This window comes from Mirounga angustirostris, unplaced genomic scaffold, assembly GCF_029215605.1.
Source record: "Mirounga angustirostris isolate CCGP_5_RB_7025 unplaced genomic scaffold, mMirAng1.0.hap1 SCAF_10, whole genome shotgun sequence".
NCBI classification, from domain to species: Eukaryota; Metazoa; Chordata; class Mammalia; order Carnivora; family Phocidae; genus Mirounga; species Mirounga angustirostris.
The window spans coordinates 27,423,690-27,567,868 of record NW_026991718.1 but is presented as its reverse complement, the minus strand read 5'-3'; the positions used below and the strand labels follow the sequence as shown (position 1 = coordinate 27,567,868).

The window sequence follows — 144,179 nt, the reverse complement described above, 5'->3', positions numbered from 1 at the left end:
AGCATTTAAATAGAAATTATCACAGCATGTCATAATTAGTAAATGTGGGGAATCATTTAGACTATTCTGTTTATATAAAGTATGTACATGTGTGCACAGAGATGTGTATGTGCCTTCATGTATGTATGAGTATGTTGTCTGTAGTGATGTGTTACTTTTAATGAAGTTGAATAATTTTTTTAGATAATTTTCTTACTGTAGATCATAGTTATCAACATTTGAAAACAGTGCTCTACTGATTGATGTACACAAGGGGGTGAAGGAAGCATTCATCTAGATGCCATTTGCCATTTTTAGCCCACTTCATTTACATCCTAGGCAAAATCCCTTCCTTTGTCAAAACCCATGTGGTTTTCTACTGATGTCCCAATACCTTACCCATTTCCATGAAGGACTTTAGTACTTCACAATCTCTGCCCAAACTCCAAATCCAGACCTCATTCTGCGGAACATCTAACGAACTGTTCCTTAGCACCTTTAACTTACATGATTTTAACCTCTAATATTGTTTATCTGACCATTTCCAAGGTCATACTTTTGTCCCAATTCTTGCTTTCTCCCATTCTTTAGCTGTTTCATTCTCTAACCGTTTCTTATTTTTGAGTCCTTCATCCTCTTGTTCTCATTAAACATTCTCTGAGACTCCATTCTCCAGTGCTTCAATTTCCCCTCCTAAGTGTGTAACTGTCCTCCAAACTCTTTGTCCTCATTTAGCCAGCCCAGACTCCACTATCCTCACCTCCATCTATCACATGTCAATACCATCAACATCCTCACCTTTCTGCCCATTTGTCTCATCTTTTTGCAAAAAACCTAGACACTTTCCCATTCCCCTGTGCCTGAACTGATGAGTGTTGCTAAAGCAAATTAAAAAAAAAATTTAACTGTGCTAACTGAAAACACTAAAGTCTAAGTGTATCCCATCTGAGCAGTGACCCCCAAATCAAACATTAATCCTATAAAATCACTAGTCAGATCCTTCACTTTGGCACAGGATGATATAGAGACTTCTATTCCTAGAAAGTTCTGGCTAGGGGCACCTGGGTGGCTCAGTTTTTAAGCGTCTGCCTTCAGCTCAGGTCATGATCCCAGGGTCCTGGGATCGAGCCCCACATCGGGGTCCCTGCTCCACAGGAAGCCTGCTTCTCCCTCTCCCACTCTCCCTGCTTGTGTTCCCTCTCTCCCTGTGTCTCTATGTGTCAAAAAAGAAAGAAGAAAGAAAGTTCTGGCTGATCAGATGGTAGCCACCTGGATGGACTAAGGGTAGACAAAGATATAAAGATGAAGTTGGGCTCAGTTGAGAAAGTGCTATGACTGAACAATGATGTCTATCATGTGAGAAGGAAGGCAATGATGGCTTTTTGTCATATTTTTCCTATTGCTATTTTAACAGTGATTCCAAAGTTGCATTTCAAGTCTATACTCCTACCCCTACACTAATGACCTTAAGAGAGCCTGTGTTTTCTATAAGACTGGAGTCCATAATTTATATTCCCAGCCCAGATATCTCTCCTGAGGTTCAGAATCATGAATACAGGAGATTAGTTTGAACAATATGGAATTTCTGTTGACTCTTTTGAGCTAAACTTGCCAATTTAACTTGGCTCAATCCAAAAGCTAGCTGTTATATAGGCACTTCAAATTTAACAACTATAAAAAATATTTGTAATCTTTCTTTCTTCAAAGATCTACCTTTATATCTTGGTGAACATATATTTCTTTCCCAAGCCAAAACCCAATAATGCATTTTAAAATACTTTCTCTACTAATCATACACAATTAATTACTAAATTCTGATAATTTTCCTCCTAAATGATTCTTATTTATATTCCTTCTTCTCCATTTCTAAGACACTTTCTTACTTCAGGCTTTCAGTTTCTCCTACAAAGGTCTCCTTCCTCACCAAGATCTTCCACTTTTGGTCATGTTCAATGCTTTCTCAGCACAAGTGCTTTGGTCATTCTTCTCATATTATGCAAAAATTGTCCAGAATGCTTCCTTTGTTTGGCATGTAATAATCTTCATATTTGATTCCTGCAAAGGGAAATCCAAAAAAAGGGCACTATTTTTTCCATTCCATATATACTATGCTCAGTAATGACACTATACCTTTATGTATTCTGTTTGATCTCCCTGGGATACACTGCTTTGTATTGCAAAAGGATAACTCCTGCTTCAAGTATCTTCCTCCTTCGAAAGTCATCTTTTTGACCTCTACCATCAGATTTAGGCTGCCTTTATCATATTTTCATCTTGGAGTTTTTACATTACTCTACTGTAGCAATTTTATTTCAGTGCCTGAAAACTCCCTTAGCATATAATGGATACTTAGTGAATATAGGTTAAAAGAACAAATGGATGATTCTCAAGTATAACATAGAACTCAACTGGGCTAGAGTAGTCCTTATTTTCTGTCATCTCTCAGTATTATATCATGTGCCTATCTTTTCTAAGTTCTAGCTGTGAATATAGTTTTAAAGTATACTTATACTCTTAGTAATTTATAAAGGTAAGACTGATGAATCACAGACCTGTACCTCTGAAACAAATAATACATTATATGTCAAAAAAAAAAAAAAGAAGAAGAAGAAGATAGTAGGAAGGGAAAAATGAAGAGAGGGAAATCGGAGGGGGAGACGAACCATGAGAAACAAACTGAGAGTTCTAGAGGGGAGGGGAGTGGGAGGATGGGTTAGCCTGGTGATGGGTATTAAGTAGGGCACGTATTGATTGAATGGAGCACTGGGTGTTATACGCAAACAATGAATCATGGAACACTACATCAAAAACTAATGATGTAATGTATGGCGATTAACATAACATAATAAAGTTTTTAAAAAAAGTCTAAGTTTAAAAACTGGGGAAAGAGGAAGCATATTTACTGGGTTATTTAGTATCCAGTATAGACAGACAAATGGGCAAAAATGTATAGAACAATACTTATAAGCACATGGAAATGAATAAGAACACTTCTGTGAAATACTTCTCAAGATAGTTAAAAGCGTGTAAAATCATCATTTTTAATCACACAGTACATGTATACAAGTTTTATAACACATTATCATTGTTAACATGCATTACATAAGTGGAAAGATATTTGGGTAAGTGATTTTGTTTTTAAAATGGGCATTTTTGAGCAAAGTCTTGTCAGAAATAAGCAAATCAATGATTAGTTCACTAGACTTAAAGGGCAGCTGTCTGCTCCAAAGGAGGATGGCCTCAGGACTCAGCTTTTCCTTAAAGAAGGCTGCCAGTTTGAAATGCCTGTATATTATAAGCTTTAGCTGAAAGCAAAAGTGATTCTTTCCAAATAAACAATGTAGTTTGCTAATATGTACCAGAGAAACATGATGTTATTACTTGTACTTCCACAGCAATTTGTTTGTTTCCCAATGCAAGAGAGCTCCCTTCCCTCATGCTTACCAAAAAGAGGTAAGAGAAATAAAGATGGCTTCTGCTTTCTAGACAGAGTATTGATTGTACAACAAACCAGTAAGGACGAGTAAGTACTAAATGGAAATCATAATAACACTATGATGATCTCTGTGGACAAAAATCAATAGAAAGGGAATGGTTTTATAAGAGATATACAATGTTATTATTCTAATATCTCAGGTCATAAAGCTGAGGCATTTGAGTGTGACATGACATATTAGCTGAACTGACTGGGAAACTATGGTGACTAGAATAATCTCAGCCATTTCTGAGTGTGCATATCTCGTACCTCCCCACCCACATACACATAGCAGTCAGCTCCAGCTATACTTCCTTTCAATTCCTGAGATTCCTTTTCACCTCAGGGCCTTTAACCTTGCTGTTTCTTCTGACTGAAACATTCTTCAACCAGATCTGTCAGTGACTGGTTCTTTCTCACCGTTCAGGTCTCTGCTCAAAAACATTTCCTATGAGAGGACTTGCCAAACCATTGTATCTAAAGAAAGTTATGCTTTACCTCATGCCATTGTCAAGCCCATTGCCTTCGCATCCTAACTGTACCCCTTTCTGTGGTTGTTTCTGTCTTATCCAGTATTGTCTTCCCCAGACACCAAACAGTTATTTGGAATATAGTGGGTACAAAACACACGTTTGTTAAATGAATGGATGAATATCTTCTAATAACTGATTTTTCTAGTATATATGTCTTGTCACCTTTTCCCCCTGAGATTGCTAATTTCTTGATGGCAGAACTAGGACAACGCTCCCTTCTCTTGCCTATTCTCCCTACAGAAAGCTATACCCAGTCCATCCCTTTAGATCTTTTCCATTTTTGATTCTTTAAATAAATATTAACACTTTGTGGAGGAAGAGCCTTGCTATTTATAAGTGTTCATTGTTTGTTTTCATTTGCTTGGCTGTTGGTCAGCCACATTTTTCTGTTGGTATAATAAGACAGATGTAAGACATTCTTACTATTTTTCTTTCTTACCTGCTGTTCCAGGAACAGTTACCATGTGAAAGTTATCTCCCCCCATCCCTAAAACAGAACACCATTTTCTCTTCAACTGAACATAGAAACCAGGAGAAAGGAGAAAAAGCAAGTCAGCATTTTGAAACCTTTAGAGATGCATGATATTCAATTGACTAACTGGTTCTTATACTTTAGTTACTGCCTCATTACCTATAAAAGAGAAATTATCTTGAGTTCAAAGAAAAAGATAAACCATAGCTTTTATTCCATAAGGGAAAAGTCTACTTATAGCTTAAAGAGTCTATGTGAGTAATATTGATACAAAGTGTAGAAGAGAACTATTAAATTGCTTCACTAAAGTATTAGTAATAGATTTCTTCTAGGTCAGTAACATTTTGCCCCATTTTTCTGGAGCATTAATTATTTACTCATTAGGTTCCTTTGGTAACTATGAAATTATTACCTTTTAGTCAATCTGTAAATTTTCTATGTTTTCCATTCCTGTCTCATTTTAGAATGTTTTTCTGAAAGAAAAATTTGCCATCTACCATTTGAGTGTATTTGTGGGTTCAAGATTAAAATTTAAATGCTGCATACATACACCTGAGAACCCAACATCTAAATTATGGCTTGCAAGAAAACTTATTAGCATTTTAAACAATTTTCCCAAGTGTAAATTCAGAAAAAAATCCATTTACTTTCTCTTTTTTTAATCACAGGCTTAAGTTGTAATTTTGCAGTACCCAATATCTCTCTGAAGCCCATGGTATATATTCTTCTACTTCTTTTCTAACTATGCATTTCATACTTATCCTTTCGAGTTGCTCTTGAAAGAAAATTAATGGGCTCCTTATTCAGTATTGCAGTGTTTCAGGTAGCAAATGCATGACAGGTACTTAACCAATTCCTGAGTAGCCAACCAGTGAGTGTGGCATTAATGATTTTGGAGAAAGTTAACTAAGTACATCTATCACTTTGTCATGTGTGATAAAAGACTGCATCAATCAGAGCATAAGAGGGAATTGTCTTTGCTTCTGTCTGTGGGTACTACTGAAATCTGCTACAGAAATCAACAGAATAGGTATAGTAAGCTACATTTGTTGAGTAAATAAAACAAATGGAAAAACAGAAAGTAGGAGATTGGTAACAGAGCTCCCAGAATAAAGCAGAGGTCAGTTTCCTGAGATAGGAACCATCTTTATGAAATTGACATTCCTGAGAGGTTTTCCCAATATTAGTGTCTTATAAACATAAACTAAATGGTTGAACTGTTAAATTTTTCCAAAGTCCTATTTAACCTGATACATAGAAGAAACAAATTGATATTCCAGTCCTGGGTGTTTAACTCCATTATTTAATTCTAGTCTGTATGGAATTCACTTGGGAGGTTCTCAGTGCACTTGCATCCTAACATTAAACCTAATGGCTGTCTTTACAGCAGGGTCCCTCCTATACTTTTATCTTTCCACCATTGGAATCTCTACATCTCAGCACATCTTGCCATCTGGAATTTCATTAGCAAAAGGAGATGAGGACAAAAGGGCCTAACGAGTGAGGAAAATAAGCATTTGCTGAATGAATGATATAAATGAAGGGATTAAGGAAGCAGATAAGAGGTCCAAGATGACAGTCCTTAATGCATTCATGGAAATTATATGAGCAAGGAAAGAATATAATTTTGAAAAAAACAATGATAAAGGAAGCAATAAGTTAACTTTTTTTAATAAGTTAACTTTCTTCACAGAAAGATAAAACAATGAATGATTCAGTTATGAAAGAATGAGAATTGAGAACTACCTTCACATAATTCGCACATATATATACAAAATTTTTTAAAAAGCTATTACATACTCTCATGAATATCTAATAAAGTGCAAACTGACACAATATTCCTGGGGGGAAAATTTAGTAAAATTTATAAATAGCCTTAAAATTGTTACTATCCTTGGCCTCAGCAATTCCTATACAACAACTGAATCTGAAGTATATATTCTGAAATTAAAGAACTATACATGAACACAATAATGGTGTTATTTGTAATAATCAAAATATCGAGCCAACTTAAAATATTTCTCTATTGTTGAAAATTAAATAGGATATATTCATTCAAATATTTTTGGAGAATAAGACATAGATCATGATTCATTATATAATGTTAGGTTAATAAAATAAAAACTGCACATAATCCCCTGTATATACTTACTACCTTTTTTTATAAATAAACCTAAATAGACAAACATATTTATTTTCATGAGATAGAAGTTTTCATTTGCTACAGGAATCCTTAAAAAATAATTGCATAAAGAAACCATAGTATGTTATGGAAAGAGCTTTGGCATTTTAATAATCTGAATTCAACTTATTCCATTACATGGCAAAAACATTTAGTGCTTACTGAAGTTTCTATAGGCTTAACCTCTCTTTGGCTTAGGTTGGAGTGTGGAAGTAGTTCTGGCTGCCTGAACAAAGCCCTATGAAAAACATTGCTTCCCTGCCAAGAAGTTAAGCACCTATCTACCTCTACCATCTCTCTCTTCCTTTGCCATGGTGTCCTTCCAGGCTATGTATTCCAGATAGTGGTTAGTGTAACCATAAGATGGAGGAGGACAGTCCAAGTTGGAAAGAGTCAGAAAGAGATTTACTGCTTTAAGACAGTGAAGTTTCAGGGATTGTCTGTTCCTGTAGCAGAACCTAATCTATCCCAACTAATACATGTTACTTAATAGCACCTATGAACTTGAGATATTAAATCATTCTGAGTCTGTAACTATTTCCTCACTTATCAATCTAGGATTAAGGGTACTGAAACGTATCTCATAGGGCTGCTTTAAGGATACAAAGTTTTACTCATGCAAGATGAATAAGTTCTAGAGATCTACCATACAGCATGGGGTCTAGAGCTGATAATGTATTATATACTTAAAAATTTTCAGTTCAGGGAAATGGCAGAGTAGGAGGATCCTGAGATCACCTCATCCCATGGACACACTGAGATAACAGCTATACATATCCAACTATGTATAGCTGAAATATGACCTAAGGACTGGCAGAATAGACTCTGAAAATGACCTAAAGACTGGCAGAATAGACCTTCAACAATTAATTGTAGACAAGAAGCCATATCTAAAATGGTAGAATGGATGGTGATATGGTTGGGAACCAAACTGCTGGTAAGACTAACCACAAAAGGAAAGGATACCACAAGCAAGGAGAAGCACCATACTGGGCACCTGCACTAGGAAGACAAATTCCCATAACATCTGAACATAACATTTGAAAATCAGTGGGCCTTAACTCCAGGAGAGCCAGAGTGTGATAGGAAACTGAGACCCTGCCCTTAAAGAGCCAGCATAATAAATAACTCAGCCTGAGACACAGGAGAAAAGCAAGTTTAAAAAGCGCCTGGGGTATACATGAAGATTTTTCCAAGAATAAAAGTACTGGCAGATATTCTTTCCTTCCCCAAGCTAAGATAGCTAGATGCTTCTGGGAGGTAGTGCTAACACTCCAGGGTACCCCTGCAGACCCACCTGCCTGATCAAGTGTACCTCCAAAGTGGCTCCAGTCCTGCCACATTCAACAGGCAGCCACAGCAGGGACCATTCCTGCCCTGGGGAAGGGGGAAGATAATCCCACTCACCAGCATACCCAAAGTTAAAGCAGCCCAGCCATTTAGCTGGCCAGACAAGGAGCAAGCCTTGCCATTTGGTGAGCCCACAACTATAGGAGAGACTAACTGCATACAACTAGCCTGACTGCAGGCTCTACTCCCTAAGGAACTCCCAGTGGCCTCATACAGACCTCTCAACAGCATAAAAAACAAACCTTGCCGACCATATCCACAGCAGGCAAAGTGAATCCCTGCAGCTGGCTAGGCTGAAGGCAAATGGAGCTCAGCCACAGCATAAGGTGCACTTGGCCCACAGAGGAGACAGCCCTGGAGCACTTGGATCTTATGATCAGGGAGGGATTGTGATATAGGGCACCACAGGACCTCTTCTACACAAGGCCTCTACTTTAAAGACCAGAAGACAAAGCTGACCTACCTAATCCATGAAAACAAACACAGAGAGTTAGACAGAATAAGGAGACAGAGGAGTATGTCCCAAAAGAAAGAATAAGACAAAATCACAGTAAAAAACCTAAATGAAATGGAGATAAGCAATATGCCTGATAAATAATTCAAAGTAATGGTCATAAAGTTACGAACTGCACATGAGAAAAGACTGGATGAGCTTAGAAATATAAAAAAGAACCAGTCAGAGATGAAGAATTCAATAACTGAAATAAAAAATACACCAGAGGGAATCAACAGCAGAAGAATGGATCAATGATCTGGAAGACAGAGAAATGGAAAGCAACTAAGCTGCAAAGCAAAAAGAAAAAAGAGTAATATAAATGAGAATAGGTTAAGGGAACATGTTAACATCATCAAGTGTAACAGCATTATAGGGATCCCAAAAGGAGAAGAGAGAGAAAAGGGAGTGGAAAACTTTTTTGAAAAAATAACAGCTGGAAATTTCCCTAATCAGATTAACAGATATCTAGGTCCAGAAATTACAGAGAACCCCTGACAAGATTAACCCAAGGAGGTCTACATCAAGACACATAATAATTAAAATGGCATAAAGTTATGATACAGATTTTTAAAAGTAGCAAGAGAAATGAAAATGGTTACATATAATGAAAATTTCATAAGGCTATCAGCTAATTTCCCAGAAGAAACTATGGATACCAGAGGGAATGGCACAATATATTCGAAACACTAAAAGGAAAACATCTATGACCAAAAATACTCTACCCAGCAAGGTTATCATTAAGAATTGGAGGGAAGATAGCTTCCCAGACAAGCAAAAGTTAAAGGAATTCAACACTAAACCAGCCTTATAAGAAATGTTAAAGGGAATTCTTTGAGTGTTAAGGGCCACAACTAGAAAAAAATTATAAAAGAAAAAAATTTCACAGGTAAAAGCAAACACTTAGGAAAGGTAGTAGATTAATCATTGATAATGCCAGTATAAAACAAAGGTAGTAAAATCAATTATATCTACAAAAATTAGTCAAAGAATATACAAAATTTAAAAAAAGATGTAAAATATGACATCATATACATAAAATGGTGATGGGGAAGTAAAACTTTAGTGCTTTAAAAATGTGTTCAAGGTTAAGCAACCATCAACTTAATATGGGCTGCTGTATACATAAGATGTTACATATGAAGGGGCACATGGATGGCTCGGTCAGTTAAGCGTCTGCCTTCGGCTCAGGTCATGATCCCAGGGTTCTGGGATTGAGCCACAGTGGAGAGCCTGCTTCTCCTTCTCCCTCTACTGCTCCCCCTGCTTGTTCTCTCTCTCAAATAAAATATTAAAAAAAAAAAGATGTTACATATGAACCTAATGGTAGCTACAAATCAAAAACCTATAATAGGTACACAAAAAATAAAGAGAAAGAAATCCAAGTGTAAAATTAAGAAAGCTATCAAACCCAAGGGATGAGAGCAAACAAAGAAAAAGAACTACAAAACCACCAGAAAGAAATGAACAAAATGGCAATAAGAACATACCTATCAGTAATTACTTTAAATGGACTAAACGCTCCCATCAAAAGACATAGGGTGAGTGAATGGGTAAAAACAAAACAAAACAAAAACAAAACAAAAAACAACAACAACAAAAAGCAAGACCCATCTATATGCTGCCTGCAAGAAACTTACTGCAGAACTAAGACACATACAAAGTGAAGGTATGGAAAAACACACCATGCAAACGGAAGTGAAAAAAAAAAAAAGCCAGGGTAGCAATATTTAAATCAAAAACCGTAGCAAGAGACAAAGGGGGCACTACATAATGATAAAAGAATCAATCCAACGAAGAGGATATAACAATTGTAAATACCTATGCACCCAACATAGAAGCACCTAAATACAGAAATCAAGTATTAACAGACATAAAAGGAGAAATTGACAGTAATACAATAATAGTATGAGACTTTTAACACCCCACTTACATCAATTGAAAGATCATCCAAACAGAAAATCAACAAGGAACTAGTAGCTTTCAACAACACATTAGGCCAGATTGACCTAACAGATATATACAGAACATTCCACCCAGACACAACAGAAGACACACTCTTTTCAAGTGCACAGAGAAGATTCTCCAGAACAGATCATGTTAGGCTACAAACAGGTCTCAAATTTAAGAAAACTGAAATTATATCAAGTATCTTTTCTGATCACAACAGTATGAAACTAAAAATCAATTATAAGAAAACATCTGGAAAAAACACACAAACATATGGAGGCTAAACAACATGCTACTCAACAGCGAATGGGCTAACCAAGAAATCAAAGAGGAAATTAAAAAATACATGGAAATAAATAAAAACCACAATGGTCCAAAATCTTACAAACACAGCAGAAGCAGTTCTAGGAGGGAAGCTTATAGCTATATAGGCCTACCTCAAGAAACAAGAATAATTTCAAATAAGCAACCTAACCTTACACCTAAAGGAGCTAGAAAAAGAAGAAGCAAAACCCAAAGCTAGTAGATGGAAGGAAATAATAAAGCTACATGCAAAAGAATGAAAGAGCTACAGGCAGAAGCTACATGCAAAAGAATGAAACTGGACCACTTTTTTTTTTTTAAAGGTTTTATTTATTTATTTCTCAGAGAGGGAGAGACAGGGAGAGAGTGCACAAGAAGGGGGAGCAGCAGGCAGAGGGAGAGGGAGAAGCAGACTCTCCGCAGAGCAGGGAGCCCGATGTGGGACTCGACCCCAGGATCCTGGGATCATGACCTGAGCCAAAGGCAGATGCTTAACCAACTGAGCCACCCAGGTGCCCCAAACTGGACTACTTTCTTACACTATGCACAAAAGCAAACTCAAAATGGATGAAAGACCTAAATGTGAGACCTGAAACCACAATATTTCTAGAAGGAGGCATATACAAAAATCTCTTGGACATTAGCTATAGAAACATTTTTCTAGATACATCTCCTCTGGCAAAGAAAACTGAAGCAAAATTAAACTATGGGGACTACACCAAAATAAAAAAGCTTTTGCACAGCAAAGGAAACCATCAACAAAACAAAAGGACAACCTACTGAATGGGAGAAGATATTTGCAAAGTGATCCATCTGATAAGGGGTTAGTAGCCAAAATATATAAAGAACTTATAGAACTCAAAGTCAAAAAGCAGTCTGATTTAAAAATGGGAAGAGGACCTGAATAGACATTTTTCAAAGAAGACAGGCAGATGGAGAGCAGACACATCTTTTCTCAACATCACTAAGCATCAAGTAAATGTAAATCAAAACTATAATAAGCTATCAACCTAACACCTATACTTCTCAGAATGGCTAAAATCAAAAGCACAAGAAACAACAAGTGTTGGTGATGATGTGAAGAAAAATAAACACTCGTGCACTGTTGGTGAGAATGTAAATAGGTATAGCCACTATTGAAAACAGTATAGAGATTCCTCAAAAACTAAAAACAGAAATACCATATGATCCAGTAATTCCACTAATGTGTATTTATCCAACAAAAAGGGAAACACTAACTCAAAAAGATGTATGCATGCCTACTTTTATTACAGCATCATTTACACTATCTACAATATGGAAGTAACCCAAGTGTCCATTGATAGATGAGTGGATAAAGAAGATGAGGAATATATGCACAAAGGGTTATAACTCAGCCATATAAAAGCATGACTATATGATTTCACTTACATGTGGCATCTAAAAAAACAAATAAGCACAACCAGACTTAAATACAGAGAACAAACAGGTGGTTGCCACCAGTGAGGGGCGAGGTGGGGGAAAGGCAAAATACAAGGAATTAAGAGGTACAAACTTCCAGTTAAAAATAAGTCACAGAGAAGAAAAGTAAAGCATAAGGAACATAGTCAATAATATTGTAATAACGTTGTATGCTGACAGAGGGTGACTGCACTTATTGTGGTAAGCATTTAGCACAGAATTTCCAAGTCAATATTTTGTACACCTGAAACTAACATTGTATGTTAATTATACCTCAAAAATTTTGCTAAGAGGTTAAGTCTTATATAACATGTTCTTTGTCTCATATACACACACTTAATACAAAGCAGGACAAGAGGCAACTTTTGGACTGATGGATACATTTATGGCATAGATTGTGGTAATGGTTTCATGGATATATACTTATCTCCAAGTTGCATATATTAAATATGTATATCTTTTTGTATGTCAATCATATATCAATAAAGTGTTTTTTTTAACAGTTTAGTGAAAAATACATTAAAAATGATTGTACAATAGTTTTGACTGAGTTTGAATTTCATTCAGATAAAATTATTAAATCTTGTATTTTACCTGCTTCTTACCATATTTTATTCCCCTATACACATGATCCTTTACAATGGATAGCAATTGCTATATGTTCAATAATTTGTTAAAGAATTGGTCAGAATATGGAAAAAGCATAAAATAAGTAAAGTCTTAGGATTAGACTAAGATGAGGAAAAGGGAGATAAGGATAGAAGTAAAAGCTGTGTGACCTCTGAAAGCAGAGTTTAGTTTCATATTAACATTAAAAAATGAAATCTCACATTGTTTCAAGGTTCAGCTAAAAATAATGATTGTATATATTTTTAAATGTATTAGACGTGACTTGTCAGTTATTAAATGAATCAACTCACAAATTATACATAAAAAAATAACAATGCTTTTTGTTTTCTAAGAAAAAAAGTTTTTGTGTGGTGGCAGTGCGAATTAGCAAAATTAACTTAAAGGAAACAAGGAAAAGATGAAGAATTACATGATTTAGAGAGAAGAAAAGCAACTACCACCACCATAGATAGCCACAGAACTCATTACTGCATTTTTGCAAGCTCGCCCAAACTGTTTCAATACTATGTTTTTCTCTAGGGTTATAAGCTCCATTAACAGAAACTATGCTATAACTTTCAAACTATCTATATTAGCTCCAGTAAATTATTTCCTCCCCCCAAACGGCACTACATAAAGCAACAAACCCCCGGTTGGTTAAGTAAGCACTAAAATTTTGGAAATGTAATAAATGCATCTGTAAGATTTCCAAGATTCCAACAATAATCCCAAAGGGAAAGTATACTGATCCAATCACTTTGGTACTGCATCACGAGGCACTGAATAGAAAAGTCAATAAAAGCATCCGAGCACAGAGAGGCAAGCTGTAGTCAATATATGATTTTGAAGGGAACTGTCAGATAAAAAATCATTTAGATTTACCAAAATTTACTTCCTAATATTTGGAGTTTAGACTGCATGGAATTCAGAGCATACATCCAATCTTATTTTAGTCCCTTTTTCCTTTATCCTCCCCTCAAGCTTTTCCACTCACAATAAGTGTGCCTGTATTTGTGCCCTCTCCCTTTCTCCTCCTCCTCTCTCATATATATACACATATATATGTATATGAGAAATATATATATTTCCCGTTCCAAGAAAAAGTTTGCCAGTCTTGAGTTTTCACTGGCCACTTGTTAACATACCAAAAATTTGTAGAAAAAAATTATCAGTAGAAAAATACGTTCACAAAAATTGAGTCATAAATAATGAGATGACATATAACAGGAAAAAATGCAAAAACAATAGTAGCTTGAAAGGTAGTTTAACTATTTTAACCCTTGAAGTCTCTGGAGAATTTAACAAGTAAAAAATAAATTTCTTAAAATTAGCATTTGTGAATCGACATTCCTAAAGCCTCTAAGTGCTCTATGGAAAAAAGTTACTGTGGTCTTATAATTTGAGAATGTGTGCTTTTTTAATTGTAGTACTTCTCAGAACCTTTAGTTAGTTAATATCCACTTGTAAATATCCAATTATTGGGGTAGTATAAAGAGTTTCCAGTGGTTACTTGGCCACAGAATTCTCGTGTACCCCAAAGAAAATATTTAGAAACATCTTGAGGAAGAGTAGTATTCTTTCGAACATTTTTGGGAAAAACACCACTTAACACATGAGCAGTCAAAGCCTATCAATACAGCAAATTTATGCTGTCTACACTAGTGGAAAAGCGTTCTTCGTTTGCTAATTTTCAGTCACATAACTGAAATGTTCTATGTCCAGATAATTTACTTTAAATGTGCTTCCCATGAAGAATACAATTAAACTTCTCCTAAGCCCCTGTCCACTTTTCCAGGTTCCAAGTAACCTGGTGTATTCAGTAACACTGCAATAAGCCACTTTGAGTAAGTACTGATCAAGCCCTGATGATGTGATTGCTGTCACAATATTAAATTGATATATTGGCAGGAGAAGGGATGAAAAGCACAGGTAGGATTATAGAATTTGAGAGACAGCAATCACCTTAGAGATCATCTAGTCAAACTCTCATTTTACAAATGAATAAACTTAATACAAGTGGTAAAATGACTTTTCCAGAGTCTGACAGTCAATTGGTGGAAAACTTTCCTTCATCCAGTCTAATCCATGCCTTGAGCAAGAGAACATCAAAACAACTCTTTAGAAGAAAAAAGAAAATAACACTGTATCTGTTTTGAATTTATTTTTAAATTTGTCTTTAATAAACCTAAAGAGCAAAAATGAATGGGCTGTGATTAATTCTATTTTTTCTTACCTGTTCCCCCAAAACCATCCCAACATCTAGCATATTCCTTTGGCTTCTCATGAAAATTCTCTTAATTAAATGGCTGTGAACATCTGAATTTGGAGACTACAAAATGAATAAAGTAGTTCTTTATAAAATGATTCTACCCATAACAAGACTTGCACCCTGAATCTCTTGTCTTCACCTTGCCTAATGTGCTGCCAAAAGCAGAAACCATGTGCTGAGAGCTAATCCTTGGGGCCATGGCCAGGCCAGGGCAGCATTTCTCTGGCCACTGCATTAAAACCTCTAGGTAGGACTTAACCATAAACTCCTACCACTGGATGAGTAAAAGTAATTTGCACTTGAGCATGAAAAACAGAATGCAATTGATGAGAAACTTTTACTGATCCTAAGCAATTTTTGGATTGTAGGAACTCTTAAAAAATAAGTTAGAAGGGGACTAGATTTTGAGCATATACAAAAAGTACATGAGCTTGACAGATAGGTTTGTGTGGTTTTTTTTTTTTAGCTGCTAAATTTAGTGTTGTAAAACTGTCTTTAATGTTTGAAAGCTGAAGATTGAGTATATGTCATGTGAACGTTGTTCAACACTTACAACTTTTTGAGTTAAAACTAAAATTGCCTCTTACCACTTGGATACATTTTTCTAAATGGATTTTCTGTTCAGATGTTCTAAAAATATTCATCCACATATTGAAATATTTGCCATAACTTTATATCAAGAAGACAAAAAGCTCAAGTAAATGACAAGACAGTGAAAATGGAAATCTGCTTGTTAATTTGAATTTAGCATGTTTTGAGTGTGATGTGATTACATCAATTCTTCCAATGCCACAGTTATTAGAAGATTGGCCTCAATAAAACTGGAAACTCGTGGCAATTCAACAAACATTTATTGAACAACTTTTCTGTTATATTCTGTATATACTATTTCGCTGGAAACTATGGTGTAATACAAATATGGGATGTGTTTTCTGCCCCAAGAACAATTATTTCGTAGCACATATACATGTAATTATGTAATGTGAAGTGATACAAAAATGATACACAACTGAATAAGATGAAATAGAAATCATCAATCACATGGATAATACAAACTATTATCTGGTAGAGATTCTTGAAAGAGGGTAAATTAAAGATATGGCTGGAAAGGTGGATAGAATTTCATTTGATGAAGTGAATGAAGTAGCAGGAACTAGAGCTAGAATTATTCCAGTAAGAAAATGAGAGCAATAAAAATTGTATCTACATGCAAAAATCAATTCATATCATGCACTATTATAAGAACAAAAATCACGTTATCATTTCAATGATGCAGAAAAACTATTTGAAAAAATCTAAAATTCTTTTATGATAAAAATTCTTTACTCCAAAAGAGGAGTAAAGAAAACCTCCTCAATCTGCCACTTCTATTCCAGATTGTATTTGAGATTCTAGTACTTGAGATTTGTAAAAAAAAAAAAAAAAATGAAATAAGTGGCATCTAGTTTGGAAAGGAAGAAGTCTATTTGCAAATGATTTGATCTAGTGCATAGAAAATTCCAAAATATCTTCCCCTAAAAACATTAGAACTTATGGTTATTAGAATAAACAAGTTCAGTATGGTTGCATGATACAAGATCAATATACAAAAACAAATAATATTTCTATACACTGGCAATAAAAAGAATTCTATTTACAATAGCGTCAAAAAGAATAAAATATTTAGGAATAGGTTTTTTTTAAACTGCAGGAATTATACATTGAAAATTATAAACCATTATTGAAAGAAATTTAAAAAGATAAACAGAAAGAAAACTTGTGATCACAGGTGTTGTAATAACGATACTGACTTGTTAAGATGTTAATATTCTCCATATCATTCTACAGATTGAGCACAATTTGTATCAAACACCAGCTGGCTTTTTTTTTTCTTTCAGTTTTTGCAGATACTGACAAGCTAATCCTAAAATGCATAAAGAAATGCAAGGGACTGAGAATAGCCAAAATACAAAAGAGTAAATGTATTCACATTTCCTGTTTTCAAAACCTACTGCAAGGCACAGTAATCAACACAGTGTTTTGCAGACATAAGAATAGACATGGACTCGGAATAGAATTGAAAGGAGACAAAATTATTCAATGGGGTTAAAGAATAGTCTTTTCAAAAAATGGTTCTGGGACAATTGAGTATTCACATACAAAAAGCAAAAACAACAACAACAACAAAAACAACAAGTTGGACCCCTTCCTTGACCCATACATAAACTCAAAATGTATCAGAGTTAAATGTAAGAGCTAAAGCTATAAAATCCTTAACAACAACAAAAAAACCACAGGAGTAAATCTTTATGACCTTGGGTTGGGTTAGGCAATGATTTTTTAGCACAAGCAATCAAGGAGATTGATATGTTGTATTTCATCAAAATTAAAAATAATTTGTATTTCGAAGGAAACCACCAAGAAAGTGAAAAGACAACACACAGACTTGGAGAAAAGGAACTCAAATTTAGAATTTACAAAAAACTCATAAAACTCAACAATAAAATGATAACACAGTTTTAAAATGACCAAAGGGTTTATATAGACATTTTCCCAAAAATTATATATAAATGGCTAATAAGCATATTAAAATATGCTCAACATTATTAGCTATTTGGGAAATGTAGTTGAAGACCACACATGATACCACTTTACATTTGCAAAAATTGTTAAGATTTAAAATAAAAAGCAATAATAAGTACCACTAAACTTGTAGGGAAATTGGAATCCTTATATATTGCTGGAGGGAATTTAAGATGGTATAGCCATTTTGGGAAGTAATTTGTCCTCAAAATGTAAATACAGAATTACCATATGATCCAGCAGTTCCACTCCTAGGTAGATTGCCAAGAGAAATGAAAATATATGTCCCCCCAAAAATTGCACATGAATGTTCACAGCAGTATTATTCATAATAGCTAAAAAGTAGAAACAAAGTGCTGATCAACTGATAAATGGATAAATGGAATACATCTATACAATGGAATATAATTGGGCCATAAGAAAGAATCAAGTGCTGATATGTGGCACAATATGAATAAGCCTAAAAATCACTATGCTGGCAATGAAAGTAGTAAAAGAAATCAGTCTCAAAAATATTGTGTGATACTACCTATATGAAATGTCCAGAATAGGTAAATCCATAGAGACAGAAACTAAATTAGTATTGGCCTGTGACTGGGAATTAAGGGAACAGAGGAAGAGACGGATAATAATTATTAAAAGGTACAAGGTTTCTTCTTTGCATTTGATAAAATGTTCTAAAATTAGAATATAGTGATGGTTGCACAATTCTGTAAATACACTAAAACTAATTATACACTTTAAGTGGATGAACTTTATGGTATGTAAATTACACCTTAGTAGAGGGTTAAAGAAAAGAAGAGATTAAATTTAAATCTCATTTTCATCAGTTACTAGTGTGTGACTGTAAGTCACATCCGCTCTCATCTACAATTTCCTCATGTGATAAATTGGGGTAGAAATACCTACATTACAGTACTACTGAGAAGACTGAAATAAAAGCATAAAATATTTTAAAACTTGAAAAAATGTAAAGGTGGGAAAGTGGGGCAGTTTCCTCTGGGTAATCCATTATAGCTGGAAGGTAGATGATTAAAGACACAATGCCACATTTGATTGATCACCTATTATGTGCTAGGACTCTGCTAATGCTGGGCAAAAGCAAATGGTCAGCAAAGAAGATATAGTTGCTGCATTCTTACAGCTTATGATTTAGTGGAAGACAGTCATTTTCCAAATAATGGTAAAAACAGAAAATTTCATATTAATACTTCTGAATTGGCTCAGAAAAAGCCTCCCCAAAATGTACCACTTTGGCATGTGGACTATTTTTTTTAAGGATTTGAGAGAGAAACAGTGACAGCATGTGTGGGAGGAGGGGTGCAGGGCTTGATCCCACAAGATCATGACCTGAGCCGAAACCGAGAGTCAGATGCTTAACCAATTGAGCCACCCAGGCACCCGTGGCAAGTGGACTGTTTTGAGCTGAAGGGAATCAAAACCCAGTAGATTCAAGAAAAACTTTTATCTATTCCTCTCTTAAACTACCTAAAAGAATTTAGATAAGAGGCCTGGCCCCAAAAGAGAGCTGTTTCCAAGTGATAACTCAAAAAAAGTCTGTATGGCAGGACAAATAGCTAATTACCAAACATCTGCTCTTCTTAACATCCTGTGAATCACCCACACAACCTCTGAATCCCCAGGTCCCTATCCCATTCCTTACCTTAAAATGGCATATAAGCCTGAATTGCCCAGATTGTCTTTGGGTCTTATAGTTATATGTTAATTTGATTATTGGACCAGACAAAGAATCATGAAGGGTATTTTTTTTTTCCCACACCCCACTCTTTAAAGGAAAAAGGCAAGCTTGCATCAAAGTATTTAATATAGGGACAAAATTTAGTTTGGGGATTGTTACAGGAATATATGATTTGGGGTGGTGTTAATGAAGACCATTCAGGAGAAATAAGTTGAGTTGAGATCTGAAGCATAAATAAGTTATCCAGGTAAAGGAAGAAGAGGCCCTTTCCAGACAGACCAGTTTATTCAAAGCCCTGAAATGGGAGAAAGCATGGAGCAGTGAAAGACCTGAAGAAAGTTAGGGTGGTCTGGATAGGCATGATAATTTGGTAAAAGACAATGAAAAGGAATAGTCAGGGGAGAAAAAAATAGCCAAGAGAATTTGGTGTCATGGAAATGAAAAATAGTGTGTTCAATAATAGAAATGGTTTCAATTGTTTATTTCTTCTAGAAGTTCTATTAGGTGGGAGCCTGAAAAATACCCAACAGATTTAACAATATGGAAATCATAATTGAGCTTACCCATTTCTATTTCTATGAATTTTCTGGGTCAGAGATCAGAATGGAATAGATTGAAGAAATGAGAAATGAGCTCAGTTTATACAGTATTGATTACTCTGGTTGTGATGGAAGAGAGATAAAGAAGTTAGCTCAAAGAAATTGTTTTTATATTAAAGATAGAAGACCCTTGAGCATATATAAATGATAATGAGAAAGATCCAATAGAGAGGTAGAGATTGAAGATACACAATAGTGTGGGTTCCTGAAGTGGGGAGAAACAAGCAGGAGATAAGAGAATCAGAGCAGATGAAAACATGTACATGGTTTGGCTTCAGGAATTTCAATAACTCATTGTTTAAAGGCTTCTATTTAATTTGGTAAAAGAAAGGTAACATCCCATTATCAAGAATGGTATGGAGGTGATAGGTCAGAAATTTGAGTAGAATCAAATAGAATTAAAATACTCATCATAGGAAAACACAGTAAGAATTCTATGCAATGTTGAGGTGCCATAGAGTGCTGTCAATCTCAATTCATAGTGCTGGCTTTCCTGATGGTTGTGGGGGAGGAAAAATAATTTGCCTGCTACCTTCTAGGTGCTTGGCTGAGACAACCGTGTAATAAAAGATTAACAAAAGAAAAGTAAACATAAGTTTAATAACATGTATACCTCCTATGTACATGGGAAGTACCCAGGAAAACTGAGTAACTCCCCCAAAGTGGGGGCCCAAGCTACCACTTTAAATAACATCTCCAGCTAAAGACAGAAGACATTTGGGGGCAATGAGAAGGCCAGTTATGGGAGGTTACCAGGAAAGCACATAAACCAAGGTACTATTGTTATGCAGAATTTAAATTGTTGCCTTCTCCATTGACAGAAGTTTCTAGAGATTTAGAGTCCTTCTTTTCTTCCTGGAACAGAGAGGGTGACACCCTTACAAATGGAGATTTCCCTTATAAATGTAAATTTTCTTACAAAAGAGTAACTTACTGGTTTTCAGAGTTTTCCTAGGTCTGCTGTTTCTTAAAAATACTCAACCTAAAATTGTCCTCATGCCAGAGGCATATTTTGGGGTGGTATATTTTGCTCCCCTTCATAGTACATTTCTTCAGCACTGTTCATCTGCTGCAGTGATGCAGGCAAAGAAAAGTGATGGACTTGGTATATTGTAAGATGGAAGTGTTAAAAACATTGAGTAACGGGAACTTAGATTTCTAAGAGATATAAAAATATTGAGCCATAGATTCAAATCTGCAAGGTGAGCACAATAAAGATGAGAGGGGAATATGGAGAAAGAAGGTGGAGTTATCACTGGTCATGATAACACAGAAGAGTTACCAGAGTAGCTGACCAGCAAGTTGCAGAAGTAGGAGATGGTGATCACAGCATGAGATAACCATCCATTATCATAAAAAACTTAGTGTTAAGGCTTACCATCAGAAGATCCCACCCTACCCCACCCCTACCCATCCCATTTTTAAACCATGCTTTTTTCTTCCTTATCATCTTTGTCCTTTCTTCTGGCTCTAAAGATAAGCTCTATTAGTCAGTTACATCTGTTGCTATTTGGAATAACCAAGGATTGCTACAGGGTCAGGAGGAATATAACTGCAACCAGAGGGAGAGGCCTTATCCGGAGCAACCATCTGTAAGCAGATGGGCTGATAAGGCCTCTATCGTATCTTTGTATTCCTTAGCTTGTAGTAAGTGCTGCAAATTAATAACATGGGTCTTAAGGCTAAATCTTACTGGCTGAGTCTTATAGGCTCATCAGTGATAAAGAGACAATCAAGTCACCAGTCACTGAAGATTGCCAGGAAAATCAACAACAATAACAGTAGTAGTAAGGGCAGCTACCATTTATTGAGAATCTTGTGTCTATTCATTTTCACATTTTTTTTGTAATTCATCTGTTTAATATAATATTTCTAAAAGGTAGATGTTATTATTTTACACTAAGAAAGCCAAAGGCCAAAAATTTTAATTTGTCCAGGTTGCATAACTACTTATAAACTAGTTTTTAAACATAGGTCCATTAAAATCCAAAGCCTGTCTTCTTTATACTGTCAAACTGTCAGTTTTCACACAGAAAAGTGTAGAACTTAGACATCTTAATACTTGTGTGTGTATGCTTGTGCGACTCTTGCCCACACAATAAACATTACAGATAAGAAAACTAGTTGATTATTCATTCTTCGGACATACGAAGAGACAGAGGCACAAAGATGTTGAAGCACTATAAATTGATATTATAACTTTCCCAAAACAAGTGAGTTGGATTAAAAATTTTTATCACATACAATGAATGACTTTATTCTAAAATTGTATGACTTAAAATCTCAGTATAGTAATCTACCAGTACAGATGGTAAAAAGAGAAATAAACTGAATGCAAAGATTTGGCTAGAAATGTGCAGTCCCAGAATACAAAATGTCACTGTGAAACCCACTGAATAAATTTCACACATAAGAAAATGAGTGTATGAATAGTCTTTGCTCTAGATTTGTAATTATGCCAACCCATACATTTCTTAAACCCTCTTCAGATTTGTTTAATTTTTAAAATGTGCTCCTTCAAGAATTGCTTCAGGGAGAAATAGCTAATAAAGGCATTAAGAAGAGATTTCTCTTGACATTGCAATTTATATTGCATGTTTTACGAAGTCAGCTATAAAATTTGAAGATGCCACCCGAAAACCTGAAAACTATAGACCTCACACCAGCTATTGGGAGATCAAATATTGGTTTTCCAGGCAGAGACAGATAAGATCTTCCTTACGTGAGGTCACAAAAATAAATGCCTAAGCGCATTTATACTCCCCAAAGGTATTTTTTCGGCAATATCAGTATGGGTACATTGGCTAATCTCCCTTATTTTGAAACTGCAAATGAGAGCAATAATTCTAATATAATGAGAACTGCAAACACTTAGAGGCTCTAAAGCAATGTCAGTACTTTAAATTATCTTCAGGAAAAAGGTAGTGGCCAATGCAATCTGGCTTGCTATGTTTTATGTGATACAATTATTCATGTAAATCTTTTATCAGACACTGAAGAACAGAAAATCAATGAATAACTCTTCCAAAGAAGTATAAGGGAAGTGCAATGAGACAACTGAGGTATATCAGATTCAAACACTTAGACAACTGTTATTTTTAAAAATTATTAGTCAATGAAGCATTAATTGAAAAATAGTACAATTATTTAATCAATCAACATTTCAGGCTATAATATGTACACAGATTTTCTCTCTAGCAAATTCAAGTGTTTTTGGAAGAATGTAGGACATGTATTATAAATGAATTGGTTATAAAATGTTTTTGTATCCCATTTACCTGATTATCCAGTCCTCATATAAGGATATAACCCTAACAAAGCAAGTTTATGATATAAAGTCTTTTTACAGAACATTATGTCCAATGGCCATCCAATCCACAGACACTATCCAAATACATTTCCTAGAATAGTTGTGATATCTGGTTCTACCAGTACTGAATAAAAACTATGTTACCTAACATTGGCACCTTAATGAACACATTCTGGCCTTATACTACATAATTTAACAATAAACTCAGCTATTTCCCTATACTCCCAGTATGCCCTCCTTCCTGAGTATATAATCCTGGCTAAAATTACTCTTATCAGTGCAAGAAGAAGCCTAGAATGCCATTTTATGAGAGAAACTCTCAGGAAACTATGATTAGAAGGGAAATTCCTTTATCTGATAAACTGTTCCAGAAGAAAATACACTTTTACCCACATACTTAATTATAAAAAACTGAATATGTTTCTTCTGAAGTTGAGAACAAAAGAAGGATATTCATTCTACCACATCAATTCCATACTGTGCTGGAAGTACTAACCAGTGCAATAAGAGAAGAAAAACAAAAGGCATACAGATTGATAAGCATGAAACACTGTTCATATTCATAGTTATGACTATCTGTGTAACAAATCCAAAGGAATCTTGACAAAATATCCTAGAACTAGTAACTGAGTTTACCATGTTTGCAGGATATATCAATACATCAATATATATTTGCACCAAAAATAATGAAACACATATAATTCTAACAAAACTTACACAAGATCTATTTGCTATATACACTAATAAAAAACAACGGGAACATAAATAAGGGGAAAGACATACTGTGTTCCCTGAATTGGAAGACACACATAAGGTTTTTTTTTAAGATTTTTAAAAATTTATTTGACAGAAAGAGAGAGAGAGCACACAAGCAGGAGGAGTAGGAGAGGGAGAGGAAGAAGCAGGCTCTCTACTGAGCAGGGAGCTCGATGTGGGGCTCAGTCTCAGAACCCTGGGATAATGACCCGAGCCAAAGGCAGACACTTAACTGACTGAGCCACCCACGAACCCCAGAGGACACACATAGTTAACATGTTAATTCTGCCCAAATTGATCTATAGCCTAAATGTAATTCTAAGCAAAATCCCTGGAGTATTTTTTTGTACATTTAGTCAATCTGATTCTAAATTTTTATGGAAAATTGATGAAAGTAAAATACTAAAATAATTTTGAAAACAATAAAATCGGAAGATTATACTACCTGGTTTTATTATAAAGCTTTAGAAGTCAAGACAGTGGCACTGAAGAGAGAGGCACATAGATCAGTGGGACAGAATAAAGAGTCCAGAAACAGACCCACACAAATATGATTGATTGCTCTTTGACAAGATTCAAAGGTAATTTGATACAGGGAGGGTGTTGTTTTTCCTCCAACTAATGGAATAATTGGTCATCTAGATGCCAAATAAATATATAAATAAATCTCAACCCAAACTTTACACTTCAAAGAAAAGTTAATTCAAAATAGATCACAGCTCTACATGTAAAATGTAAAGCTATAGAATGAAGTCATAGGATAAAATCTGTTTGACCTAAGCTTTGGCAAAAAGCTCTTACACAGGACATAAAACAACATGATCTATAAAGAAAAAGCTGATAGGGCGCCTGGGTGGCTCAGTCAGTTAAGCGTCTGCCTTCAGCTCAGGTCATGATCCCAGGGTCCTGGGATCAAATGCTGCATTGGGCTCCCTGCTCAGTGGGGAGTCTGCTTCTCCCTTTGCCTCTGCCCCTCCCCCTGCTTGTGCTCTCTCGCTCTCTCTCTGTGTCAAAATAAATAGTCTTTTAATAAAGGTTCATAAATTAGACTTTAAAATTAAAAACAAATAAATAGGGGCACCTGGCTGGCTCAGTTGGTAGGGGATATGAATCTCAGTCTCATGGCCATGAGTTCAAGCCCCACACTGGGCATGGAGCCTACTTAAAATAAATTTTAAGAAAAGTTTGCTATGTGAAAGTTAAAAGGCAAGATACAGAGTGGAGAAAAAATATTTGCAAGTCACATTATCACAAAGGACTTTTATATAGTGTATATGAAGAATTCTCTAACTCAACAGTAAATAAACAGCCAAATTAAAAATGAACAAAAGATTTGAATAGATACTTTACCAAAAAAAGATACACAGATAGCAAATGAATACATTATTAAAAGATGCTCACCATCATTAGCAATTAGATATATGTAAATTAAAATTACAACGAGATTCCCCTAAATACTTACTTAGAAAGGGGGTGGGGAACAAAAAACAAAAAACAACTCTTGACAATTCCAAGTGCTGACCCCAATGCAGGACAACTGGAACTCTCACATAAAAATGCAAAATGTTGCATTTCTTATAAAGATTAACAGCTGATCCTTGAACAACACAAGTTTGAACTGTGTGGGTCCACTTACATGTGGATTTTTTACAGTACAGTACTGTAAATGTACTTTTTCTTCCTTATAATTTTCTTAACATTTTCTCTAGGTTTCTTTGTTGTAAGAATCTAGTATATAATACATATAACATACAAAATATGTGCTAATCAACTGTTTATGTTATTGGCTTCAGGTCAATTGGAGGCAAGTAGTAATTACATTTAGGGACAGTCAAAAGTTATATGCAGATTTCCAACTGTGGTGGAGGGGGTAATGTGTCGCTCCTAATCCCCACATTGTTCAAGGGTCAACTGTGTATCTTAACAGATAAATTTTATAAGAAATTTATATATTATGTAATACAAAGTTACATATATAAATTACATAATATATATAATATATACATCTGTAAATACATAAAAATATATAATTATATTAATTTATAAATACATAAATTTTGTACAAAGTTAAAGATACTACATGATCCAGCAATTTTACTGCTAAATATTTTCCCTAGAAAATGGAAACTTGGGCGCCTGGGTGCCTCAGATGGTTAAGCGTCTGCCTTCGGCTCAGGTCATGATCCCAGGGTCCTGGGACTGAGTCCTGCAGCAGGCTCCCTCCTCCTTGGGAGCCTGCTTCTCCCTGCCTCTCTCTCTCTTTCTGTCTCTCATGAATAAATAAAATCTTAAAAAAAAAAAAAAAGAAAATGGAAACTTATGTTTACATAAAACCTCCATGCAAATGTTAACTGCAGCTATTCACAGTAGTCCCAAACAAGAAATAACCCAAATGACCTTTAATGGGTGAGTGAATAAACAAAATATGGTATATTCATACAATGGAATAATACCCAGCAATAAAAAGAAAGGGAATATCGACACACACAATAACAGGGATACATCTCAAAAGCATCAGGATGAGTGAAAGAAGCCAGTCTCAAAAGATTACAAACTGACTCCATTTATCCAACTTTCTGGAAAAGCAAAACTATAGGGATAGAGAACAGCACAGGTTAGGGATGGGGGAAGAATTTGACTACAAAGGGCAACTTGAAGGTGTTTTGGGGAAGACAGAACTGTTCAGCATCCTAATTGTGGTAACCACTTAACAGAGTCTCAGCAGGTCTTAAACTCACAGTACCGTGTACCAATAAAAATAAGAAGATTAATGATAATAATAAACTTGAAAAAAGAAACAGAAATACTGTACCAATATACGCTTGCTTCTTAAAGAGCCAAGAAATTGTTTCAGCTTATGTTCATCAAATGTTTTTTTTAAACCATTAAAAAAAAAAAAAGGTTTCAATTAATAAAAGAAGAAAAATGCCCTTTCAGTGCTTCATGGCAGATGCCCAGCATTCTGGTGGCCAAGGAATGAAGAAGCTTTGGCCCCAAAGTAGTGTTGCTCTGTAGGGAAACAGCCCTTGCTCTGGCCATCATGCCTTAATGCTCCCTGAGTGCTCTAAACATGACTTACTTTGACAATATTGTCATTGCTGAATGCAGAGTTGAAATTCAGTATGCTGGAATCCTAGCATCCTCAGGTCCAGGTCATTGTCAGCATCCCCTAGTTGAGTCACCTCTCGAGTCACTGACACCCCTGATATTCTTACTATCATAGTCACTGCTCAGAACAAACTGTTTCCTCAAGGTCAAATATAGATTCTCCTGTCCTCAGAAACCTGTACCTCAGGGTACACATTAAATTAGCCATACACCCAGTGGTTGAACTCCAATTCTACCCTGAAGGCCAGGAGGGACAGAATCTAATTTTAAAGACATTCAAGAATTAAAACAAATGTTTCTTTCCTCTCCCATCCTTGATGCAGAGAACAAGCTCTATGATAAATTCTTTCAGTTCTCCCTTCTCTTTTGGACATCTGGCCATGACCAAAGTTATGTCCATATGTGTATAAGTAGGTAAAAGGGCTTTACCCAAACACTCTTGACAGTATCCAAAAATATGTACTAATAGATACATCAAATGAGGAACGGCTACATGCCACATAACTAAAAATGCAAGCCTGGACCTATCAAACCACACTGTTATCAGTAGCATGGATTTAGCTGTTGGGAAGAATCTTAGACATCATTTGATTTAACTGTCATACGGAATATTCCAGAAAGAGAGTCATCTATGTTCTGTTTAAATATCTAATGTGTTGGTGTGTTCCTACATTACAAGGCTGACTAAGTCACTCCGAGTTAGCTTTGTTAGGAAGCATTTAACAAGATTTTTCAGACCTGAACACCAGAGTTTTTATTTATCTGTGTAAAATTTTGTTGGTTTTGCCACATTCTTCTAGCACACTGACATTTTATGGGATCTTAGTTCTATCACATATACAAACCATTATATACACATATACATTAGCAAACCATTCAAGTTTGTTCCATTTCATGAGAATAAACCTTTTTATTCAATTCAGTTATAATAATTTGGGGGGCAGGAGTCTAGCCTTAGGTATACTCTTTCCAAATGTATTTTCCCATTTCTTCCTTCCTATGATAAAGTTTCCATTGAAACCCATTTAGAGGATTCTTTTTTTTTTTTTTTTAACTATTATTTGGTTATCCACTGTCTTTTAATTCCAAAGAAATACCATCAGTAAATTAGTAGCAGATGATTTCCTTTCCCTAGAACAGTAAATGTAAGTTGAAACTCATGTAGAAACACACTGGTCATTCAGGAGTGATAAATACAATGGTTATTTTTTCAAAGGCCAGAATATTTTCAGATGTTAAGACACTTTTCCTGCATCATGGCCATTGAAAATATAAGAATGCATATCATTGCTCCTTTAAATGGAGAAAAACTATGTGAGCATGTGAGTAAAAGAATGATTAACTTATGTAAATGATATGTTTGAAATGTTGTATTACTAATCGTGTCTTTTTTTTAACTTAGATGTTTTCATTTATTCTTATGCTTCGAAATTTCTTCCAAATGAGGCCAATTAAAGTGGTTTTAAATGACTCCCAGGAATACAGTGCAAATATACTGGCTGTAGGGTCAGAGAGCCTAGATTCAGGTCTCAACTCTGCCATCTACCTGCTGTGTAACCTTGGGCTTAGTTTCTCCTCTGCAAAATGGGAATAAGAATAAACATCACAAAGTCCAGTGAAAATTATGTTAGTTATATGTAATGTGCTTGCTGAGAGCTCCCCAAAAGAGCAAAGCTGTTTGTAAGCTTTTGATAAGACAAAGCTGAGTTTATGGCTTACCTGGGAGAACAAAACCTCTACACTGTCTGATAGCATGCTGGAGTTCAGTTTATTGCAATTTTAGTCTGGTTGAAAGGTTTTTTCAGTGTACATCTTAATGAGAATTGGATAAAGATCCTGGTAATTTGGGATTAGTGGAAATAGAAAAGAGTATTTTGAGGTAAAGGAGTCAAGGAGTCTTAGGTAGTATACTATTGATGCTTTCTACTGAAGAGGTAATGGGTCTTGGGAATTCCTGTAATGAACAATGCAGTTATTTGCAAATTTTATCTTCCTGGGCAAAAATCTTCTGCAATAGGAAAATTATGCTAATGAAGATTATGGAACAGGAAAGTCATGCTACGATTGTCACAGTTTTTAGTGTCCAAGTGAAGTGAAGGTATCTTAAAAGAGTACCTGGTACAGAATAAACACTTTACATTTGTTGTTTTTATGTTTGTCGATATCACGATTATTAAAATAGATTATGTCAAATTTTCTATAAGCCCTTTCAAACTACTAACATGGCACATTTTTCTCCTCTGCTCTAGGTTCTGATGGGTATTTGTTTCAAGAAAGATAAGCCTCCATTCTTTTGTGCTCATCTGCTATCCACAAGAATTTTCCCCTATCCAGTTTTACCTGTGGTGAGCAACTATCACTTTGTACCAAAGATAGCACAGAGTGAACAGATACACATTCTACTGAGGGAGAAGGACACACACAGCAATGAAAATTTATAATATAACAAATTAAGTATCCCAAATTAAGTAAAATTTATAATATAACAAATTAAGTATTCTAACAAAAATCCAAATTAAGAGGTATGATTAAAGGATTTAAAAAGCACAAAGGACAATGAGGCCAACTGTACATGAGGGAGAGCACTTCACAAAATGAACAGCTACAAGAGGGGACCACATCTTGAGAGAACTAAACAAAATTTGTAAGTGACAGTCACTAAGTTTGATTTCTCAGGGAGCACTCAAGGTATTCTTAGCACTTTTTGTACCAGCTCTATCTTGGAATACATTGTATCCCAGCTTTGAATTTAACTGCTACAGTGCACTTCTTAGATACTTTTTTCTTAAAGCGCAACTACATTACGTACTGGGAAGAGCACTTTTAACTGTAATGTTCAAAATTCATCTTAAAGAAATCTGGTGGGAATCTCCCAGACCCTTCTTACCTTGTACTTTATGTCCTATTGTGCCAGAACAGTCTTGGTTTATGCCTGTTGTCCAGTGTATCTATGAATAGTGACTCATTTCTCTCTTTAAATGGCCCAGATTTATCAACTAATTATATGGTTACACTGTTTGGCTGCTATTCCAGTGAAAAATGGACTGGGAACTGAAAAACAAGTGCCACTTTTCTTGCATAAATGACATAATCTATCTGAAATCATGATGATGATTAAAGATGATAATAGGAGTGAAAATGTAGAGTGCATAAAGAGTGATCTACAGGGCGCCTGGGTGGCTCAGTTGGTTAAGCGACTGCCTTCTGCTCAGGTCATGATCCTGGAGTCCCAGGATCGAGTCCCGCATCGGGCTCCCTGCTCGGCAGGGAGTCTGCTTCTCCCTCTGACCCTCCTCCCTCTCATGTGCTCTCCCTCATTCTCTCTCAAATAAATAAATAAAATCTTTAAAAAAAAAAAAAAAAGAGTGATCTACAAATGTATGGTTAATCTAATGTCATATACAATTAACATCGTAAGGGCAGGAAGTAGGAAATATTTTAAGACAAATGCAAATATACTTTCACAAATTTTGTCAAAAGTTACATTTGATTGAGTTACCAATGCTTATGTTTCTGTGTCAGGGTCCATTTGTCCTTCTATCCAACTGAAGAACTGTAAGAACCAGAGCAACTGAGTCCAGAATTAACTCACTGTGTAAGTGGGGGTAAGTCTTAGCTTAGAAGAGCAATGTTCTCATCTCTAAAATAATATGAGCTAAGGGTTCTCCTCTGAGCTGTGGAACCCTTCTTCCCAAGTGAGAAATGTGGGGTCACAGTTTGTAGATTATATAGGAAGATTTATACACAGCCTAGACTTAGTTTCATCCATGCATTAACTTGTTCTGACCTGTTCCAGGTTTTCTGGGAGCTAGAAGGAAAACAACACAAGTTCATGCTGGCTCTCTCAGATCTAGCAGCCTCAAGTTTTGTCAACACTGGGATGGTTTAGTTTCTAAGTTCTAAATACCTAAAATATAGATGGAGAGATCATATAAATGAAATTTTTTAAAATAATAATTCAAGAGGGCATCAAAATCTGTATTCATTTCCTAGGATATAAAACAACAAATATATATCCACTCACAGTTCTAAAGCTCAGAAATCCAAAATCAAGGTGCTATGGTGTCATCAGGGCCAAATACCCCTGAAGGCTCTAGGTGAGAATACGTCCTATTCTTCGAAGCTTCTGGTGGCCTCGGGTGTTACCTCGTTTGTAAAATTATTTCTGAGCTTCAGGCTCAGAAATGGTAACTCACAGTTACATCATCATTTTGCCTAAATTCAAGTAATTTATATCAAGACTGGTGCCTCATGCCTATGAAAATTCAGTGTGTCTTTACTGATAAGTGAGAAGAAGTTTATTTTTCTATTATGGTCTTGCTTTCAAAAGAACAAAACAAGTAATAATTAGGAATAAAACATCTAGAATCTAACAAGTTCAAGAGAAGCCAATGTTCAAGATGAAATTTTAATGTTGACATCAACTGACTCATGATGAATAGTATAAACAGTAAATGAGTAATTGCATGCTATACTAAATATATTGTTATGAAACTCTATTACATCTCCTAAACAGCTTCATTTATAACAATGAACTCATTATATTTTATCATCTAATGATGAGAACTAAATGAACCACATTCAAAGGCCATGGCTTTCTTTTCTCAATATGTATCTTTGATTTTCTAATGTTTTCTTCTACAAGTAAGAAGGAATCTGAGTATGTACCAGCACTAAAGGGATTATTAAACTTGTTCTCTTTGAAATTGAGCATTGGTAAGTTTTTTGGAAATAATTTTCATGTAATATTATTTTCCATTCATTTTCTCCAGACTTTTGTATGACAAAATTTTTCTTTAAGTGTACAATGATATGCTATTGATGTTATTAAAAAATCTAAGTCCTTTATTAATGAGAAAAATAAATATAGCCTATTGAAAGCTTTGTTAGTTTTAATTATTGAGAAACAGAGCCAATCTCATTTAAAACTAAGATCTGAATATTCAGATCAATGCTATCCATTGGTTACATCACAGTAGCTACATTTTTATGTTGAATAAAGGAAGGGCTAAGACAATATACTTTTACTACACTGGGGTGCCTATCCCATATTCCCCTGATCCGTAAGCCTGACCCCCAAAGGCACTCCCTTCAAAAACATTAGGTTGGTTCAGGAGGATCAAGATGGCAGAGGAGTAGGAGACCTAAATTTCGTCTGGTCCCAGGAATTCAGCTAGATAGGGATCAAACCATTATGAACACCTACGAACTCAACAGGAGATTGAAGAAAAGAACAGTAGCAATTCTCTGAACAGAAAAGCGACCACTTTCTGGAAGGTAGGACATGCGGAGAAAAGAATCCGAGGCAATAATTTGGGAAGATAGACCATGGGGGGCGGTAGCCTCCATCAGCCAGCTACCGGCAAGTGATAGAGCAGTGGAACACAAAATTGGAACTTTTAGAAGTCGGCTCCGCTGAGGGACATCGCTCCAGTAGCTAAACGGGGGGTAGAACCTTCGTTGGGACGGTGTGGTCTCAGGACCCTTGGGGTCACAGAAAGACTGGGGTGCCTGAGTGCAGCAGAGCTCCCAGGTATCGGAGCGGGGAAGCCGGCTGCAAAGATGGAGCCTAGGAGTGGGCTCTCAGCTTGGGGTTACCATAAACCATGATCCGAGGCACAGTCAGGCCACTGCTCTTCCAACGGGGACCCAACAAGCGGCAGATCTGGAGAGACGCCCCTTCCTCCCCCGGGAGGAGCAGTGTGGGAGCGCACCACTGGAATCTGCTGGGTTTGAAGACTCCACATGGGGTCGTGTGCCAGAGATAGAAATGCTAAGTTACAGGCCGGGTGAGCACGGAGTGCGGCCCGAGACCAGGGAGATGGGAGTGACTGACTGCTTTTCTCTGGGGGCTCACTGAGGAGTGGGGCCCCGAGTTCTCGGCTCCTCCGGGGTGGAGATCAGGAGGCCACCATTTTCACTCTTGTCCTCCAAAGCTGTACGGAAAGCTTGCAGGGATCAAAAGCTCCCAAGAGCAAACCCAAGCAGATTACTTAGCCTGGCCTCGGCAAGGGCAGGGCGATTCCGCCTCCGGCAAAGACATTTGGGAACCACGGCAATAGGCCCCTCCCCCAGAAGATCAGCAAGAACAGCCGGCCAGACCAAGTTTACCCATCAATGAGAACGGCAGAACTCTAGCACTAGGGGAATACAGCACATAGAATTCATGGCTTTTTTCCCCATGATTCTTTAGTCTTTCAAAGTTAATTTTTTTTTTGAATTTTTCTTTCTCCCTTTTTCACCCAACATCTTATCAATCCCTTTTTAAAAAATCTTTTTTATTTTTCATTTTTAGAGTCATGTTCTATCCATTCATAGTAGTTAACCCATTTTTTTTTTGGTGTGTATATAAGTTGTTCTCTCTTTAAAATTTTGGGATACAGTCTAACAGACCATTATATACCCTAAATCTCTAGTGAACGTCTTAGTTCTAGTCTCTTGCCTGATCACATTCTCTCCCTTTTTTTTTTTTAATCTCTCTTCTTTCTTTTTTCACCAGCTTATCAATTTCTTTTATAAAATCTTTTATAATTTTCATCTTTACACTCATATTCCATACCTTCATCATATTTACCTGGATTTTTGTACATATATAAGCTTTTCTTTCTTTAAAATTTTGGGAGGTAGTTTCTTCTAACAAACCAAAATATGCCCAAAATCTAGTGTGTGGCACTGATCTATTCACCAGCTTGATCATATTTGATCATATTCTTTTTTTCCCTTTTTTTTTATCATTTTTTTTTTCTTTCCCTTTCTTTTCCCCCAGTTTCAGTCTCTTCTGATTTGTTTAGTGTATATTTTTCTGGGGTCATTGTTAACCTATTAGCATTTTGTTCTCTCATTCATCTATTCTCCTCTGGACAAAATGACAAGACAGAAAAAAAAAGCTCAAAAAAAAAAGAACAAGAGGCAGTACCAACTGCCAGGGACCTAATCAATATGGACGTTAGTAAGATGTTGGAACTAGAGTTCAGAATGACGATTATAAAGATACTAGCTGGACTTGAAAAAAGCATGGAAGTTATTAGAGAAACCCTTTCTGGAGAAATAAAAGAACTAAAATCTAACCAAGTTGAAATCAAAAAGGCTATTAATGAGGTGCAATCAAAAATGGGGGCGCTAACTACTAGGATAAATGAGGCAGAAGAGAGAATTAGTGATACAGAAGACCAAATGATGGAAAATAAAGAAGCTGAGAAAAAGAGAGACAAACAACTACTGGATCACGAGGGCAGAATTCGAGAGATAAGCGATACCATAAGATGAAACAATATTAGAATAATTGGGATCCCAAAAGAAGAAGAAAGAGAGAGAGGGGCAGAAGGTATATTGGAGCAAACTATAGCAGAGAACTTCCCTAATTTGAGGAAGGAAACAGGCATCAAAATCCAGGAGGTACAGAGAACCACCCTCAAAATCAATAAAAATAGGTCAACACCCTGACGTCTAATGGTAAAACTTATGAGTCTCAGAGACAAAGAGAAAATCCTGAAAGCAGCTCTGGAGAAGAGATATGTAACTTACAATGGTAGAAACACTAGATTGGCAACAGACCTATCTACAGAGACCTGGCAGGCCAGAAAGGACTGGCAGGATATATTCAGAGCACTAAATGAAAAAAATACGCAGCCAAGAATACTATATCCAGCTAGGCTGTCATTGAAAATAGAAGGAGAGATAAAAAGCTTCCAGGACAAACAAAAATGAAAGGAATTTGCAAACATGAAAACAGCCCTACAAGCAATATTGAAAAGGGTCCTCTAGGCAAAGAGAGAGCCTAAAAGTAACACAGACCAGAAAGGAACAGAGACAATATACAGTAACAGTCACCCCTAGAGGCAATACAATGGCACTAAATTCATATCTTTCTTTTCTTTTTTTTTTTTTAATTTTTTTTTTTAATTTATTTGCGAGAGAGAGAATGAGAGACAGAGGGCATGAGAGGGAGGAGGGTCAGAGGGAGAAGCAGACTCCCTGCTGAGCAGGGAGCCTGATGTGGGACTCGATCCCGGGACTCCAGGATCATGACCTGAGCCGAAGGCAGTCGCTTAACCAACTGAGCCACCCAGGCGCCCTAAATTCATATCTTTCAATAGTTACCCTGAATGTAAATGGGCTAAATTCCCCAATCAAAATATACAGGGTATCAAGACCCATCGATATGCTATCTGCAAGAGACTCATTTTAGACCCAAAGACCCCTCCAGATTGAAAGTGAGGGGGTGGAAAACTATTTACCATGCTAATGGACACCAAAAGAAAGCTGAGGTGGCAATCCTTATATCAGACAAATTAGATTTTAAACCAAAGACTGTAATAAGAGAGGAGGAAGGACACTATATCCTACTTAAAGGGTCTATACAACAAGATCTAACAATTGTAAATATCTATGCCCCTAACATGGGAGCAGCCAATTAATAACAAAAGCAAAGAAACACATCAACAACAATACAATAATAGTGGGGGACTTTGACACCCCCTCACTGAAATGGACAGATGATCTAAGCAAAAGATCAACAAGGAAATAAAGACTTTAAATGACACACTGGACCAGATGGACTTCACAGATATATTCAGAACTTTCCATCCCAAAGCAACAGAATACACATTCTTCTCTAGTGCCCATGGAACATTCTCCAGAATAGATCACATCCTAGGTCACAAATCAGGTCTCAATCGGTACCAAAAGATTGGGATCATTCCCTGCATATTTTTGGACCACAATGATTTGAAACCAGAACTCAATCACAAGAGGAAAGTCGGAAAGAACTCCAATACATGGAGGCTAAAGAACATCCTACTAAAGAATGAATGGGTCAACCAGGAAATTAAAGAAGAATTTTAAAAAATTCATGGAAACAAACGAAAATGAAAAGACAACTGTTCAAAATCTTTGGGATGCAGCAAAGGCAGTCCTAAGAGGAAAGTATATAGCAATACAAGCCTTTCTCAAGAAACAAGAAAGGTCTCAAATACACAGCGTAACCCTACACCTAAAGCAGCTGGAGAAAGAACAGCAAATAAGCCTACCCAGAAGGAGAAGAGAATAAAGATCAGAGCAGAAATCAATGAAATAGAAACCAAAAGAACAGCAGAACAGATCAACGAAACTAGGAGCTGGTTCTTTGAAGGAATTAATAAGATTGATAAACCCCTGGCCAGACTTAACAAAAAGAAAAATGACCCAAATCAACAAAATCATGAATGAAAGAGGAGAGATCACAACCAACACCAAAGAAATACAAACAATTTTAAGAACATACTATGATCAACTATATGCCAGCAAATTAGATAATCTGGAAGAAATGGATGCATTCCTGGAGATGTATAATCTACCGAAACTGAATCAGGAAGAAATAGAAAACCTCAACAGACCTAACACCACTAAGGAAATTGAAGCAGTAATCAAAAATCTCCCAACAAACTAGAGCCCAGGGCCAGATGGCTTCCCAGGGGAATTCTACCAAACATTTAAAGAAGAATTAATACCTATTCTTCTGAAACTGTTCCAAAAAATAGAAATGGAAGGAAAACTTCCAAACTCGTTTTATGAGGCCATCATTACCTTGATCCCAAAACCAGACAAAGACCCCATCAAAAGGAGAATTACAGACCAATATCCTTGATGAACATGGATGCAAAAATTCTCACCAAAATACTAGCCAATAGGATCCAACAGTACATTAAAAGGATTATTCACCATGACCAAGTGGGATTTATCCCTGGGCTGTGAGGTTGGTTCAACATCTGCAAATCAATATATGTGATACAATACATTAATAAAAGAAAGAACAATAATCATATGATCCTCTCAATAGATGCAGGAAAAGCATTTGACAAAGTACAGCATCCTTTCTTGATCAAAACTCTTCAGAGTATAGGGATGGAGGGTACATACATCAATATCATAAAAGCCATCTATGAAAGACCCACAGTGAATATCATTCTCAATGGGGAAAAACTGAGAGCTTTCCCCCTAAGGTCAGGAACACAGCAGGGACTATCACCACTGCTACTCAACATGGTACTAGAAGTCCTAGCCACAGCAATCAGACAACAAAAAGAAATAAAAGGCATCTAAATCAGCAAGGAAGAAGTCAAACTCTCACTCTTTGCAGATGATATGATACTTTATGTGGAAAACCCAAAAGACTCCACCCCAAAACTGCTAGAACTCATACAGGAATTCAGTCAAGTGGCAGGATATAAATTCAATGCACAGAAATCAGTGGCATTCCTATACATCAACAACAAGACAGAAGAAAGAGAAATTAAGGAGTTGATCCCATTTACAATTGCACCCAAAACCATAAGATACCTAGGAATAAATCTAATCAAAGAGACAAAGGATCTGTACTCAGAAAACTATAAAATATTTGTGAAAGAAATTGAGGAAGACACAAAGAAATGGAAAAATGTTCCATGCTCATGGATTGGAAGAACAAATATTGTGAAGATGTCAATGCTACCTAGAGCAATCACACATTTAATGCAATCTCCATGAAAATACCATCCACTTTTTTCAAAGAAATGGAACAAATAATCCTAAAATTTGTATGGAACCAGAAAAGACCCTGAATAGCCAGAGGAATGTTGAAAAAGAAAAGCAAAGCTGGCGACATCACAGTTCCGGACTTCAAGCTCTATTACAAAGCTGTCATCATCAAGACAGTATGGTACTGGCACAAAAACAGACACATAGATAAATGGAACAGAATAGACAGCCTAAAAATGGACCCTCAACTCTATGGTCAACTCATCTTTGACAAAGCAGGCAAGAATGTCCAATGGAAAAAAGACAGTCTCTTCAACAAATGGTGTTGGGAAAATTGGATAGCCACATGCAGAAGAATGAAACTGGACCATTTCCTTACACCACACACAAAAATAGACTCCAAATGGTTGAAAGACCTCAATGTGAGACAGGAGTCCATCAAAATCCTAAAGGAGAACACAGGCAGCAACCTCTTCGACCTCATCTGCATCAACTTCTTTCTAAAACATTGCCAAAGGCAAGGGAAGCAAGGGCAAAAATGAACTATTGGGACTTCATCAAGATAAAAAGCTTTTGCACAGCAAAGGAAACAGTCAACAAAACCAAAAGACAACCGACAGAGTGGGAGAAGATATTTGCAAATGACATATCAGATAAAGGGCTAGTATCCAAAATCTTCTTAAACTCAACACCCAAAGAACAAATGATCCAATCAAGAAATGGGCAGAATACATGAACAGACATTTTTCCAAAGAAGAGATCCAAATGGTCAACAGACACATGAAAAAGTGCTAACATCGCTCGGCATCAGGGAAATCCAAATCAAAACCTCAATGAGATACCACCTCACACCAGTCAGAATAGCTAAAATTAACAAGTCAGGAAAGGACAGATGTTGGTGAGGATGTTGAGAAAGGGGAACCCTCCTACACTGTTGGTGGGAAGGCAAGCTGGTGCAGCCACTCTGGAAAACAGTATGGAGATTCCTCAAAAAGTTGAAAATAGAGCTACCATATGATCCAGCAATTGCACTACTGGGTATTTACCCCAAAGATACAAATGTAGGGATCCAAAGGTGTATGTGCACCCCGATGTTTATAGCAGCAATGTCCACAATAGCCAAACTGTGGAAAGAGCCAAGATGTCCATCGACAGATGAATGGATAAAGAAGAAGTGGTGTATACACACACACACACACACACACACACACACACACACACACAGAGAGAGGAATATTATGCAGCCATCAAAAGGAATGAGATCTTACCATTTGCAATGACATGGATGGAACTGGAGGGTGTTATGCTGAGCGAAGTAAGTCAATCAGAAAGACATGTATCATATGACCTCACTGATATGAGGAGTTCTTAATCTCAGGAAACAAACTGAGGGTTGCTGGAGTGGTGGGGGGGTGGGAGGGATGGGTGGCTGGGTGACAGATATTAGGGAGGGAATGTGCTATGGTGAGTGCTGTAAATTGTGCAAAACTGTTGAATCACAGATCTGTACCTCTGAAACAAATAATACATTATATGTTAAAAGAAAAAAAAAGAAGAAGATAGCAGGAGGGGAAGAATGAAGGGGGGGAAATCGGAGGGGTAGACGAACCATGAGAGACGATGGACTCTGAAAAACAAACTGAGGGTTCTAAAGGGGAGGTGGGTGGGAGGATGGGTTAGCCTGGTGATGGGTATTAAAGAGGGCACGTTCTGCATGGAGTACTGGGTGTTATACACAAACAATGAATCATGGAACACTACATCAAAAACTAATGATGTAAGGTATGGTGATTAACATAACAATAAAAAAATTAAAAAATTTTTCACCATGTGTAATCTTGTTAATAATCTTTAAAAGCAAGTATATATAGCTTATTGATATAAATAATTTGCATTGGGAATTTATTTTGCTTATATATAACCAATCAACTGGTTTTTGAGTACCTAACATGGTCTGAAAGACATAATCCCTGATAATAAGTAATTTATTAATTAGTTGGGAAGATGGGAAATACACGTACATGAATATAAAGGACAATAAGGTTCTTAAGGTATATAATGCAAAAGGCCAAATGATCTACTATAGAAAAACAGAGGCAAGCTAGATTTTTTTTTTTTCTGATTTTTATTTATTTATTTGACAGAGAGAGACATAGCGAGAGAGGGAACACAAGCAGGGGGAGTGGTAGAGGGAGAAGCAGGCTTCCCATGGAGCAGGGAGCCCGAACCAGAGCTTGATCCCAGGACCCTGGGATCATGACCTGAGCTGAAGGCAGGTGCTTAACGACTGAGCCACCCAGTTGCCCACAAGCTAGATTTTCATTCTGGGTGGTCAGTAATGACTCACACAGAATATGGGAAATAAAATGAACTGAAGGATTCGTGGAGTTCCTATTATAGGGTGGGAAGGAGATGAGAACTCATCCATTGGGAAAACAGCATGGACAAAGCCATAAAACCAAGACTGGGCAAAATGTCTACCTAGGAGAAAATATAACACTTAAACTGGAATATAAGCTGAAGTGAATAAGTGTGAGAAAAGGACACTGTAGGCAGACTTGCCTGTCAGGCTTTTAATGTACTTGCCTGTCAGGCTTTTGATTTGACATTGACAGATTTTGATCATGGTTGCAACTGATAATATCCAGACTGTAGAAAATAAATCTGACAGTAATGAAAATAGAGTACCTGTTGGTAGCATTGTAAATAAAAACATGTAGACAAAAGTAATTGTAATTTAAAGATGAAACTGGCAGGATTTAGAAGCTGATTAAATATGTTTTCAAAAGGTAAGGGAGATTAATATAGGTTGAAACTTGAGTTTTATAACTGGGAGATCAAGGGTATTGCCAACAGAAATGAAGGGAGTCCATCCCGCATAGTGAAAAACATTTAAGTGAAATGAGATATTCGTTTTTTTTTAAATACAGAAATATCAGTTATAGGATGCAAGATTATTTTATCTCACAGATATTTTGGTGAACTGGGTTTAAGAGAGAATTCAAAACTAAATGTGTAATTTAGGAAGTCATTCCTATTGGATGATGATAAAATCGTGAAAATATACTATCAGAAGATGAGATCGTTCAGAAAAGAGGTAAGGATAGAACTTCAAGGTATTGACGATTCATTTGAAAGCATGAGGAAAAAATAGAGAAGCTAAGAACGGGAGATAATTAGACAATGCAGGTTAAGAATTTGAGGGAAGAGAGAACTTCAAGAGACAGGAAGTGATCAATAGTGTCAAAGGCTGCCCACAGGTTAAGAAAATACTATGGAAAGCTCTAGCCCTCCTTCTCCTATAAACTGCTGTGGAAATGCTTCATATATTTACTGATCTCCTCCAAGACTAGAGGAGAAAAAAGGCTATGAATTAAACGTGAATAAATTTATTAGTTAAAATAATTAGGTATTGAATTTTTAAAAGGAAGAAACAAGGTGATACTAATGATGAAGAGGTATTCTGACTTTCCTTTGCCTTTGTACTAAGCATGAGAGAGCCAGACAGAATTTTAGCATGAACCAGAAGGAGCAAAAGAAAAGATTACTGTTTCTTTTATGAAATGGTTTTTATTCTACCGGCGTCTCTTTAAAAATAAAAATCAACAAATAAATGTCCATTTAAATTGATCTCCTGTTGGAATATGCTATTGGTCTGACATATAAATTAGTGTTTCTTAGATTTAACTATGCCCCGGGGATAAGACTGAGAAACAACAATAATATTTTATGGATAGTGTCACAAAGCTTGCCTTTACAACAATTCTTTTCTCTGTTATTTATTTCTGTAAGATGGACGATGGAGAAGGCCATAATCAGAAAGATGCTAATACTAATTTTGAGCTCTGATAAAGCAAATAAATGTCGTTAGTCACATGTTGTTATTGGAATTTAAGGACTCCTATCTTTCATAGATCAATTTTAAAAGAAAATTCCTCCTACTCACTGCCCTAAGTCTGCCCCTTATTAGCTATTACCTTGTGAAACTCACTTTACCTCTTTAAGCCATTTTCCTTCTCTGTGAAATGGGAATGTTAATAACCCACCCTTGGTACTCCCAGAGCGCTATGAGGATCAAATGAGATGATAAAAGTGAAAGTGTTTGGTTAACCATCAAATAACCACGAATGCTGTTATTACAAATTCTCTCTAGATGGTGTCACCATGTTGTTCCTATGGAACTACAATACTTACCATAGTGTCTGATATGAAGTAAAAAAATCAGTAAATATTTGTTGAATTTAATCCCTGGGAAGTATAATCATGGAAATAGTTGTATATAAAAGTACCAATAAATAGGGATGCTTGGGTGGCCCAGTTGGTTAAATATCTGCCTTCGACTCAGGTCATGATCCCAGGGTCCTGGGATCGATAACCACATCGGGCTTCTTGCTCAGAGGGGAGCCTGCTTCTCTCTCTGCTGCTCCCCCTGCTTGTGCTTTCTTTCTCTCTCTGACAAATAAATAAAATCTTTAAAAAAAAAAAGTACCTATAAAATATATACTGAACCACCAAACAGAAAATTATTATAAAAACAAGTGTGGGCTAGCACTCATAAGAATGCTAATCCAGTAACCCTGAAACAAATCATACAACATGGTTTAAAAAAAAAAAAAAAAGGATGCTAATCCATTCCTGGGAACATGACATGGTGTGAACCAGCCTGCACCTGTCCTGTACACTGAAAGCTTTCTAGGGAAAGAGATGGCACACTTTTCAATGTGCTTTTTATTTCATGTCTAACAACCTTTCTAGCCATATCCCAAACTAGAAATTATTTATTAGTAAACCTGGAAAATAGAGCCAAAGGAATAGATAACACCCACAGAATAGAGTTCATAAAAATTCAACAGGCAGAGAATGAGAGACAGAAAACTGACTAAATATGAAAACAGAAAGGCAATACCCAACCAATGTGGAAGCAAAGAATTGTAAAATAAAACATTGCATGGAAATGTCTGTTTTCACTGCATTTGTTAAGATACCAGAAGTATATTCCAATAGGTTTGACCTCAGACTATAAAGCAATACTCTACAGTATGAATTATTTCACTGGGGCTCTTAACATAGTAACATTTACAATCAGAGGCAGGGAAGGTAAATGGCCAGGGGTGAAAGGGAGAACAGACAGCCTAGAGAGTCAAGGGAAAATGTAAAACACAGCAACATAATGAAGACCTGCTCCCTCCCCACCCCAATCTTCCTCAAACAAATCTCTTAGCATTGCCATTTTCAGGGTTTGTATTTCAATACTGTTTTCAACTATCAAATAATGCCTGCTTTAACATTAGTACGTTATTACCTGATAATAGATTTTTATTTGACCCTCACTTCCACATTTCTAACAACAGAAATGGTGGCATGATGGGCAAGCGAACTGATTGGGAAGAGGGCACAGCTCAAGAACTGGTTGGTAGGATGCCTCTTATCCAACATAAATCTTAGTTGGGCCTATTCTCACCTCTCATATCAGCCAGTGTTCTCTTAGAAAGATACCAAAGGATGCCCTATGGTATCATTCACATCATCCAGATACAAGGGTCCAGTGGTGGAATGTGGGCCCAAACTGAGTATGGGTCAATCCGAGTGAGTTAGGTCACTAGAGCCAAGTCTAAAATATACTGAGACAAGCAACAAGTCAACAGAGGAGTTGTGATAGAAGTCATCAGGGCACATATGTGAGATGCTCAGATGGGTCACTTCAGCATCCCTGAAGACCAGAAAACCTTCTCCCAGAGTATCATTTCCTGCGCATGATGAGAGCCAGTCACATTTACAGCTTGGCACTTTGTCTAAAACATCTTCGTGGGGAGATGGCATTAGATTCAGAAGACTTAGAGAGCTGTCCTCGTGGTTGCTGAAACTCTGACAACTCTGTGGGCCAATGTTAGTCAGGTATTCCCACCTCTGCCTATCGCAACTCTCAGCTGAGTTGGACAGGGACAGCATGCCTGTAGGAAAACTCACTCCATTTTAAGTCCAAAGAGGGCTGTTCATCTATTTCTCCCAGAGTAGTAGGGGGACCGAACTGAGAAGCCTCTGGGATCACATCCATGCTGTTTTCCTTAGGCCAAGAAAATGACTGCTCTCAGAATACAGGTGGACAGAATCAAAGGTAAATCACTGTCCACAACTGTATTACATGCATCATTAGCTTTCTTCCTCTTAGTTACACAAACTCTAGACATGAAAGAGGGGAGCTTATTTTTTGTTTCCCTAACAGTATCCTGGATTATAAATAATATAATAAAAGATCATGTTTTATTGCTCCCCCAATTTCATATGGGTTTGAGGCATATGGCTTTTATTTTTCTGGGCATGAGGAGGAGCAGAAAAGTGAGTTGAAGTGATGATTTCTGGGAGCTATAAAATATTTTATTAAGTAATAGTACAATGTTATTACATGCACCAGAGACCAGTGTAACATTAAACACAAGTTTTAAATGAGGGTTGGGGTGAGGTAGGGGAAGCAGAGGTACACCTAAATAAACTTGCAGGTCAGAGATCACAAAACACGGTATAAAATGCTCTGTCACCTACATCCTGCATTAGCATTCAGTCCTGGAATGCATGGGACAGATGTTTCTTGTAGTTTGTGTGAAATTCAAAAACCTCTCATTTTCTACTCTTGGTTTCACTGTGAGCATTTTGGGTAACAAAACCACACATATACAATACATATTCTTTCCAGCAGTTCTTTTTCTCACAGATATATCTCTGTTTTATTGATCTGTGGCATTTTGAATTATCTTTCAATCTCAGGAAAATCACTCACAAATTTTTTCTCACAAATTTCCCCTTTCCTCTCTCTTTGTTATTCATAAGCCTCCCCCTGCAGCCTGCTTCAAGAAATTGAATTTATAATAAGAAGTGTTGCAAGGCTGCCTTTCTTCTTATAATATGGGAGCACTAAGAAAAACCAGTATTTTTGTCCACTTCTGAGATCGGGCAGGAGGAGAGGGAAAGAGAGAAATAAAAGAAAACATTCTCAACAAATATTCCCACCCACTTAACTGTTGTCCTGTCATGAACTGCACATCAAACACACCTAGACCAAGATGAAAGAGAAACCTCAAGAAAGATACAAATTCTTCTGTAAATGTGTACTAATGATGCATTGTCTGACATGTATGACTTTTCTTACAGAATTGGGCTTAAATCATCGACCTGGTATGGAGCTGTAGGGCAACATCCTGTCCTTTATAAAGGCAATGCATTAATGATGTCAAATATGTGGCAGTTTAAAGAAGTTTTAGTAAACCAATAAATACATAAAATGATGTTTTAGTAAAAAATAAACAAAGAAATTTTAGTAAGCTCAAAAGGCTAAAACTGCTGCCTCAGCTGAATACCATTACAAAATGAAAAAAAAAAAAAAAAAAAGCCAATATACTTCAAATTATCCAGGCAATGTGCTAACACATATCCTTCTACAAAACTCCTGATCTTGTCCCACTGCTAAAACATGGTAGGTTATTAAGAAACTATGGCCAATTTTCTACTTTTTGCACTAGAAATGATTAAACTGAATAATACTGACGGAAATAAAACACTAGAAATGATTAAGTAGAATGCTGGAATGAGGAATCACATAATGGTGGGAAAGAAGGGAGAATGGGGTGAGAGAAAATGTACTATAACCAGGTTTCACTTATTTAATATTAGTTTCTCTCAGTAGTGCTTCTTAGACAATTGAATTAACATGCCTTCAGAAAAGAATATCTAGGAAACTGCTTCTGGGTTTAGTAATTTAAGAATAATTAGAAATTTATGGCGGGGGGGAGCTATGCCAAAGACTAAGGAACAGAATCTAATTCTGAAGTTTAAAAATGTTATAATCTATCTTCTGTAACAATGCTAATTGAATTCAAAGTGTACTTACTGATTTTGTTCATATACTTGATGTGATGAGTAGTACAAAGATGATTAAATCAGATTTCCTTCCCTGTGAAACTTGCCAATATGGGTATAATTCAAGTGATATCAAGTAAATGTCTTAAGTGAAGTCCAATAAAGTGTTAGGTAATTCCAAAGAATGAGACATTATGTCAAATCAATAAATCAAAAAAAATTTTACCAGGGAAAATGGTGATTGATATAAATTTTGTAAATAGATAAAATTTACTGAACCTGAAATAGAAAACCTGAATAACCCTATACCAAAGAAATTAAAATTGTGATTTTAAAACCTTCCTACAAACAAAATTTCAGTCCCCAAATGGTTCACTGGTGAATTTAATTCAAAATTTAAGGTCATAATTAAAAGTAATCCCATGGAACCTCTTGCAAAAATAGAGAATTAAGCAATGAGGTCAGCATTGGTGGTTGAGTGTGAGTGATTCATGAGGCAACAGAAGACTGAGGAAAATAAAGCACAAGAAATGGTTAAGTTGAACAATACTGATGGAAATACAGCACTAGAAATGATTAAGTAGAAGTGATTAAGTAGAATGGTTGGTTGTGGGGTTAGAGGAGAACAAAGGGACTCAATATGGAGGGATAGAGGGTAGAGAGGTCGTGGTAAGGATAAAGGAAATCGATGGAGTGTGAAATGAAATCATGGTAGTCAGAAAGAATAATTTCAAATTTTAAGATCTTAAAGACAATTCTCAATGATAATAAATTCCAAATCCTGGTTTCTTGTGATGTCTATGAATGCCAGGATAATTTTTAAGTTATCTAAAATAATGAAGGCTCAAAGAGAAAAGGGGAATTAGTGGGTTGGTGCTAAAATTAGTGGTATGGGGACAGAGAAGGCTGTCCCCAGGTTTGTCCAAAGGTAACAATAAAGATAGGAAATGTATTACTTCTAGGCCATGTCTGTCATTTGCCAACTAATTATTATATGTCAGCCATTATATATGTCACATACCTTCACCGTGACATTTTATCCTCACTATGGAGTTATGTAGGTAGTCATAACTTCATAGATGATTACAACGAGACACCAAGATTAATACATTATCGAAGATCTCTCATCCACAGAGTAGTAGACACAGAACATGAACATAGATGTCTGGGCCTTCAAAGCTCATATTCTTTCTACTAAATCATCAGCTTCAACACACACACACAAAAATACCCCAAAACACAATAAAATGATGAGGGAAGTATGGTAACGTTTACTGAGCTTTTACTATATGCCATAGGCAATGCTATTAGTTTTATGTGTATCATTTAATCATTCACAGAAACCAAAAGAAGTCAATATTATGCATTTCCATTTTAGGGGAGAAAGGAATTGATACTTAAAGAAGCTTTTTAGATATTCAAGGTCACCAAGTTAATGAGGTAGGATTCATAATAAGGTTTGTCTGACTCCAAAGCTAATATGCTTACACTCCTTCTGGGTGCCTCTTTGAATAAACAATGTGTTACTGAGCCAAGGTGATAATCTACTCATCTGGACATAGGAGAAATTAAGAATAATATTTACCCTTTTGAAATGATGTATAAAGAGAATCCGGGTATTATTTAAGGCAAAAACAAGAAGGTGAAGATAAAGGAAAAGTCTGGTGTAAGAAGGGGACAAATGGAATACAGAAATATTGTGTCAGTTGTAGAATAGACTGAGAAAAATAGCACTGGAGAGCCGTTTGGAAAACCTTATCAGGGAACTGCATTTAGGTAGGAGCTGAGGACTTGCCTAAGAGTTGGATAAGACTTTAGGAAGAAGAATGTCCTACAAGATTGCCAGCTGCCCTGAATGATGTGAGACAACTGAAAATGTGTCACTATTCCTGGTGTACAACCTTCCTACTGAAAGTCAAGGAGTGTTCTAATATTCACCCAAGGCATTCTTGCCATTTTTTTCTATCTATTACAAGCAGCAGGGCATACATTAACGGAGGCTGGAGCAAAGTAATTTCAGAAGCAGTTACTCTACTGACTATGGTGATGTGACTGAATGGAAACATTCCTAATGGAGAAGGAAGGAATAAAAGGAAAGAAGGAAGGGAGGAGGGGAGGGAAGGAAGGCAGAAAGGAGGAAAGAAGGGAGGGAGGGAGGGAGGGAGGGAGGGAGGGAGGAAGGGCAGACCAGTAAAGCAATCACACTGTTCTTGCAGACATGGGATGTGTCCAACTGAACTTTTTTTTAAATTTTATTTTATTATGTTATGTTAGTCACCATACAGTACATCATTAGTTTTTGATGTAGCGTTCCATGATTCATTGCTTGTATCAACCAGTGCTCCGTGCAATATGTGCCCTTCTATTTGTTACAGAAATAGATCTATTTGTTTCTATCCAGGAAGAAGGTCATAAGATCAACTGTGGGATCCAACTGTAAAATTCTGGCACAAACATTTATTTCTACTGATTTAGGTTAAGAGTAATTGTTTATCAATCCCTAAGCTTAACATGTATAGCTCCATAGTCCATCTTGGTTGTGGCTCCAGCAAACCAAATATTTTAAGGCACTTTAGAAGTCATTACCATTGTGTACTTATATTAAACTGATAAAATGATATGATGCATAAAATTAAATTATCTGATTTACCTAGAAGTTTATTTTTACATAAGCTTTTTATAGTATTCAAAATATGTGCAGAAAAGGCATTCCTAAGATGATCAATAGCAATGGAACAATGATGTTGACCAATGTGGTAATAAAATTAGTGAATGTGAATCTTTATTTTCCATTGAGTAGCCACCAATTTATTAGATTATTTTACTTTAGTCACTACAAAATGGTAAAAGGATATGTAAGCCAAATAATGTGAGCTTGAATTTTGAGTAATTTCATTAAAAGTATTTTAATAAACAGTATTTTATTTGGACCAAAGAAGGCACATCTCCTTCAAGAAGAGCTGTGCCTTGGAGATAATGTTCCTCCAGTTTGCCATGCTAGTCACACAAACAATTTTAACAGGACAAAGCTGAAAGACATTTTCGCAGGCGTATGGGCTCAAGGCCAGCATGTAAAGGGCTCTGCATCTCCCTACCCAGTTATCACTTAGTTCAGTCCAGAAGTTACAAACAGGGTCAGCAGATGCCTGAATGCCCTGTTCCCCAGACATCCTTTACAGAAGCCTGCTATAGCCACAGCGCACCTGGATGCGTGTGGGCCTCAACTCCAGGAGAGGCACCTAGCCCCTGCTAGTCTCTTTATAGGTCAAAAGTGAGAACAGACTTTTAAGTGGAAGATAAACAATCTGAACTTCCCTTCCTAAAAGGTTCCTTCTATTCAGAGAAGTGCTGAAAATGCACTTTTTTTCCTGCCCAGAGGCTGCAGGTAAAAAAAAGAAAAAAGAAAAAAGAAATGAAAGAAAAGAGAAAGAAAGAAAGAGAAAGAAAGAAAGAAAGAAAGAAAGAAAGAAAGAAAGAAAGAAAGAAAGAAAGAAAGAAAGAAAGAAAGAAAAAGAAAGAAAAAGAAAGAAAAAGAAAGAAAGAAAGAAAGAGAAAGAAAGAAAAAGAAAGAAAAGAAAGAAAGGAAAGAAAGGAAAGAAAGAAAGAAAGAAAGAAAGAAAGAAAGAAAGAAAGAAAGAAAGAAAGAAAGAAAATTAATTCAACCTAGCATTTGAAGATCTCTCCATAACTGGCCTCCTCCTAAGGTTCATCCTTTTTCTTTTTTTTTCCCTTTTCCTTTCAGATGCCTTCAGGCCAGCTCTTCTTGATCCCCACAGAGATTCCTCAGCACACCTTTGCAAACAGGCTACTGCTTCCTCACCATCTCTTCTGCAATATCCTTCTGACCCCTTCTGGAATGTCTTCACCTCCTCTTTCATAATCCATGACCCTGCCTCTTCTTAAAAGACCCTGCCTTCCTTAAAACTTCAGATCAAATTAACCCCTGTTCCTCAAACTTGTAAAGTGTGGACTTTGAAAGGGTCCTTGAAGTAAAAATGTCATCTGGTTAGTTCTCGCCCTGAAAGTGGCATTTTGTGTGGAAGGCAAGGACATTGCTTCTGGGTGACAGGAGAAGGAAGTTGAAAGAGCTTTTGAGCTGATTGACAGCTGAAAAGCACGTCATGGTTATTCTTTGCAAAGTCTGCAAAACCCAGAGTCTAAAATTATTCATAGAGAAAAACAAATTGCAAATGTTTTATTTCCCCAGCATCACATCAAGCTAAAAATTATTGTGAGGAGTGCTGCCAACCTATGATATTCTCAGTGCTACTATCTCTCAAAGATGGCAGCTCTATAACTCACTTTTGTATGAAGTGGATTAATTCATTCAGTGTGCATTTTGTGAGCATTCATTCTGCCCTCAGCCAAGGAGAATCCCAGAATGTAAGAGCGAGCTAGAAGGGACCTCAGGATCATCTCACACCCCCTGCTCCTATTACTCTCCTGTAAAAAATCACTGCGGGTGTGTCACAAGTAAAATAGTTGCACACCTTCTCATTCACTGTCATGCAACAGGTGAAAAAATAAACACATTGATACTTATATTGAGCCTACACCACAGCCCACAGGCATATTAAAAGTATGGGGGCAAACTGGAGTTGAGAATTTTTAAAAAATCAATAAAAGGGGTGCCTGGGTGGCTCAGTTGGTTAAGCGACTGCCTTCGGCTCAGGTCATGATCCTGGAGTCCCGGGATCGAGTCCCGCATCGGGCTCTCTGCTCGGCGGGGAGTCTGCTTCTCCCTCTTACCCTCCTCCCTCTCATGCTCTCTGTCTCTCATTCTCTCTGTCTCAAATAAATAAATAAAATCTTTAAAAAAAAAAATCAATAAAAGACCCCAAACACATCCCTTTCCCTAACCCAGTTCATTCTTCCCAGAAGAAATTGCAGTGGATTATGAGACAGAAGGCCTGACCACACCCAGTCACACCTGGCTATGTGTGGGACCTTGGCAATTCATTACGTGCTGAGTTCTGGTTTTTCCTGCTGTCAATTAGAGAAAATGGTACTTATCCCCACAGAGCTAAGAGATCAAAAGGGATGCACTTTGTAAATTCCAAAGTGCTTTACAAACACAGTAACATTAGTTTACTGTTCCTGCTCTTAGGTGCTTTCTGAGGTAAAGAGAGCAATAATTGCATTTTTCCATGGATAAGTTGAACATTTTTCAATTCCATGAATAGCACATTTCAACAACAATGAGGATGAAAATGTTGGCTATTCTTTTCCACTGAGCTTGTAATAGACCCTTGCAAGGAAACTCTGCTACTACCCACTATCAATTCTTAAACATCTCTCTGCTTGACAGTGTAAGTCAAGATTGTGATAGAGAAGATTTCCTAACAGAAACAAGATTAATGTGCCTTATATTGTCTACTAACAATGTTTATTAGTAATGATACCTATATATTAAGACATATTCTAAAATTTTGAAAACATCTCTCCTGTTGAAAAATCTCAGAATTTTCTTTTAAGAAGATTATGACTAAGAGCTGCTGAATTGTGATAGTATTTAATCATTTCTTATTTAAGTCTTTCGGTAAAGTAAAAAAAAAGTGTTTTACATATATTAATATATAAAATGTAATGAATGTAATATATAAATGTATAAATTATCCAGAAACAAAATTTTGGCACTAAAAACATTGCTAATCCATGTTTAAATACTTCTGTGCACCTTACTAGACATGAGCACCATGAAATGATGAATACATTATTAAAATATAAGAAGAGAGGTACATAGCTTTGACATTTTCCCCTCACCCAACCCAACTGTAAATTATTTGCAAGCTTATCAATTATTTTATACAAAATCCTGACTATTTCTAAGTAAATAATTTCTCTTCGCTGAACAGATACCTCTTTTGGCCCATCTCTACTTATTTATAGATTAATCATTTTATTTATATGATACAAGTTTATGCCTTGTTTATAATGTCTAATTGAAAGAATGAACTGAAAAAATATCAGAATACAACCTAGCCCTTACAAATGACAATTGATTGCTATAGTGAAATTGGTGTCACTATTAGTAAAGGAGTAGTTAATTAGTAGTTAATTAGTAAATTTAAATTGCCTTCTGAGAAAATCCTTTCTTATTTCCTATAGAGTCTAGTTAGGTTTTGACAATAGATTGAGGGGATTTTAAGTACGTGAAAAGTAAGATTTTAAAAAAAATCATTTTAAACCACTATAATTTTTATATTTCTCTGTTTGGAAAATTAAATTTTTTTTGTTCCTGAGAATGTAGCTAATTGCCCAGACAGATTAAAAAGCCTTTCCTGTAACTGATGGCATGCCTTGAGAGAACTAAAAATGTTTGAGACAAAGAGCATACAATTTGTTAAATTAGGGAATGAAAAAAGAAATGGTCAAGATAGGATATTAAAGGAAAAAGCAGTAAACAATCTTTTACAAGGGAGGAAACTTGACCAAAAAAGGGACAGTATTTTTTTATTAAGAACTATAACTTTTACTGTCTTTAGCTAACTAAAGGATGCAGTGATTAGCTGTGTTTCTGAATCCATCTACTATTTGCTGATGACATTTTGAAAGAGCCTGCATAATCAATGGTTTCAGTCTTCACCTTCCTGACTACTATTTATAATGCTTAGAAATAAAGAAAGAAAAAAAATCTATACCTCCCAACTTTTGGTCTGTACCTAATCATGTAATATCTCCCAATACGAGTTGGGCTTTGAGTACTAAAACCTGATTCCAAAGTATCAGAGGTACCTAGCTGCCAATAGCACAGAGCTGGCCTGAAACCATGGGCGAAACTACGGGCCTTCCCTGGGGCTGTTCTTTTTAAATACACAACTTAAAACTGCTGATTCCATTAAAAAAATGTTTGGGAAATGTGATATTTTGTCAGAAAGTTAGGTTATATTCTAAGATAGATAGGGAGGAATGGCTTGGCTTTGTACTAGTTGTCGATCTTGAAGAAGTCATTTTCCTTCTCTGGGTTTAGTTTTCTATTCTGTAAACTAGATATGGTGAATATCATCCAATAGCTTACAAAAATGCCAGGTAAAGGCAATGAAGAAACCCACAGGGAAATACAGTGGAGGGGTATTCAGGACATTGCCAGATGGTGTTCCCTATAAGGAGGGCAGCTTGTCTTGACACCTGATTCCACTGGAATCTCAAATGCAGGTGTTCTCATTGTATCTCCAATTCTGTGATGGAAATTGGGTAATACATCTGATTCCTCCCTAATGCTGGAAAATCAAAAACTTGGGAGTCTGTTGTCCATCCTACCCTCAGGCTGCTCCTCAGTTATAGAGATCAAGTTTTAAACACAAGGTCTAAGGACTAACCCCATTTGATTCTTGGAGCCAAATCAAAGTGGCAGAGAAATGTGCATGTTCTGCTGGTGTGTCCCTGTAGGAAACGAATTCCTGAGTCAGGGTTAGGGGCACTATCCTTTACCATAGCAGTAATCACACTAGAAATATTGTGATCCTCTCTTTAAAGAGCTCCTGCATCATGAGAGCCCTGAGAGTAGGGTGTTGAATACTATTAAACAGAAATCCCAAATCACTTGATGGCTACAGCCTGGCTCATGGTTTCTAATGAGGCAAAGAGTTTGCCTAGTGATGCTCCCCTTTTCCTGTCTCCCCCATAAAAAATCTCCATACTCCCCATATATTCCTCCATTTCTTTCCATATATCTCTCTATTGCTCCAGAGCCTCATAAATATATAGCTAGTTCCCACCAAAGTTCCTAGCTGGGAAAGAAGGTGAGTGACATTAGGAGAAGAAAGGGGAAAATGAAGGGAGGAAAATCGGAGGGGGAGACGAACCATGAGAGACTATGGACTCCAGAAACAAACTGAGGGTTTTAGAGGGGAGAGGGGTGTGGGAATGGGTTAGCCCGGTGATGGGTATTAAGGAAGGCACATATTACATGGAGCATGGGTGTTGAGGGCAAACAATGAATCATGGAACACTACATCAAAAATTAATGATGTACTGTATGGTGACTAACATAATAAAAAATAAAATAAAATAAAGAAGATGAGTGTCTTCTTATCTAGTACATCACAATTTTCTAAAAGTATTTTTGCTGCTGAACATTTATTGAGCATTTAATTATTTAATTGAATTTCTACATGAGGATTTTTTTAAGTGTGTTTTTTTATTATGTTATGTTAATCACCATACATTACATCATTAGTTTTTGATGTAGTGTTCCATGATTCATTGTTTGCATATGACACCCAGTGCTCCATGCAGTACGTGCCCTCCTTAATACCCATCACCAGGCTAGCCCATCCTCCCACCCCCCCCTCCCTTCTAGAACCCTCAGTTTGTTTCTCAGAGAATTTTAGTGAAGACTTTCACAGTTTGACTAAATGTATTCTGTAGAATAACACAGCATCACGGAAAAAACAATCCCTATATTAAAAGTGTATTTTGACCTTTATTCTCAATCCCTGTAAAATATTTTTAAAAGCATTTTTGCTTGAATGGCTTGTTCATAATTGTCCATTACCTAAAGAGTCAAAAAAGAAAGATTGCAGTCTTGGGAATGTATAAAGAAGGAATTAAATTTGTATAATTAGAAAGTATATTGTAGCTTTCCCATCAGAATAGATCAAAACTCTCATTTTCCTGTCATTTTTGCCAACCTATTGTCACCAGACGATGGCTTGTGCTATTATCTACATCATTGAATAGAAAGACTAGGAGCAATCAGTCACTTAGCAAACTCTTAGGTATATTTACCTAAAAGAACAGTCAATCCAAAAGGTAGATACAATGAATACAGCACCTTCACATATATGATGGGATGAATAGTAGATAGGAATGCTCAGTGATAACATATGGATTAGTATTAAGATACTTCAGAATTGTATAAAAGTTGTTGGCATGTTGCAATGAAAGTCCACATTGTGCTATTACTCCAGTGAAGAAATGATAAAGGCCAGGTATGAGAAAACACTGTATTAAGCAACGAAGGACAGCTCAGAATGGTTCAAACTTAAAGATAAGCCCTGCAAAGAAAGGTGAGCTGTCAAATTGTCTTCATTTTTCTGAAGATTTTGTAGACGACGCATATTTCAAGAAAACCAACCAATGAAACAAGTAAAAACTCTACCAATGGAAAACGGGAGGTAGAGAAGGGGCTTATCTGAGAAAAGCAACCGAGGTTGGATGAAAAGGACCTGACAGAGTAATAGAATGCAAAAAGCCTCCTCATCTGCCTTGTGCCCCCATAAACATAGACATTTCCAAAACACCTCATCGGCATTCCATCCAACATCAAGACCTCTGATCAACATGGCCTTCTAGTTTACAGACACTTTGTTGTCTACTTGGGTCTCCCTGAGACATCCAACCTTGCACAGATGGCACTGGACCTTATTTTCTTTCAGACAAACAAAACCTGGCTGAATTATTACACTTTTCTGGGCTCACATCAAAATGTCTCTGAGCTAGGTGATGTCCCTCATTTCTATAGATTCTGACATGAGTGCATCTGGGAAGCACTATTGCAAACAAGACGATACCTTTTAAAACTTTCTATTCCCTGTAGTTTAAGCCATATGCCTCTCCAATTAATGGACTTCAGAAAAACTCTTTCCCTTGATACCTAATTCACAGGAAAAGCCACATGAACCTCTATATGTATAATGTACTCCAGCTCACTGTGCCTAGCTCATTCCTCTTTCTATATATAAAGACGTGTTCAGGAGTAATAATAGAAATCATCACAGTTATGATTGACCAAACACCTCCATGTTCCAGGTTTGGTTCTCTGTACTCATTTTTACCTGAATGGGATTTTCTTATTTTTTTCCCCATATAAGTCAGTCAGTGATTATACCCAATCTCTACTAATCCATCCCTTACAGGCTTTGGCTTCTGATCCTCACACAATTGGATTTCTTTCCCTTCCTATGTATTATTATTCTCTCTTATGGATGAATGACAAAGGTAGTCTATTCCAGGGAAAGATTTTGCTGATGCCTAGTGGTTCCTTTTTTTTTTTTTTCACTGCATACCTTCACCCCCCTTCTCTTTAACTCTCCATTGAGTGTTTTCTGATTTACAGAAATTATACATGGGGTGAATAGCTATCGGGCAGTTATTGTTTGTAATGGGTTGGAGCCCTTCAGCTGGTGTCACAGAAGTGGGCTTTCATCTTTATTTGGGGAAAAACAGGGGGAGGCAAGGTGTTTTGCTAAGTCTTTTTGTGGGGGATACTGTGCCTCAAATTCCAGACAGAAAACCACTGTCCTCAGAGGGTAAAGATAGGGAATGAGCATGAAAATTCCAAACTAGTAATCATGGTTTGTTCTCTCTGGTGACCAGCCCCCATCCAGGAGCCATTCAGGAGCCCACCCAGAGTCACCACATTTGAATAAAAGATACTCCTGGTTCTCTTATCACTTAGGAACTTAACAAGGGTTTTATGAGCCCCGGGTCAGAAACAGGGTCAATGACAAATAGTAGAACAAGAGATGTTCCCAGTGTTCTTATCACTTAGAAAATTACAAGGATTTTATAGGAGCTCTGTGCCAAAAACTGGGGGCAGAGACCCATATATATTTTTTATTATCTCACAGGGCTATGCAAATGATTTACAAATCCCAAGAGGCAACATGGCAGGTGGAAAAATAGGATTTATAGAACATAGACTTGGGCTTAAGTCCTGGGTCAATCCCTACCAGTTTTGTGACATTGACAGTTTATTAACCTCTCTAAGCACCTGATCTCTCATCTATAAAATGGAGATTTTAATACATACCCTGCAAGGTGATTATAAAAATATAATGAAATAGCTTAAGAACATGCTACAATTCTTGGAACATAAAAGATTTTCAAAATGTTTAATTCCCTATTCCCACTCAATGATTTTATACGTGATGCTTACAGTTTGTATGCTTCATTGTCATGCAATACAAGAATATCGCAGAATACCATCAATGCTCTCATTGGGCTGTTAGATTATTTTGTTCGTAATACAACTGGAATTCTTTTCACATATGTAAAGATTTTAGAGTTGGCTGCTAACATGCTGTTAATGCTAGATCATAACTTTAAACTACTTAAAGAGAGAGTTTATGGACATGAAAGGTAAACTCGTGTCAGGGCAATGGCAGAAGCCACTTAGAGGCTCACAAACTCTGTGACAGTTCCCCAACCCCCACCAAGCTGGGTGGTGAAGGCCTAATTAATTCATGCTTATGGTCAGCTCTGGCAATGAGTATCAGTGAAAAGGGGCAGATACCAATGGGCAAAACTATCTGTTGAATGTGCAGTCCTGTGTTTCAGAACATGGACTGTTTTTAAGGCTTCGTTCGGGAGATGCTTCCTTAAATGCATGAAATGGTAAGAGAATTTGCTGCTTCTTAGCCTAGTAAGAGTGTCCAAAATTTTTCTCCCTTGAACAACTCTGAAGAATTTGCCATTCTACCCTGCAGGTATGAGAATTAGGAGCAAGCTGAGTGATTTGGATTCTAATGTAGAAAATTCAAGATTCGACTGTCAATCACAGTATTTGTGGAAATGCCAGCTTTTGCTAAATGGGCCTGCTTAGCACTCTAAGTGTCTGTGACAGCGAACGCACATCCTAACATCACCAGTGCTTCCTCTGTTCTTCTCTTTCCTTCCCATCCCTCTTCACTCTACTTTCCCGCTTTCCCTCAAACAGGAGGGAAAACCCTGAGTGGATTCTGGAACTAGGCAATAGCTCACCACCACCACCCCACTCCGTCCACTTCAGCAGCACTACTACAGTCTCCGTTCTCCCCACTTTCCTTTTTGTGCCTTCAGATTTTTTTCTGATATGGAGGGAACATAAATAAGGGTTTGGCGGGCCCAAGAGAGAAATGCCCTGATTCCTACTCTCCAGGAAGATTCCCAGAGACATCCAGAAAAGAACAGCTGCCTGATGCTTCTATCTAGATAGACATGGTCATAGATAACCTCAGAAGTGCCAGAGTGTGGTGAAGAGAATTTAGGGAGGTCCTGTGACCCCACTCCTGCTATTCATGCCTTCTGACCCTCTTCCTTTGAGTGAGGGCAGGAGGTGTGACTTGCTTCTGACCAATGAATACAGCAAAGATGATGGAATGTTACTTTCATAAGTACGACATAAGATGAAGACACATCTTGCTAGGAGACTCCTTTCCTTGCTGGCTTTGAAGAAGCAAGGGGCCAGGTCGAAAGGTCTACTTTAAGTTGCTAAGAGTCGCCTCCACATGACAGTCATTAAAACTGCCCAACAGCCACAAGGACATGGATGCTATCAACAACCAAGTAAGCTTGGAAGTGGCTCCTTTTCCAGCTGAGCCTTGGCTCAGATTGATTGCAGCCCTGGCTAACACTTTGTGAGACTGGTAGGTCCAACTAAACTGGGCAAGACTCTTGGTTTCTGGAAAACTTGACATAATAAACATGTGTTGTTTTAAGCCACTGAGTTTGTAGCAACACTGCAGCAATATACAGAATACAAATAGAAGGAGGAGCACTAAGAGAGCCAGGGGACAGGGAGAAGGGACAGACACATCAGCTATAACTGGTTACTGAGGAATAAGATTTTTTTGCAGGCAGTGATCCCTTGGAGGGCTCTGAAATGGAGTTTAGTGTACAGGAAGTTTATTAGGAAGTGCCCCTAGGATCAACACCTGTAGAAGGGAGGTAGAAGAATCAGTGAGCACAGAGGGAGAAGTGGAGTTGGGACACAGGGCTAATGAAGGCATTGGCCAACCCAAGAGACACTGGAACTGCAAAGGCCTTTCAGAGTTGCCCTGCAGAGCATGAGATATCTGAGCTTCTATATCACCACAGTGAACTGTCACTGAATATGTGCAGCCCCATGAAGGTCATAACCTTGAGTAATGGCATCATGTGAAGGCTGTCTTCTGTAATCTCAGCAAGTGAGGCTACATGTCCTTCATTAAAGAGGGATCTGGGTCTGGCATCACCATGTCTATTATAGATGTACATCTGAATAGACTAATGACCAGAGCATAGGTTACTTGGCACCTTACCAGGGTTACAGAGGCTCCCTCTAAATCTGACACTGCTTTGAGAGTGGAGTGATCTCAAACTGATCATTAACTTTCCATCACCAAGTTAGAGTACAAAAATCAAAATCAAAACCAAATTTAGTTATAGAAAAATTGTTGTATTCTCTGTTGTAAGAACTATTATAATTACACCAAGAGCACAAGAATAGAAGTATGTTTCAAATAGAAAAACCAAGAAAGATTTCATATATGAGAAGGAACTGATGGCACTCTCAAAAAAAGAGAGATTGAAAAAAAAAAATCGAATGAACAGACTAGTACAAATGTGCAGGCAGAGTTAGGGGGACAAATGAGGGGTGGTATAGCATTCTGGGGCCAACAAGAGCATGATGTCCTTACCTCTCTTAGGTTGTTAGGGTCAAGGTGAGGGAGCCATAACTATAACTCAAACAAAGGATTATTACAGTTGGGAACTTGTGGTTTTAGATAGAGGATCATAGATACTGCCAAAACAAAACTCTTTATCTTTCCCTTCCTACTCTCAGATCTCCTGCCAATACCTCCCATTGGCCAACTCAATGGGAAGCCAGAGGGCAAGAAGTCCAGGTGATGCAGCCCAAAGTGGCTAGCCACCCAGCTCACTGAGCAGCAGGAAAAGTGGATCTGGAAGGGGTAGGGAATGACCATCATGGGTGGGGAGTGAAGGAGAAAACCTTAAGCTAAAGAAATAGGATGAATAAAGGCAGAGAAATAGAAAATTCCAGAACCTGTTTCAACAATACTTGGTAGTCTGATGTGTTTGGAGTAGAAGCACCCTGAGGTGGTAGTTTGAGATGGAACAGACCTGGTTCAGAAAGGAAGGAGGGGGAAGGGATTGAAAGGATCCTGTCTAGGGGTTCCCATCAGGAAATCCAGCAAACCCTCGTTTGCCAGCAGATACTGGCAAAATAGGACAGCCCTGATTTCCGTGTATAATCCAACAGTCTTATCCCCTGTATTTACTTTAGAGAGTCAGACTGGAGAATGTGACTGGGCTGGTGATTTTCTAGCTATGTAATAGTGAGTCACGTTAAAACAAGTTTGTATTTATTTGTAACTGGCTATCCCCATCAAGGTCTGGCTACTTGGTTGTTTCATTTTTTTCATTAGAGAAAAGCCTGCTAAGACCCTTAATCATTGCTCTTGATCACTTTGATTTTCTTTCAGTGTTGAGGGACTGAAGAGGCCCTGTTAAATGTGACATGCCAGGTGCATTCACATCATTGTCACGTGGGAAAAAATCTCTTGTGTGGTGTAAAATCACACAGGCATGTGTTGCAGCTAATTAATTGGATGACAACCAATCTCTCAAGTCTTTTCCAACATTATTGCTTTCCTGGCTTTTCACACTCATCATGTCAACACATGTTTCCCCAGTCTGTTAGCTTATCCTTTTGCTAGCAATCTAACATTAATTTACCAACAGATTGCTTAACCTTTCTCCATTCTTTTTGGTTGTTTTGCCTTCTTTGATATTTGTAACATCTCCTGGGGCAATATCTCCTTGGAATTCTATTGACATATAACTTCCTCCATCTTCTGGAAGAATTTACCATTGCACAGCAAGTTACATTTTAAAATGGTTACATTTTTCTCCAGAAACATGCCATTTTTTATAGTTTCCTCTTTTCAAGTTGGGAAATTTCCTATATTGAGCAATTATTTGCTGCCAAGCACTATACTACGCATGATGCTATGTACATTTCATTTGTTTAATTGCTCCTTGTGACAACAGCATCTTGTCACTCCTTTTCGTGCAACATATGGTTCAGAGTGATCCTGTCATTTGTACAGAATCACATAACCAAAATGTTTCGGAGTCGGGATTTAAACTCAGGTCTCCCTGACACCAGAAACCATAACCTTTTCCCCTGGGCTACACTTTGTAGAGCCCTCCACCATCCTCCTTTGTTCTCCACGTAGCCAACATGGTTATTCTTAGAATATATAAAATCATAAGGGCCACTAACTTTTCAGTGTAACTGAATTAGTGTTAACTCCTCCAAAAGTATTTACATTTTACGAGAGGTCTTAAGAAGAGAACTCCAAAAAATGACTCTAAGAATGGTTTTCAGGATTACAATTGGCTATAGCAGTTACTTTTGGATAAAGAAGTCTTTGTCAGCACTCAAAATTTCTTAGGCAGCTCTCTCAATCTTCCCTATGAGGCTAATTTGTTTTGTCAGTAAGCACTGACAAAGACAGAACATTTTGTTTTGTGCAGCAAGGTAACATTTTTACTTTCCTGAACAGGATCCCACTCAGCTCTCAATTGTTCACCATTGTATTGACTGAATGCTGAAATGGAGCCCTGTAACCTACCACCAGCAGCCGCAGCCATGGTCCCATCTCCTTATACACACAGCGACACATGACTTGAGAGGTTCCATATTACAGAAATGCTCAGTTGTCTTCCTGGAACCTTCAGAGGCTCAAGACTAAGACCGTGATACCTAATAACTTTGGCCTGGAAGAAACTCTCATTCACTGTAGAGATTTCTTTCATCTGACACCTCTAGCCAGGAATATTTCTAAATTGGAAAATGGTGCCTCATAGACCCTTTAGGTAATGCTATCTCACGACGTCCTCGGAGGGAACATACTTATTGGGAATCCCTTCGGAATTTCTTTCTTTTTTTTTTTTTTCTTTTGAGCTTCAGAATTTCAGTGATGCACTATGAAAGAAAAAAAGTGGCCTCTCCATAGTGGATTCAAGGGCGGATAGCTATCTACAATCAATCCATGAGATCAGCAGCCTATTCTATCCTGATCACTGATTTCAACATCAACAATAGAAGAGCGCACAGTACATAGAAGGTGATGAAAATATATGAGCTAGATGAATGAATTCTTAACATCTGTTGACTATACTAAGATATGTGAGATACTTCCCTAAAGGTTAAGGATGCAATAAATAAGACATCTTAGCTGCTGAAACAGAGCTCATGGTTTAAGAGAGAAATACATAACTGAGTTGAAAGTACAAGGTTTACTGGTATTAACTGGGTGTTAATATGTAACTGATAAATTACTGAATACTACCTCTGAAACTCATGATGTACTATATATTGGCTAATTGAATTTAAATAATGAAAATAATAAAACTCCCCTCAAAAAAAGAATTAGAACATGGCAAAACCTGCAGAACTCCCCACTAATTCCTCCATAACTCTACAATCGCTCTTTCTCAAAGGTAATCATCACTCTCACCACTAACACTGTGAATTAGTTGCACCTCTTTTTGATCATTATATAAAGAGCTTATGATTATGGACCTTTTACCTGGCTTCTTTTTTCCAACATTTTGTTTGGTATATTCGTTCATGTTGTTGCATTCATTGTTTTTGTTCCATACTATTCCAAAGTATGAATATCCTGTAATTTAGTTTTATTCTCCAGCTGATGAAGCATTTGTTTTCACTATTTTGGTTAGTGGTGTTATGAGCATTCTCATATATGTCTCTTGGCACACAAATGTGTGAAGTACATGTGTATGTGTGTGTGCGTATATATGGAATATACTTAATAGTAAACATGCTGGGTATTAAGATATCTGTTTATCTATCTACCCACTGATCTTTCCAAATTTGGTAGATAATAACAACGTTTTTCAAAATGTTTGTAGCAACTGTCACTTTAAGCATGGCTTAAAACCTTCTCACTTTTTTTTTTTTTTTTTTTTTACTGGGTAGGAATTCTCTTTTCTATTACAGAGTTATAAATAAGATACAAACTCTGTCAGTTATATGTGTTTCAAATACATTCTCCATTTTGTGATTTACATTTATATTATTTTAATGATGTCCTTTGATGAACAAAAGCTACTAATAGGAGTTAGTTCAATTTATCAATCTTTTCTTCTATTATTAATGCCATATCATTTTACTTTCATCAGTCTTATGCTTTTATATTTAAGATGTATCTTATACAAAGCACACTGGTATTTTTTTCCATGAAATATAATCATTCTTATCATTGTACTATTTAAATGGAGTACCTAGCTCATTTATTTTTAATGCAATTACCTACATAGATATGCAGAACTTTCATGTTATTTATTTCCTTACTGTCTCATGTATTGTTTGCTTCTATTTTTGCCTCAGCTTTTAAAGTAATTTTGTTATATTTTTTCCTTCCATTCACTCATTAGTTACACATTTAATTTAATGTTTACCCTAGAGATTACCACTAGTATCTATGATTTATTAACCTCTAATGAAAGAGTACTATTGACACTCTCCACATCATCTGAGGAAATTTGATTCTATTAATCATCATCCCGAATTCTATGTTCCTATTGTCAAATAATTTATGTCTCATTATAAGTCTCAAAGAGTTCATTACTGCTTTATACAATCAATATTCTTTTACATACTTAACATTTTAATTGCTCTTCATTATCTCATAAATGTCTAAGCATTTCCCATCTAAGATTGCTTTCATTCTATTTGAAGAACATCTTCTCTGTTCTTTAGTGCAGGTAGGACATTTACAAAATCTTTTTTTCTTCTGATCTAACAAATGTCTTTATTCTAACCTGCATTTTTGGAAGGATAATTTTTTCTGTTATAGAATTTTTTTCTTTTAAGTTATTATGATGCCATCCTTTCAAAGTATCATTTTGCTTTTCCTCTGCCATGGTTTCTGCCAAAAAGTCAGCTGTCCACCTTATTGTTGTTTCTTTGAAGAAAATGTGTTTTTTCTCCTTGACTGCCTCTGAGATATTTTCTTTTATTTCAGCAGTTCTACTGTAATTATATTTAGGATTGTCGTTGCTGTTTTGCAATATAACTGGTTTGAAATTTGTTGGTAACTATCTCATCAATATTGCTTCAACTCTACTTTTACTTTTTTATCATATACAGGGTATTTTCACTATATTCCAAATATTATTTTTGGTAAATGTTTATTCTTTTTTTTCTAGTCACGTTTTTGGCATTTATATATCTACCCTACCTTCTGGCCCACTAATTATCACTATAGAAATATCTAATATGATATAATCCTATCCATTAGTTATTTATTTCAGTTATTATATTTAGTTCTTGATTTTTAATTTTATTTTTTCTCAGCTTTGACGTATACATATTATACAATAATATTGTAATTTAAGGCATACAATGTGATTATTTGATATTTTAATAGTTTCCAGTTAGGTGATGAAATTCTAATTCTCAATCTTGTTTAATTACTTGAGTATATTAATCATGTAACATCTTAAAGATGCTATAAATACCTCCATTATCTGATTTTCTAGGAGTCAGTTTCTATGGTCTTTTTAAATATTTTCCAGTTTAGATCCTGGCTGATGTTCAATTGTATGCCTGATTACTTTTGACTAAGTACTAACTAAGCTTTATATATGAAATATTATAGAGCTATGTTAAGACTCTCTACAATGTTATCTTCTATAGGGAGAATTTAGTTTTTGCTCTGATATACAACTAGGCTAGGGAAAATCATCTCAATCCAGAGACTACTAAGATGCAAAGCTTAGTTTCAATTCTTATGGGAAATGATCTATATTTTGATTACCCTTAGCAGTACCCCTCTTCTTTAGTAGGTCCTGAACTTCAATTTCTATTCCCCTAATCCTGTAATCTATAGAAAGTTCTGGTTAGTTCTTCAGGCTCTTAGCCATCTGTAGTCAGTTCAAGGAAAAGAGTGGTACACTCTCTCTTCTTTTCTAGATATTATCCAAACATTTTCTTGCTATCTTAGTATCTCTATAATTCCCTCAAACAATTTATTTACATTCAATCCAGGTTTCCTAGTTGCTCTCAGTAGAATATTTGGTCTAAAACCCACTATTCCACCATTGTCAGAAGCGGAGTTCCATTTCCTTTGTCTTAAATTAATGAGAGGTTTAGATTAAATCATCTCTTTCACTTGTATCATTGTGAATATGTAACTCACCTGCGGGGTGGCCAAACGTGGAGTGGCCAAAATAGAAAATCTCAACTTTCAGTTACCAGAGCCCAGATTTATGAAGCACAGCATGCCGCAAGAAACTACTACCACAGAAGTTTCTAAATAAGAGTATGTTATTACAAAATATCTGAACAGTACACAGCCCAAAAATTATTATTCATTTGATCTATGCCAAAATAATTCATAAACTTTCTGTAGTTGCAAAAGTTTTTGTGGCCAAGCATAGGAATTTTTCAGCAGTGGATACCTTCCATAAGGTCTTTCAGAGCATATATGCACTGGAGAAAAGACACACCTCCGGTATGCTTGTGTGTTTTTAAAACAGCAAAAAGAAACAGCAATAGTTAGAGCAGGAAGTTAAATGGATTAAACATTTGCCAACAGAACTCATCTTTGAGCAGCTAACAGAGAATGACACCTTCTATACTACTACAAATAAATAACAGCAACAACAAATAGTACAGTAATAACACATTTGTGGAGTGCTTCCTGTAAGCCAGAAACTCTAAGAGCTTATGAATAATATCCCAATCTTCATAATGAAGTTAATGAAATAGCTGTTATTTATTTTATAAATAAGGATGATGAAACTCAAAGATTCCAAATCCCTTACCCAAAGTCATACAGCTCAAGAATTGCAGGCCCATAAGACCCTAGAGCTATGTTCCTAACCACTACGCTCTAGAATCTATTTTATTTTTATTTATTTATTTATTTTTAAAGATTTTATTTATTTATTTGACAGAGAGAGACACAGCGAGAGAGGGAACACAAGCAGGGGGAGTGGGAGAGGGAGAAGTAGACTCCCCGCTGAGCAGGGAGCCCGATGCGGGGCTCAATCCCAGGACCCTGGGATCATGACCTGAGCCAAAGGCAGACGCTTAATGACTGAGCCACCCAGGCGCCCCTCAAGTCAGTGTTTTACTTGGTAAACATGTCTGAGACCATGCATCCCTGGCTGCTAATAAGCACCATGGCGGACAGGGCTAGAAAGGTAACAGCTTTATTTTGAGCAGGGGGCAAAGATAAGGCAGCACTTTATAGCTACATTGTAACTAGATCCTGCATTAGAATCTATTTTAATGAAGCAACAAGGCCACCAGAAAGTCATGTAGCAAATCATGATACATTAAACAATGGAGACACAAAGCAGAAGAGTAGTTGGATCAAATCCAGATTTTCACGGTCTTAGTTTCTCCTAACTAGGGGCCAGGCTTACCACTAGATGCCTTTTATAGTGATAAGTGTATATTACTTGTGTGTGTGCGTGTGCGTGTGTGTGTGTTTACCGCTGATAAAGTGTTCATAGGCCATTTACTTGTACAAATTTAGATAACAATTTTGAAGTTAATTTGCAGATAACAATTTTTAAGTTAAATATCATGGTGCTATAGGATGCAGACAATTTTTTTCTGGTTCCACAATTTATTAATAGGCAATCTCAGTTGAGTTATTTAACCTTTTCACCTAAAAGTTAGTTTCCTCCGCTAAAAACATGGAGAGGATAATACTATTCTTTCATGGATGTGATTATACTAAGATAAATCTTTCTATATACCTGCAGGTGCTCAATTAATATTCTGGGTATTGTTTTGCTTTTGAAACACATGGTTAAATCAATACCCCCAAGTATAAATTAAGAAAGACATATGGACTGGGGCGCCTGGGTGGCTCAGTCGTTAAGCGTCTGCCTTCGGCCCAGGTCATGATCCCGGGGTCCTGGGATCGAGTCCCACATCGGGCTCCCTGCTCTGCGGGAAGCTTGCTTCTCCTTCTCCCACTCCCCCTGCTTGTATTCCCTCTCTCGCTGTGTCTCTCTGTCAAATAAATTAAAAAAAAAAAAAAAAATCTTAAAAGAAAGACATATGGACTCTACAGACCCCACTTGTCTGGTTCCATTTCTTTGGGTCAAGGCAAGTACTCAAGGCTGGGTACTTATGTAAATGATGGAGGGGGCAGGCTGGTTGTTCAACTGAAACAGCACAGCCATGGGAGGAAACACTTAAACAGGGTGGGAACCCAAGGTTTTAGCCAAGAAAAGTATGTTAAGCACTTAGACCAAAGGCCCCATACCGAATTCTGAGAAAAAAAAAAAAAAAAATAGATCGGAAGCTAAAGAATTGACATTAGAATGGACTGCCAATCACGATAGCAGTGGAAGCTGTTCAGAGCTAGAAGCGTGATCAAAAATATAATGTATATGGTTCTGTTTATTTGTTCCAGGGAAATGGAATGAGGACTAGGGACAATGTAGGGCTGGAAACCTCTACAAAGCATAGTAAAAACCTTTGTGCCCAGACTGGGTGAGCAGTGTTAAGCACCACCCCTTACTGAGTGCTGTGGAATAGTGTCTATACTTTTATAAATACATATGTTATCAGCATTATTCCGTCTTTCCAAATTCAATGGTATTTTCCCTGTGAGATAACAACCATCTATATGCTTTCCAGAATATCATAAATTACCTGAATAGTTCCCAGTTTGTCATAAGTAATCTGAATTTTAAATGTCTTACTTTTAAAACGAGTTAGGCACTAAATTAAGATAATGTTCTATTTTAAAAGGCTCCTAGGATATATGCTGAAATGTTTTGGGCATGTTCCCATGACTTTCTCTCTGTAAAACAGAACACATTAAACATCAGGATTAATGCCCTATGACTTCTACAACAGGGTTTCAGCACCAGGGAGAATTGTGTATTTCAGTAACTGGTTCAGTTACTTGGGCATTTTGTTTTTTAGAAGCATGCTTTGGCCAGGAATGTAAACCCAACTGCTATTGTCTTAACCCAATTAGGTTTATTTATAAGGCCTGTGGCTTAATAACCAGCCATTAATAAAAGGAATCTAAGATAAGCAATATTTCCAATAACAATAAAACTCTACTGAACTGTCTAAATATTCTATGTCTAAATATTTATATTCTAAATATTTCTCAAGAATTCATTACCAATAACAGCTTTCTACAGGACAGACCTTTCAGTTTGCCCCTTTGTTTGGCATCTCTACCTCTACTCACTAATGCTATTATGTGCTCCACAGTTGTCTTTAGGAGCCTTAGCTAACATTTTATTTTTAGCTACTCTTTATACTGGACTGTTTTCAGTCAACCTGGTTTAGAGAAGCTAAGATATTCTTGGTTTTCTGAAGCCTTCTCAGTTCCTCTGCAAACACTTATTATCTGTATAAGCAACTGCTAAGCTTATTTATCCATTTGGCTTTTTGTTCCAATTAAGAGAATTCTGAAGTAGATCCAGTTATTGCTCTAGCCCTAGTAAATATTCATGGTCTAGGCAAAATGTAGGCAATATTTGGTATTCCATCCATAATATAATGGGTCACTTCTTTGGATGCCTTAGCTTTTCTATAATCTGACAGGAAAAAGTAATGGCTGTCAGGCAAGAAAGATTTCTTATAACCAATACATACAATAAAAAGTGACATAAACAGATATAATGTAATCTATCTTGTATTTTTTTTCTCATTGCTATAAACCCTCTATAATGAATGCCTGAACATGTAATATGTATAATTTCCATTATAATGTATTGGCACCATATTATAGTGACAGTTTTTAAAAATAGTTTTTCTGCTTTTAGTTTGTGTTCAGTTCAAATAGTAAAAAGTTATTCCTTGATGTTTACTGCCATAGAGTCAAAGCAAGTGAAACATGTCATAAAAGACGTATACAATGTAAGCTCAGCTGTATATCATCATTGTGTCATTTGGTTTTCATGTTTAAGCCATTTACATGCATTACTAGGAACACATTTTAAAATGATGGAAACTCTGAGAATATGGTAGATGATTCACAATACAATTTTTTGTGACCTAAACAGATTTTTTAATAGAAAAAAGGGGATGACTTACAATTTGAAGAAATAGTGTATGCTTTTATTCCTAAAGTAAACTATTTTGTACTTCAACATATGTTGACTCACTGTTATGTGAATGTCAAAGGTGGGGTTCTATTTTTAATTTGCCAGTTGTGGGCTTACATTTTGAGATGTTATATGTATTTAATATATTTTAGTTCATATAGGTTGCTCTTTTTATTAATGAATAATCTTGGAACAGCCCCCAGGATGTGGTTTCTGTGAGATGATTTTGCAACACTGTATAACAAGGGTTAGATAAGATGCTATTCATGAGTTCTCATCTGGTCTTTAGTCCTTTTCAGTGCAAAACCAGCAGCCTTCAGCAAGGTTCATTTCTGTCAACTTCCCAAAAGATCTCTCTCTATACCTCTGACTTTCCATTATGGACTTGCTGCTCTGGGCTGTCTTCCTAATTCTAACTCTCTCTGGCTTCTGGTTCTTCTATTAGGCCCTTGATTTGGGGCTTTATAACCCTCTTTGTATTTGATACCATCATCTGTGTCCTCCCTAGCAAATGATACTTCCTAAATGTCTAACAAGACTTTTGATGTCAGCCATATGCTTCCAGGGTCTTACTGCTTAGACTAACCTCTGGCTAGAAAGAAATGACTTAGATATTTGACACTTAAAATCCATGCTATGAGAAATAAATGAATTCGTAAGCTAAAATCACCATTGTTATCCTTGAACAATGTTTTCACATTCGTTATGCAGGGTAGGCTGGTTGTCCATGCCTACCTGTAGGGTCAGAATATACCCATATGGGCTACCTCGGAGAGGAGAAAAAAGGCAAGCACAAAGGGCATGATTCCCAGCAACTGGTAAATGAAGAGGTCATTACTAATAAATTTATGTCCAGAATTAATGTTTCAGATGGAAAGACCTAAGATTTAGAAATAAGGATTGCTTAGCAGGATCTACTAAAATAGGCTTCAAAACTGGAAGCTTAGAATCAGGAAGAGCAAGTGGGTCAGTGTTGGCCGATGGGGGGGGTGAACCAAGTGTGAAATGAAGTACGAGGTGAGGAAGGCAGATTCCATCACATATCTACAAATGGGGGAGCCCCTTTGGGAAATTTATTTTAAGGCTCTAAAGGGCATGGGAGGTGGAGACTGTATTTTTCTGGAAGCAAAGATAAATCAGACCTTTGTTATGCTTTTCACAAGCTATACGTCAGAACAATTGGGTCCAAGTCTCCTTTATCAGTATACACATGCCAGTTACTTAACCTTTTTAAGTGTTAGTTTCCTCCTGGGTAAATGGAAATGACGAAATTGTTCCTATGCTCCTCGCAGTACCACTGTGAGGATCAAATAAAACAAAAGAAATGTAGTGCTTTGGGAGGGATCCAGAGGTTTTATAAACATAAGCCACTATCATTACTCAAGCAAGATTATGTCATCAAGCAAGCTATAGTGAGTGCTGTGAATTGTGCAAGACTGATGAATCACAGATCTGCACCTCTGAAACAAACAATACATTATATGTTAAAAAAAAAAAAAAAGAAGAAGATAGCAGGAGGGGAAGAACGAAGTGGGGGAAATCAGAGGGGGAGACGAGCCATGAGAGACGATGGACTCCAAGAAACAAACTGAAGGTTCTAGAGGGGAGGGGGGTGGGGGATGGGTTAGCCTGGTGATGGGTATTAAAGAGGGCACGTATTGCATGGAGCACTGGGTGTTATATGCAAATAATGAATCATGGAACACTACATCAAAAACTAATGATATAATGTACGGTGATTAACATAACATAATAAAATTAAAAAAAATTCTTTTTGAGTTTACCCATCTCTGGAAGACATTGAGAGGCTGATACCTGACTCTGCAGAACACAGCAATATCCTCTGAGAAACACAAAGACCAACCTCAGGAAATGCAATCATTACTGTCCATTTACCTTTGCAGGTGTGGACAGAAAAATCAATGAAGCTATGCACAGAAAAGCCAAGTTTCCTGCTAATACTCCCAAGCAATGAGGAAATTGGGTTGAACAAATGATTATGAATATCATGTCTTTTTCTTATTCACAGTCCAATAAAGTTTTACTTTTATATTATGTAATTAAGGTATATATATGTATATTTATATATATTTATTAGATATATAAATTATATTAAATATTTTTAAATTTTATTTTAAAAAATATTCTTTGTAATATTTATATATACATAGTTTGGGTGTTTTTTCATAAAACATAGTATCTTTGAAAAATACATTTTTACTAATATTTATATAGATCTATAGAGTTTGAAAAGTTTTTCAAATCCCTTGTCAATATTTTCAAATGCATTTAAGATCCAACTATAATTTATGGTATAGATGTGTACTATATGTCCAGTTGATATCAATGTGTGTGCGTATGTATAGAGAAGTTTTAATTCAAGAATGCTTCAGTGCTTCATCTCTAGAGAGAAGCAATTTGGATTAACTTTGACTGGAAATATGAGAGCCAAGAGAAGGATATTATGAAATGGCCAGGTGAAGGGGCTCCAGTTCCTCGGTGTGTACCATAAACAAGGTACTTCAGCCCTTTTTCACTTAGTTCCCTCATCTAAAAAAAACAGAGATAATACTTACTTACTTTTTTTGTTTTCCAATACTTACTGACTTTTAAAGAATTTCTGTGGATTAAATGCATCAATTCACGTAAGCAATTAGAAGCATGGCAAAGCCGTTACTTGAGAAGTTTAAGACTCTCTGAGATCTTAACACAGCAATATTGATGGGGAGACCATAGCTAGTGATCAAATGGAGGTTTAAAAAAAAAATACCTTTTTAAAAGGTGTACATCAGGCATGGGATGAACAAACTATGACAGTGGGTTTAGTAAATGCTGCAACCTGAAGAAAGAACAGCAGACAGTGGGAAGGGGCAGCAAAGTAAAACTGCTCAAGGTCTAGGATTTACGAGAAGCACCATGAAAATCTCAGTGAAGCTGTGGGTTAGAATAATTCATATCTTAGAAGACCTAAAACAGCTGAGATCATGCCTCACTAGATCTACCCCTGTTAAGGAAGTTCCTGATTGACATAAAGGAGGTTTCATTCTCATCTGTACTAGAGGCCTTGGTGTCAATGATGGATAAACTAAAGTTTAGGCCATATCTGAAATGCAGTGGGGCCCTAATGATAATCTAGTCGAGTCAGGTTTGAAGAGCAGGTGTGATGTGGAGCCTTGTCTGATCAGGGCAGCGGGTGAAGCCAACCGTGAGTCAGCAGACGGGGCCAAGTTGCAGATATGGACAACATGATGTAGGAACTAAAGAAATAAGGCAAATAAATGACATTGTATCATGTGTTAGAAAAATCCCTCTGGTAGTCATGTGAAGAACAGAATAATGAGAGCTCAGCTGGAGTCTGTGTAAGTCACTGAGGGCCAGAACTAGGACAGCAGCAATGGGTTCTCCAGATCAGCGGTCAGCAAACGACGGCTCACAGTCCAAATCCAGCCCATCACCTGTTCTCAAAAATAAACTTGTACTGGAATGCAGCCACACCTGTCTATGCATGGTCTCTGGCTGCTTTCATGCTGCAATGGCAGAGTCAAGTAGGTAGGAACAAGACGGTATGGCCTGTAAAGCCTAAAAAGGGTATTATCAGGCCCTTTATGGAAAGGATTTGCTGATCCCTGCTCTAGAGGGATGTCCTAGAAGGGAAGTCTTCTGCATCTACTCAGACCACTTTCTGGGCTAGTCTACAAGACTTAATTCCTCAGTAAAATATCTCAAAGTCCTGAATGGCTCTGGTATCACAGCTGGCGAGCATCACAAAACTGTCACCATGGACATGTAGACCGTAGCATGAAATTTTTTATGTCAGGGAAAAAAAAAAAAGAAAGAAAGAAAGGACATAGATACAGGGCACTAAATGGAACCAAGAGCAAAGTGATGGAGATGTGTTTGTGTGCTTTTGATCTTAAGGGACTGAGGGCTAAAAGTATAGTATTGTTTCTTGTCCACTACTTGCTTCGATCTGTCCTAAAGATTATCACATTTTTCACGTAATTAAAAGAAGTTTCTCTACCGTAGAGGTCCCTCTCAGGCACTCTAACATATGACTACACATGAACTATTCCCACACTTTCCTCAAAGAGCAGAGCAGGCGAAACATGAACTCAGTAGGCTAATACATGCTCATCAAGGCTTTCTAGTGCTACCAAATAAAAACAATCATGTCTCCATGAAGGGGAGGGGGGGCATTCACATTATATTTCATCAGCTCATCACATATTTTCTATTCTAAATATCCTATATTTGTAATTTGCATTGTTATATACATATGTGCATAGGTGTGTTTATATGTATTTTGATGGTGTTTGAGTGTTCAAACAAGGGCAAGATGCCTCCAGCTTAACACAGGATTCACCTGGATGTTTTGGCCTCTGCACGTATCTTCAATCTGAGTTTGACAACATCCATGACCAGCAGATGTAAATTCCCTCCTTAAGCAACGTCTCTCTCTCTCACCTAACCACCATCCTTAAAATAGCAAATCTCACCTACACCAACTTCCCATCCCTGCCAGCACCCTCCTCCATTGCTTTATTTTAATCTGAAGCATTTACTACAACCTAATACATTATATTTATTTGTTATAAATAAACAAATCTGTATGTCCTCAATACTACACATACTCCACGAAAGCAAATTTTTTTCTTCACTGTATCCTTGGTTTGTTTTTAGGTGCCTGACATGTAAAAAAGTGGGCAGTAAGTATTGGCTGAATGGCTGAATGAATGAACTACTCAGTGTCTGTTAACTCTCATACGAGCTCCATCACTCTTGAAGTTTGTTTTTCAAATATTTATCTACATGTGTTCTCTGCTATCAGAAAGTGAGCTCCTTGAAGACAGGAATCAGATGATTTTCATCTTTATGCTCCCATTATCCAAAAATTTGCATGCAATTAGATGGTCAGTTAATATTTTAATAAATGAATCAAGAAAATTTTCTACATTAACCTGAGTATGTTCTTAGTTTTTCTTTACTGGAAAGTAAGTTACAGAAGAATAAATTTAATTGGATCACCTGAACTTTAAAAGCACAAATATTTCATCCTTGATATATATATATATTTTCCCCATTCAGAATTTTGCATTCTGATCCTCTTAGGCTGAGAGCCTACCAAATAAGGCTGTTTCCCAAACCCCATCTTGAAAGAATAGCTTCTCTGAGCTGCACAATCCCTGCCATATTAGGTTTCCATAAGTACGAAGAATAAGATGGGACTGTCTTGTGTGAAAGTAGGTCTACTGTCTTCTCCTCTGCCTCTGATGTTCTGCTCTTCCTGTATCTAAATATTTCTTCTCTGTGTTTAGCCTTCCACTTGTGGCTCTCTATGCAGTCAATAGTATTAGATTCTCTTTCTCACTTGCTAATTTTCCAGTTATGTATTGCCAAAACTTTATACACTGTGGAAAGATTATGCCTTAGTAAGCTCTGTGTCTATATTCTCTGTGTCCAACTGTGTTTGTGAATAATGACTGGTAAGTGCCACTTGCAACTGATGAATACATTTATTGACTTTTCTTTAAAACACTGCTACTTTAGCAGTATCTTTGAGGTCTTGCCATAAATGTCTTAAACCTTGTGGCCACTTTTTGGACAACAGAAATCTGCCTAATAGTAACTGTCTGACCACTGATTCTTCTTATGCAAAACTGAAGAATGAGCCCTCGGAACATGCCACAGGATGCCCTTCATTAATTTTACTTTATTGATTTTTAATCATTCTGTCTTTTTCATCTTTTTATGAAAATGTGGCTCCTAAAGCTAGCAGGGCAATGAAAGAAAATTAGTAAGCATATTTACTCACTAAAAAGAAAACATTTGGGTTTTTTTTTTTTTAAACATTAAAACTTGAGACAGTGACAGAGGTAATGATTAGAGGAGTGTGTGTGTGTGTGTGTGTGTGTGTGTGTGTGTGTGTGTGAGAGAGAGAGAGATTCCTACACTGCAATCTGGTTGGCGATTATAAAAATAATGAGAAATTAAAGGAGGAATCATTAGCATTATGCTTTTACCACAAATAGCTCTTTTCCAGTATAGGTTTTTGGTTTTTTGCTTTTTTTTTTGCCAGGCAATTTTGTTAGAGAGACTGTCCTACAGAGGTTAAATGCCCTTTTAAGTGAGAAAGAACTATCAGATAATCAAAATTAGTTGTCTCTCACTAAAATTACCTGGAAATTGCCAGGGGTTTTTGCCCAAATTGGTTCCTTTTTCCACTTCCAAACTGTCTTATTTTAGGCAGGTCATTTAACCTCTCTGGGTTACATTGTCCTAAAAATAGGATATTAGGATTATCTAGGAGGACCAGATAATCTCTAATAACCTCCCCAGCTCTAAAATGTTACCATTCTTTTACTGTTTATTAACCATTCTTTTACTGTGTTGTTCATGTGTGTAACAGACACCCACATACACTCACACACACAGTGAGAAGGGCCAGTGAACTTGCCAAGACTCGGTTCAATGAGGTAGGCATCAATGAGATTCACTTCCTGCTGAGCTTCTATTAGCTGCTTCTAATTATTTTAATCTTTTGTTAACTTGAACTTGCTTTTCCCCTTATCTTTCTCCAGTGACTATATAAATTTGTATATAATTCTAAGGTTTTCAGTTTCATTATTTCTCATATTTCATTAAAACAGTGAACATGAATAGTGTGAACTACAAAAGACACTCACTTAGGTCAGTATTTTTTTCTCAAATATTTAGCATATAAAATAGTAATAGAATTTACTATTACCCAAATTAATTTATTCTAAATGGGACATTCCTATGATTTTGTGCAGCAGGATAAAACATTAATTACGATTTTGGACACTCTTATTTCAAATAGGATCTTGAGCCACCGTCTAGGTCAGAGGCAAAAACAAAACAAAACAAAAACAAAAAAACCTAGAATCAAAAGAAAAAAAAATTTATCACCCTTGCTGTCAGCACTTGATTTTTAGAAACAATGAGAAAACACAGAACAGGGGGTAGTCGGGACCAGGAAGGCAATAATCCATCATTTCCTAGCTGAAAGGTGACCCTTTTAATGATATATTTGTTAACTTAAGTGACAGAGGCCATAGAGCCAAGTCTGGTTGTAATGACATATTAAGCTGACTAATGGTCTACCTGATTCCTTGCCCCTTCTCCTTTTAAACCTGGCAGATGTAGCCACTAAACCACTCTTTTTATGTTCAACCTCTACCCCACGCACTGAAAAAAATCTGCTTGGGAAGTAGAGAATATTAAGAGCTTTACTGAAGTATTTATCCAATTTAGTGTCAAGTCAAACTTGCTATATTCTTGGTCTTCCAGTTGTTGGGTTCCTACTTTCTTGCCTTAGCAGTCTATTCACAGATCCCACCTCCTGCCCATTCTTTTTTTTTTTTTTAAGATTTATTTAATTTTTTGACAGAGAGAGACACAGCGAGAGAGGGAACACAAGCAGGGGGAGTGGGAAAGGGAGAAGCAGGCTTCCTGCTGAGCAGGGAGCCCGATGCGGGGCTCGATCCCAGGACCCCGGGACCATGACCTGAGCCGAAGGCAGACGCTTAACCATCTGAGCCACACTGGCACCCCCCTGCCCATTCTTAGATCCCACCTCCCACCCATTCTTAGATCCTACCTCCTGCCCATTCTTAGATTCTACCTCCATTTCTAAGGTTTTGACATATTAGTGAATTTCCTTGATAAGACCTCTGGTGCCCTTTTTTTTTCCTCTGTATGTGCCTCTTTGCTGTTTAGGTCTGTGTTCACATACCTCCACTAATTCTTTCCCTTTTGTACATATGTTAAGCCTGTCAACTCAGAACTTATTACACCCTCAGCCCATACCTGGATTGACAAGCCTATATTGGCTTTAGCTTGTGGTATTTCATTCATTCATGTTTCCCTCAAGTTTCTAAAGAATTTTGGCTGTATTTCTACCCTAGAGTTCCAAATGACCCAATATCTGGATAGGATAACTGGTTATTTTTCCTGATTCCTGATTAGCTGATTCTGCCAACACTAAAGGTAGTCAGCTATGTTACCAAAAATGGGCACATGTGGTTGGACACTTGCAAGAGATTAAAATGGGTAAAGAAACAGTAATTTCTCTTGAACCCTGGAAGTTTCCAAGAGCTGATACTCTCAGAATCTCTCTTCTTTTCTCCAGTATCCCTTTCCTCTTCTATGATCTCTACAAACAGTCATGTTCTAGCTGATTTCCTCTCCTGATTATGATGACTCCACCTCTTCTACTTACTCACTATATGAATTTAGGCATGTTACTCAAACTCCCTGTGCCTCAGGATCTATAAAATATGACAAAATTCTTATCTGCCTTATCAGGTTTCTTTGAGAGTTCAATAATGAATTCAGGTAAAATATTTAGAAAGGTACCTGGAACATGGCAACACCTGGTGAGTGTTCACTGCTAATATAGGAGAGAGGCATACTTGCTTTTGCCACAGTAAAATATTTGGATTTCAAATTCATCAAAACTCTTAGACACTTATACATCATCTCTAATTATTGTTTAAGACAAGTCCCCCATTTAAATCTATCATAATGTGTAAGCTCATTAAGACTAGATTTACATAGTTCAGTTTCAGAGTGGTGTCACAATTAAAGAAAGAAAAAGAATGGCTTAACCTCTCAAAGAGGTGGACAAGCAATAGAGAATACCTAAAACAACACGTCAAATGCACATTTAAAAATTTTATGTTAATGCCTAGGCTGGAAGGAAAACAAAAAACCAAAAACTTTGGACTCTAGAAAGCCTGAATTCAGAGAGGTAAGTAGGCCTTGAGTGCCATATTTGTCCATTTGTATGTGCTGATTCCTAGTGTTTCAAAGCTTGGGTCTTAACAGGTGTCACAGGAGACAGGAATAAAGCTAGTGTCCTTGAAAGGTGGGAATCACAAAAAAGGAACATAAATGTATAAATTATTTAAAAAATAATTCCTCACCAACAGTCTACCCCTGCTACCAATTTTCATGAAAATGCAAAATACAAAAGAATACTAATCACTACAAAGCTATTAAAGTAACTAAGCTTAATTTTTTTAGGGATACATAAATATGCAGTAAAACTGTAAAGTAACCAAGGAAATGATTAATCATTCAGGGCAGTGGTTTCCTGCAAAAAAAAATATGTTTGTGTAAGGTGATATAAGGCAGGGCAGGGCATACAATGATCCTCAGAGCGAATTAGGATACCTCCAACAGTGTATCACCACGAGCCACTGGGAATAAACAACACCTAGAAAAGTGAGTACAAGAATGCCCTACGGGAATAAACAACACCTAGAAAAGTGAGCACAAACAAGAATGCCCTACAGGACTGTGAGAAATAATTATGTGGGTGTTGACTTGAAGGGAGCCTGAGGTTGGGGCATGTACTGGTACAAATGGGAATAATTACTTCAAGTCCTTGAGAAATTAAGGTTACATTAGAACTATAAATGAAATTTTTAAAAAAGATTTTATTTATTTATTTTAGAGAGAGAGAAAGAGTGTAAGCAGGGGGAGGGGCAGAGGGAGAGAATCTCAAGCAGACTCCCTGCTGAGCACGGAGCCCAACAAGGGCTCCATCTCACAACACTGAGATCACAACCCGAGCAGAAATCAAGCGTTGGACGCTTCACTGAGCCACCCAGGTGCCACTATAAATGAAATTTTGATTGAATCATGTTTATAAGTTATAGGAAGAGGTAAGTTAAAACAAACAAACATTACAGGTGTTAGATGTGGAGGACAAGATACGCTGGGTTGGTAGAGTGTGATGTAGGAAAGAGGTTCAAGGACATATATTATGTTGAACTGCATTGAACAGATCAGCTGGGAAGGCTGTTTCAAGAGGTAAGTTATGTAAATTATATATTTAGAAATGGTTCAGGGGGGCGCCTGGGTGGCTCAGTTGTTAAGCATCTGCCTTCGGCTCAGGTCATGATCCTGGAGTCCCGGGATCGAGTCCCGCATCGGGCTCCCTGCTCGGCAGGGAGCCTGCTTCTGCCTCTGACCCTCCCCCCTCTCATGTGCTCTCTCTCTCTCATTCTCTCTGTCTCAAATAAATAAATAAAATCTTTAAAAAAAAAAAAAAGAAATGGTTCAGGTATGTCAGAGGGACACTGGCTCAAAGCAAGATAAATGGGCTATTTGAATGGAAATTACCAAACTTGGACTTGAGTTCACCTCTTAGCTATAGAAAAGTACTTCCTGCTGGGCGCCTGGGTGGCTCAGTCGTTAAGCATCTGCCTTCGGCTCAGGTCATGATCCCAGGGTCCTGGGATCGAGCCCCGCATCAGGCTCCCTGCTCCGCGGGAAGCCTGCTTCTCCCTCTCCCACTCCCCCTGCTTGTGTTCCCTCTCTTGCTGTCTCTCTGTCAAATAAATAAATAAAATCTTTAAAAAAAAAATTTCCTGTTGACATTTTAGAATAACATGTAGACTTATAATGTTGACCAAAAATGGTTTTTAAGTAAATATGTTCACAGGGTGAATATTCAAATCTATAGGTAGATCTATTTTTTTCTAAGATATTCAGATACCCAAAGATATTGCTGCAGAAGCTTAATATTATACATTTACAATTGCTCAAGTTTTTACTTATAAAAATACATGAGCAAAGATGATTGTTTAATCCCCATGCCAAATCTGTGAAATAGATAGCAATGATATTGTTATGACTGTTTTATAGTTTAGGTGATTTGGATCAGGTCTAACACAATTGACTCAAGCATTATGCCTGTCCCATTACCCTGAATGATTTTCTATTGCCAGCTCTGAAGTTACAGCCAGATTTCTAAGGTTTATATGCTCTAAAATTCCAACCATGTTATAAGTCCGGGAGCCTCAGAAGTATTAATCCTAATAAAGAAGATGTGTTAAGTTACAAAATTAAATCAGAATTCAAAAATTCCTGTCTTCGAGATGTATCAACAGATGTGTATGATATTCATCAAAAAACATGCAAAATAATTTTCATGGCATCATTATCCAAATGTCTGTCAGGTGTCAAAGGTATAAATAAATTGTGATGTATTCACAAAATCCAACATTACATAGCAATGAGAATGAATAAAAACTACAATCTATGCAACAATGTGGATTCATTCACGCATATTATATTGAGAAGATGCTAGACACAAGAGAGTGTACTCATTTATAGAAAATTCATATTTAGGCAAAACTCATCCATGCTGCTAAAAATAAGAACAGTAGTTATACTTGGTTGGGGATAGCAACTTGAAAGGATCTTGGGAGTGGGAAACTTCTGAGATGCTAGTAACCTTATTTTGTGAAAATTCATTTATTCTGTGTGGGTTTGTGTGTATGTTTGTGTGAGGGAGAGAGATATAAAAAAGAAAGTGGTAGGTAGAATTACAACCGTATACTTTTTTAATAAGCATATTAGGCTTCAGTAAAGAGTTTTAAAAAATAAGAGTTCTGATTAATTTGGTAAACAGAAGCCTGTCCTAGCAGAAAAGTTAGGACATGTTTTGATGTAGGCCCACAGACTGCTCCACAGAAACCCACGGACAAAGACGGTGGGGAAACTAGATCTTCTGAACCATCACAGAAGTGAAATCTTGCCACCAAGTTGGATATGCAAAACTTGTTTGATCAAACATTTGTAAAATGTGCTGAACCAGAACCGGGGTAAAGAATTCTTCAGAATTGATCAACAAAACTAGGAGATGGTTCTTTGAAAGAATTAATAAGATTGATAAACCCCTGGCCAGACTTAACAAAAAGAAAAGAGAATGACCCAAATAAATAAAATCACGAATGAAAGAGGAGAGATCACAACCAACACCAAAAAAATACAAACAATCATAAGAACATATTATGATCAACTATATGCCAGCAAATTAGATAATCTGGAAGAAATGGATGCATTCCTGGAGATGTATAATCTACCAAAACTGAACCAGGAAGAAATAGAAAACCTCAACATACCTAACACCACTAAGGAAACTAAAGCAGTAATCAAAAAACTCCCAACAAACTAGAGCCCAGGGCCAGATGGCTTCCCAGGGGAGTTCTACCAAACATTTAAAGAAGAATTAATACCTATTCTTCTGAAACTGTTCCAAAAAATAGAAATGGAAGGAAAACTTCCAAACTCATTTTATGAGGCCAGCATTACCTTGATCTCAAAACCAGACAAAGACCCCATCAAAAAGGAGAATTACAGACCAATACCTCTGATGAACGTGGATGCAAAAATTCTCACCAAAATACTAGCCAATAGGATCCAACAGTACATTAAAAGGATTATTCACCACGACCAAGTGGGATTTATTCCTGGGCTGCAAGGTTCGTTCAACATCCACAAATCAATCAATATGGTACAATACATTAATAAAAGAAAGAACAAGAACCGTATGATCCTCTCAATAGATGCAGAAAAAGCATTTGACAAAGTACAGGATCCTTTCTTGATTAAAACTCTTCAGAGTGTAGGGATAGAGGGTACATACCTCAATATCATAAAAGCCATCTATGAAAAACCCACAGCAAATATCATCCTCAATGGGGAAAAACTGAGAGCTTTCTCCCTAAGGTCAGAAACATGGCAGGGATGTCTACTATCACCACTGCTATTCAACATAGTACTAGAAGTCCTAGCCACAGCAATCAGACAACAAAAAAGAAATAAAAGGCATCCAAATCGGCTAAGAAGAAGTCAAACTCTCACTCTTTGCAGATGATATGATCCTTTATGTGGAAAACCAAAAAGACTCCACCCCAAAACTGCTAGAACTCATACAGGAATTCAGTCAAGTGGCAGGATATAAAATCAATGCACAGAAATTAGTGGCATTCCTATACATCAACAACAAGACAGAAGAAAGAGAAATTAAGGAGTTGATCCCATTTACAATTGCACCCAAAACCATAAGATACGTAGGAATAAGTCTAACCAAAGAGGCAAAGGATCTGTACTCAGAAAACTATAAAATACTCATGAAAGAAATTGAGGAAGACATAGAGAAATGGAAAAACGTTCCATGCTCATGGATTGGAAGAACAAATATTGTGAAGATGTCAATGCTACCTAGAGCAATCACACATTTAATGCAATCCCCATGAAAATACCATCCACGGTTTTCAAAGAAATGGAACAAATAATCCTAAAATTTGTATGGAACCAGAAAAGACCCTGAATAGCCAGAGGAATGTTGAAAAAGGAAAGGAAAGCTGGTGCCATCACAATTCCAGACTTTAAGCTATAATCATCAAGGCAGTATGGTACTGGCACAAAAACAGACACATAGATCAATGGAACAGAATAGAGAGCCCAGAAATGGACCCTCAACTCTATGGTCAACTAATCTTTGACAAAGCAGGAAAGAATGTCCAATGGAAAAGACAGTCTCTTCAACAAATGGTGTTGGGAAAATTGGACAGCCGCATGCAGAAGAATGAAACTGGACCATTTCCTTACACCACACACAAAAACAGACTCAAAATGGTTGAAAAGCCTAAATGTGAGACAGGAATCCATCAAAATCCTAGAGAATACAGGCAGTAACTTCTTCCTAGACACATCGCCAAAGGTAAGGGAAGCAAGGGGAAAAATGAACTATTGGGACTTCATCAAGATAAAAAGCTTTTGCACAGCAAAGGAAACAGTTAACAAAACCAAAAGACAACAGACAGAATGGGAGAAGATATTTGCAAATGACATATCAGATAAAGGGCTAGTATCCAAAATCTATAAAGAACTTATCAAACTCAACACCCAAAGAACAAATGATCCAATCAAGAAATAGGCAGAAGACACGAACAGACATTTCTGCAGAGAAGACATCCAAATGCCCAATGGACACATGAAAAAGCGCTCAACATCGCTCGGCATCAGGGAAATCCAAATCAAAACCTCAATGAGATACCACCTCACACCAGTCAGAATAGCTAAAATTAACAAGTCAGGAAATGACAGATGTTGGCGGGGATACAGAGAAAGGGGAACCCTCCTACACTGTTGGTGGGAATGCAAGCTGGTGCAGCCATTCTGGAAAACAGTATGGAGCTTCCTCAAAAAGTTGAAAATAGAGCTACCCTATGACCCAGCAATTGCACTACTGGGTATTTACCCCAAAGATACAAATGTAGTGATCCGAAGGGGTATGTGCATCCCAATGTTTATAGTAGCAATGTCCACAATAGCCAAACTATGGAAAGGGTCAAGATGTCCATCAACAGATGAATGGATAAAGAAGATATGGTATACACACACACACACACACACACATACATATATATACACAATGGAATATTATGCAGCCATCAAAAAAAACCCCAAAATCTTGCGATTTGCAATGACGTGGATAGAACTAGAGGGTATTATGCTAAGTGAAATAAGTCAATCAGAGAAAGACAACTATAATATGATCTCACTGATATGAGGAATTTGAAAAACAAGACAGAGGATCATAGGGGAGGGGAGGGAAAAGTGAAACAAGATGAAACCAGAGAGGGAGACAAACCATAAGAGACCCATAATCTCAGGAAACAAACCGAGGGTTGCTGGAGTGGAGGGGTGTGGGAGGGATGGGGTGGTTGGGTGATGGACATTGGGGGAGGGTATGTGCTATGGTTAGTGCTGTGAACTGTGTAAGACTGATGAATCACAGACCTGTACCCCTGAAAAAAAAATAATACATTATATGTCAATAAAAGAAAAATAAAAAAAAAAAATAGTTCTTCAGCGTTGAAAACACTGAAACAAACTAACTAGAACAATGAACAGTCTTGCAGTGATGTTATCCAAATGAAACAAGGTCTGCTGAAGGAAGCCTAACCAAACCACAGTGTGGGTATGGGTGAAGGAGTGCTAGTTTACTAGAAGCAGACATATCCATCAGTTTGTATGTCATGTGCTATTTGACCTACCTAATAAAACGACTCATTTATAAAGGAATAATCAGAAGAGAGGGAGACTGCTAATCTATGAGATATGCAATGATGGAAGCATCCTCAGTAAATGCCTCTGGTTTACAGATTCCATTCTAGAAAATGTCTGGTGAACTAAAGAGCCTTTAAAGAAAACCTTTAAAGAAAGACTAAAGTGAATTACAGGATTGTAATATACTTCTAAGTGCCCACTAAGTGTACTGATGTCATTTTAATTAATTGGGGCTGATAAATATTCTTCTAATAATCTTTTGGTGGGATTTCCTTTTTACAGGGCAGCCAGGTTATAGCAAAACAAGACTTCTAAGGGAAGAAAGCACTGTTCTTTATGGTTTCCATGGACTATAAAGAGTGCATATAAGCAAAACATGTTCTGGAGTTCAATCTTAGTACACTAACACATCACACATACACACAAACGTATACACACCTTAAGCAAAACACACTGATGTAAATAGGTGACCACAAATTGCAATACCCTATAAATGATGACTCAGAAATAGTGTTCTTTACTATCCTGTTCATGATGAGTATCTACAGGACGTCTCCTATCTCAGTAATTGCTCCAAACCATAGCTCCTCAAAGGTCAATGAAACTATTCTCCATGTGACAGCATGGGATCCATCCCAGCCTACATAACAATGTAAGGATGTATGGATATATGGATGGCCTTAATGTGATGGAACCAGGCAAAGGCTTCCAACTCGGATGTGAAGAGGGTTGCCAGATAAATACAGAATGCCCAGTTAAATTCAAAGTGCAGATAAATAATTTTTAGGTTAAGTGTGTCCCATACAATATCTGGGATATAATTATACTAAAAAAAAATCTGATTCAAATTTAACTGTGTAGCCTGTATTTTTATTTGCTACATCTGTCAACTCTACTGAGAAAAGTTCAGGCAAATCCATACCTAAGAACCCGCCAACCAGATTAGGTACATAAAGGAAGAAAACATGAGACCTACCCCACACTTAGATCCATTCTCTACCAGCTACAAGTGGAAGTGGACTTTAAAACTAAGCTTTTACTAAGTGCATGTGATTTGGTAGAAGACCTTTCCCATGTGCATTCACTATTTATTGGCAAATTGGAGGGAGAGAAGAGCTGAACTGACCACTGAGGCTTCATCTTTCCTAAGGCAGAGATTTTCAAAACAGGTCAAGCATTGTCACCAATCAATACTGGTGAAAAATTTGGGGAGAAATTTCCAATACTGCTAAATATCTGATAATTTTATGATTAATGAAAAAAATGATGGAGGTTTGATGGAATTGTATTTGGGTCTTCAGAATTAAACCAAATTACTGGGAGGCACTAAGAAATACCTGAATAATATAGCTATGTTAATATAAATACCTCTTTAAGTTTCTAAACATTTAAATTTGTGCTTTAACATTTTGTTATGATTTCTAGCATCATTTAGGAGATGAAAAAAGTAGCTAGAGAAAAACAATTTTCCCCCTTAGGAGTTCTTGATTTTTATGACTTTTTTATTATGATAGGAATAGAATGAAAAGAGCATGATTTTAACAAGCCAACCCAGTAACATACAAATGAGTGTCATTTCCTTCAAATAAAGGAAAATGTAATGCATTTTAATAGTGCTCCCATTATTCAAAGCAATTTAGAATTCTTCATGTAGAATCACCATAGGACCCCAACTGAAGTTCTTTTGATTAGTCTCAGCATTTTCTCCACTTAAGATTATAGTTCATTTAAGGAATGACTATGTCATTTAGAATTATGCCTAGAAAATAAAGTGTTTAATCTAGCTTGTTTGGCCAAAAATATTCAGTTAAAAAGACATTATATTGACTAGGAATCTGACTTAAAGCAGCAATGTTAAGATATAGGTGTATGATATCATTATTTTAAATGTGATACTAGTCAATGACCAACTCTGAAGAAATGTGCATATATGATTTTCAGAGTGTCTCATACATATATTAGTCTGTAACTGTAAAAGCAATTTTATTTTGGCTGTCACTGAAGCAAGCACTTAAGTCAGAAATCACCTGGAAATCTTGAAAAGTTTCCCTCATCAGTGGAGGGCCACAGTGAAAGCCAGTCAATAAGGTAGTTGACATGATACCTGTGTAGAAGTAACTCTTTATAAAGGAAATGTCACCTTCTCCCTGGGCTAGTTCCCCCAGTCTTTGGATGTAAATGGTACTGGATGCCATGGTAACATCTAGAAGTGCAGACTGCATAGGATAGGCATAAAAAATGTTTGCATTACTTTGACAACAGAACTGCAGGGTCTGAAGAGGGGAGACCTAAATACAGTTTTGCAAATCTAAAGAATTCATAATTCAGGAGGAAAATCCCAAAGTGACAGACAGAAATTTATTAGCTGAACTCTCTGCAGAATATTTTTTTAAAAAGATTTTATTTTATTTATTTATTTGAGAGAGACAGAGAGCACAAGAGGTGGTAGGGTCTGCCGAGCAGGGAGCCCGATGCGGGACTCGATCCCAGGACTCCGGGATCATGACCTGAGCCGAAGGCAGTCGCTTAACCAACTGGCCACCCAGGTGCCCCAGAATATTATTCTTGATCTGATGAGAAATATTGGACGCAACTATAAGGCTCAGCAGAGTTTCTGTTCTTGTTTAAAAAAAAAAAAAAAGGAAAAGGAAAGTTAGGAGATCTTCTGTTAGTTCATGTGTCGAGGAGCCTGTGACCAAAGACTTTCCTATTTGAATAAAAATATTTCTATGAACTAATATTATTCTGACCTGATTTATTTGGAGGAGAGGGTTTTTTCCCCTAATAAACTATATTTTTTTAAGCAGTTTACATTTCCAGAAAAATTGCACAGGAAAAACAAGAGTTCCATATACCACTCCCACCACACACACATACACATACAGTTTCCCCTATCATTAACATCTTGCATTAGTGTGGTATATTTGTTACAAGTGATGAACCAATAGTGATGTATTATTATAAATTAATGTCCATAGTTTGCATTAAGGTTTACTTTCTGTGTTGTTCAATTCAATGGGTTTTAACAAACGCATAATGCCATGCATCCACCATTACAGTACCAAACAGAATAGTTTCATTGTCCCCAGAACGTACTGGGCTCCATTTGTTCATCTCTCTCCCCTTCCCTCTGAACCCTTGGCAACCACTAATCTTTTTAGTGTCTCCATCATTTTACGTTTTCCAGAATGCCATATAGTTGGAATCATATAGTATATGGGTTTCACAAACTGGCTTCTTTCACTTAGCGTTATGCATTTAAGTCTCCTCTGTGTCTTTCCAATAGCCTGCCATCTCACTCCCTTCTATTGCTGAGTAATAGTCCATTGTCTGGATGTACTACAGTTTGTCACTTTACCTATTGAAGGACATCTTGGTTGCTCAAGCGTTCAACTACAAAATTATGGTGATTTCTTTCAAAACATCATTTCAATAAATCATCCCTTGTTCTCTAACTTTTAATGTATTCCTTTTCTTGGATATCATCTTTGGCTACGCTTTGTACAGAATTTTAATGGTCCAGAATATAAGCCTGGAACTTATAGTATTAAGAGATTTTATTACATTCGGTTTCTGCCACACTCCCAGCATCTACCAAACTCTCACAAACATACAGTGGCAAAGAAATCTTTCCTTGTTTCCTTATTTCCTGATTCTCTCTGACTTCCCCATCCTTGCCATCTCTGTTGGACTATCACTGTTGTATTCTGATTGGTTTTCTCACTCTGGCTTCTTCGGAACTATTCACCATGCCTCTGCCGATGACCAACCTAACATGGTAACTATTACACTTCCTGGTGTAAAATTCTACAGAGATATTCCACAGCTTTCGGGATAAAATCTCAAGTTGTAAACACAACATCATAATCCTTTCTGATAAAGCCGATGACTCCTCACCATCATATTACCTTTGCTTTTGTAATTCTGAACTACATTTGGTTCTTCAACTGAGCTTCTGGGTTGTTTTTTTTTTTTTTCCCGCTTCCTACTTCTGCTCCCTGAATATTCTCCGTCTCCTCATCTCTCTACTTTCTAGCACTAACTGCAAACACATGTCTCCTCCAGGAGGCACTCTGTGGAGCCCCCACAGTGTTTTACACTGTACTGTAAAACTTTATTTATCTTCAGCTCTAATAGACCTACTTGCTTGAGAGAGAACCTGCGAAATGTTTACATTCCCAGTACCTAGCCGATAAATTTGACCCCCATACCCAATCTTTTAAACAAGAAATTCTGTGCAGGAGCATAATAGTTCACCTAAACAACGACAGAAACAATAATTAGATACCTAATCAATGCAAACTATTTTGTGACATTCATGCACAGTCCGTATTTATATTTTCATTCAGTTTCCACAACACCACCAGTAAAGTATGCATTGGCTGCCTGTCTCACAAACCTGCCTATAGCATCTTAAGCAAATGGAGTTTTACCTTTTGTCCCATAACAAGAAGCCCAGATGTCGGTTGTTTTACAATACCACAGTGACTTAAGTCATTAACAATGCTATTGCTAAAATTTTTGGAAGAGTAGAATTTATTCTAAAATTAACTCAATATCCCCATTCCACTCAGGAATATCTTTCTCAACTTGTTTTTCAACTTAATACACTGATCTCAAGATCATATAATGAAAAGAGCTGAAATGCCTGGAAGTTAATGAAGAATACAGTAAGCACACTGCAGAATGAACATTTTTATGGCTCTTGTGCACAAAGCACTGGAGGCTAATTATTTTCAGACCAGCCAGTGAATGAAACGTTGTCCTAAGAGAACACTTATTTCTATGACCTATGGTGATCCCTCCTTATTCAGAATCTCTGGAGCTACCTCAGAGCTCATTCTCTTAGGATTTTCAACCTTTGTGGCTCAGAGAGGAATCTAATGAATTCATTTTAAGTTTTCACTGAACCGTGTCCTTTCTCTACCTGATCTTACAACATCCAAGGCCAGGACAGGGATGATATGAAAGTTAATTTTCTAGAACTGCCTGACATGGTTATTCACAGAGCTAAGGGCAGTCCCAGAACTGAACACTTTGGACCAACCAAAGAAAGCTAAGGGATTTCAAGTTCAATTTTAGTCTAAAATCTCTGTTGTGGGGCCAAGAGAAGACAAGAGAGTTAGATGATTGACTTAATACCATCTACAAGTGATGCTTGACTTCCCCTAACACACTCACATGCCTACACAGCGCTGTGTCTTTTTTTTTTTTTTTTTCTTTTCCCCTCAAAACTTGTTATGCACTGGCTGGCATTTTCTGTAAAGAGATAGTAAATTTACAGGGCTAGCCTTTTCTTGACATTTAATCACATTAATTTTCCAAGGAAAAAATAAATATGAGTTTGAGTTTATAGCCTTACTTAATGATGGTACAGACTCATTTGTATTTTAACTTAATAGAGGTCATTAAAGTTAAAAACACCCATTTTCCTTCTGTGCGGCAATTCTGTTGGTAAAAACTGCCTCAGATTTTTTAAGTTTTGATTCTTGGTTTTGGAATACAGATAGGATCTGATGACAATGTTCACTAGTCATTACTGGGCAGCTAATTTGTCTGAGATTACAGTCCCTTCACCTCTATGAGCCCATTGAGGACATGTTTTGTTATAACGTCTACCTATAGAAATCAATATGCTTGGCCTACAGTATGACAATAACTTACTAAATGTCATCAAATAAAATGCATCTAGAATTCAATTTCTGTGAAATAGTATATATGAAAAGTGGAGAATAGTGGCATCATAGTTAGACAAATGTTGTTCCAACTCTTTGTGGGACTCAGTCAGGGTATTTAATCCCCCTGAGCCTGATATCTTCATCTGCAGAATGGGAATAATAGCTCACAGGGCTATCACGAATATTAAAGGCCATAATGCCCATATTCTCACTGCTCAGTAACTCACAGGAGTTTTATTTGTAAAGTTTCATTATAATGTTTATTTTTATGTTTTATGATTATGATTTACTATTTAGTAAATCAAATTCTGTGTGTGTGTGAAAACTTAATTTAATGAAAAGTTTTCCCTACAAAATAAATACATCCAAGTGAATAAAGTAAATTTATTTAATGAAAGGTTTTACCTACAAAATAAATACATCAAAGTGAACAAAGTAAATCATGCACAGTTATAATCCACATGTTGCAATAATTGACCTGGACATTTTATTGTTGGAAAACTTTGATCAAATTATCCTCTTTAAAAAAAAATAATTATCCTCTTTATATCTTGAAAGCTCACCTGTATCTTGTATGACTTTTCCTCTCCCATGAGAAAAATTGAGTTTAATAAAATTAGTCCCACTAAAATCTACATATACTTATTGAAGAAATAAATTTCACATATTAGCACAAATAGAATTTAATGCTTACAGAACTTTGTCATAATAACTCTCTCTTTGCAGTTGTGCCTCCTGGCTATTATTGCTGCTATTAAGAGTTAGGGAGGCATCTGATTATTAACCTTCTTCAAATAAGATAGGAAACTCATAATTGGAGGTCAGCCCTACCCATCATTTCTACCCCAAGAGATCTTAAAAAAGACTATAACATCTCCTTCTTTGAAGCTTATGCCAGATTATAAGCAAAACACTTACTCTGTCCTAACTTTAATATGGTATCTGTCCCAGGTCTTCTTGACCAATTGAACGAAAGAAAAACACAGACACACATAGACACAGATACAGACACATAAACACAGGTATAAGAACAAAGTTGTAATACACATGTTTGGTAATGCTGCCCTGAGAATGGGATAAAACAGCAATTTAAAAAAATGCTTTTGTAACATATGAAAATTTGTGTGGTCCTACGTAGTAAACAGGAGGACATTTAAGGTATCAAATGCTTATGTTAAGGAAAAAAAGGAAAGTTTCTCAGTGACCTTAGCATCTATTTAAGAAACTTGAGAAAGGGGGCGCCTGGGTGGCTCAGTTGGTTAAGCGACTGCCTTCGGCTCGGGTCATGATCCTGGAGTCCCGGGATCGAGTCCCGCATCAGGCTCCCTGCTCGGCAGGGAGTCTGCTTCTCCCTCTGACCCTCCTCCCTCTCATGCTCTCTGTCTCTCATTCTCTCTGTCTCAAATAAATAAATAAAATCTTTAAAAAAAAATAATAATAAATAAATAAATAAAAAGAAACTTGAGAAAGGAGAGTAAATAAAATTCAAAGTGGAAGAAAGGAAATAATGAAGACCTTAATGCACAAAGAATATAAACTAATGAAAGAGAAAACAGAAAAAAATAATGAAAAATATGTAAAAAAATTAATGCTTTGAGAAGATCAGTACAACTGATAAGTGGCCAGACTTCTGGCTAGACTAACTAGATAAACACATAAAAGATAGAAATTACCAATATTAGGAATAAGAGACAGACATCACTATAAATTCTACAAATGTTAAAAGTATAAAAAGGGAATATTATGAACAACTTTTATCAATAAATGTGACAAATGGACAAAGATACAATCAAAGCCCACTCATGAAGAAACTGATACCCTAAAGAGTCCTATGTCTACTAAAGTCATTGCATTTATAGTCAGAAACCTTCCACAAAAAACAAACAAACAAACAAACAAAAACCTTCAAGGCCTAGACGGCTTCACTGGTGAACTCTACTAAAACATTTAAGGATGAAATAGAACCAATTCTACAAAAACCTTTCCAGAAAATAGAAGCAAAAAGAATACTTCCTAGCATTCCCTAACCTCTACAACTATTACCATGAAATCAAAACCTGGTATCTGGAAAGATATTTGGATACTGATGTAGTTCCATTAAAAGAAAATAACAGACCAATATCCCTGATAAGCATAAATGCAAAAATACTAAACAAAATTTTAACAAATAAAATCCAAAAATAGATAATATGAATAATACATTTATGACTCATGGAATTTATCCCAGAAAGGTAAATTTTCTTTAACATTTAATAATCGATCATTGTCAGGGTGCCAATCATTGTCAGGGTGCCTGGGTGGCTCAGTCGGTTGAATGGCCAACTCAATTTCAGCTCAGGTTATGATCTTGGGGTCCTGTGATCAAACCCCATGTCAGGCTCCACGCTCAGCAGGGAGTCAATTTGAGGATTTCACTCCCTCTCCCTCTGCCCCACCTTACCCTCTCTCAAATAAATAAATCTTTTAAAAAAAAATCAAACATTGTCATTTACCATATTAACAAATGAAAATTACAAAAACTATACAAACATCTCAATCAATGCATAAAAGGCATTTCAAAAAAATCCAACATCTTTATTTGAAAAAAGTCTATCCATATTCTATCCTATCAAACAAAAACCTATACAGATAGAATTTAGATAGAAAAGGGAGTAATGCAGCAAAAGTGAGGGTAATCTAAGGAAAGATATTCAAAAGAGCTAGGGAAGAGAATGTGCTAAGTGTAATATAGTGCATGTTGAAAAGGAAAGAAGGTTGGTTGGGTAGACTATACTTGGAATGTGGAGTGTCTAGCTACTTATCCAGAAGGCTTTCACTTTAAGAGGCATCTATTGAAGTATCTGAGCTCTAGTTTAATGGGGAAAAGACTGGATCAAAAGGCCCAGCCAGGAGACTGCTATTATAATGCAGTCACATGGGGATGTCTTTTCGTTAGGCCTAAGACTCACCCCTTTCCTGCATTCGTTAATGGTTCATTTTATGTTTCATATCATCTCTACCCCTCCCAGCCTGACACAATCTAAAAGAAACTGGCTTCTCATGTGAGGAAGCAGATTTTGTTCAATAGAATCCCTAAAGCCATCCAGCTCACCTTCTCTTCAGCTAACTTTCCCTCAGACTTCAGGTTTTAGGCAATTTTTCAGTGAGATGCAAGCTCACATCTCTCTTTTTTCTCTTTTGAGAAACAATCCTGGCCAATTCTAGTCATCTAGTGATTACAACAGCACAGTAATGAAAATAGTAACAACTCAGTCGATCATAAACTCTAGTTTGCCCAGGACAGTCCTAGTTTATTCTTGCTGGTCTAACATTTGGTGCAGTCAAGCTTTTGTCTTGGCTTTTTGCATTGTTTAAATGACTATTATTACTGTTAATTGCTTTAAATTAAGCCAGGATAGGTTTGGGATGGTGTCTGCCAGTAGTGTTTGAGATAGAATTTTTATTTTAATGTATGGTTAAATTTGATATACAAACAGCAATAATTTGTCCCTCTTTCTCTGATCCTTTCAGATAAATGTAACTTAGGCCCCTTTCAAATGGTACATGCAGAGAAATCACTAATAAAATTGAGTGCACTGGGATGGACAGCTGACTCCTTCAGTCTCCATGGTGGTGGGAGAGGTATTCATCTCTGCTATGTCTGCTAGCTCCTTCATTCACCAGCCAGTGATGCTAGAGGCTTTGCTACAGCCTGTGAAGTGCACAAAGAGGACTGGCCACCAACTGGCAAGATCAGTAGGCAACATGGCAAACAGGAGATGAGGAACATGTAAAATATGTGTGGAAAACAGATGCAAAGCAGTTTCAGTAGAGCTCAGAGAGAATGGCCTAAGTGTTCTTGTTACTGTATGGGACTACATCTCATAATCTACAACCATTCATTTTATTGTTTGGAAATGCTTTTTATTTTGCAACAAACCCTTTTAGCAATAAGGAGTTCCTTTAAAAAATACATACTTAGTAAAAATTAAGGTACTGGATTCCCTTTCTCATGAAAACTGATGATCATGTAATGTGCACAAGATGTTTCTAGACATATACTTTCCAATACAGATCCCAATAGGGATTGTGGTCATATCACTAACCATATAAAAACCAGAAAATATTAATCTGCTTAAGCATCAGCACCTACTTCAAGAGTTAGTGGATAATTTCAGAGGACTAAACCCAAAGTTGATGTCTGAACATATGTGGCTTCAGAAGGTATGTTTACATAACAGTCTGTGAAGTAGGAGTCTACACACACACACACACACACACACACACACACACCCCAAATGAGTGTGCTTTCCAAATTAATGTTGCTCATTTCAAGTTATTCTGTGGACATGCAAAAAGTGATGGTTTTCAATATACTAGCTCTATTAGCAAAAAGCAATTTCACAGTTAAATTATGCCAGTTTTGTACCATCGTCATTAGATACATGATAGAAAATTAATTAAAATATTATTTTTATCCTATTTATGAAATTTTTAAAAATTTTGTAAATTATCTTAAAGGTAAAACATCTATAATTATTGTGGATTCTATAACTCAGTTTAAAAGCTCAACATTAAAATCAATTTTGTTATGATACTACACATAAATAAATATTTTGGTGAATCAGAATATCATGGTGAAACAATGTTTTTGCCATATTAAGGAATCCTAATGCAGAAATTTATTTATTATAGCGCACACAGTTATTATCATGTCACACAATTTGTGTTATTCTAATCAGTCAGAAAAGAATCTGAGGTTGCAAAGATATATATCCACATTTAAAGTAATGGAACTGGAAGTTTTTTGGGACAAAGCAGATGTTGAATAAAAAAAGTCTGCAGCAGAGAAGTATGCACTTTCTCTCTTTGCTTCCTGTCATCCACAGAACCTTGGAATATGGGAAAGGTTGTTTGAAGAACTATTTTGCAGTGACACAACTATCTTACACTATTATGGAAGTTTTCTGCAAAGAGTGATCTGCATTTTAACTGAAAGTTAATTTGAAATATTTAATGAAAATACTGACTAGAAGAGCACCAAAAATCTTCAGGGTTTGAAGTTTTAGTTAATTGCAGTTATTGAATTTTAAAAAGCTTGTAAACTGGGGCAACACTGATATCTGCTGTTATGAGATCAGGGAGGAACTAGTCCAAATTGCGTATAAGGTATATATAATTTTGAAATTCTATAATTTTCCACTGTAGTATTTTGACTCTCAGAGCACCTTTTTTAAATTGAATAAACTTATATTCTGTGGTGAAAAGGAATAAAATTAACTTGACCATGATTTAGAAACATCTAATTTTGGCATTCAAAAGAATTATAAGCATAGATAATTTATTTGCAAGTTTTGCTTTGTTGAAATATTACAAAAGAAGAATGAAGAGAGGCAAGAGAGTAAACTATGTAAATAATTGTACTGAAATACTTACACATTCCAATAAAAAACTAGAATTGAGACTATGCTTCATTTAGCAAAATTTGCTCTGCCCTTCCTGGGAAACTTAGTATCACTAACGAATGCATTCTCAAAAGTTATGGAACATCAAAAGAGTTAATTAAAATTATAAACAATTTAAACATATTAAACATAAAATGTGACTTTGAAAAAGACTTCAGCGATTTTACAAAAAAAATCATATTGCAAAAAACTTCCTTCAGAAAAATATGTGACATAGTATTAGAGACATATTAAGCTAAGGAGCTAATTAATTATATGAAAGTGAACCAAGAATAACTTTTTGTTTATATAAATGTTGCCTTAACGTTTGTGTCTGAGTGTGTGTATATACATGTATACACATATGTTTATATTTTGGAAGCAATTTTCATTTTGAAATCTGTTTTTGAATAGGTCCACTTGGACCTATGAATTAATTGGTCTATGAATTAATATTTCAAAAGTTTTATAATTTACATTATTTTAGCCCTTCCTTTATTCTCAAAGATATCCCAGTTTATTTTCTATGATTGCCTTATAATCACATATAATCTTAGCTGCTCTACACCTTTTACATATGTCCCCATAATCACCAACTTGTTATCTCTGTGAGGAGCATATTATCTTTACTATTTATAATGAGGATACTAGGGAGCAGGGAGGTTAGGACCTGAGATCACACATCTAGTTAGTGGTTCCGTCTATCTGATTTCAAAGCTTTGGGTTTTAGACATTTGTTAAAAATAGAATTCTCACCATTTTAGTAAAAGATCATCTTACAAAGACCTTCTGATACTGTAAAAATGAACTGATATTCAAAATTAAAATACTTCAATAAACAATTTCAACTTAAATGTTGAAAATGTAGAAAAATGTTTCTAAGACTTCCATAAATTTTAATTGACTTACAAAATAACCAATAAGTCCTTAAAGATAATATTACATAAGAGCTCTAAGATAAGCAACTGTTGACAAATAAAATTAAAGTAAAAAAAAATTGTAGCCACAAAGTTTTATTAAAGAAAAACCCCAGAATGTAGATCTCCCAAAATGCTATTTTGCTGTATTCATTTCTAATCAATAATTTTTATTTTGTTTAGCCATTATGCTGTTTTAATTAGATGTTTAAATACTGTAGAAGAAATCTTCAACACTTGTCTGACCATATTCAAGTAAATACTCTAACAACGTTTGATATTTTCTCTGAGGAAGTTAAAGCAATGTAGGAGTTTAATACTATCCATGAAGAAATATGTGTCTAACTAAAATGTCTGGAATATATATGAGTGTGGGTCTGAGATCAAAATGGTAAAATAAGAAAGGTCCAGGAACTCACAATATTTTCCAATTCAATATGTATAATGTGCTCCTAAAACTTCTTTAAAATGAGAATATTAAGGTTAATAAACTTACAAAATGTTGAACACAGGGTATGATATTAACGTAAGAGACTTTGTGCTTTCTGACTTTTTAAGTAACGTTTTAATTAAGTTCTTTTCAGTTTATCTTTTAATTCAGGCAAATGACCCTGTGGGCAAGACATCCTGTGATGGGAACCAGACTACCCCCTCACAAAATAATAACTGTCCTAAGCCAGCAAGACTCCACATGACTGACCCCAAGGCAATGATCAACCTGACCTGTACTGCCCAGCTGCACGTACCCACCCACCTTGGTCCCACATTTTCCTTATATAAACCTAGAAGTATTTTCAGCACTTTGGAGACAGCCTTTGGGACACTAGTCCACTGTCTTCCCAGTGTTTGCCTCATCAAAAATACATTTCTTTCCTGTTTCACCACCACTTCTCTCTCTGCCTTTGGATTCTGTCAGCAGCAAGTGGCTGTACCTCCTTTGTGTGGGACCCCAGGAGCCAGATGTTCATACACCCTTGGGCCCCAGTTATATCCTTACTTGTCACAGGTAACAAAAATTTCTTTGTTTCCAACATTTGCTTGAGTTGTGTTCAATTTAATGCACCTGAGGGAGGCTGGGAAGATGGTGGAATAGGGAGAGTCTAATAGGAGGATACAATGAGGTAACACATTAGGGTAAGTAACTCAGAAAATGATCTTAAGACTGGCAGAATAAACTCCACAACTAAAGGTAGACAAGAGACCACATCAAAAAAGGTAGGAAGGGTGAAGACGTGGTTTAGGAATGAACTGGACCATGGCCTAGAGGGAGGGAGCCAGTGGTATGGAGAAGGGCAAAAAGATAGACAGGGAGCCCACACAGGGGAACGCACAGAAGGAAATCCCCATAACATTTGGTTTTGAAAGCAAGAGAGCTCAGATTTCCTGAGTTCTTAGAACCAGCAGGACTTAAAGCCTAGAATTTTAAAAATCAGTGGGCTCAGCTCTTGGAAAGCCCAGAGTGCATTAGGAAGCAGAGTCCCTATCCTTAAAGAGACAGCCTGACAAAGAGTCTGTGCAAATACAGCCTGGAAGCAGTGGCCTGAAAAACACCTGTGGCACACAGGAGAGGCAGGGAACACAAGGAGACCCCTCCAGGAACAAAGCCTCTTTTGAGGTCTTGGTTCTCCTGGTCGCTGTGGGCGGGTCCCATTTCACGAGCATAACAGCACACACCATGTTAAAACACACTTCCCGGGCCAGAAATCAAATCCTGCCCACAGCAAGCATAGAGAGCCTCTGCAGAGGACTGAAGAAGAGGCCAACACTCAACAGCAGGGCATCAGCATCATACATAGGAGACAGCACCAGGTCCTGTGGAACTGGGGACACTGCACTGCAGGGTACTTAGGACCTCTTCTTTTAAAGCCATTATCTTTGAGAGCAAGAGACATAGCTGATTTTCCTAACACACAGAAACAGACACAGAGAGTTAGACAAATTGAGGAGACAGAGGAATATATCCCAAATAAAAGAACAGGATGAAACCACAGCAAGAGACCTAAGTGAAACAGATGTAAGTAATATGCCTTGAGAGAGAATTTAAAGTAATGATCATAAAGATACTCAATTTAATGTACCTCAAGCAGTGAAGCTTGAATTCATAACAGTATTACACAAGCCTGGATTTTAATTCTACTCATGCTGCTTCAGGCTTGCTCCTTACCCAGCCCTTCATACTCCACCAACCTTCATTTCATACCATTCTCCTCCTCACTGTACTTTTGTCACATAGCTACCCATTTTTCAGTTCCTGATGAAGCCTTCAAACACTCAGGAGCCTTAGGATTCTGCTCCCATGCAGTGTGCCACTGAAATAAGCATCCTCCAACAAACAAAAGTAATTGAAAAATAGCTTAAGAGTTTATTGAATTTATAAGAACACCAGGGGATTGATCCCTTGATAATTCATGGCAAAACTTGGAATAATTTTCTCCATCTCTTCATGTACTTACGCACACTTGCACCCACAAACCCCAGAGATATTTGTATACAAATTTCTATTTTCTATTAACCACAACTCTGTTCCAGGTCCTCCTCACCCAGCCTACTCATGATGTGTCCTACTGTTCCTTTTCCCACACAATGATAGATGAATTATTTTCCTTTTTGCTGATGACTTGGCTTTTACAGTGAAAAATAAACCAGGAGACTCTGGGCTTCGTCCCTCATCCATTTACTGCAGCTGCTTGATAGTAGCCATGAAACTCAGCTTGAACTGGGGTGGGCTAATGGAAGAGTACTGTTAGACATTAGGAGAGGAAGGAGGTTGGTTAAAGTTATTAGGCCTTCTGTGTTTGCTAATTAGCACCCATGGAAGTTAGGCTCCTACCTTGCCATAGAGATTGAGGGAAAGAGGCTTTATCTTTGTTGATGATTAGATTTCAAAGGGATGGCTCACAAAGTCTGAACATAATAGTCAATAAATGTTGAATTCATGAATGGGTCCATTTACATTAGGGATGGCAATACTACTACTACCTAATATTGCTGAGGCCTCTTTGGATACTGCATCTAAGGAAGTCAGCATAAGGCCTGACGATTTTGGTACAGCCTCCTCCCCTCCCCCCATGTGCCACTGTGGTATTGAACTGAAGACACCTGAAATCTTGAGGGCTTAAGAGAAACCTTTACCCCTCCCTTAACTACAAAGAAGAATCTAAATTGGGGGTCTTCCCATATTGATTATTAGCAGAGATAAATTTTACCTGAGTGACCCATCTGTACGATAGGGCAAATATCTAATTACCAAATATGCTCTTCTTATCGTCCTATGAAGTACATTCCTTTCCTCTAAAATCCCAGACCCCTGCCCCTTCTCCTTAGTTCAGAATGGCCATATATACTCCATTTTGCCTGTCTTTGGAATTTCCATGTCTGTGTGGATTCCCCATATGTACACTTATTAAATTTGATTTTCTCCTGTTAATCTGTCTCATGTCCATTTGATTTTTAGTCCAGCTAGAAGGACCTTTGAGGGGACAGGATTTCTTGCTCCTCAACAGGCCTAAAATATAGAAAGCTCTCAGTAAAAGTTACATATATTTTAGCAGCAAAACCACCTTAAAAGAACGAAGTTGAAAGACTCCACCCACTTTCCTATCTGTTCCCTTTCAAACAACTGATTTAATAGGGATCGCATTTCAAATTATCTTGAAAAGATCATTCAACATATTTCATTCACTGAAAAAAATAAAAAAACAAAATGATTATAGCAAGGGTTTATTAAGGTGGGTGGTGGATGACGGGAATCTAGATATTTCCAGAGGAAAACAAAATGCGTGTTTTTCAAGCAAAGGCCAAAGAGCTTATTTTTAATTAAATTATAGGATTTGTAGCTGAGATTAACGGCTGAGCTATAGACATGATTTGTCTTCCACTTAGCAAAATGTCTGATTCATTAGCTCATGAAATGTTAATTACTCATTTAAATTAGTTTAAATATGAGCTCCCCATGGGCTAACAGTTGTCTAAATTCTACAGCAAGTATCAAAATATGCCATATCTGCCCTGCAACATTCCCACCACACTGCTTAGCGAAGGCATTTAAAGATTCCTTTTACTAATTACCAGTGGTCCTAAAGGCATTTTCCTGATGCAGTAGGAAGTGGTTTACGTGGCTGGAAACTTATTTTTGTAAATATGATTAAAGACACACTCCCATATTGAAGCTGTTTCCACGTCCAGTCCAACTGTCTTTCTACCACTGCCTTGTAATGTGGTCACTGTTAAAGCGGCAGTCAGCATAGTGGTTCCGAGCCCAGGTTCCAATTTCAGTACTACCCTTCATGAGCAATGTGACATGGAGCAAGTACTAGCCTACGTGTGACTCAGTTTCCTCCACCCTAAATAACAGATAATAATAGTACCAACGTCACAGAAATATTGGAGTGGTTAAAAAGATCCTTACCATTGTACCTGGAACATACCCATTTTCCACAAGGTGTTGACTGTTTTCTGCTCAAGTAATTCTAGCATTAAGTAGACCTGTTCTTCCAACTCAGTGCACTAAGCAACTGGATGTAGGTTTGTTTAGCAAAAAGTCACCCTTCGGGGGAAAGGCACTCTCATTAAAACTTAGTGTTCTGATTCTTCTATCAAATGATGGGCTGCTGTGCTTTTCTTTGTGGTGTTCCTTCATTCCTTCCTAGGCATTGTTTTTTTTTTCAAAAGACGTGCTTATGTAGAGTGCCTTCCACCCATCTACTGTCTAACCACAAGTCTCAGGAGCCAAGTCCTTGCCCTAACAGCCTCACTGAATTCTCTTCTGATTACTCCAACCCGTGGTAAATTCTCTCTCCTATGAACTCTGGTATGTGGCCCATTATTTAAACTGCATGTGTTTCTTAACTATGTACTGGCTAAGGCCAGCATTTGCATTAGTTTATTCTAAAGTTGCAGTATTTGAAGTGCACATGCCTTGTCTCTCCAGTTGTACTGTGAGCTCCCTCAAAAGTGGGACTGAGTAATACAGTTCTTTGAACCTCCACAACACCTGACACAGAGCTGTGTGGGGGTGGGGCCGTGGGGAGCTTAGGAAGGAGAGAGGGGAAAGGAGGAAGGAGGGGAACAAACGAGCTAGAACGCAAATGTGAGAACCCCAGCTAGGAAGGAGATGCCTACTTTCTAACTCAGGATTACTGAAGATGCCAACTTTTTTTTTTTTTAAAGATTTTATTTATTTATTTGACAGAGAGAGTGAGAAAGCACAAGCAGGGGGAACAGTTGAGGGAGAGGGAGAAGCAGGTTCCCCGCCAAGCAGGGAGCCCGATGCGGGGCTCGATCCCAGGACCCTGGGATCATGACCTGAGCCGAAGGCAGACGCTTAACCATCTGAGCCACCCAGGTGCCCCGAAGATGCCAACTTTTATAATAAATATAAATGGGGTCAGAAAAAAGAGGACAGAAGAGATAATATCTGAGACCAAAACCTGGAACAGAGATTCTCTTGTAATGTGTACATAATGGGCGGAGATCCAATGATTTTTTTTTTTAATTAGTCTACTTACACATAAGGCAATAAATAGTTTTACATAAATTCATATGTGTGATCATGCCATACATGTTTTTATTTGGGGGTAGTATTTTTTTTTCTCTTTTCTGCATGGCTTTCCCCTTTCATTTTCCTCTCGCCTTTGCATGGATTATAGTATGATACCTAGATATGTATTCTTCATCTACAATTCGGTGAAATCTTTACATCTGTGGACTTAGCGCTTTCTTCAATTGCCCCTTACAAATCAATGTAAAGTGAAACTGTTAATATACATATTTTTGACCATGTTTCATTTACTCATTCAACCCTATATGAGTATACATTAAGTGATATATAATATAAATTAAAATATCACATCATACATATTTTTCTGCATCTTGAATTTCTCTTAGCTGGTAACTCCTCTAACTCACTCCATTTCTACTTGGTGAGAGCAGAAGTCAGCCATTTTCCTACTGAGAGGCATTCGTTTGATTTCCATCTTTTTTTTTTTTTTTTTGGTCATTGTCAACAGTACTGAAGTAAACATTCCTGTCCACCTGACCTCAAATACCAATGCTTTCCCTTTTATGGAAAAGATTTCCATGAATGAGCTTGATGTGTCAAAAGATTTTTTTTTAAAGATTTATTTATTTATTTGACAGAGAGAGAGCAGGAGAACACAAGCAGGGGGAGCAGCAGAGGGAAAGGGAGAAGCAGACCCCCTGCCAAGCAGGGAGCTGGATGGGGGGGCTCCATCCCAGGACCCTGGGATCATGACCTGAGCTGGAAGGCAGTCATTTAACAAACTGAGCCACCCAGGCACCCCTCAAAAGATTTTTGAAAATCAATTTTAATAGAGTCTGCCCAACTGTTTTTTTCAAATTCTTATAATGCTTTATTTTCCATCAGTAACCTATGTGACACTCCTTACTCCATGGTCTCTTCCTCAATAGATGTCACACTGTTTTGTTTTGTTTTTTAATCAGTTTCCTCTTTCTAGTATCCTCTGCTATTCTTGTGGTCACTCAATTGCCTAATTGTGAGGATAGGGAAGTCTTCCATTGCAATTATATTTCTAGTCAATTTTTGCATTTTTGAAAAAGATTTTATTTATTTGACAGAGTGAGAGCAAGCACAAGCAGGGGAGCAGGAGAGGGAGAAGCAAGCTCTCCACTGAGTAGGGGGCCCAATGTGGGGCTCCATCCCAGGACCCTGGCATCATGACCCGAGCCGAAGGCAGACAGTTAACCTACTGAGCCACTCACGCACCCCAATTTTTGCATTTGTGATTTTTAGCTATTATGTTTGTGAGCTGCACATTGATGGTTAATATATTTTCTTAATACTCTTATTATTACACTATGCATTTGTTTATCCTGTTTAGTGACTTCAAACTTAAAATTCCAGTAATTTGATACTGATTTTTTTCACTCCTACTTTTTTCTTTTTCCTTTTTTTAATATTTTGTTTCTCTTTGCCTGGTATCCCTTTAATTGTTTTCTTTAATTATTCATTTTAAATGTTTCTTAAAAATAGTTTTTTAGCTATATTATGCTTTATAAACTAACATAAATAAAATCATTGATGTGGAAAGGAAAACAAAATGTGTTTAAAATATTTGTACCCAGAGGCACATGATCCTAAAGGAGAAAGGTTTTATTATATTTGTTACATTTTGGGTCAGCTCAAAAGGTCTTGTTTATTTTGGAAAATATATGTAGTGGGCAAAGTGAAAAGGGAAGTAGAAGACTGCAAATTTTAAAAAAAGAGAGATTTGGGGACATGACAAGAACTGAACGACTTCCCTCCATCTCTCAAGATCAAACTATCAAACTCCTGCATGAACCTTCTGCGTGACCCTACAGAGTCTTGCTGTGTGCAAGATGTCCTTGAGCTCTATGGTAGAGTGGCCAGATCTAGCAAAGAGAAATATGTTAAATTTGAATTTCAGATCAACAGTGAATACTCTTTTTTAAAAAAGATTTATTTATTTTAGAGAGAGCATGTGCAGGAGGGGGTGGGGAGTCTCAAACAGACTATATGCTGAGCATGAAGCCCAAGGCAGGGCTCAATCTCACAACTCTGAGATCATGACATTAGCCAAAACCAAGAGATGGTCACTCAACCCACTGCATCACCCAGGTGCTGCAACAATGAATACTTTACTGTGTGTTCCATGTGGTATTTGGGATATACATATACTAAAAAACAAACAAACAGAAAGTACTGCTTATCTGAAATTCAGATTGAACTGGGTGTTCTGTATTTTATCAAGCAACCCCACTCTCAGGGAATCTCATTATAGGCCCTTCTTTATGGTGGGCTAGGCCAGCCCATGGAGGCATTATCCAGGAGCCTCCAGGGCACAAGCTGGTAAGGAGCACATCTTGGGAAGACCCTGGCACTCAAAGATTTGTAGAGAGCACCTCTTCAGGGCAGGGAAGCAATACCCTTCGGCACTGACCCTATGTGCGTTTGACTGGTCCCTGGAGCCCCAGATGCCTAGAGGGACCAGCAAGTGGATCACATCTTTCATGACTCTGAAAGCTGGAGGAAACCCGAACAGGAAGGCTTCCTCCAGGTGTTACAGCTACAAACAGGCAGCATGCCTGACTCCACATGTGAGGCCAGGTCTCCGGGGAGAAGTGGCCAGTTGGAATTCTACCACTGGCACACTGCAACCATACCCTCCAACTATGATGTTTGAGCCCTAAAAGGCTAAAAAAAAAAAAAAAATAGAGAACGAACCACCCTCTCAGCACCTGAGAAGGTCAGAACATGCAGAACACATGTAAGGAAAAACTGAAAATTCACATCTGAAGTAATAACAACAGAACTTAACAAAATTAAAGTTCAGCACACTAATCCAGTTCAGCATAACTGTTCATAGTTTAACAATTCAGTGGATGAACTAAAATTGGAGAGGACAGTGTTGAAACCTGCCTGAATGGCCTAGAAGGTAAAATAGGAGAAAAATACCTCAGAGCGGAGGCAAAGAACAGAGAAAAGAATAATGAGGAGAAAAGACTTTTACGTTGAATAATGAGAGCTGTTCAAGGATAAAAAGGATGGAGGAGAGGCATTAACTCATCATAAGAAACAACCATATCCCTAAATTGAAGCAAGCACTACAGATATGAAGATTTCACTGAATTGTAAAGGAAAGACACTTATCTAGGTATCACACCATAACCCATGCAAAGGAGAGATGGGTGACAATGACATCAGATGCTTCATTTGCAGCACTGGAGGCTAGAAGGAGTGGGCTGCTATTTACTACCTGCTGCTGGGAAAATCAGACCAGAGCTCCCAGCAGATTGCATGTAGACCTCCAACTCCATTTGGGTCAGACCTGCATGGGTTGATAGGCCCACACACCAGGATTTTGACTTGTAGGAGTCCAGAATATGCCACCCCAAAATATGCCTCTTTGGCATAAGGGTAATTTTGAGCTGATTATTTTGAGGAACAGCAGAGGAGAAGTTCTGAAGACAGAGTGTCCCAGTGTGCAAGGGAAACTTAACATTTTGTAAAGGAAATCTCCATTCCTCTATCTCTCTGTATGGGGAAGAGAAGGAGGACTCTTAATCACGGAAGGCACCACTCAAATCTGTGTAACAGACCTTACCCTTGCTTGCTATATTTTTCCTGGCTACCTTCCTATACCTTGCCTCCCTGTCCTTAGCTTAAGATATATGTGCCTAAGTTCTAAATATGCCTTTGAGTATCTCATGCCTTAATTTCTCCCATGTATCTATGAGACATACATATTAATAAATTTCTGTTTGTTTTTCTCTTGTTTATCTGTCTCTTGTGATAGAAACCCAGCAGAGAATCTAGAAGGGTAAAAAAAAAAAAGGATTTTTCCTCCTCTACATATTCAACCAGGGACTTCCACCTATGTCTGCCTTGGTGCCTACAGGTAAGACACTTATTTCTTTTAGGGCCCTTTGTCTGGACCATTCTCTGGACTTATGACTCAAATTGGAGACCTACCCCATGCCTGCATGGAAGCTACTTTGTATGTGACTTGTGTTTAAAAGTTAGGAATGGCTTATCCTGTGACACCAGCCATCCCAGCTAGCCTTAGCCATCCTCCACATCATCCAACCGCATCCCAATGCTGTCCTACTCATCCTCTTCAATCTGAATGTGCCACTCTTCACTGATTTTCTATTTTCTGGAAACTAACGATTCACAGAATATTCCCTCCCCCTAGCTCTTGTTTGAGGATACTATTTCCCCAGAAGCTCTATTATGCTAAATGCTGCTGACTTTCCAAAACCTCTGGTTTGGGAGATGATCAAAAACCTTGCTCCTCAGTGCTTTTCCAGTTCATTACGCATCTGCTCTCCTGTATCCATCTACACTCCTCTGCCTGTAGCCATCTGGCCACACTACCCATCTCTCCCACCTGGTCTCTTTCACATGCTGACCTCCTGGTCACTTCTCCCAAATTAACGGAAATCATTAGCATCTAGCTCACATTTCCCTATAATAACTAAATATCTAAACCTAAATGGTCATTTCTGTGAAAACATTTTATTCAATGCCTGTAATATTTTTAAGGTTTTCCAAAAGACACAGAACTATCTTAGTTGTTTAGCACTCCATAAACTCAACAGGGAGAGCACTAAACCACATAGAGCCAATACTTCATCATTATTGGGAGACAGGGAAATGCAACTTTAGAATTATCTGTAAGCAGAGGGGGGGAAAAAAGACAAACCTCTAATGGCATGCTCACTACCAGCTCTATGCTGCAAGCCTGGGGGCACAGAGAGCAGAGGAAAACTAATAATTCTCCACAAGTAAGAAGAGAGGACAGAAAAAGACTGAGATGAAGCATAAGACAAAATCATTCAGAAAGAAGATGCTCAACAATAAGTGATAACATACTGAACGTATGTCAGAATGGTAGTACACAGAACCAACTGCAGGAAAGGAACCTGAAAGTATATAGAACCAGAAGTGGCAGCCTCAGAGATGCATTGCCTCTGAAACAGAATCAGATATATTAAGAAAGGTGTACGCTTTGGAGACAAAGAGTACAGGAAGGTAGAAAAGAGGGTAAAAATAAGGATCCTGCAGAAATGAAAGAGAAATACAATAGTCCACTCAAGGATGAGATTCATCCAACCAAAGATGACTGAAAATGTTGACAAACAACAAATGGTAACTTCCATCACTATTTCATACTTTCATTCATGAGTATTTTATGTAGTCTAGCTAAGGGTAAAGCCAGGATGAGGTTATAGGATGTATGTACATATGTGTATGCACGCAAGTTACGTGTGTGTGTGTGTTGATACACATGTACCTAGTTCCTAGTTCTGTCTGCTGGAAGGTACAAGAAGCAATGACACCCCAATAGAAATGAGTACATCACATCCTCACATCTTGGTCTCTAGTCATTTTCCACTAAAAGGAACCAAGGCTTCTCAGAGAGGTTATTTTTCAGGGCTGAGACAGGCTAAGTACAAGCTTCAAACATCTTGTTATGACAGAAAGCATAAGCTTCAAACATCTTATTATAACAGAAAGCAAAGAAATAACTACATATACCTAAATTATATATATATAAATAAAATGTAATATAAAGTCCATAAATATAAATATAAATTATGTGTACACATTGAGAAAGAACACATTATAAAGCAAATGGTAAAAATAGATAAATTTGGATAAGAGGTATATAGGTGTTCTTTGAGCTAGTCTTATTCATACAAGTCTAAGTTTGAAATCATTTTAAAGAAACAAGCCTTTTAAAGTTTACCAAGGACCTCAACTTCCTACAGGGAGGAGGAGTTAATATACTTTTAAAAGCCTGAGTAAGACATGCGTGCTCCTATATGACCTCCGATATCTGCATTGTAAAATGTTTGTAGGTCAACTGTGAAGATGATGGAGGAAAATTACATCAGACATTATAGGCTATTTGAGGACTTAGTTGATTGTAAAGACTGTGTAAATGATTTTAAGGGATACTAACAATTAAGACTTTTGAAAACAACTTCATCAATATCTCTTTTGGTATCTACTTTGTTCAGTGTCAAACAGCGACAGCCTGAGTCTATGAAAAAGGTAACAGGGATGCAGTCAGAAAATTTCACTAATTTCTCTGGCAGACACTAGAACCTAGATTTGAAGAAAAAAAAAAAATTCTTCAATACCTTACTCTGAGAGATGTATAAGAAATGCCCTTGTGTCTGAAATCCTTTTTTAAAAAATCAGTTCAGATAAATCAGAACTCAATTCGTTTATATTTTGAGTGTTATTCTGTCAACTTTCCTTTTAATGATCAACAGTATTTTATTTTCTTGCAAAACACTAAATCCTTCAAAGATTCTTGATGAACTATTTTAAAGCCACTCAACACACTATGCAGTCTCCGCGTAGCTTTTTCAGAGTTTTATATATACAAAAAGTTGTTCATTCTCAGATCTGTATGCCAAAGTGTTCCTTAGCCTCAGAGCTGCAAGTATGCTCTGTCATGTTAAAATAACTGTAATCATGTCATCACTGAGTAACAGTTTTCCCTTGAGAGCAATTTTACTTTATGATTAATCAACTTTTGGACACTGCAGTGATTATAATTAGAATGGACAGGCACAGTGTCATGTGTACACATGGATCTAATATAAGGACTACTGTTCTAATTCTCCTGAGTTGTTCTTTACAACTGCTTTGATGTCATTTAGTGGTTCTTCTTATCTAAAGTGTTTGAACTTCAAGATAACATTGACTTACGTGGTTCAGTACATCTAGTAATAAATCACTTTGGAGACACCATAATTCTAAAGAATCTTGAAGCAATGAAAGATTTCTGCAGGGGAAGATTCTTTAGGGTACTTTTTCTTTCTTTAAAGTGATGTCACATGTTGTTTATTCCCTACAATTTAAAAGACAAATTTTGAAGAGCACAGAAACTGCTTCTCTGTCCAAACCCCTCTTGGAACCATCTCCCAGTTCCCAGGGTTTAAACTGGTCATGGCTGAGGATTCAGCTGCTGGTTGAGATATTTAATAATTAAACAACTACATATAGTTTCTAAATAATTTTTTACAAAAAGAAATAACTTCTTGAGACTCGATGCAAATACTAGGGGCTAGAACACAGTATGTTCCTGGTATCATACAAAGCCTTCTGAACTACTCAAACTGCTGATCACCTTAGAAGAAAAAAAAAAAAAGGCAATTAGATGTCATTGCCAGATGCCATTTTAAAAACTGACATTTGATAAAAGATATAGGTTTTGAGACTAAGATGTGCTCACTGACTTTCAATAACAAAATTTATCTTCTAGACACTTATTAAAAAGTACTTTAAAACCAGCTCGTATAATCAAAGAGAGAAGCATCGTGCTGCTCACACCTTGTCTTTAGACACATGCACTTCTAAGCCAGGAAGGTAATTTTCTATCCCAACATTTCTCAAACTAGGTTTACTGAAACATCTATTGTATTGAACAAAAAGCTCAACATAAACTTCAGCAACAAGTAAATATTATTCCATTGTAACACTGGCCAGTACCATACATTTAATTGCCTTACAGGAGAATCCCAATTTGCTTAATATCCTTTTGACTACTAAAGACTCAGAGAATTCCTTCTGAAGATAAAAAGAAACCTATTTAACTCTCCTTAAAAAAAGACAAACTTTGGGCACCTGGGTGGCTCAGTTGGTTAAGCGACTGCCTTTGGCTCGGGTCATGATCCTGGAGTCCCGGGATCGAGTCCTGCATCGGGCTCCCTGCTCAGCGGGGAGTCTGCTTCTCCCTCTGACCCTACCCCCTCTCATGCTCTATCTCATTCTCTTAAATAAAATCTTAAAAAAAAAAAAAAACTCAAAAAAAAAAAAAGACAAACTTATGTACTTATGGAAAGGCATCTTTGATACAAGTTCAAGGCCACATGACCCCCTGTGCTCCTACTTGACACCATATTTAGTTAAATTAACATCCTATAAATGAAAATGTTCAGGCTTAATTATCCCAAAGTCATCAACAAAAGTCTATTCTAATATGGAATCACTGAGAATGAAATCATGCCTTACGGTGAATTCCCTCACAATAAAAATCATCCCTTCTTGTTTTGATTTCCCTAAGTACAGGCATCAGAACAGGGCCCAGTCTTATAGATCCTTTACTTCCACCTTTATCAGTTGGGGAGGCCATAAAAATGGAAGTCACATACCCCCAACAACATGGACCAAAACTGACCAACTCCTGTGATCTGAAATCCATTACTACATTTTGAGGACTAATGGATACAGATTACCTTGATCCCAGAGACTCAAAGCACCATCATGGCTCACTGTAATAATTAGGGCCTAGAGAGACGGTGGAATGATTGCCAAAGTCCAGTTCCATTCTATTTATGCTTTGGAACTGAGGAAATGACTATTGAGTGGGCCTCTGTAAGGACAAGTGGCCCAAGGTGGGAGGAGAGAGATTCCTGGGCAGTGGCCAAGGGCCTGGTTAGGTCACAAAAGGAAAAGAAGTAAAAAATCAGAGACAACGATATCTGGGGTAGAGACATGTGAATTGATACATGTGAGTGAGCATCAAATGTGAAGATTTTTATAACACGTTAATATCCATCAGAAAAGATCCACTATGGAGGAAGCACCGAACAATCAAATGGTAGTGGCCAGGGATACTAAGGCAGGTTGGATGCTAGGGCACCAAGGAGATATGGGATCTCTGACACCTTTGACATTGGACTCTGGCTTGAGGACAACTTGACAACTTCGGCAAACATTCCTTAGACTGCTCAGCAGTCAACAATGCTCCCACTCAACCTTCCTTCCCTCTCCTTCCCTCAGGGTCAGACTTGCATTGTGGTCTAAAAGTTCTTCAGGCCTTCTCTGGGCTCCTGTCATGGTTTCTCCAGCTGCTTCAGCTAATAAACTGTTTGCATGTTTAATCCTATCTTGGCATCAGCTCTTTGAGGATCTATTTTATCAAAGTTACCCTTTTCTTTTGTGCTTCTCATCTCAATAAAAAAAAAAATCTCTTTAATCTCTCCTACAATTAAATGATTTTCTTTTATTATGCATGTTGACTTTCTCTGCAATTCTAACAATCCAGCTCAATTTCATCAGGTTTGGTTAGGCTCCCTCCCAGCTTCCTGGGGAAAAAAACAAAACAAAAACTCCAGTGACAAGTCTGTACCACAGCTGGATATAATTTTTACCCGTCTTGAAAAAGACATGAAACTTTAACAAGATTTCTATTAATGCATGAGATCTTCAACTGTTATTGCGCTGTTCTTCTTTTTCCTCTTCATCCTTTCTTTCCCCTTCATATATTTAACTTGCAAATTCCCACCTGCATTTTTAAGCTATGCCTTCCCAGTAAAAACAGTTGTGTCAGAAACATTAAATCAGAATTTTTGAGCAGCATACCTAGTCCTGCTATTTAAAAACCAGCCAGCAATGTGACAAAAAACAAGATAGGAAGAAAAAAATTGTTTTTGCAGTCCTAGCTCCGCCCCCTCAATTCCATTCCCTTCACTATCAATCTTTCTCATTGCCTTTTTTTTTTTTTAAAGTCATGTATGTTGATGTTTAAAAAAGGATGCAGCTTTAAGGTAGAAAGTCAAAGTTTGAAAGAAAAGCTGAATTAAAGTTACTACATTTATTTCTGATAACTTAAAGTATTCTGTCATCTCTGAACTTTCAAATGATCCTTAGTGGGGAAAGACAAACCTCAAGTAAGCATACTTATCAGTGCAAAGGGAGAAAATTCCATTGAAGCTGGTAAAACCACTGTAGTCACCCGTTCTCTTCAAAGTTAGCTACTACGAGAGAGAGATCTGTGGTGGTCAGGTAGGGCACGCACATCGCTGAGGAGGAATCTCAGCAGTCAGAGAGTCCTTTGAAAAATTTTCCACTGAGAAAGATGGCAAAACCAACACTCCATTCGGCCAGCTTCCCTGTGAAATGTACTGGACTGACTTGCTCTCTGCTAATAGTGTGCTTCTTTTCATAAAGATGACAATTAATTATGGGTAACAGATGTTAACTATGAAACTGAAAGGCCACTCAGCATTTCATTTATTAAAAAGAAGCTATTTTCCTAGAAGCTAAATTCCCTACAATGTTCTGACTGTAAAAGAAAAAAAAAGTTCAGGAGAACAAAAATGTAATAGAGAAGCTAGGTGGAACACAACTATCTTGTAAGTAGTAGTCTTATATAATTATACAAGTATACTGCTTACAGTAGTCTTCTATTACTTTGAAATGATATTGCAGAGGCATGTTTAATCAATGATCCAGCCAAGTTTACCTAACAATAACTTGTATTAAGGTAAACTTCTACCATATTCTTAAAATGTTTTGGTTCTATCTGTGATTTTCTTAGAATGCTAAAACAATGTATTTTTGAAATTGGGTTAAATTCTTTTCCTTTTTCTTTCTTTTTTTTTTTTTAGTGCATATTTAGATACGGTAGGAGTGGCTCTGGTAGAGAAGATAGATATAAATCTCCCCACTTCTCAAGGAAGCTTTCCGTTGAATGGTAATTGTATTGTTTATCTCAGATCATAATAGACCAGTACAGTGAGTCAACTACTATTTCACTAGAAGATGAAAAATACCTGTTTTGTTTAATCATATCATACGCACTTACTCAATTTGGAGGTTGGCTACCATTTTGCTGATGCCATTGGTAAAGGTTTCATTCCTATGTGCCTGCGTCTGACACATGCAAACTATCACCTACTATAGAAGGAAAAGCAAAGTTCTTGATGTATTACAACTATAGCTTTTTTCTTTTCCACGTCAGGCACTTTGGACTTCTCTGAAAACCTTGCTAGCTGAAGACAGATCCAAAGAGAAAAAACTGAAAATTTAATAAAAGTCTAATTCTCTAATTCTCTATTCTCTAAAAGAGAATATTATCTACAATATCCCAGGCACTGTGCTAGAATTACTGCCTTTAATGAAGAATAACATTGTAAATAACATAGTAAGTAACATAAAAAGTAACAAATCTATAAAGAGATTTCAAATGTAAACTGGAGAAGGCAGGATGTATTTCAATTTATTTTATTCCCTTGAGTCCAAAATAGTTTGTAGGAACTTCATAAAAATTGTAAATGACCATCATGTCCATGTAATGAAAGAACTCGAGGTTGAGAATACGAAAATTCTCCCTTCAATTTGTGAGGCGATCTCAATTTTTCTGGGGTACTGTTAGTGATTGGCAAGGAGTTTTTGTTTTGTTTTGTTTTGTTTTATTTTATTATTGGTTGATAAAAGGTGTGTTACTTAATAATTCAGTTTGAGGTAAATCATTGAAATCCTGCCAAAAAGCTACCCTGACCTGCAGCTTTTCCCCCCAGATGTATCTTCTGGATTCTCAGGATGAATGTCATCTCATCGCAGTCTGTTCCAGTCTTGATAAAACCTTCGCTCAAGGATCAACCTTCCTTTCATTTGGGAAGCCATCCCACTTGGTAGCCACCACCAATGGCCCTCCTATCTCCCCGCATTGTCCTGTCCCCTGCACAAACCTCCACCCAAACTTTCTCACATGATTATCATTCCTCTTTAATAACCAGGACAGATTTGATGAACTTTATTTAGCCTTCCCAAGTCTGGAGTGACATGAACTGAATATGCCAAAGGTTAATCTGATATCTAAGGAGAAAGCACTTTAACATAAGTTTAAAATATATTTTGGCAACTGATACACTTTTTTGATACTTTTATAGCCAGTGAATAAGTCTGAATTTTTTCCACTTTGTTTTTTTCTATCTAGATTTGTTATTTTTAATTCTCCTGGTTGGCTTTCACAGGGTAAGAAACAAAATTCGCATCCTTGGTGGGGGGAGGGAATGAGGTAACAGGTACATAGTATCTGTGAAAGTGCCACATGATTTTGCAATTTTTTAATTATGATATAACCTGCCATGTCATTCCCGCCTTTTTAAAGGGGGTGGGGACACAAGCATCCTGAAAGGCCAGAATTCATGGCAACACTTTTAAGAACTAAATTATATGTAGTGCAAGAGAATTTTTAAATGTAGTATATAACTGGTACTAATGCTGATAAAAATAAGTGTTTATTACTAAGTAATTTAAGTCATAATGACTGATTCCCTCTGATAACAGGGAAATTGCTCTATCAGTGTGCTGCTAAACTGTAACCCAGGCTACTAGCCAGTCTCATCCTCCGCCAAAACCCACCCCCATCCCATCTTCCTGACCCTTCCCCACCCTACTCTACTGGCCCTGGAGTAAAAGAAGTCCTAATATGTGCCTTCATACATTTCCCCTGGATGTATAGGGTTTTCTCCTTCTGTTTAATTATAATCCAACTCCTTATTCACCTGGCCCACGCTCTCTTCCTCTCTTCCTCTTTTTTTCTAGTCCAACTTAAACTTGGAGTCTCAAACTTGAAGTCTTTCTCTAACATGCCAGCTGGAACTATTCCACCCTTCTAGACTTTTCCATGGTTTCTCTATTTTAACTTACATAACATGCTTCAACAGGGTAGACTAATTGTATGTATGTCTTTCCAAGGAAGGGCAAGCTCCTTGAGGCAAAACTATAGCTATTGCTTTTTGCAAATGCACTAAATGGTAGTATTTTCTCTTGGGAAGAGTTTAAGCCTATCAGAAATCCTAGAGGAGAACACAGGCAGCAACCTCTTTGACCTCAGCCGCAGCAACTTCTTCCTAGAAACATCACCAAAGGCAAGGGAAGTGAGGGCAAAAATGAACTACTGGGACTTCATCGAGATAAAAAGCTTTTGCACAGCAAAGGAAACAGTCAACAAATCAAAAGACAACTGACAGAATGGGAGAAGATATTTGCAAATGACATATCAGATAAAGGGCTAGTATCCAAAATCTATAAAGAACTTCTTAAACTCAACACCCAAAGAACAAATGATCCAATCAAGAAATGGGCAGAAGACATGAACAGACATTTTTCCAAAGAAGACATCCAAATGGTCAACAGACACATGAAAAAGTGCTCAACATCGCTCGGCATCAGGGAAATCCAAATCAAAACCTCAATGAGATACCACCTCACACCAGTCAGAATAGCTAAAATTAACAAGTCAGGAAACGACAGATGTTGGCAGGGATGTGGAGGAAGGGGAACCCTCCTACACTGTTGGTGGGAATGCAAGCTGGTGCAGCCACTCTGGAAAACAGTATGGAGGTTCCTCAAAAAGTTGAAAATAGAGCTACCCTACAACCCAGCAATTGCACTACTGGGTTTTTACCCCATAGACACAAGTGTAGTGATCCGAAGGGGTACGTGCACCCCAATGTTTATAGTAGCAATGTCCACAATAGCCAAACTATGGAAAGAGCCAAGATGTCCATCCACAGATGAATGGATAAAGAAGAGGTGGTATATATATATATACAATGGAATATTATGCAGCCATCAAAAAACCCCCAAATCTTGCCATTTGCAACAATGTGGATGGAACTAGAGGATATTATGCTGAGCGAAATAAGTCAATCAGAGTAAGAAATGTATCATATGATCTCACTAATATGAGGAATTCTTAATCTCAGGAAACAAACTGAGGGTTGCTGGAGTGGTGGGGGTGGGAGGGATAGGGTGGCTGGGTGATAGACATTAGGGTGGGTATGTGCTATGGTGTGCCCTAATGGAGGGGGGGGAATTGGAGGGGGAGACAAACCATGAGATACTATGGACTCAGAAACAAACTGAGGGTTTTAGAGGGGAGGAGGGTGGGGGGGATGGGTTAGCCCGGTGATGGGTATCAAGGAGGGCACATATTGCATGGAGCACTGGGTGTTACACCCAGACAATGAATCATGGAACACTACATAAAAAATTAATTAATTAAAAAAAAAAAGAAAAGAAATCTAGTTTGATCTGCCAGGAATGCTCTAAATGTTTCCCTGGTAGATGTTTGCTGGGGTTTTGTTTTGTTTTGTTTTTTAAGATTTTATTTACTTGAGAGAGAGAGCGAGCAAGCGCACACAATGGCAGGGGAGGGGCAGAGGGAGAGGGAGAAGCAGACTCCCCATTGATCAGGAAGCCCAACGCAGGGCTCCATCCCAGGAACCCTAGGCCATGACCTGAGCCTAAGGCAGATGCTTAACCGACTGAGCCACCCAGGCACCACTGATAGATGCTTTCTATTCCTTAGTATCCTACAGAGGATTCCAGTTTCTTAACACCTCACACATACACACCATACTATCCATGTGATACACAATTCAAAAGCCATGTATGACTTTGGAATATTCATTCAGATTCGTACATATGTAACTGAATGTTGAGTGACACTTTATAGGAATCGGCTGGTGAGATCCAAAGGCAGGAACAAAGAGGCCCTACATATCTTCTATTCTGAAGGAAGCTGTAAACATTTTGGGCCAGACATCTCTTCTTGGATTTCCTAAATGTTAGCAGAACCTACTCTGCTAAACTTAGCCACCTCCACTTCTCCTTTCTAGTCTCTATAAAGACATCTGGGGAGATTAAGGGTAAGAATGACAATAAGGTTGAGTCTGAGGCTTAGAAGCTTTTGTTTTTCCCCTCCTTAGGAATAATACTTCCCTAAGTGAGGGGAGTTCCCAGAGAACCACCTGAGAGACTGAGAACAGCTACAAGAGGGAAAAACAAGAGACCTTTGATATTCCTGGTCTTGGGGAGCAGCAAAGCTGTTTACACTTTTCTCAACTGCCATAGTGTTATGGACTCAATGTTTGTGTCCCTGAAATTCATATGTTGAAGCCTGATGGTATTTGGAGGTGGGGCCTTTGGGTGATAATTAAGTTTCAATGAGGCCATGAGGATGGGGCCCTCATGATGAGATTAGTGTCCTTATAAGAAGAGGAAAAGATCAGGGCTCTCTTCCTCTCTCTCTCTCCCCCCTTTACTCCCTTCCTGGCTCCCTCTCAGCCATTTCAGGACACAGCAAGAATGTGGAGGTCTGCAAGTCATGAAGAGAGCCCTCACCAGGGACTGAATTAGCTAGCACCTTGATTTTGGACTTCCCAGCCTCTCAAACTCTAAGAAATAAATTCTTTTTGTTTAAGCCACACAGTAAATAGTATTTTTTTTTCTTTTTAATGCAGCCTGAGCTGATTAAGACACATGGCAAAGGCACATTTATATCCAGGGCATGGATCTAAGGAACTTAGGTTTGATTCAACTAGTTATTAACCCTCCTAAGAGTTTTACCTGTCAGGCAAAGAGATCTCAAAAAACAAAAACAAAACAAAAAAACAAACAAAAAACCCCCACAAAAAAACACCTGTGTAGTATATAGGCAAGGGTTGGAACTGAAGTTAGGACTGGTGGTTGAAGAGACTTTACACATAAGGACAGAGCAGGGGTATCCATATTTGGTCCAAAAATAGATGAAGCAGAAAGAGATAGGTAGGTATCACAGATAAATAAGACTGGAGAGACAATGTGGCCCCAGAAAAAGAGAAATGGAAAGAATAGCTACCTTGGTTCTTGACACTGTATATCCTAACATTCTATGAACAAAAATCAACCAGGCATCCAACAGAGAATGAGCATTTAGGTACCTGCCATGCAGAAGCTGTCAAAGAATGGCCAGTGTTAGCCAGAGGAAGAGGGAGAAACAACAAAAGAGGACTGAACCAGAGCAAGTATGAAACAAAGCCCTTTCCCTATTCAGGTGCCACTAATCAGAAAGGAGCTAGTGACCAGGACGAAGGGGAAGAAAGACTTTGTTACATCACACATTGGTCATTCGCTGAGTTGTGAGGTTCTTCCAAGTTGACATTTTTCATTACACTGTTGGGGGTTCCTAAGACCACCCTCAGGCTTAATTCACTAGAAAGAGTCACATAGAGATGCTTTTATTAGTGAGAACCTGTAAAGTGTTGCCAACCAGAGCAGCTCACCTGAGCCTTGTGTCCAGTCATGGATTGGGGGTCTGTCATGTGGACATACTGCTCTCATGACTGGCTTTAGCTACTCAATCTTCAGCTCCCCAGAGGTCAAACTAATACAGCAAGGTCGAGGAACTCAGCATACAAAACGCTCTTACCAGGCAAGCTATTACAAGGCTTAGATGTTATGCACCATGAACTAACCAAAACCAGCCCTTGGAATGTGCAGAATTTGAACAACTCACACCTGCTGAGTTGACGCTTTACAACAAAATATAGTAAAATATCACATTTAATATCACCACCTATCTTATCACAAAAATTGCTGAGTATTAGGAAACTGTCAAGCTCTTATTGATATTTTCCAAAATTTCAATTTTTCCCATGAAAGCTCAAATTTCATCATCGCCAACTAATACTATTCATTGTTTTCCCTGAAATGATAGGCTCAGTTCCCTCACTTTTGAAAGAATATCTGTCAAATACCCAAGTCTAAATAATCAGAGTTTGTCTATTAGTTATTCCTCAAGGACAGAAAATGGTATTCCATGAAAAAAGTGGCTAATTTGCCACAATCCCTTTTTCTCTATGGAGCATCATACTTTGGTTTGAATTAGAAGTACTTTATGCATACTTTTCATTTTATCACATAAAATTTTAAAAAGATATGTATCCTAGGGTTGAGCTTTAGTAAAATCAATTAGTTTCACTGCCTTATGTTCTTAAGTGAAACTGGCTTTTTTTTTCTTGTAAGTTCACAGCACTGAAGAACATATTAATTACCAGTATAGTTGGTGCCACTGACTTTATTCATGCTAAGGCTCCAGCAGTTTTACCCACCACTGATTTTGCATAATTAGTGCAATGTTAACACAGTTAAAAATATATATATACATATATATATATGTGTGTATATATATATATATATATATATATATATATATAATATTATTATGAAAATGGTTTTGACCTCATAGACCTTCTAAAATTGTCTCAGGACTCCAGAATTCAGTGGATCACATATTAAGAACTACTGTTTAAGACTTAAATAGTTCATTTTTGTCCTCCCTGAAAAATTGTGTTACAGCCTTGCAACTCCTAGCTGAAGACATGTTTTCAATAGAACTTTCTTTAAAACCTGTAGAAGCATAATGTTTACTTTTTAATTTTTTTATTATGTTGAGTTAGCCACCATACAGTACATCATTAGTTTTTGATGTAGTGTTCAATGATTCATTAGTTGTGAATAACACCCAGTGCTCATTACAACGTGTGCCCTTTTGATTCCCCTAGAAGAAGTTTACATATTTGAAAGCATTGAGTCAACTGGCATGGAAGGTTTCTGAAAGTCAAAGCTATAGAATATAAAACAATGGAGAAAAAAATCTCTCTTGGGCCAAAATAATTTTAATGCACATATGAAGATGTTTAAGGTAAAGTGTCAGCACTATAATAAATATGAAAAAAATGACTGCCGTTTCCAGCATTATCAAATGTTATATTCTCTGAAATTTATAATGTAAACTAGTATACACTGTTAAGTCATGTAGTTAAATTCCAAAGCTATGATCAAAAGTCTGGATTTTCACTCCTCTTTTTCCATTCTTCTGAAACTTTCATCTCTGATTTCTATGAGTTAAAAATGTTTTTAACATTCTTCTCTGTTTTTCTTTGCCTGCCTCTTTTTAATGAATCATAATTTGGACAGGAGCCATTTTCCTATCACACACAAATTCCCTTCTCCCAGCAAATGGAATTATATAAAGTTGATTACATAGCGCTATTGTTTTCACGTGGTATAGAAAACATGACCAATCCACTCCCACTGTGTTCACAGTGTCAGTAAATCCACAGTAAATTATATAGGGTCATTAATCAAAAGCTAAGAAAAAGATTTATCTTTTTGGAATTTTGTCCATTTTTTTTTATTTATAGTTAAAATCTAAAAGATTTTGCTCCAAAAATAGCATTTAGCTACATTATTTAAATTCCCATTTTAAAAATAGTCTGTATTTATAATGAGCATTTCTGATTATTAGAAGTTGAAATATTTGTAGAGACTACTCTTCTTCTTGAGCATGATCTTTATTAAGTGGAAAGAAGCCTGACTATTTTCATTATCACCTCCTATAATACTGTATCTCACTATTAGTCCACTATGTAAATGTTTAGTAGTTACACATAAAAACTGTCTTATCTTTGTCTTCTTTGAAGATTGATATAAAGTGACATGAAGATTTCCTTGTTAGCACAGACATGTTACACACTCAGTTTAAAATTTTAAAAGGAAATCTTATGTTCTTCTCATGGTACAGGGTGTGAAATGAAAGTGATGTTACTTGTTGGGATGTACATCGCGCCTAGAATGGGGATTTAGCCCAAAGAGCTTTCAAATTAGTAGGATAAAATAACTGCTTAAACAACTAAGGCAAAACAAAATATCCAGACAAAGAAAGGACAGAAAAAGAGTTTACAGGTGATACATTCAGATGTGGGTCCTCAGGAAAGATTCCTCAATGAAAGTAGCATTTGAATTGGGCCTTAAAGCAGGGAAAAAAAAAAAAAAATTAAGCAAGTAGATAGGTATTTAAAAGCAAAGCAAATGAGAAGAATGGCCTAACATTAGAAGTGAAAGCAGAAATGTAGTCTGAGAGAGGAATCAACAACAAAATTTGTGTAGAGTATGGAATGAGCTAACGTGCAAGAGTATAAGAGAGAGAAAGGAAAAAGGGGATCCCAAGACAGCTCTGAGCCTGGATAATGAGAAAATGTTAGTGCCTCTGACAACAAATGAAACACAGAAACAAAAAATAACAAGAAATAAGCAAACACACAAAAAAAATTAATTTAGATTGAAAGTTGTCTTGGTCTAGAAGAAAATGAGTTCAGATTTAAATATGTATTTTTATCAATGCTTAACAGTTTGCCTATCTATGTTCAACCCTGGCTTCAGATTCAAATAGTTGACTATATGAACTGAATATTTAAAGATTATATTATTGCTAACTAGATGAGCATAGGCTTTGGAATTGAAGACTGATTGAGTCCTGAGTCCACCTCTCTTTCCATTCAACATAACTCCTCACCTTTCTCCCTTTATGTCTCTCTGTCTGGGGTATTTCATTGCTCAAGAACTACAGACCCAATGTCTCCAGGGTGCCATCATTCCACAAAGCCAAGGACTCTTAGGTGCCTTGGGATGGGTTACTTTGGATGTAAACAGAGTATCTGAAATTCCATTCTGTGTTTTTTCACTTGAGTTTGTGAACCTGAGTTGAGTTGCTCAGGACACAGCAAGCAGCATAAGCCAATGACAAGTAACACAGCAAAGACCCCTGGTTGGTTCCAAGACTGAATTTCAGCCACACAGTCACATATGGAAAGAAGGAATGACAGCCAATGACAACACCATATAACATGCCTATGAATCTTAGACAGAAAAATGGATGGTGTTGTAAGGAAGCAATGGACCCAGCTCAGGGGTGTTTCTTAGTCTGAGAGAAGTAGAATAAGTCAATTTCAAATAAATTATGTGTTACTGGGTGCCTGGGTGGCTCAGTCATTAAGCGTCTGCCTTTGGCCCAGGTCATGATCCCAGGGTCCTGGGATTAAGCCCCGCATCGGGCTCCCTGCTCGGGCAGGAGGCCTGCTTCTCCCTCTCCCATTCCCCCTGCTTGTGTTGCCTCTCTCACTGTCTTTCTGTCAAATAAATAAATAAAATCTTAAAAAAAAAAGCATAAACTGTGTTACTAAAAGAGGAGACAAGGTAAAAGGAAAATATCCTTTGTGACCTCCGGTGGGGTAGTTGTACAAACCTAAACGTGGAGGGAACTGACTGAGTTCTGTGTAGGCTGCCTGCTCACATTAAATGGCTGACTGCTATCGGAATAAGTTTTCTAAGATACCAACATCTTTGGTAAAGGGGTTTTAAATTTCTCTTTGTTAACATTCCTTTGACATTTATTGTAAATGGTTTCCACAATATTTTATTTCATTAAATCTTTAGGAAGTACTTTATTTACCCAGTGCTACCATCTCTTAGAGCTAAAAATAGTTATTTCTACCTTTGCTTTTAGAATTGGGTCCAAGAAAAGAAAATATACCAATCACCTAACTTTATATTTCATGTAATTGATTTTTAAGTGGAACAAGGTCGGTTTATTCAGAGTTAAACAACTGATTTGTTGAAAACTGATTAACAAGAGTTCGGGAAACATATAGTACTGTGATATTTAAATAGAGTTTGTTTGGTTATGATAGAAAACCAAACTTTAAAACGCTAAACATGTTTAATTAAAATAAAGTAATTTTTGCAGAGCTATATTTGAACAGGCAATATAGTACCAACAATTATCTGTAATTATGCAGGTCCAATCACAGAATAATAGAAGTTTCAATGTCACTAAGCACAATAAGGATAATTACTCTTCCATTATTCTGATGGGCATGTAATTAGCAACTTAAAAAAACTTTCACAGGGATGTACCAGCCACAGTTCCAATAAAGACTTAAAGTGTAAGCAGCTGGATTAATTGTAGTGTATTGTATTTAAAACTGATCTTTTTCATTGTAGTTTTAAATCACATACAATCATTTTTTCAAGCAAAGCCTGTTTTTCCTTTTCAAGCACTGGTGAAAGCTCCCATTACTGAAACATATACAGTATAGGGAGTCGGTTAAGCGGCTGCCTTCGGCCCAGGTCATGATCCTGGGGATAGAGTCCCACATTGGACTCCTTGCTCAGCGGGAAGCCTGCTTCTCCTTCTCCCTCTGCCTGCCACTCCCCCTGCTTGTAGTCACGCTCTCTCTCTCTCTCCCCCTCTCTGACAAGTGAATAAATCTTAAAAAAAAAAAAAATAGGGGCGCCTGGGTGGCTCAGATGGTTAAGCGTCTGCCTTCAGCTCAGGTCATGATCCCAGGGTCCTGGGATCGAGCCCTACATCGGGCTCCTGGCTCAGCAAGGAGCCTGCTTCTCCCTCTGCCTCTGCCTCTCTCTCTGCTCATGCTTTCTCTCTCTCTCTCTGTATCTCTGTGTCTGAAATGAATAAATAAAATCTTTAAAAAAAAAAAAAAAATATATATATATATATATGTATGTACACACACACACACACACACACACAGAATATACCTAAGGACAGCACGGCATGCTTTAGAGACCTTGTCTTGATACACAGCATGACATCTACTTTCCTGCAATTAAAAATTTCATCTTTGTTTAATATATTGAAAGATAAACTGAAAAAAAAAAAGATAAACTGAAGCTTATTGAAATTTAGGAGCTAGGGGCAAGGTTTTTATAGAGAAGACTCAGTAGCAGAGCAAGGAAAGTATTTGGCTACAGCTTAATCAGTTGCATTATAGTGGGCTATTTGTGATTGTGGGTTCTTCTTGAAGCATTTACAGGAACGGACTCTGGTCTAGGTTCCCACTGGCTTACACAGCCTACCACAGCATTAGAGATTCCTTGTTTGATTACACTAACTTTTTTACAAATACTAAATAATATGACAAGTTTGTGGACAGCTTGATCTTCAAGAAAAATGTCCATAATCTTAATACCTGAATATTATTTTTTTTATTTTTTTTTAAAGATTATTTATTTATTTATTTATTTGAGACAGAGAGAATGAGAGACAGAGAGAATGAGAGGGAGGAGGGTCAGAGGGAGAAGCAGACTCCCTGCCGAGCAGGGAGCCCGATGCGGGACTCGATCCCGGGACTCCAGGATCATGACCTGAGCCAAAGGCAGTCGCTTAACCAACTGAGCCACCCAGGCGCCCCAATACCTGAATATTATTAATAAGATTTTGTTCCCACCAAAGGCATATATTTAAAGATATTTATAATTAGAGGAAACAGGTTTAGTGAGCTTCTCCATTATTTTCCAGTGCAACTACACTGTCTGTAGATGTGAGTAAAGTTTGAATACTACTTTTCCAAATAGAAATACTGTAATTTATTTAACTCTTCCCTCAGTGTTTGGATTGTAGGTTCTATTTACCCATTTCTATAAATAACTGTATCAAATTTTGGCTTCAGAAATCAACATACATAACATTAAAGTGTATAAATGAACACGTTGCAAATGTGCCATCTTAATCATATGGTTATCAACATGAAATCATATGGTTAACATAAAAAGTACTAAATACGCAGGTATATAGATGCATTATAAACATTTTCTAACTAAAAAGGCAAAATTAGCTATAATTAAATTATCTTAATTCAATCATTGAGGCTCATTTTAACCAGTTTTTTCTTCCTGAGATTTTTGAAATGTTTTGAATACTGCATTTCTTTGTAATCTAAACATTTCACATTTGAGGTTTCTCATTATTGTATAAAACTTACTCAAAAAACCACAAGGTAACTTTATCAAATTTCTTAAATATTCTCTAACAGTTATATATCAAGTTTTCTTCAGGGCTTCATGGTACAAATAATGCATTAAGTATCTTTAAAATGTATACAGATGAAATTACACACTAACATTTATAGATATTATATAGATATTAATGTAGGTAAATAAAATATGTATCTGTGTAATATCTGTATCTACTTAGATTTTTATATTTAAAAGATATATAGGAAATATACATATATTTCATGTGATTATATATATATATATATATATATATATACACACACAGAGGATACAAATTATATATATATACATATATATATATCCTCTGGCCCAGTAATTCTCCTCCGGGACTGTATCCTCTGGCCCAGTAATTCTCTTCCAGGACTGTATCTCAAGTGTGTATATGTGTGTGTATTTTTATTTTTTTTTCCTTTCCTCTGGACAATATTTCCAATTAGTTTTCAAAAGAGTTGCACTTGTTAGTGTTATCTGAAATTTATGAGATTTCCACTTTTATCCTGTCTTGAGCAACAGTGAAAATTTTAAAATAAATTTCCAATTTAGTAGCAGAAAATGTGTTTTTTGTGTGTTAATATTCATTTGTTTACTTGATAGTTAGAGACTGGATATTTTCACATTAATATCAATTATTTTGTTCAATCATCTTTGTGAGCTTGGGCCTTGGTCCATTTATTTGTTATTTATATAAGCAAATAGTAACATTGACTACATAGTATGCACATATAATCAATTGATTGCCTTCTAATATGGTTTATTTTGTCTTTTACATGCAGAGTTCTTAAATCATGCAGTCCTATCTATTAATTTTAATTTCAAAACTGTTTATTATACTTGCAAACTTAGAAATTCATGCTGTCTCCAAAATTTTACTAAAAATTTTACTCTTATCCTTCTGTATAACATATTCAAATATATGTATTTTTGCTTATACTCTAAGCTAAAAATCCAAATTGTTTTTTCAAGTTGCTGACTTGTTTGCCCCAACACCACACGTCAAAGGAAATGAAAGTTTTGGGGTTTTTTTAAAGATTTTATTTATTTATTTATTTGACAGAGACACAGCGAGAGAGGGAACACAAGCAGGCGGAGTGGGAGAGGGAGAAGCAAGCTTCCCATTGAGCAGGGAGCCCGATGCGGGGCTCGATCCCAGGACCCTGGGATCATGACCTGAGCCAAAGGCAGACACTTAACCACTGAGCCATCCAGGTGACCTGGATATGAAAGTTTTAAATAAACACTAGTACCTTGGTTGAATATTGCTTGTGTGCAAGTAACAAAAACATTGCTCAACTTCATTAAGCAAAACCATCCAACAGTAAATGGCTGAAAGTAGTGATTTAAGGGAAAGGATAAAGAGTAAAAGAGCATCTTTTGGAATTTAGGATCAGTGAATGTAGTCAGATATCACAGGGACTGGAAACAAATGAAAACACTGTCATGAACCACAACTACCCACTTCTCTTTCTCTGGGGTGACACGCTGTCTTCAACCTGTTCCTCTGAGTAGGTCTGCCTGATTCTTCTGCTCCATCTATATTGCACCCAAACCTGGCTATCCCTGCCCTATCCTCAGGTTCACGCCTGTTGTTAAATAACTTGTTGTTAAATAACCCAGCCTCTCTATCCCCTTGATTAAGGGTTGGTGGAACAACAGCCCTTTGAAAAGGCCTCAGTTAATGAGGCATTTATTTACTCCTGGTCCAGGCATTTATTTACTCTGGCTCTGGTTGGAGCCAGAGCCACACGTGGGTGCAGCTCTTACAGTGGGGAACACGTCAGAGCAGAATGCAGGGGTGAGGCAGGCACCACATAGTCCATCTACTAAAACCACTGAGGAGGTGATTAAAGATGTGATTAAAAGGCTGCTTTTAATGGTTTACACTGTTTCTAGGAGAGCACCTAACAAATAATGTTATTATATATTAGGTGAACCAGTAATAAATCTACCACACAAAGCATACATATTTGTGTTTGTTATTATATCTCGGTTTATTACACAGATGTCTTATTTTGACACGAATGCTAACTTCTATAATTATATAATTTTTATAAATTAAAATCCCTTTTAAATAAAACCACATGAATATTTAATAAGTGATCTCGGGCGCCTGGGTGGCTCAGTCGGTTAAGCATCTGCCTTCGGCTCAGGTCATGATCCCGGGGTGCTGGGATCGAGTCCTACATCGGGCTCCCTACTCTGCGGGAGGCCTGCTTCTCCCTCTCCCACTCCCCCTGCTTGTGTTCCCTCTCTCGCTGTGTCTCTCTCTGTCAAATAAATAAATAAAATCTTTAAAAAAAATAAAAATAAAAAAAAATAAGTGATCTCTAAGATATCTTTTGCTAAAATATTTTTTATTCTAGATCTACACTTTGTCATCTTGCTACATGTTAAATTACTTCTTTTAGGTAAACAAACCAAGACAATATATTTTTTTCTTTACAGCTGATTAGCCAAATATGTCCTATTAATTTTCATTAAAGTATTAAATTTAGTGTCTGCTATTTATATATTTTTCTTTCTTCTTTTTTGAGTGAAACAGGAAAAACTTTTCTGTTTCTGTATGGAGAGACAGACCAAAAGTGACATTTCCAAGTGGGTTTCTGAAAATATGTATATTGTTTTGTCAATGAATACCAAAAGAATTGCCTGTGATTTATTCTAAGACCTGTGATATCAAATTTCCAAAGAATTCCAGTAGAAAGAGATAGAAGGACAATCAATTGGTATTTATAGGATTGAAGTATTTTGTTGAAGTAAAAATATTTTAGTCCGTAACCTCTTGCTGTTTATTCCATAGTTATTCTCTAATGTGACATACAAGATTCAGAACTTCTCCCTTTGTCTTTAAAAGTTTTTGCTGTTTATTTTGCCCTTCAAACACGCAGCTATCTCTTAGGATAGGTAGGCACATTTTAACACACTGTACTAAAATCATATTTGAGAAATGTTATTTCTACAAACATACAATAGGTTAGTGACTATAAAAAGAAAATCCTTCAAAATGCAGGTCTGGCCCTTTTGTTTATTGGCAACTTGAGTGTTCCTGAAACATATTTCTGTAACATGCCATCATATGCAAATGGAAAGAAACATTAGCTACCAACAGTGAACCCTTTCTGCGGGGTATCAATATGCATTAAAATCCATATAAAATACAAAACAGATGGGGGGTGCTGGCATTATAGAATCTTTTGCTAGATTAATCTAATGTTGTTAATATATTTATGTCAATATATTACTTCTGGCCCATAAGAGAGTTCTGAATTATTTATTCTGTTTAATTTTTTTAAAACCTTCAATGTTTTCAAATCCCCCCCCCCTTTTTTTTTTCTGGGACCTGTGTCTGGCTGATACTAAATAGTTGGTAAATTTAGGGGATTAGAACCAGTATCTTCAGCTTTGTTTTTATTGGGCCCATACAAAATGAGTTAACTTGGGGTGCCTGGGTGTGCAGTCTGTTAGGCATCCAAGTCTTGGTTTCGGCTCAGGTTGTGATCTCAGGGTTGTGAGATTGAGCCCTGCATTGGGCTCGCTGCTCACTGTGGAGTCTGCTTGAGACTCTCTCTCCCTCTCCCTCTGTCCCTCCTGCCCCACTCCCTCTCTCTCTCTTTCACTCTCTCTCTCCCTCTCAAATAAATAAAAGTTAAATTAAAAGTTAAAAAAAAGAATAAGAAACAAAATGAGTTAACTCATCTATATTGGTATTTGAGAAAAGAATGTACAATAATCCAGGAGCAAGAAACAGATTCTAGAGCCAAATATAATTACTTGTTAATTGTAACAATGGCAGCGAGAAGAATTGGCTGAGGGTAGTCCTTTAAGTCAGACTCTCTCAACAGCATTAAGAGCAGAATTTAAGAACTGTAACTAATTAACCCTGTGTAAGCCAAAGATCTATACAAAGCTACTGGGAAACTCAAAGGGAATATTTGCACACCAGGAAATTCCAAACAACAAACTCCAGCCAGGAATGCACAGACACCTTAAGTGCATGAAATGAATGAGGCACCAAAGTCAGCATGTGCAAGTGGTCAGAAGTGCTGAAATCCTAGCTGTAAAGTAAATACAAACACACAGCCAAAGAATCTGTGGCAGGACTAATAAGGAGTCATTGAAAATTTGATAAATTTGACCACATAAAGGCCAACCTTTGAAGTTAAAATTGCCCAATAAATAAAATTGAGAATCAGAGACAAACCAAATAAATTACTTGCAACATATCTGTCAAAGTATCATTATTCTTGGTGTACAATTTGCTGTTCAAATCAATAAGAAAAAGATGAACACCAAAGTAGTAAAATAGTTAAAGGCATAAAGAGAAAATTAATCCAAAAATGGAGAAAAATAAATTTACATGGCAAATCAATATGTGAAAATCTTCAATCTCAATACTCAAGCAATACAGTTTTTAAAACAATGAGTTTCAATGCTTTACTTCTCAAGTTTTAGAGAGATTTAAAATGTGTTAACACCAGTGTTGATGGTCTACAGGGAAAAAACTGTTATATACTACTGTTAAGAGTGTTACTTTATGAAAAGCTATTTGGTAATATATACCAAAATCCCTAGTGTAATTTACCATTTAAATTCTAGGAATTTACTGGGAAAATATCCATTGAAAAATACAAAGACTTAGCTGCAAACTTGTTATTCTACCCATTACTGATAAAAATAGATATATCCTAAATATTCAACAATAAATTATGGTATATACATACAATGAAAAAAAATATTAAAAATATTAAAAATGATGCCCTAGAATAATTAAGATGGAATGATGTTTCCAAAGAACATGTTACTATGTGTATATTGGTGCCCGTAATTCCTTTTCGTAATAGCCTGTGAGCATACAATTCTGGTGTAATCAGCACTTGTGTCCATAATTTCCATTCAACTCAGAACTTTCTTTAAACACAGAAAAAAGACAATGGTGTTTTAAGAAATACAAACAACCATATATCCCTATCATAACCTTTCTTACTTACTTTACTTCCCTGTATGAGCTAACTACTTATGCTGAAAATAATATAGAAGGAAAGGAAAAGACAGGGCAACCCATAGTCCCTTTCACCTTTCAGTTCTTCCTGAGTAATGAGTAAGCCAAAGGTAGAAAGTGTTGTTGGAATGTATGCATACCAAGAAGTGGAATAGAAGTGATGAGGGAGCAGAAGGCTCCTGAGGACAAAGCACAAGCTGACACCCAGCAACCTCCCCCTATTCCCTCCCACTACTGGGTGGGATATGTGTGACATTCCTCCAGGAAGCTCCCAACTATCTTAATGTTAAGGCCTTACTAGAGGGAAAAATAACCTTAACTTGACAATGACAAGGCCTTCAGTATCTTGTAGGTCCTCTTTAGCACATGAAAGTTCTTTTGAAAACCTACCATTTTCCTTACCTCCCCGCCCAACCCCATAGTATATATTCAGCCACCCCTCACAACCCCAGTACGGCAGCTCTTTCTGCCCATGGGTCTTGTCCCCATGCTTTAATAAAACCACCTTTTTGCACCAAAGATGCCTCAAGAATTCTTTTTTGGCATCAGCTCAGGACCCCACCCCATCAAACCACACCTATATTCCAAAACCACATCAGAAGCAGTTGAGTTTGGTTTATGCAGAGTTTCCACTACCCAGGCAAGAATGAAATACATATGCATGTGATGAAGGAACAGAAGGCAAGCTGAGGGCAAAGCAGAAGTTGACACCCCACCCCCCACCCCCCCAGACGGGATGGATGTGACATTTCCCCTGCACTCCTGGCTGCCCTAAAGCTAAGGAAAGGAAAAACAAATAGTTAACTTATAGAGATCACAAAGGGCAAGACATGAGTCTTCCTCAGTTTACAAATGTCTTAGCAATCTACAAGAACAAAGCATTTCTATCAATAACTTAGCTTCCAGAAGGAAATGTAGATACAATTAAATGTACTTATAACCTGCAGCCCATTGACAGATAGTTAAAGCAGGCAGAGTATAATGTTCTTCCAGGAAGTTCCCAACTATCTTAATGTTAATGCCTTGCTAGAGGGAAAAACAACCTTAACCTGACAATGGCAAAGCCTCTATCCTGCGAATCTTCTTTAACATATGAAAAACTTTTTGAAACCTCCCTTTTCCTTACCTCCCCAACCCCATAGTATATAATCACCCACCCCTCACAACCCTGGTGCAGCAGCTCTTTTCTGTCCACAGGTCCTGTCCCCACGCTTCAATAAAACCACCATTCTGCACCAAGACATCTCAAGAATTCTTTCTTGGTTGTTGGCTCTGGACTCCACCCCACCTCATCTCACCTATATTCCAAAACCATATCACATGTACCAGCTACAAAATAGGAACTGTATCATTTCAATGACTAGGCATAAGAGTTAAATGTCTTAATATTTCATTTAAAGCTGGTCTTGCATAATATAAAGGTGAATGCTAAAATTCATGCTAATAATTTTAAATTTTAATTTTTCTTTACTCATAATGGCATTAAACAGAAAATAAAAACACCATGACAGATCTAAAGACCTTAAAATAGGAAAATGCCTCATATTTTAATATTTTTGATGGCACTTTTACCTGCTTTTTGAACAAGAGATCCCAGATTTTAAAATTTCATTTGGCTCCACAAATTATGTAGCAGTCCTGACTAGAAGAAGTTTTAGTTTTTGTTTTTGTTTATATATATTGTTTCACAATTTTTGCTCAGTTGGAATATGCTGCCAGGAAGTTTAAGACAGCCCAAAAATGGCACTGGCTTCCTTTCACTACAAGAGATTAAGAAGATCATATACTATTACAGTTAAAGAACCACCCATCTAACACCTTTAATTTATAGATAAGAAACCTAGAGTTATAAAAAACTTCCAAACAGCAACCCCGTACCTGAACAGAATTGAATATATAGGAGGCAGGAGGATCCTAGCCCTTTTGAAATGTTTGTATTTTGGAATATTTATTACAGCAGTAAATGCATATGTTAAAAAAGAAAGAAAAGAAAAGAAAAGAAAAAAGAAAAGAAAAGAAAGAAAGATCTAAAATCAATAAGTAAGTTTCCAGCTTAGGAAATTAGGGGAAAAAAAAAAGAGAGAGAGAATATTAAATCCAAAGTAGGGGGGGAAAGGAAATAATAAAAAATTAGAGCAGAAATCTTTGAAATTGAAAACTGGAAATCAATAGAGAAAATGAACAAACTCAAAATCTAATTCTCCGAAAAGATCAATATTAAAAATTGATAAGCCATTAGCCAGGCTAACTAAAAAGAGAGAGGAGATACAAATTACTAATATCAGAAATGAAAGAGGAGAAATTACTACAGATCCCATGGACATTAAAAGGATAATAAAGGATTTCTATGAATAACTCTATGCCACATATTTGATAACCTACATTAAATGACCAATTCTTTGTAAAAGACAATCTGCCAAACCTCACATGTGAAGAAACAGAGGATCTGAACAGACTAAATCTATTAAAGACATTGAATCAAAAATTAATTATCTTAAAAAAAGGAAACACCAAGTCCAGATGGGTTCACAGGTAAATTCTATCAAACAGTTAAGTTAGAAATTATACAAATTCTTTACAATCTCCTCCAGAAGATAGAAGCAGAGGGAATACTTCTTAATTCATTCTGCAAGGCCAGGATTACCTTAATACCAAAATGAGACAGACATTACAAGAAAATTATAGACCATTATCTCTCATGAACATAAATTCAAAAATCCTCAACAAAATAGCAAATCAAATCCAACAACATATAAAAAGGATTCTACACCATGACCAAATGTTATTTTTACTAGGCCTGCAAGCTGGTTGAATGTTTGAAAATCAATTATTATACTCCATCATTTCAACAGGCTAAAAAGAAAAATAAGATGGTCATATCAGTGGATTCAAGGGAGACGAACCATGAGAGACGATGGACTGTGAAAAACAAACTGAGGGTTCTAGAGGGGAGGGGAGTGGGAGGATTGGTTAGCCTGGTGATGGGTATTAAAGAGGGCACATTCTGCATGGAGCACTGGGTGTTATGCACAAACAATGAATGATGGAACACTACATCAAAAACTAATGATGTAATGTATGGTGATTAACATAACAATAAAAAATTTTTAAAAAGAAAAGCATTTTAGAAAATATAAGAACGATTCATGATAAAACTTCTCAGCAAACTAGGAATGGGGGGAACTTCCTTAACTTGATAAGGACTCCAGAAAAACCCTACAGCTACATCATTCTTAATGGCAAGAAACTTGAAGTTTTCTTACTAAGATCAGTAACAAGGGAAGGATGTCCCCTGTCACCACTGTTTTTTAACATCATGCTGAAAGTCTTAGCTAATGTAATAGACAGAAAAAATAAAAAAAGAAAGAAAACGTATTCAGATTGGAAAGGAAGAAATAAAACTGTCTTTGTTTGAAGATGACATGATTGTCTTTGTAGCAAATCCAAAAAACAAAAACAAAAAACCTCCTGAAACTAATAAGTGATTATAATAAGTTTGTAGGATAAAAGGTTAATGCATAAAAATGAATCACCTTCCCAAACATCAACAATGAACAAATGGAATTTGTTCCATGGAACAAAATACCATTTGTATTAGCACCCCAAAAATGGAGTATTTTGTATAGACAAAATACATACAAAAACTATATGAGGTAAACTACAAAACTCTTATGAACAAAATCACTGTAAAACTAAATAAATGGAGATACATTCCATGTTAAACTCAGTTCTTCCCAACTTGATTTATAGATTCCAAACAATCCCAGTAAAAATCCCAGCAAGTTATTTTATGGATGTTGACAAACTGATTCTAAAGTTGACAGGCAAAAGACCCAGAATAGCTAATACAGTATTAAAGGAAAAGAACAAAGTAGGAGGACTGACCCTACCAGACTTCAAGACTTACCATAAAGCTACAGTCTGTAATCAAGACAGTGTGATATCGGTGAAAGAACAGACAAACAGATTAACGGATCAGGATAGAGAGCCCAGAAAAAGACCCACATAAATCTAGTCAAATGATCTTCGACAAAAGAGAAAATATAATGGAACAATGATAGTCTTTTCAAGAATTGGAATCACTGGACATTCACATGCAAAAAAAAAAATACAGACACTGACTTCACTCTCTTCACAAACTGAAGCTAAACATAATTAAAATTAAATTTCTTTTTGCTCCATAAGACACTGTCAAGAGAATGAAAAGATAAGCTACAGAATGGGAGAAAATATTTGCAAAATACGTATCTGATAAAGGCTGTCATCCAAAATATACAAAGAACTCTTAAAACTCAACAATAAGGGGCACCTGGGTATTTCAGTCGATTAAGCCTCCTACTCTTAGTTTCAGCTCAGGTCATGATCTCAGGGTCTTGGGTCATATCAGGCTCCCTGCTCAGTGGGGAGTTGGCTTCCCCTCTCTCTCTCTCTTTCTCTCTCTCTCTCTCTCCCCTTCTGCCCCTCCCCTCCTCGTGCTCTCTCTCTCTCAAACAAATAAATCTTTAAAAAACTCAACAGTAAGAAACAAACAACCCAGTTTTAAAAAATGGGCCAAAGACCTTAACAGACACATCACCAAAAAAGATATACAGATAGCAAATGAGCATATGAAAAGAAGCTTCACATTATACGTCATTAGGAAAATGCAAATTAAAGCAGCAATGAGATACCACTAGACACCACCCACTAGAATGGCCAAAATCCCGAACTCTGATGACATGGAACAATAGGAACTCTTACTCATTTCTGGTGGGAATGTAAAAAGTACAACTACTTTGGAAGGCAATTTGACAGTTTCCTATAAAACTAAACGTATCTTACCATATGATACAGCAATAATTATCCTTGGTTTTTACCCAAATGAGTTGATAACTTATGTCTACACAAAAACCTGCACAAGGATATTTATAGCTGCTTTATTTATAATTATCCCAAATGGGAAAAGCAACCAAAATGTCCTTTCAGGTGGATAAACTGGTATGTCCAGATAACGGAATATTATTCAGTGCTAAAAATAAATGAGCCAGCAGGCCATGAAAAAGAAAAAAAAGAAGAAAATAGCAGGAGGGGAAGAATGAAGGGGGGGAAATCGGAGGGGGAGACGAACCATGAGAGACTATGGACTCTGAGAAACAAACTGAGGGTTCTAGAGGGGAGGGGGGTTGGGTGATGGGTTAGCCTGGTGATGGGTGTTAAAGAGGGCACGTTCTGCATGGAGCATTGGGTGTTATACGCAAACGATGAATCATGGAACACTGCATCAAAAAGTAATGATGTAATGTATGGTGATTAACATAACATAATAATAAAAAAAATACACAGAGGAAATTCAAATGCATATTACTAAGTAAAAGACACCAGTTTAATCATAAGGTAAGTCTACAAAATATCTTTTCCTTCTACTCTTCTAAATTACTGGCTGGGGCCCCTGTAACAAAAGATAGATTAACAAGAGAAAAGCATATAAATTTATTTAATATAAATATTATGTGACATGGGAGCTTTCATAAGGAAATGAAGACCTGAAGCAGCAGTAAACCTGAGCATTTTTATGCTAGGTTTGATGAAAAGTAGAAAGTTGTGAGAAATGTTAAAAGACAAAGGATATGAGCTAATTGTAGTAAACTGGGAGAAAGTAAAGCCCATACAGATTCCTCTCTGTATTCCTCCACCTTCAGAGAGAAGAATTTTCCTTTCCTCTGGGTATAGGGAGGCACCTTTCACATGAGGGTCTTATAACCTGCTTCAGGAGGTCAAAGGTATTTCTTGCACCTGCCGTTTCTCAAATTCCTCCAACTTTAAATATTCAATATGCCGAGGTGCCATATTTTGGAGTAGTATGTCCTGTATCTCCTCAATTCCTGCTATATGACTTTCTAGAAAAGGCAAAAGTATAAAGACAGTAAAATGGGGGTGCCTGGGTGGCCCAGTCGGTTAAGCATCTGACTCTTGAGTTAGGCTCAGGTCATGATCTCAGGGTTGTGAGATCGAGCCCCATGTCAGGCTCCACAATGGGCATGGAATCTGCTTAAGAATCTTTCTCTCTCTCCCTCTACTCCTCCTTCCCCTTTCTCTGAACTTTCTTAAAAAAAAAAAAAAAAAGGTAAAATGATTAGTAGTTGCTAGAGAGTAGTGGGAGAGAGGGATGAATAGGCAGAATATTGAGGACTTTTAGGGTAATGAAACTATACTGTATGATACTACAATGGTGGATTCATCTTTCCAAACCCACAGAATGCACAATACCAAGAGTGAACTGTAAGAGAAACCAGGTACTTTGGGTGATGTGTTCATGTAGGCTCATCAGTCATAACAAATGTACCAACCATTCTGGTACAGGATGTTGATAGCAGAAGAAACCCTGCCTGCATGGGGATAGTAGCTATATACGAACTCTGTACTTTCTGCTCGGTTTTGCTGTGAACCTAAAACCCCTCTTTAAAAATAAAGTCCAAAATTAAAAAAAAAAAAAAAGTCGTTGCACTTAAAGGAGTTTAAACAGAATACTTAAGCAAATAGTATGCTAAAGAATTAGAACAAATGTGCAAAAGCAAAAGCAAGCTTGAGGCTAAGAAGTCAGTCATGTTTCATCAAGACTCACATTGGCCTTGGCTCTTGGAGGTGAGGACTAAATGACTAAAGCCACTGAGTGTGAGGTTAAACCGCTGAATCTTATCTCAACTTTAAGTTAAAACAAAACCAAAAAAAGAGTTCAATTTTTACCTTTCTATCTATTTTAACAATCTCCACGCTAGTCAGAATTTCTATTGCTTTGTACAGCTGGATCAGATATGCAGCAATGCAGTGGGGCAAGGGGGAAGCAGAATGGCTCAAGTCCACCCCAGGTTCAGCACTTGTCACCTCTGGTCTGAACTCGGTCACCCTCCTGGTTTATCTGCTTCCATTGTTCTGCAGCCCTCCACACCAAACCACCTTTGTTCTTCTGCCAGAATGATCTTGGAAGCCCAGATCACTCTCCTCTGCTATTTGCCACAGACTGAGCTAGCATGAAAGAGAAGCTTCTGGATTAGGAGTAAACTGTGCAGCTGCCTGGGAGAGGCTAAGAAACTGTTCCCAAACCCAGGATTTGGAAGGAATCTCTCATAATTCAGAAGGGACTTCAACCTCAGTATGGTGTACAATCTAACTCAAAAGAGCCAACAATGAGGAACTTCACTCATTTACATTTATACTAATGGCACTATAAGCATTTTCATTCAGCATCATTTGCTCACAGGACAATTTGCAATTGCTTGCCTCCCAGTAGTTAAGATTAGATGCTAATACACCGTGACAATGCTTTTCTTTGTGACAGGTCATGCATTGCCCCTCCCCCCATCTCTTTGCCTGTGACTTTCTGTGTTTGTGCCTCAGGATTTAGTAACTCCTGTATCGTCATCTTCCTGCCTCTCTGCCAATCCACCAATTCCTTTTACACATTTTTGCTATTTCCCTCTTCTTCAGAGATGGCATAAAATTCTAAGTTGACTTTTCTCCTTATTCCTTTATCATTCCCATGGGTTTCACTGCAAAAAAAAAAATCACTATCTTTCTACGATTCACCTCTCTATTCTATTCCCATCTCTCTTTTTCCTTCTTTTTCACTTTCTATTTTTTTTAAAGCGACGAGATTTTTTTAACACCAGATAGGAACTTCTTATAAATGCTAAAAGAACATACCACTCTTAAGTTCATGAATTTCTTGACTCCTATGAGAAACTGTAGCCACGGAGGGATCACTGTGGTTTTAAGTCAGGTGTCATTTCTTTCAGACATAAAAGAACATCAAGTGGAGGGAGGGGCAAGTCACTAGAAAGAGAGAAACATCTAGAGCCAAGTTCCATTTGAGGAAATACAGGAATTCCAGATGTAAGATAGGAAGCATGAAATTACCTGGAATCCTTAGGCTCAGGACAGATACTGAGGCCTTGCATATGAAGCAATGGACCTGGGGCTTACACTTTTGGTGACGAGAAACCAGCAATGATTTGTAAGAATACAAATTGTTAAGAGGTGTTTTGGGTTTTTTTTTTTTTTTAAGATTTTATTTATTTATTTGAGAGAAAGAGCGCGCGCGCACACACACATGGGAACACACAAGCAGGCAGAGCGGCAGGCAGAGGGAGAGGGAGAAGCAGGGAGCCCTATGTGGGGCTTGATCCCAGGACCCTGAGATCATGACCTGAGCCAAAGGAAGAAGCTTAACCCACTGAGCCACCCTGGCGCCCCTGTTAAGAGTTTTTATTTGCTCCTGATCTTTGAATCTCTACCCTTATTTTTCATCAAAGATTTACAGTTCCTCAACTGTAAATTTTTGTATATGGGTGCTTTTAGTAACATTATCACCATGTTTAGGCAAGGAATTTGAAGGGAATTTTTTGATCTATTCTCAACTTCCTGTTCTTTTCAGGGGAAAAAATGCTTGATGAACAATTAGAGTTGTATTAAAACCTTGTCTGTATTCTGACTTAAACCACTGTAAAAAGAATAAAGATTTGTTTTTAAAGCAATCCGGGAAATGTGAATGTAGCCTATACATTAGATGATAGTGAGGAATTTTTACTATTGTGATGTGTGATAATGGCAAAATTGTTATTTAAAAAAATCTCTCTATCAGTCAGACAGCATAATAAAGCTTTCATGTAAGAAGTAAGACACATGATATCAAAGATATGCTTTAAGGCTCTGTAACTCCTCCAAAGCTAAAACAGGAATCTATGAAGTTGCAAAAAAAAAAAAAAAATTATCAATCATTTCTGAGTATGATTGGTAGGGGTGCCTATTCTCTAATTTTATGTGTTACATAATTTCCAAATATAAAGTGAAAAATTAAAACCAAATTCATTCGAAGTAGTCAAGGAACTAAATACACAACAAAAATAAATTTGGCAGCCAGGTGAACAAGAAAAATTAGAAATTAAACTTATTTTTAAATGCTTTCTAAAGAGTTAAATATAAACAGATGTTCCAAAATCATTTAAAATGAAGCAAAAAAAAAAAAAGAAAGAAAGAAAAAGAAAATCTTAAAAGTCTCATAGAATTTATTCAGAATTAGGACCCTAGGCAAACATCAAAATAAACATGATGTGTAAGAGATAATTTCTAGAAGAATAGTCATTACTCTTCCCTCATACACTTTCCAAGTTCAGTCACATTTGGTAAGAACCTTGATGTACTCATTTGCATAGAACCACTAAATGTTAGACCAGGAGAGAAATTTAGAAATCATTCTTATCTCACCTATGTTCTACGGGATATTATTTTGAGCTACCATTACAAATTGTCAAGCTCTCAAATTTCAAGGTGAGTAGATTAACAACATACTGTAATTTCAAATTATGCAAGGGACTGATATTTGTTTTAGAAACCATGCCCCTCTCTGCAAAAATAATAACCGCTAATAATCACCAACGGCGTATACTTGAATACTTCCATCTAAGGAGTTGAAGTAATCATGAACTTTATTTTGGCCTTAGACATTTCCAAACCATACAAATCTTAGAATTTGTATCACTACTCTACTACCAATCATTCCTATTATTCTACAAATTAATTATGAGTTTGAAATATGCTACCTTAAGACAAAATGCTTTTGACACATAATTTAGTTCCTGGCAAAGGCCAACATCTATGCTGAATATATCTAGTGTCTAATGTGGAACTCTTAAGGAGCTGTCAAACTGCTGCCTGGTGGCCAAATCTGACCGACCATCTGTTTCTGTAGAGAAAGTTTGACTGGAACACAGCCACACATACTCACTTATCTGTTATCTCTGGCTGTTTTTACACTACAACGACAGAGTTGAGACCGTAGGCCACAAGCCCAGTAGGTATCATTTAGCTTTCTACAGACAAAGTTTACTAAACTCTGGTTTAAAGCATGACTCTCAAATGCCAATGTCAGAGTCAATTCCCCCAAAAACTACCCTAATACAGAGATACAGAGAAATCCTTGTTGAGTTGCATAAATATGAGGAAAATAACCATACTGATGTATATTCATAATGATGACTCTATTAGTGAATTTTGAAGGAATTTTTCGTTTTTCCCTTACCACGGAGAACAGCAGCACCAGGAAGTTAGCAACAAGGATTATTTCTAGAAAAATATTCCTGTCTGCCCATGATTTCCATATTTTCACCACAACATTGGTGATAAGTCAAGAAAGACAAAAATAAGTAAGATCCATAAATCTTTGAATTCTCAATCTGAAGCCTACTACTGCCATAACTACGGTTTCTGAGTCAGAGAGAAAAAGAAAATGGGAATATTTCTCGAGGATATTATTTATGTCTAGATAGGCAAAATAATTTGATTTCTGAGATAAAAGCAGAAGAATCAATCTCTTTAACTCTTTTCTCCTGGCCTTATCATCACTCCTTATGAGCAATCTTGAACACTGTGCTTTGCTCACTGCAGTCCTCTTTAAACTTCATACAGGGGTATCAAGGAAGTTTAAATACAACTGAAGATACATTTTTCATGGATTTGTTTGCTCAAAGAAAATGGATGAAATCCAATGATCAGAGAACTTATGAGAGACAATTTTTGAATTTCAACCTTAAACGGTCTGTGGAGTATGGGATTTCAATAACATCAGGGTGGTCATAAGAAACGTGGCCAGGCCATCATGACATTGAGATCCATGAAGAGTATGATTTTATCACAGCAGAAACTTGAGTCTATTTGGGTTTTGGTATTTTTTGAGGAGACCTGTTATAAACATCTATCAAACTAGCTGTATGTTACAGGGGAAAACAAGACTTCCTCTAGAGATAAAGCATCAGTCAAATAGAATAATATTCATGAAAGAAATATGAACACGCTCCTTATTAAAAAGGTGTTTTTTTTCCCTCTAAAACTTTAAGGATAAACCATAATGTCTTACAACATGTTAACAGAAACCTTCAGAGCTCATTTCATATAGGACTTGTTTAATCAGTGAGTCAATTAATATTGAGGCTACAGTCAATCATCAATGTTTCCGTGGTAAATAAAAGAATCACAGAGTTCTTGTCATAGAAGTCTTTGGCTCTAACCAGCAAAGGAACAGTTGCATTAAATCTCATTCTAAATTTATACTTAGAGCCTAAGTGCAACAATCATAATAATGGCATACCTCCTAAATCTTTTTTGAAGAGATGTTTCAAAAATTATGCTATGTTCTCCTATACTTGTGGCAACTTCCTTAACTACTACACTAAAAGTTCTTTTTACTACTGCAATGACCAAACTTTATGAAAAGATACAAGCTGGATTTTGCCATTTCAATGCTCTTTACAAAGAAAAATTGGTAGTCAACTTTTTTTTTTTTTTCCAAACAGAAGTAATGTGGATTTCCCAGATGCACCGAAGCCTACTTTTATTTTTGAAATGTGTTATAAAAATCAGGGGTTTTTTTTGCAAAGACAGTAATGTTATTTTTTTTTAAGATTTTATTCATTTATTTGACAGAGAAAGACACAGCGAGAGAGGGAACACAAACGGGGAGTGGGAGAGGGAGAAGCAGACTCCCCGCCGAGCAGAGAGCCCGATGCGGGACTCGATCCCGGGACTCCAGGATCATGACCTGAGCCGAAGGCAGTCGCTTAACCAACTGAGCCACCCAGGCGCCCAGTAATGTTATTAATACATTTAAAAAAAAAGTTTATCTATTGCCTAGTTGATAGGAAAGATGTATTCTAAATTTGCATAGCATATCTAAGCAAGTAGTACTAAGCAAGTACTAGTCAGAGGCCCCTTCTTTGCTTTTATATAGAAAACTTTAATTTGGAGAAGTGTATTAAATTTTTTTTGATTAATTTTATTTTTTGAAAACATTTTTTTGTTGAGAAAATATGTGTTCTTAATATATTGGAAATCTTGTGGCAATACATACTCGCTGGATTGTTTTAATCCCTATTTTATTACTGATGGCAATTGATGAAAGACTCTTAACAGATGAAAGATGAGACAACAGCCAAGAAGAAAGAGTTGGAGACAATAAAGTCTTGGAACTCATCTTGTGCTCAACTAGCACAGTTTCAACAAGTGACATAAAGAGTGCTGGAGATCCTTATGTATTTAAAAATGCACTGGTGACAGTGCTAATGGACTGTCAGCTGGCTGGAAATGGAGAGTCAAATCCTGGCAGCAGGAATATGAAGGAGAAGTGAGGGGCAGAGTTAAGCCCATAGAGCCTATCTCATACGTGAGAGATAAGGTTTCATTTACTGTTGTACATTAAAAAAAAAAAATTCAGAAATAACTTGGATTTGAGTTATAGCTTGCTGAAGGCTTTTATTTTTTTAATAATTTTTAAAGATTTAATTTACTTATTTGAGAGAGAGAGAGAGAAAAAGAGAGAGAGAGCACACAAGTGGGGGGAGGAGTGGAGGGAGAAGCAGACTCCCCACTGAGCAGAGATCCTGATGCAGGACTCTCCTGGGATCATGATCTGAGTGGAAGGCCAACGCTTAACCAACTGAGCCAGCCACCCAGGTGCCCCAAAAGGCTACTTTTAAAAAACAGTTATCGGGACACCTGGGTGGCTCAGTCGGTTAAGCGTCTGCCTTCGGCTCAGGTCATGATCCCGGGGTCCTGGGATCGAGTCCCACATTGGGCTCCCAGCTCAGTGGGAGCCTGCTTCTCTCTCTCCTCCCTGCTCATGCTCTCTTCTCACTATCTCTGTCTGTCTCTCTCTCAAATAAATAAATAAAATCTTTTTAAAAATAAATAAATAAATAAAATAAAAACAGTTATCCTTGGGGCACTTGGGTGGCTCAGTCAGTTAGGCAGCCGACTTCTGATTTTGACTCAAGTCATTATCTCAGGATTCTAGAATTGAGCCAAGTCTGGCTCCATGCTCAGTGGAGAGTATACTTCAGGATTCTCTCTCTCTGCCCCTCCCCCTGCTTGCTTGCTCACACTATTTATTAAAATAAATAAATAAATCTTTAAAAAAATTACCCTCATTAATAAAACCTGCAGAAGTTTAGTGGGCAGGTAGACATGTTAAAAGTATAAAGTTTGTTTGTGTAGTATTGTGAAATGAAAATAAAATACTTTTTCTCTTCCATTCTGTAGCTAGGTTACATATGAATTATCCAAAGATTTAGGCCAGCAATTTTTGAGAACTAAAGAACTACAATTTGCCATACAATTAAAAACCATTATTTCAGATATGAAACAACCTAAAACTGGAGCTGAATTTCATAAAGCCTTCCCTCATGGCAGAGGTATGATTCATACATTCTGCAAGGAGAGAGGAGAAATTTTATCTGATGTATGTTAGTGGCTACAGTTTTGCAAGCATTAATTTTTGTGATTTTTGACTATCAGCGTATCACTATTTTGCCATTTATTACAATCAACAAAACATTCAAATGACCACAACCTTCCAATAACTAGCTGGACTTTAGAAATTGCAGAAAGCATCAACTAACTTTACCACTAAGCAAAATAGCAAATAACAAAATTGCTGGATTTTAAGAAACAAAAATATGAATATTTCATGATGGTAGCAGTCTATAAGATATTACTCAACTAATGCTAAGGTGTGTCACATGAATAAACATCAGTGATGCTGACAAGTTTATATGTATCTACCTGCCAAGCACCTGAGAATACTAGAGAATAGAGTGTTGTAGGTAGACATAAAGTTTACCAGTACTCTGAAATTTTCATTTTAACCACTTGTGTAAAACTTTCCCTTTACCAAAGTATTCACCATCACTGCTAGGGAGCTATGAAATTGATTGGATTAACACCTCCCTTTTCCACTTTTTTGGTGACTGTGGTGACTGTCAGATGGCTAGAAATGAACAGTCAAATCCTGGCAGCAGAAATATGAAGGAGAAGGGAGGGGCATAGAGTTAAGCCTATTAAGTTATCTGGGTTTTTGTTTTTTTTTTTTTTTTTTTTTTGAATTAATGGAGAAGTGAATGTAATGAGCTTTTGCTTAATTTGGGACATTCTCAATTTTTATCGCCTGGATTGTACACCTCATATATCTGGCACACAAAAAAAGTATCAGCAGAACAGAAGCAATTCTGTTGGTACTTTAACTGTCTAAATATAACCCATTAATCTTAGTATTTACCTGAAAAGGATATATTACAGGGAAAAGCCATTGATTTGCTCTAGAAACCTTCATTAAAGGACTGTCAACTCAGTTGTCATTCTCAGTTCTCGTGTCAAAAGTAGAATTTCTTTAAAGCTCTAACTACATTCTTTGGCAAAGCTTAGTAGGCAGATGCCAAGTCTACATTTGATTCCTATATAACTGGAAAAATAACATGGAAAAACACTGCTTCCATTTATCTTGATCAAGTATCACTCATTTTTGACAAAATAAAGTATAATCTTAACCAAAAGAGAAATTAAAGGACATTGAGAGACCTGTTAGAAGTTAGAATTTTAAATAAAATTAGCTTCAACAACAGGGCACACTAATAAGGAGAATTTAGGACAATACTTCAAATAACGATCGTTGAAGATGTAAGGAACTAATTTGATCACATCAAGTAAGTTCTGCTAGTGCAGACTAATGAACTCACAGAGTATTGGGCTTGGAAATGCTGAAAGCTGAGTGGAATAGGAGCTCCAAAATATAGGATAGATAAGAATTAAAAAATATTTAGCTTACAGAATTTAAGAATGGCATCAATTTAATAAGAATTCTGTCTGGGTGCAGGGTGACCATGTGATTATTAACAAAATAAAGTGTGTCAGTTTTTTCTGGGCAACTGCTTTTCCAGAATTGCTCTGGACCCTGCAATGACTTTGAACTCTTTAGGTTTTATTGTTTCCACATCTGTTATTTCTTTTGGGGGTTACTTCTTGCCTTAACCTTTTCATTCTCCACTTAACGGAGAGATTACTGCTAACTCCCACAGACAACTGAAGCTTTGGTGATCTTCTTCTCTGGTCCCAGTAGCTACCACTGACATTACCATGCCCACTGTTATCTGCTTCATGGCTGTTTCCATCATTCCACCACACAGTCCCGCCCCTCTGCCTAGTATGAGTATTTATGATCAACAGCTATCCTGTTATACATCACTCCAGCCAACTTTACATAGTTTATTGTATTCTTTCTTCAGCTCAAAGTTAGGTTGTCAATAGCCATCGCTTCTTAAAAGTCAGTGTAGTAAATATCTTCCTGTCCTGTTCTGTCTTCTCGCTCATGTCAATTTACTGCATTGTCCGCAAAGTTCTCTGAATTTGGTACCACATGGGAAGATGAATATTAGAGATGTCACGGAGTTCTCAGTGACTAAAATCTATCTCAGTTTAGTGGGGTTCAGAGTGGAAAAAAAAGAAATGGATGGCAGCTTCAGTCCAGCAAGGGCAGGTATGGGAAAGATAAGCAACTCAGAATGAGCCCTGGCCATTATGTGGGACTGGACAGTTAGAAAGGCCATGGTCATTATCACCTTAAATAGCCAAGACACAACAAATCATACAAACATAACTGTGATAAGCAAAACTTAACTCCTTGACAAACTGGATCATCAAGCTTCAGATCCAGGAGGAAGATTCAAAAAATGATGTTACTAGCACCAAGGATACATCCAATACAGTTGCACTAAAAATGCTCTTGCCTAGTTGGAGAAAGTCATACTCTCTCATCATTTCCAAAAATATATACATGAATATTATATATGAAAGATAAATAATATATGTAATAAATATATATAAATATGTATATAAAAGATAAATTTCATTTGGGATTAGTCTGGTGTTTGGGGGCTCCATTGTCCCATGGGTACACTGGGTCATAAATTATCTATACCGTCCTGATAAAACACAAAAGTATTCCTCAAATTATAAAGGACTCCATTCTCAGTGATCTAGTCAGGTTCTGAGTTGAGAGTGGAAGGTCATTAACTGGTACTTTCCCCCATGCTTTTTCTAGGGTACTCAAACAAGCTTTTAATTATAATCTCATTCTCACAAACATGACAACATCAGGGAAAACAAGGCAGAGCTTATTTGGTAATCCTGATTGGCTGAAGACACAGATGTTTTGTTATTTTTTTACATCTGGTACAACCACATCTACAAGGAGAATAAAATGTGTTCTCCTTCATCTGGGACTAATGGTAGAACTAAAAATTTACTGGGACTCAGACTTCAACGTGAACACAGTAACAGTTGTTTCTATATAGATCTATTCTTGTTTTACCCACTTCTCTTTGTTTGGAGCAATTGGTTTTGAATTAGTTTTAAACAAATTATCTTTTAAAATATATTTTAATAATATAAAAGGGGTTCTTTCTGGCATTTT

At 36.9% G+C, this 144,179-nt stretch overlaps 1 non-coding gene across 1 annotated transcript; it reads right to left on the bottom strand.

Annotated features, from left to right (window-relative positions):
• Window positions 1-65,321: 65,321 nt before the first annotated feature.
• Window positions 65,322-65,455, bottom strand: LOC123852198 (small nucleolar RNA SNORA63). Its single transcript, XR_006792812.1, has one exon. It is a non-coding gene; the product is annotated as a small nucleolar RNA SNORA63 (small nucleolar RNA).
• Window positions 65,456-144,179: the final 78,724 nt, after the last annotated feature.